The sequence below is a fragment of the Chenopodium album genome, chromosome 5, assembly GCF_948465745.1.
Source record: "Chenopodium album chromosome 5, dcCheAlbu1.1, whole genome shotgun sequence".
NCBI lineage: Eukaryota > Viridiplantae > Streptophyta > Magnoliopsida > Caryophyllales > Amaranthaceae > Chenopodium > Chenopodium album.
Genome location: NC_137838.1, coordinates 68976599 through 69120777, shown reverse-complemented (window position 1 = coordinate 69120777; position 144179 = coordinate 68976599). Strand labels below are relative to the sequence as shown.

Genomic DNA, 144179 nt, shown 5'->3' with positions numbered 1-144179 from the left:
CTACAAAAACAATCAGAAATAAAAATAAAACCGTTTCCCCGGCAACAGCCCCAAATTTTTTGACAGGCTAAAGTCGTATCACCTAATCAAAAGTAATTCCTAAATCCTCTAACTAATGCAGATAGGGAAGTAGGGTCGAATCCACAGGGAAACAAGTCTTTTTATTCCTAATTAATTAAAGCAATCTAAATTACTAAGTAACAATTTAATAATATGGATATAAAACTAAACTACGGAGATTAAGAGTAAAGAGAAAACAATGAATAAAAGGCCTAGGGCATAGGTTCACCAATAAATAACATTCTAGGGTAAAACATAATAATTAATCATCAATGCATAATTAACCAGATCATAAAGGGCTTTCGCTACGTATTACAATCACAGAATTAATCTACCGGTATTAAATCTCATCTCTCGAATCTCGACTTAACCATTTATAAATTAACCTGCCTATTGAAACTAAACCTAAACATCAATTCTCATCTCTCGAATCTCGAATCAATATTGTCAAACTCATGCATAAAAGATCAGGCCTAATCTAGTCATAGAGCATTAAATCAATCAATAGGAAATTAATCTAGCATTGATAATTAACAACAATAAATTACCCCTTCATATTATTTATGGATCCCAAAAAACCCTAGAAAGGAAACTACTCACGCATAATTAAATCTAAACTAACCAAAGCAATAAAATAAGACATGATGAAAGAATTAAAATAAATAACTGAGATTAAAGTAGAAGAAATTGTTACCAAAGTAATATGGAATTAAGAGTAGAGTTAAGAACAAAGTATTAGAGAGAGAAACTAATCTAAAAGCTAAGTAGAGAGAGAAAATCTAAGAGAAGAATTAAGAAAGAGTAAAAAAATATCCTAAACTCGCTTAACGGAGAAATATTTATATTAAACAAGAATCCTAAACTAAAACAAACTTAAACGACGTTAATCGTCTCCTAAAGCTGACATGCGCCCGATCGGGCGAGGCACTACCCGATCGGGCCCGCCTTTTTACTCCTACATATGTCTCTCCCGCCCGGCCGGGCGCGAGTTCGGGCGCCGGCTTTGCTTCCCCCGCCCGACCGGGCACGCCTTCGGGAAGGAGCTCCCTAGCCGGGCGGCACTCTTGGGCCACTCTTTGGACTTCGATTGGGCTCCAATTCTTCGGGCCAAACTGGATTTCCTCTTTGGGTCTTGAATACTCGATCCAAATGCCCCGCTATCACATATACCAAGCTCTTAATCACTAGTTCGATGACTCTAACCGGCCCTGGGCTATGAAGGATGGTCGTGCTTCTCCAATGCTCGTAGTTACTCCATAATATCTCGGGAAAATGCTCCAAATGTGCAAATCCCTACAAAAGTCAACCAAATCTACGAAAACACTAGAAAACACCAATTAGTAATAAAAGTGGCTCTAAAGAGCCAAAACACTACTAATTATGACCAAGGGACGGGGGTAAATACTATGTAAAATGGACACATCAGATACTAGATGGGCAACGGTGTTACAAGACCGTTTAATATGCGAAAAAATACAAACATTACATAAATTGCTATCCTTCCTAACATCATCATAAACAAGATAAATTGGAGCAGCCCCTGTAGTCCCATCATTAATAGCTTGAATCACATTAAAAGCATCACTCTCCACAATCACATTCGAGAACCCCAACCTCGCAACAAGTTGTAGCGCATATCGAACATCCATTGTGATAGGACTGTAAAAGTATATTATTTTTATATATTAAACTCTTGATTTTATATTGGCATTTGATAATTTAAGAGTATAATAAGTAATTTTCTACACTCTTGATTTTATATTGGCATTTTATAATTTAAGAGTATAATAAGTAATTTACTATCCTATACATGAGTTACTACTATTTTATTTATTTGTTTGCAGGAAAGAAAATGTCGGCATCAAATTGCATTCTACGCCACTTTGATTAAGAGAAGCAAAATTTACAAGCCAGTTGACTCTCAAATATTTCAAGCCCAATATTGTTTTATTGTGTAGGCTTTTACATTTGGGCCTTGAATGAAAATATCTTCCTACTTAGCTGAGTGAAGAAAAGAGGCAGCTCAAGAACATTTCTCCTTGCAGTAAAGCATAGAGTTTTTCACCGACTTTCACGAAGAACAAACCGTCAAACAAGATGATAAAGATGAAATTGGATAATTATTGGAGCGAAATACTCAAAGCAACGAAGATGAATCAAAGGCTAGTTCCTTATCTTTCTGTTAGGGAAGTTTTTGAGTGTTATCAGATCCGTAATTTTGGGGAGCAAAATTGAGGGAATATATTCTGAATTTCGGCTGAGAGTTGCGACATCCAACAGTGAACAGAGGTGGTAGACGAGTGAACAGAGGTGGCTTGGTTCTGTGCATGGTTACTCTTATCATCTACTGGAAGCTTTTGGTATTTTATATATTTTGTTTACATTCAATTGTCAGCTACTTGTTTTTACTTTGGATTAGCAGTAGAAGTTTTGTTTAGAAAATGGAAATAATAAAGTTAGTGTTTCCTTAATTTGTTCTTGAATGCGTCAGTTACTCCTAGGAATTATACTTTGATTGCTTAATATAATTTCTAGTATCTATTTCTATTTTGCTTTGTTAACTAGTTTGACTATGAATTCTATATGTTCTAGTATGATAACCTCAATATTTGTTATGTTAGGCTAAATTATTAGGGGGGTAGGGAGATCAATTATGCATTGGATTATTGGATTGTGAGAATTGATATGTTGTAGTCCTTGGGTATTATGTTTATATTCTTAATTGGTTTGATAATCCGCTTGAATTACGAACTAGTTGATTATGTTTGAGACCGGCCATCTTTAGTATAATTTGTTAGTTTGACGACTAGAATTTTAGCTTGTGATCCGTAATTGTTCTAGCTAATACCATTAGTAGTGATTAGGTGTGTGATTGGTGACTAAAACTTGTCTCACACCTAAGATTATCAACCCTTTGAGTTGCACAAGTCCGAGCTTGTGAGACTCGTGGCTTAAGTTAACTACTTCCTTGTTATTAATGCGGCTAATTAATCGAGTCTAGAGAGCTTGTTCTAGATTATTAGTTAGTTAGACAATATTCCGAGAGCTTGTTTGGTATATATGCAATTAAGGGAAGTTTTGAATGCTTGTTTGTGTTCCTTGGTTAACATTAAGATATAAATGTAATTCGTATAATTTGATGAGCAATAATTGATACTCCAATGCTATAATACATCTCCCGATTCCCTATTTCATTATTTTTGATTTTATCGTATTTTAATTTTTATTAGTTTACTTCTTCGTGCTTTATTTGTTATCTAGTCAGTAGTTTATTTATTAGATCATATCATTGTTTCTTCAAAACAGGGGTTTCTAACTTACACAAGTAATAATTTGATAATCCAATTCTCTGTGGGATTGACCCTAGCTTACCCTACTACATTTTAGGAGGTTTTAGTTAGGTTTATATTTGGTAGACGCGCGATAGTCGTATCAAATTTTGGCACCGTTGCCGGGGAGTTGGCGTTTTATTTCATTATTTCTTGTGTTTTTTTTTTCTAACTTTTCCTACTAACTTGTCACCTAGTTCCTTGTTTTTTGTATGTGTGACAGAAACTTGAAGCATCAAAGATTAAGAAACTTTGCAGCAAGGAATCAGGGACTGATAATTTATCCTTTTTCTACTCTTCCAGTAGCTAAAAGGACTCGTGCTCAAATACTGGAGCAAGCTTGTCACATTCCGTTGCCTCTAAGCGAAAGCTCGTCTTCAGACGAGGAAAGTGAAGAGATTTTTGAGATGGGTGATCAAACACTCAAGCAGCTTGCAGCTCCAACTTTTGATCCAAATTTGTTGTGCATAGTAGATGATGGGACAGAAATTGAGATCAAGCCTGGACTGATCAGAGCCCTTCCCACATTTTCAGGTTTCCGTACTAATTCTTTGGGGTCAGTCCACATGAATGAGACGAACATATTTTTAAAGGAATTCCACATAGTATGTGCAGGGATGAAACCAGCTGGAGTTACCCTAGATCAACTCAAGCTGAAGGCATTTCCTTTTGCCTTGTCCGACGCTGCCAAGGAGTGGTTGAGGTACCTGCTGGAACCATTACAACCTGGGATCAGATGCTGAAAGTGTTTGCTGACAGATATTTTCCAGCATCTTTAATAGCCAATATCAGGAAGGAAATATGTGGAATTCGACAAGAAGATCCGGAGACACTTTATGAGTATTGGGAGCGTTTCAAGAAGCTATGTGATAGCTGTCCCAACCATCAGATCAGTGAGCAATTACTAGTGCAGTACTTTTATGAAGGGCTCAAGGAGTCGGACAGAAACTTTATTGATGCTGCAAGTGGTGGAGCTTTGGTTGATAAAACACCCGCGGATGCAAAGAAATTGATTGCAAACATGGCTGCAAATTCTCAGTATCGAGGAGGTCGAAATATTAAGTCCACTTCTGTACGTCAAGTTAATGAAGTGATGAGTTCTAACCTCGAACAACAAGTAGCCAAACTCACTTCATTAGTGGAGCGAGTGATGATCGAAAAAGGGCAAGAAAAGGCATGTGGCATCTGTTCCATAGTAGGACACCCTACTGATATGTGCCCTACTATGCAAGAAGAACAAGTGAATTCTGTTGGTGGTGTTCAGGGACAGCAAAGACGTTATGATCCGTTCTCTCAGACTTATAATCCGGGGTGGAGAGATCATCCAAATCTGAGATATGGCAATGTTCAGCAGCAGGCAGGCAACTCCAACCTCAGACAACCAGCTTTCCAGCAACAACAAGCATCTAATCCTCCACCTGGTTTTCATCAACAACCGCAATATCAGCCGCGACCTCAAAATCAGCTAGTTTCCCAGCCACAATCTGGTAGCATGTCTCTGGAAGAAATCGTGAAGGCAATGGCTGACAACACTTTGAATTTTCAGCAAGAAACAAGAAGTAGACTAAAGAACTTAGAGAACCAAGTTTCTCAGTTAGCTAACACAGTGGGAAAACTCCAAGCTCAGAATTCTAACAAGTTGCCTAGCCAACTAGAGAGAAATCCGAAGGAGAATGCAAGCGCCATATCACTTAGAAGTGGCAAGCAGCTGGAGGTTCCAGAAAAAAGCAGGAGTGAAACGCTAGCAGAACACCAAGAGGAACAGGAGACTGTTGTTCCAGAAAAAAATAAGCAGCCCTCTAAGGTAAGTGATGTTGTTTCATCCAAAACTGACCATTTTTCTTCTTCTGTTCCTTTCCCTAGCAGGTTAACTTCTAAGGATAAGAAGAAAGAGATGGAAAAGGAGGTGCTAGATGTATTTCGCAAGGTAGAGGTGAACATACCTTTACTGGAAGCCATTAGACAAGTGTCGCGTTATGCAAAGTTTCTGAAGGATTTGTGCACTAACAAGCGAAAACTGAATGGAGATGAGAAGGTTAGTGTAAGTGAGAATGTATCTGCAGTTTTACAGAGGAAAATTCCTCCCAAGTGCAAGGATCCAGGTATTTTTACTATACCTTGTAGAATAGGTAACACGAGATATGAGAGGTGCATGTTAGACTTAGGAGCTTCTATTAATGTGATGCCTTTATCTATTTATAAAGCTCTGAACTTAGGACCTTTAAAAGATACTCGTGTGATTATTCAACTTGCTGACCGTTCTAATACTTATCCTTTAGGAGTGATTGAGGATGTCTTAGTACAAGTAAATGAACTTGTGTTTCCTGCTGATTTTTATGTGTTAGATATGCCAAATGATGAATCCTCTAATGCAACGCCAATCTTATTAGGGAGACCTTTTCTAAAAACATCTAGAACCAAGATTGATGTTCATAGTGGGATTTTGACCATGGAATTTGATGGGGAGGTTATCCGATTTAATTTATTTGATGCCATGAGATACCCCTCTGATTGTGAATCTGTTTCTAGTATAGATGTTATTGATACACTAACTGAGCAAGTATTTTTTCTCTCTGGTCATGATGCATTAGATGTTGTTTTGACTGAACCTGTGGAAAAAGTGCAATACACTAACCTGCAGGAACATTTTGAGCTTGAAAATGATGTCAAGGAAGCTTTCTCCTCCTTGGAGGTGCTTCCAAATAAGCAAGGAAGGTATGCAGATAAATTTATGAAATTTCCTGTCACATTTAACAGACTTTTACCTTCTGTTGTACAGCCACCTGAAGTGGAGCTAAAACCTCTGCCTGACCACTTGAAGTATGCATTTTTGGGAGAGAATGACACTCTTCCAGTCATAATCGCGAGTAACCTAACTCCGACTCAAGAGCAAAAGCTGGTGCAAGTTCTCAAGGAGCACAAAACAGCTTTAGGGTGGACAGTTGCGGATATTAAAGGGATTAGCCCTTCTATGTGCCAACATAGAATTTTATTAGAAGAGGGAGCTAAACCTGTGAGACAAGTGCAGCGACGACTTAATCCACCTATGATGGAAGTAGTAAAGAAAGAAGTATTGAAGCTTCTTGAAGTGGGGGTGATATATCCTATATCAGATAGCCCTTGGGTCAGTCCCTTGCAAGTGGTCCCGAAAAAGTCAGGAGTTACAGTGGTAGAGAATGATAAGGGAGAAATGGTTCCCACTCGAGTGCAAAATGGGTGGAGAGTTTGTGTAGATTACAGGAAACTTAATTCTATGACTCGAAAAGATCATTTTCCCTTACCCTTTATTGATCAAATGGTAGAACGTCTTGCTGGTCATGCTTATTACTGTTTTCTTGACGGATATTCAGGTTATGTGCAGGTTCCTATAGCTCCGGAGGATCAAGAAAAAACGACGTTCACATGCCCGTATGGCACATTTGCGTATCGTCGTATGCCATTTGGATTGTGCAATGCTCCGGCGACTTTTCAGAGATGTATGGTAAGCATCTTTTCAGATTATCTTGAAAATTTTATAGAAGTTTTCATGGATGATTTCACTGTACATGGAGATTCTTTTGATAGTTGCTTAGAACATCTCACTTTAGTTCTTAAACGTTGTCTTGAAACTAACCTTGTGCTTAATTCTGAAAAATGTCATTTCATGGTTCAACAAGGTATAGTTTTAGGCCATATTGTGTCTTCTGAAGGAATAAAAGTCGATAAAGCTAAAATAGACCTTATTTCTTCTCTGCCTTACCCCGCCTGTGTGCGGGAAGTTCGTTCTTTTCTTGGCCATGCAGGTTTCTATCGCAGGTTTATTGAAGGATTCTCTAAGATTGCGCAGCCACTATGCAGACTACTCCAAAAGGATGTGGAGTTCCATTTTGATGAGGCCTGTAAGCAAGCATTTGACAAGCTGAAAGACAAGTTGGTCACTGCTCCTATTCTACAACCTCCTAATTGGGAGTTTCCGTTCGAGCTGATGTGCGATGCTTCTAATTATGCTGTAGGGGCAGTGCTAGGTCAGCGAGTTGGAAAAGTTCCCCATGCTATCTACTATGCTTCGAAGACTTTGGATGCGGCTCAAGTTAATTATACTACAACTGAGAAAGAACTTTTAGCTGTAGTTTTTGCTTTAGACAAATTCAGGTCTTATTTATTGGGTACTAAAATTGTTGTGTTTACAGATCATGCAGCGCTAAAATATTTATGGTCAAAGGATGTATCAAAACCTAGGCTAATACGTTGGATTTTATTGCTTCAGCAATTTAATGTTGAAATAAAAGATAAAAAAGGTTCTGACAATAGTGTTGCTGATCATTTGAGTAGGTTAATTGTTGTAGCAGATGAAGGTAAAGCTCCAATTAATGAAGAGTTCCCCGACGAGCAACTTCATGCTTTGATCTCAGGAACTCCGTGGTATGCTGATTTAGTGAATTTTCTTGTATCCGGGAAGTTTCCAGTCAGCTACACTAAAGCACAAAAGGACCGGATGCGAAGCATAGCAAAATACTACATATGGGATGACCCGTATCTCTGGAAGTATTGTGTTGATCAATTAATCAGAAGGTGCGTACCTGACTCTGAGTTTCTTTCAATACTAACTTTCTGTCATTCTTATGCATGTGGTGGACATTTCGGGCCTAAGAGAACTGCACGCAAGGTTTTAGAGAGTGGATTCTACTGGCCATCCATATTCAAAGATGCATATGAAATTTGTAAGACCTGTGATAATTGTCAAAGAACAGGTACACTAGGTCCTAGGAATGAAATGCCCCAAACCCCCATTTTAATATGTGAAATTTTCGACGTTTGGGGTATGGATTTCATGGGACCCTTTCCTTCTTCTTTTGGCTTTCAATATATCTTGCTTGCTGTTGATTATGTCTCAAAATGGGTGGAAGCTATAGCCACCCGTACTGATGATTCTAAAGTGGTTGCAGAATTTTTGAAATCGAATATATTTGCTAGATACGGATTTCCAAGGGCCATCATCAATGATAAGGGGACACACTTTTGCAATAAGACAGTAGGGGCTCTCTTAAAGAAGTATAATGTGTTTCATCGAATATCTACTGCATACCACCCACAATCAAATGGACAGGCTGAAGTTTCTAACAGAGAGATCAAGTCCATCCTTGAAAAGACCGTAAATCCAAATAGGAAAGATTGGAGTCTCCGCCTTAATGATGCTTTGTGGGCATACAGGACAGCATATAAGACGCCCATTGGGATGTCTCCGTATAGGCTTGTGTTTGGTAAACCCTACCACCTTCCTGTGGAGTTGGAACACAAAGCCTTCTGGGCCGTGAAGCAATGTAATATGGAAATGGATGCAGCGGGTGAGCAACGAAAACTTCAGTTACAAGAGTTAGAAGAGATCCGGAATGATGCTTTTGAAAATGCAAGGATATATAAAGCGAAGACTAAGGCATTTCATGATAAAAGCATCTCACGGAAGACATTTACAGTTGGGCAGAAAGTTCTTCTCTACCATTCCCGGCTCAAACTATTTCCTGGTAAACTCCGTTCTCGATGGGTGGGACCATTTGTTGTCACAAAGGTGTATGAGCATGGTGCAGTGGAGATTCGCAGTGAAGATACGGGGAAGGAATTCAAGGTGAACGGCCATCGACTCAAGCCGTACTATGAGGGTCATCAGGTCCAAAACGTTGAAGTGATGGAGCTAGAAGTTCTAAATTATGACAACTAGCATGCTGAAAAGGCGTCGAGCTAACGACGATAAATAAAGCGCTATTGGGAGGCAGCCCAAATTTATTTTGTTTGTTTTTGTCATTTTATTTTTAAGTTTATATTTCTGTTTTCTTTCTTAAAAAAAAAAAAAAAAAAAAAAAGGAGAGATCTATTGCTTTTTCTTATTTTTAAGCCCCTTATAAGATTCAGGAAACTAATTCTGCTTTTATTTGGTGTCCGTTGTTGCACGACAGTGAGATTGGCTGGAACAATCAACTGCTGGTGGAGTCACAGCTAACCTGAAACAAAACCGGCCATATTCGATAGTGTTTACAGCAAGTTATGAGCAGGCCCAAGCTTGGGGGATGCCAACAGGGAGCTACACAGTCCATGTTCACAGTTTGCCAACTGCATCCAGTGAGCTCGTTTCCTTCTCTCTGTCTATTTCTCCTCTTTATTCATCATGTTCTTATATTCTTTAAGTCACACATTGAGGGCAATGTGTGAATAAAGCTTGGGGGGAGTGCATTCAGTTCTATTTCTTGGTTTTGAGTCTGACAGTTTGTTTTTGGACAGTGCTTTGCATATATGATTCCATATCCACTCTACAATGCTTAACTTTGGCTTATAGACTTGTATGTATGCAGAAAAATAAATTATTTTTTTTTTGAAAAACTAATTTCTTTAAACAGTCACCAGCCTGATGGAAGTCAATATTGTGGTGTTGTAATAAGAAAGAAATGATTTAGGCATTAAGGTATTTGCACCCCATAAGCCAAGAAGCTTAGCAATGACATGATCCATTAAAAATCCCGATTTGATAATTATTAGCCTATTTTTCTGATTACACTTATGAGTCATTGTCTGAAATTTGAAATTTGCCACTCTAAGATTAGTAGAGCATATGCAGTGTGAAGAAGATTATGGTTGTTATATTGATTTGATCCGTTGTTGTTTTATTCAAAAAGTTTCATATTGAAGGCTCTATGTACCAATGTATGGGCTTAAAAAAAAAAAAAAAAAAAAAAAAAAAAAAAAAAAAAAAGAAAAGAAAAGAAAAAAGCAGTTGAGCCTATATATGTACGTGTGGTGTTTTATGTATCGTAGTTGAGTAACTCGAGTTAGTAAATCCGTAGGGGTTTCTTCAAACCTAGTGCCTTGGGCCAACTGGACCGGGAGTCATTGGTTGAAAGCTCGTTACATGGGTTGCTTGACAGATACATAGCATTAAGAGTCATGAAACATTAAAATAAATAAATAAATAAAAATAAAAATAAAAAAAATAAAAAAATTGTGGGATTTAATTCAGTATACATGATGATAATTGCTGCTCTACGATTCTTACTCTACCATCACACTCATATATACTCTTCAAACCTCACTTTACCTTGGCCCATTTCATCCTTAATTTGTGTCCTAATGATCTTTTGAGTTATTCTGCTACTCTGTTGATGGAAACTAGGCTGTGATTATTTAAGAGTTGGTATTTTGGTTCATAAATTCTTGAAATTTATTTTCCACCTGCATATATACTTGACTTGAAGCTGTCATTGAGCGAAGTAGAGTGAGTGGAACATGTCAGGTTGCAAATTGTTATATCAAGAGTCTAGCTCCTTAGTAATTTTATGTCTTTGCTTGAGGGCAAGCAAAATTATAAGCTTGGGGGAGTTTGATAGGACCGTAAAAGTATATTATTTTTATATATTAAACTCTTGATTTTATATTGGCATTTGATAATTTAAGAGTATAATAAGTAATTTTCTATCCTATACATGAGTTACTACTATTTTATTTATTTGTTTGCAGGAAAGAAAATATCGGCATCAAATTGCATTCTACGCCACTTTGATTAAGAGAAGCAAAATTTACAAGCCAGTTGACTCTCAAATATTTCAAGCCCAATATTGTTTTATTGTGTAGGCTTTTACATTTGGGCCTTGAATGAAAATATCTTCCTACTTAGCTGAGTGAAGAAAAGAGGCAGCTCAAGAACATTTCTCCTTGCAGTAAAGCATAGAGTTTTTCACCGACTTTCACGAAGAACAAACCGTCAAACAAGATGATAAAGATGAAATTGGATAATTATTGGAGCGAAATACTCAAAGCAACGAAGATGAATCAAAGGCTAGTTCCTTATCTTTCTGTTAGGGAAGTTTTTGAGTGTTATCAGATCCGTAATTTTGGGGAGCAAAATTGAGGGAATATATTCTGAATTTCGGCGGAGAGTTGCGACATCCAACAGTGAACAGAGGTGGTAGACGAGTGAACAGAGGTGGCTTGGTTCTGTGCATGGTTACTCTTATTATCTACTGGAAGCTTTTGGTATTTTATATATTTTGTTTACATTCAATTGTCAGCTACTTGTTTTTACTTTGGATTAGCAGTAGAAGTTTTGTTTAGAAAATGGAAATAATAAAGTTAGTGTTTCCTTAATTTGTTCTTGAATGCGTCAGTTACTCCTAGGAATTATACTTTGATTGCTTAATATAATTTCTAGTATCTATTTCTATTTTGCTTTGTTAACTAGTTTGACTATGAATTCTATATGTTCTAGTATGATAACCTCAATATTTGTTATGTTAGGCTAAATTATTAGGGGGGTAGGGAGATCAATTATGCATTGGATTATTGGATTGTGAGAATTGATATGTTGTAGTCCTTGGGTATTATGTTTATATTCTTAATTGGTTTGATAATCCGCTTGAATTACGAACTAGTTGATTATGTTTGAGACCGGCCATCTTTAGTATAATTTGTTAGTTTGACGACTAGAATTTTAGCTTGTGATCCGTAATTGTTCTAGCTAATACCATTAGTAGTGATTAGGTGTGTGATTGGTGACTAAAACTTGTCTCACACCTAAGATTATCAACCCTTTGAGTTGCACAAGTCCGAGCTTGTGAGACTCGTGGCTTAAGTTAACTACTTCCTTGTTATTAATGCGGCTAATTAATCGAGTCTAGAGAGCTTGTTCTAGATTATTAGTTAGTTAGACAATATCCAACAGATGCCTATTCACATCTCGGATGACAGCACCCAATCCCATTCTATTGCCCTCCTTAATATGAACATCAGAATTGATTATAACACAATTTTCATGAGGGCAAAACCATCTCGTCACAGTCATATAGCTGCTGCTAACAGAAGAGGGTAGATAAATCTTAGTAGCATACGAGTTATATTCGTGTACAAGCCTCGTAAACCCAGCAGCCAGGCTTACAATATTCGGTGTCTCCTCTTGGAACACGATCAGGTTCCTTCCCCTCCACGCAGCCCACATCAATGCAGCCATCGAGCTTAGAACATCAGCGCTATACTTCCTGCACAACCAGCTCCACCTTTCCTCGAAGCTAGAAATTAGAGCACCCTCAAGGTTGTCTTTGTATTCACTATAATGCCACACTTACTTTGCTACTACACAATCAAACAAGGCATGGATAATAGATTCAAGTTGCCCACACAATTGGCAGCCAGAATCAGTAGCAATATGGCGAAAAACTAATCTCTCTTTTACTGCCATGTTACCTTTCACTGCATTCCACAAGAAATGCTTGAGCTTTGGAGGGCCTCGAATATGCCAGACTGAATTCCATAAATCTTCTCTACTCTCCTGCCCCTCAACATCAGAATCTCCAAGATTTGCCAACCAATACCCTGATTTGACTGAGTAAACACCGTCCTTTGTAAATCTCCAGTATTTTGTATCCTTTGAACCCCTCATAGACAGCGGCAGAGCAAGCACTGTAGCACTCACATCAGTTGAGAACAGCTCAGTTACCTTGGCTCTATCCCATTCCTTCTTGTCATCTGACAAAAGCTCATACGCCCTCATGAATCTTCACATCACAAACAATCCAGTCATCAGACCATACCTTGATTTAAACTCCATCACCCACCCTCCACGCCAAACCATCTCTCAATAGGCCTTTTGCACCCCAAAGGCTTCTTCACGAGAAACTCAGATCATGACCCCTATTCGCCTCCAATGAAAGACAAATTTTTAAAATATCTTGCTTAGAGAATCTGGAAAAGGAGAGTATTCTCATTTGAATAAAGGCGCCATTCTTGTTTAGCTAGGAGGGCTTGGTTAAAACATTTGTGATCACGGAACCCCAACCCCCCCTGTAGACACCCATTTGTGTCTCCCCAAAACCAAACCCAGTGATGAGTACCTTTCGCGTCGAATCATAATCGAATGAAGCGAAAGTGTGGAAAGTTTAGTGTTGCGGATAGTTTTAATTTTCTTTTCTCTTCTCTCTGTTTTTGAAAACTTATTTTAAGAAAACAGCCAATACAGTTTAATTGGTTGGTCCATGATATGGGTCCAATAGTAGTGTAGTTGGATGAGGCTTGACAAGAGCTTTCCAACGATATATTATAAGCCCAATTCCGATGAATATTGAGGAAGTTATGGCCAATTTACTAAACTGGGCCCGGTTTGAGCCTTATGTGCGGCTCAATGATCTAGGGGAGGGCCTAATATGATTTATCATTCCTAACGCAATTAGGAATGGTTTTAGTCTTCTAGATTCTTCTAGAAGGTTATTTTCATTCCTAATTCAATTAGCATTGATAAATTGACTTTTGTTGACTTTTCAGAGTTTTAATTAAAATCAAAAAACATTTTTGAGGAAAAGATACGATTTTATCCTCCAGTACGGCAAATTTATCTGATTTTCGAAAACGCGTCAAAAACAGGACTAGCGCCTGACGCCAGGCATTGGCGCCTGGCACTAGGACCTGGCGCCTGGCGCTGGCATTGGCACCTGGCGCCACTTAGCTGGTGCTGGCGCCAACCTCGTTTTGCGTGAGTCAGACTCTGTTTTGTTAATTTTATCTTTTTGGCTGATTTTCTCTATAAATAACGACGTACAAACTCCGTTTTCATTCATCAATAACCAGTTCTCAATTATATTCACCTACAATCAGTTTTCAATTCTCATTCTCTTCCTTAATTCATCTCTCTCTTTCTTTCTTTCTCAAAAATTGCTTTTCACATACAAAATTCCGCATTCACAAGATCTAGAAACACCTAGCCATATTCGAAGTTGCCTTCGCCCTAGACGTGAAAGGTTTAATTTCTAAGGGTTTGGTCCCAAATCTCTCTTTCAATTATTTAATTTGATTGTTGTTTATTATTTTCCTTGAAGTTACTAACGTGTGTATTTTGTTATTAGAAAGAGGTATGAGGCATCAAAGTAAGTACTTTAATGGTTTTTATTTGCTTTATGATGTAGAAATCATGTTTATATTGTTATTATGATATTCCTAGTATCATGTCTAGGGTAACTTTAATATCAAATATGCTTATTATGATTCCTGCGATGCTTCCTATTTTCATTCCTAATATTCATGTTAGTATCATGTTAGGGTTAAAGATTTGATTTTTATTGCTTAGTGACATGCTAGGGTTTGTTATTAATCTTGTTAGTATCATGCCTAGGATCTTGCTATTATTATTAAGCTTTAACATGAATATTGTTATAATTATTATTATGATTATTATAATTATTATTATGATGATTATTGTTATCATTATTATTTTGATGATGATTATTTTATTGTTATAATTTATGATGATTATGATTATTCTTTATGATTATTATTTTGATGATCATAATTGTTATTTTTATTATTATTATGTTGCTTGATTATTTTATTGTTATTGCTTGATCACGCCTTTTATGCATGTTTAAAGGGAATTGGTATTTGTAATCACGATTAATAAGATAATTAATAATCTTGTTAGGGTTAATTTGATTATAATTTAAGTGATCGCCAATAATAGTTTATTTGTGCATTATATTCAACCAACATAGATAAACAGGTTTAGGGTAAACCTATTGATTGCATGTTAGTCAGAAAGCGCACATGAATACGATCAGAATAAAATAGAGGCCTATTATTAGGGCAGGTTCAATCTCTTTTAGGTTGGATTTGTACCTTCATCCCTGAACCCTTATTTGATTCAAGACCTTATGGAGTTGACGATCTCTTGGATCGTTAAGGGGTGTAACCTTCACCCTATGAATGGTTTACAAGTTCCTAAAACTTGTTGGCGACTCTTTTGCTCTATCTTCTTCCCTTTTGGACGCCACCGTACTTTAGTGTATGATCACAGTGGGGTTCAAGCTAGGGGTTAATGCTTGAAATTATTCCCTACAGTTTTTTGCGACTCCATTGGGGAGGATTTCTATTTTAATTCCTGAATTTGTTTCGGCGATGATTTAGAATGAGTGGATGAGACTCGAAACGTTCTAAGTATTTCATGTGCGTAATTTTGATTAACATTATTGTCAAATGCATAAAATTGATCTCATTGGAAAGACCATCCGTAATGAGTTAAAAACATAGGATTTTACACGTAGGAAATTTGAGAAATATCTTTCACAACTAGGACCGAAATAACACCGCGGGAAACTGGAAAATTTTATCGACCACCGAAAGCTGCTAAGGCATGTGGGAAGTAGCGTCGGGGGCCAGAGCATTGGCGCCACAATTTTGGCCGTAGCGCCGGACGCCAGCATTGGCGCCAGGCGCTACAGATAAAATGTGGCGCCAGTCTTTGATTGTTGGCGCCAACTTCCCCCAATACCGAGCCAGAAATATGAGTTCTAATTTCAACCGGTTTTTCGTATTGTTTGCTCGATCCTACTTCCTGATTGAATTTTTTCTCACTTTTATGAAACCCATATGTGTTCTACATATGGACATAACCCTCTGGGAATTCATGCTCCATCTACCTGATTGAACGCTCCGTGCAACAAAGGGTACATCCGAGATGTTGAATTTACCAAACCATGGAAGCGAGTTTTTTTTCAAAACTCGCGGTGTCCCATCCACTCGCGCCAACCCTTCACGGTTAGGCTTCCGCGCGGTGCATCCGGACAATTAACCATGGACCCTCTTTGACTAAACCATATTCCGAACTTTAGAGAACTAGAGCCATGGTTAGGTTGCAAACTCATTGCATCATATCGTGCCTACTTGACTAATTATGCATTATTTGTTGTGCATATATTCTATGTTTATCTTAACCGTTTGTTGACTTGTGTTGAGATTAAATAAATTAATGACTTAAAGAACTTTTCCTAATTAATTAATTAATTTGAGTTAATAAAGTCTAATATTTTAATCGGAATTGACCTAGTACGACTTTAGGCATACCCCAGTTGATTAATAACACCGAAAACAGTCCCAGACTGAAGCTCCAATATTGGCGCCAAAGTCTGAGCTGTAGCGCCACACTGTGGAGTGTGGCGCCTGGCGACAACTCCGTCGTCTGGCGCCAAGCTACACAGTGCGACGCCAGTCCTGTCGTTTGGCCGATAGTTCGGATTATTGGTCGAGTCTTCACCTAGTACCTAATTAACCAGTTTTCTAATTAATTTGGTTAATTTTCGCAGTCAATAACACCTTGTCGAGTCATTAATTGAGTCTAGTCACATAGTCTAGCCACATGGCCATGACACGAGTCTTAACATGTCACCTACACTCACTAGTCTTAGCACAAACTTTGAGCATATGTCACCATGACCGTGTCTTAGGTTCATGCATGAGTCGGTCTTTTCCGTCATTTGAGTTTGGGGGTACATTCTATTCCTAATTCTTCATATCCCTACATCTAAAACTTCTTTCACATTCTATTCCAATCTTTCTTCACTTCCTCCATCCATTGCATGTTGAATAAAGTTTGAGTCAAATAATTAACAATAGATATCCCCAAATTCCTTTTCCACAGTACTTGGTCGAGGAGAGAAGGGCGATTAATCAAGGACAACCTCTTTATTCAGGTCTCGCTTTTTGATAAACCGATTCGTCAAAAGAGGAAGGCTAAAAAGATAATGGCAACTCAAGAAGAAGTCAATGAGCTTAGGAACCAATTGGTTACCGTGACTGAGACACTGAAGCTACTCACACTCAAGATCAATGATCCCGTGAAGCAACAACAAATGAACTTTATACAAGAGAGTCTAAGCAAGCTATCTAACGACTATAAATTTCAGGGTATGAGTTCACAAGGGGTCTCGCTGGACAAGGAACTTCTTCCGCATAAGTTCAACGCCACTAACATCCCTAAATTCAAGGTAATAGATAACCCTTACTTCCATATAAGAGCTTTTGAAACTATAATGAGCATTAAGGGTATCGATAAGAAGGTTTTCCCCTCTCTGTTCCCGCTATCTCTCAAAACCGTTTGTCAACAATGGTTCTTTTCTCTCGAGAAAGAAAAAATCTCTTCTTGGGAGTCGATAACAAACGCTTTCATAGATAGATATAAGTGCAACATCCAAGACGAAACAGACCACAGACAACTTGAGATGTTAAAAAAAAAACGAAGGGTTCACGTCTTTCTTCAATAAATGGAGGGAAACTTCTGCTAATATGGTCAAGGCTCCTACCGAAAAGGAATCTGTGAGGATGTTTATCAAGAATCTCCAAGGGAAGTATTCAAAACACTTAAAGTAACAACACAATTTAAATACTTTCAAGGCTGTGTATAACATAGGCATTGACATTGAAGATGACCTTCTGAAAGATAATGGTGCGAGAGGAAAGAAGAACGACCATCCTTCTTCTTCCTCTCCCATTAATGAAGTACATGCTACGAACACCTCTAAATCACGAATCCAAAGGTCAAAAAGGGTGTTCACTCCACTCGGTATGAGTTATGAAACAGCTTTCGAGAAGCTACATCACAAAGGACTAGTCATGCCCATAGAGCCTATCAAAGATCCGGTTCCAGAAGCCAGGCGACCTAAGTGGGACCCTAATAAGCACTGCAAATATCACCAAGGAAAGGGTCACGACACCGAGGAGTGTTGGAAACTCAAAGAAGTTATTCAAGATCTGATCGATAACAATGAAACTTACGAAGTTCTAGCCATCGAAGAAGATCAAACATCCTTCGATCCATCACTTCTTATCACACCTGTAGGAGAACCCATGATCGAGACAGCTTATATGACCTCTCTCGATGAAGTGGCCATAATTGAGGAGGATGAAAGTCTTTTCTTAGATAATACCAGGGAAGACTCGTCAAGTCTAAAAGAGGACGTTCGAAAATTACAAGATGTCGTTGCCATGCTCTTGAATGTGGTAGAAGGATTAGCAAATCGGGTAATGGCCATCGAACAAAATTCTCGTCAAGGGTTTAATGAAGAACTCAATTCTCCTAAGCCACGGGAAAAACGGACCATTGAAGAGTACACACCAATAGGAATGACTTACAATGAAGCTTTTGACTGTCTACATGATCAAGGTCATATTCGCTCCATTGGTCCCAGTCAAGACCCTCCATCTGAAAAACGTTTTCCCAATGGGGATCCAAATTCCTATTGTCGATACCATAGAGGTCGTGGTCACACCACCGAAGTATGTCTTGCCCTCAAAGATCGTGTTCAAGAATTCATTGATTCAAACCTCCTTCATGTTCTTCCGCGCGACAAGAAGGCCAAGAACAATAGTAACAGTGGTTGTAAAGGGAAGAAGAACGACTATCCTTCTTCTTCCGGAAACACCTACTCTAGTAATAGTGTTGGTACTTTCGACCTTAGTGAGATCCTAGCCATGGGTAATCGAAAGCAACTGAGAAAGGATTTCACCCCTATTGGAATTAGCTACGATAATGCTTTCGATCGACTACATGCCAAAGGACTCATTACTCCCATTGGACCTATTCAAGATCCCCCACTTAAGAAGAGATCGCCTATTTGGAATCCAGACGAACACTGCAAGTACCATCAAGGTAGGGGTCATGCTACCGAGAGCTGTTGGAAGCTAAAGGAAGCTATCCAACATTTGATTGATAATAACAAGCTTCCCATGCCTCCAGTTAACAAGAAGAGCGAGCGATGATAAAGGAAACAACACAAGACAAGAGGCGAGCTTCAATGACAAGATTTCATGACCTCTTTTTCTATTTCTTTTTCATTTTTTCCTTTCCCTAATAAGTCTAGCATAGGCACCTTTATTTTCCCTTAGATTATTTTTGTAGATTCTTTATATATTTTCCTTTAATAAAAATGAGCATTCATTTCCTTATATGATCATTTCATTAATATTGCATTAAAACATTAAAAAAAAAGAATCCATGTCAAACTAAGCACAAGGTATACCAATGATTTGAGACACCCCTTGTAGCCACATCATATTGACTTTCACCCTTCAATTATACATCCTTTCTTCATAAACCACTTTGAGCCTCATCTAACGATAGACCTTTCCTTTTTCAACCTACATCTACCTAACCTTGGGATGGGATGGTGTGTAACTTATGCAATTCTAAAAAGGCTTGAGTAAATTCAAAAGATTAAATAGCAAAAAAAATTCAATAAAAAAAATATTAATAAATAAATAAAAGTGTACAAAAAGGCAAGTGTTCCAATGTCTTTGATATGAAAATATCTTTGATAAGAACACGTCTCAGATTGCGTCTCTTATCGAGTGCTCGGTACCGTGCCTGAGAAACATGAATGCCAAGTGAGTGATAGACCGCATGATCGGGATTGCCCACACTTATTAAAATAAAATAACTGCTAAAGCAAAAAGAGCTAAAAAAGAGTAGGAACTCAAGCACAAAATACAAAGATTCAAAAGCGAGGTTGCACACCTTGGGGGCTTATCTAGGGTCTTGAGCCTTTATCCCCTTCTTCTATAACCTTTAGCCTAACCACGTTACAACCCTTAAAAGACCTTTTTGAGGTATACACACTTGTTCGAGGTTCGGCTAGAGCTACGTTCGGCCTGATTCCTAACGGATACGTAGGCAACCTCACATTGAGGTGCGGTCGTAATAAACATGCATTCATATTCACATTCACACACTTACACCATGATCATATCAAGGATTCCCTATGCTCATCCCTATTTACTTAGAGCTAGACTTGGGGGCTTGATCCCTACATCATTAGCTTACCTAGCCTAAGAGTCACCACCATTTGACTCTTTTCAATAATAATTTTCCACACACTTAGCCCTTGCGGCCTAACTTTAGTGTCACTATCACACACATCACACATACATGACCAAATATACTTCCCTTAGGAACCCTTTGTCATGAAATCTTAACATAACGTTGAAGTATGCCTTGTCATATCAACATCACTCATCAATCATATTCATCATTGCATCACGAAGTATGAAGTGCTTAGCCTCCATGCCTGAGTTACCTAAATGCTTTCATCATTGAGTCAATAGTTGAGATAGCCTAGGATGGATTAATCCTTGCACCTTGAGAGATAGTATCAAACAACATTTGACTAATCTCATTCAACATGCACCTTCAAAAACTTCTTTCTTTTCGCGTCTTTCTTTTTTCGGGAGAAAGTCGATACCCTCCACAAAAATGACGGAAAATTTTTGCTTTTTTGCATTTTCGAGTCGCACGATCACATTACAATGCACACACGAGTCATGTTCACATTGAGTCATGTTGAGTCAACACTATGCACACATGTGTCATTACACTTCGAGTCGGGTCAACCTCGAGTCAGTCAATCATATCGAATCAAGTTTATGCCTTGAGTCAAGCGACGTTAAACCTTAGGTCAACCCTAAGATAATTAAAGAGATTGGCAAAGTTCTATAGTCAAAAATAAATACAGGTGCAGCAGAATAGGGAAGACCCTATCACAGCGTTCAGCGATAGAGTCAATTCTTGGCGCCAGAGATATTTCAGCAGCTACAGAGCTCGAAGCCTCTCAGAAAGGTGATTTCGACCTCATATAGCAATTTCGGGTTCCTTGGTACGCTAGTTAGCCCCTATAAGAAATTTGACATGATTAAGTAGTCAGTTTGATTACAATCACAATAAGTGATCGACCTGATGAAAGATCGTCTGACTTAGCTTAAAGCGCCTAATCACGGAGACACCGACATACTGGTTTTAGCGGAAACAAAGTTCAGGCGAGCTTTAGAGATCGACAAACGTTGGTCTTCGGAAATTTTTTCTTCAGAATATTATCGCAACAAACGTTCAAGTCCCGAAGCTCTTTGCTCCAGAGACGCGTGGGCATATTATTCAAACTCTTTTGTTTAGAGACACGTGAACATCTCCATCAAAGCTCTTTGCTCTAGAGACACGTGGGCATGTTATTCAAGCTCTTTTGTTCAGAGACGCGTGAACATCTCCATCAAAGCTCTATTGTCTAGAGACGCGTGGGTATATCAATCAAGCTCTTTTCTTCAGAGACACGTGGACAATCCTTTTCAAGCTCTTTTGTTCAGAGACGCGTGGACATTTCCAGCAAGCTCTTTTGCTCCAGAGACGCGTGGGCATATCATTCAAGCTATTTTGTTCAGAGATGCGTGGACATTCCTTTCAAAAGCTCTTTTGCTCCAGAGACGCGTGGGCATATCATCAAAGCTCTATTGTTCAGAGACGCGTGGACATATTATCAAAGATCTCCTATTTTCAAGCTCTTTCGCTCAGAGACGCGTGGGCATCCTATTATCAAGCTCTTTGTTTAGAGGCGCGTGAACATATCAAAAGGAAGCTCTTTGTTCAGAGACGAGTGAACATCGAAACAGCAAGGTGGCGTTCCCTAGATCGTGGAGAGTTGTCACAAACAACTGAGGATTGTTTCAAGAGAAGCAATCTTCGATAGTATTCCCTTGGATGTGGAATATTATCAAAGTGGAGGAGGATCGTTTCAGGCGAAGCAATCTTCTAATTTGGAAGCAGTTACAGGCGTAGCGGTTTTCAAGCGAGATGGCATTCTCTAGCTTGCAGGAGGTCATTAAAACAATCGGTTACTTTCAGAGACGTGTGCTCGACGGTGCAAGATACGCGTTTCTTAACTCTTTTATCTGTTTAACTAACGCTAGTTTGCAGGTATCGGCGTTACAAGAGTGGTTTAGGATCGCAGAACGTTCTGAATCATTCTCCGTCCCTATCGATACTTTGACTTTTGTTTTCGAAACTTGCGTTTCTCCAAACTCAGTCAAAGTGGGGGCTTCTGTAGACACCCATTTGTGTCTCCCCAAAACCAAACCCAGTGATGAGTACCTTTCGCATCGAATCATAATCGAATGAAGCGAAAGTGTGGAAATTTTAGTGTTGCGGATAGTTTTAATTTTCTTTTCTCTTCTCCCTGTTTTTGAAAACTTATTTTAAGAAAACAGCCAATCCAATTTAATTGGTTGGTCCATTATATGGGTCCAATAGTAGTGTAGTTGGATGGGGCTTGAGAAGAGCTTTCCAACGATATATTATAAGCCCAATTCCGATGAATATTGAGGAAGTTATGGCCAATTTACTAAACTGGGCCCGGTTTCAGCCTTATGTGCGGCCCAATGATCTAGGGGAGGGCCTAATATGATTTATCATTCCTAATGCAATTAGGAATGGTTTTAGTCTTCTAGATTCTTCTAGAAGGTTCTTTTCATTCTTAATTCAATGAGCATTGATAAATTGACTTTTGTTGACTTTTCAGAGTTTTAATTAAAATCAAAGAACATTTTTGAGGAAAAGATACGATTTTATCCTCCAGTACGGCAAATTTATCAGATTTTCGAAAACGCGTCAAAAACAGGACTAGCGCCTAACGCCAGGCATTGGCGCCTGGCACTAGGACCTGGCGCCTGGCGCTGGCATTGGCGCCTGGCGCTAGTGTTGGCGCCTGGCGCCAATTAGCTGGTGGTGGCGCCAACCTCGTTTTGCGTGCGTCAGACTCTGTTTTGTTTATTTTATCTTTTTGGCTGATTTTCTCTATAAATAACGACGTAAAAACTCCGTTTTCATTCATTAATAACCAGTTCTCAATTATATTCACCTACAATCAGTTTTCAATTCTCATTCTCTTCCTTAATTCATCTCTCTCTTTCTTTCTTTCTCAAAAATTGTTTTTCACATACAAAATTCCGCATTCACAAGATCTAGAAACACCTAGCCATATTCGAAGTTGCCTTCGCCCTAGACGTGAAAGGTTTAATTTCTAAGGGTTTGGTCCCAAATCTCTCTTTCAATTATTTAATTTGATTGTTGTTTATTATTTTCCTTGAAGTTACTAACGTGTGTATTTTGTTATTAGAAAGAGGTACGAGGCATCAAAGTAAGTACTTTAATGGTTTTTATTTGCTTTATGATGTAGAAATCATGTTTATATTGTTATTATGATATTCCTAGTATCATGTCTAGGGTAACTTTAATATCAAACATGCTTATTATGATTCCTGCGATGCTTCCTATTTTCATTCCTAATATTCATGTTAGTATCATGTTAGGGTTAAAGATTTGATTTTTATTGCTTAGTGACATGCTAGGGTTTGTTATTAATCTTGTTAGTATCATGCCTAGGATCTTGCTATTATTATTAAGCTTTAACATAAATATTGTTATAATTATTATTATGATTATTATAATTATTATTATGATGATTATTGTTATCATTATTATTTTGATGATGATTATTTTATTGTTATAATTTATGATGATTATGATTATTCTTTATGATTATTATTTTGATGATCATAATTGTTATTTTTATTATTATTATGTTGCTTGATTATTTTATTGTTATTGCTTGATCACGCCTTTTATGCATGTTTAAAGGGAATTGGTATTTGTAATCACGCTTAATAAGATAATTAATAATCTTGTTAGGGTTAATTTGATTATAATTTAAGTGATCGCCAATAATAGTTTATTTGTGCATTATATTCAACCAACATAGATAAACAGGTTTAGGGTAAACCTATTGATTGCATGTTAGTCAGAAAGCGCACATGAATACGATCAGAATAAAGTAGAGGCCTATTATTAGGGCAGGTTCAATCTCTTTTAGGTTTGATTTGTACCTTCATCCCCGAACCCTTATTTGGTTCAAGAACTTATGGAGTTGACGATCTCTTGGATTGTTAAGGGGTGTACCCTTCACCCTGTGAATGGTTTACAAGTTCCTAAAACTTGAACTTGTTGGCGACTCTTTTGCTCTATCTTCTTCCCTTTTGGACGCCACCGTACTTTAGTGTATGATCACAGTGGGGTTCAAGCTAGGGGTTAACGCTTGAAATTATTCCCTACACCCCCATAGCTTTTGGTCGACATAGCTTCTCCCAATTTTGCCAATGGAGCTTTCTATCATTTTCTCTCGACCCCCACCAAAATTTGCATAAGAGAGAGTGGATTTCATTAATAAGCCCATCCGGGATCTTGAACACACTCATCATGTATGTTGGTACAGCCTGAGCCACCGCCTTTATAAGTACCTCTTTCCCCGGCTTTGATAATAATCTTTCTTTCCACCCATTGAGATTTTTCCATATCCTTTCCTTGAGACACGCAAAGATGCTTTTTTTTTTACTTTCCGATCACAGTAGGGAGCCCCAAATATTTTTCATGTTTATCCACCTCTCTAAAACCAATAGTATTAATAATCTCTTGCCTTCTTTCCAATGTGACACATTTACTGAAAGCTACCTCCGTCTTACTCAGATTGACTTTCTGTCCCGATGCTCTCTCATAATTACTGATTATATCAGCTATAGTCGAACATTCCCGCATAGTAGCTTTTGCAAATAAAATACTATCATCTACAAAAAAAATGTGACACACGTGGAGCCCCATTAAAAATCTTCGCCCCACTAATCTTCTTCTCTCTAGCCGCCTTCCCTTACAAAGTTGAAAAAGCATCCGCACATAACAGGAACCAGTACGGGGAGATAGGGTCCCCCTGTCGGATCCCTCTACTTGGAATAACAGAGCCCGAAATCTCACCATTCACCTTAAAAGAGAACGATACACTCCTAATACAATCAAGAACTCTACGGATCCAATGCTCACTAAATCCCAACTTCTCCATCACTCGATGCAAGAAATCCCACTCAACCCGGTCATAAGCCTTACTCATATCCAGCTTTAGCGCCACCGACCCATCTTTATTGAGTGAAAATTTTCAAAAGCAACCAACGCATTATCCGTAATTAAACGACCCGGCACAAAAGCACTCTGATTCACCGATATAATATCATTAAGAAAACGCTTAAGTTTGTTAGCCAATGTCTTGGATATTATTTTATAAATTAAATTGCAACAACTGATTGGTCTGAACTCAGTAATATATTTCGGGTCATTAATTTTCGGAATAAGTATTATGCACTTTCTATTAATTTCACCTCAATTAACGGAACCATTCCACCAATTCTTCACCAAAGCAATTATATCCGGACCAACAATATGCCAAAATTTCTGAAAAAATAAAGCATGCATACCATCCGTCCCCGGCGCCTTATTGGGGTGCATTTGAAATAAAGCCGCTTTTATCTCATCATCATCCGGGACATCATCAAGAACATTGTTCATCTCCTCCAAAACTCTGCCTTCAATTCCTTCGAGTGCTTCATTCATAAGCGTCGGCCTAGAGGAAGTAAATAATTTTGTGAAATATTAATCTACCATAGACTTGATTTGGCTTTCATCGGTGCACCACACATCATCCCTATCAAGAAGCCCTGCAATAGTATTTTTCTTCTTTATCTGGCTTACTTTTTGATGAAAATATGACGTGTTTTTATCACCGTCCCTCATCTCATTTTCCCTAGAACGAAAAAACCAATACGACTCCTCAAGATGTCGCATTTATCCAAGCTTCCCAGCCAATTGTTCACATCGCGCTAACATGGCAGCATCGACACATCCTCCTTGTGCCTTCTATAACTCCGACTCTAGGACTCTAATAATTTTCTTTTTCACATCCCCAAAAGATTTGGAAGCCCATTTCTTCAAACTATCAGCACACCCTGCTATCCTAACATGAGCCTCGGCACCCACCACTGCACTCCAAGCTTTCTCCACAACCTTTGCACATTCATCCTTAGACAACCACAATGATTCAAACCGAAATGGTCTATTCTTCCTCCCTCTCTCATAATAATTTAGAGACTTAAGGATAATAGGGACATGGTCCGATTCTTCCCTCAATAAATGTCGTACAGAAAAGTTCGGAAAAAAGGAACACCGTCCATCATCAACTAAGCACCTATCAAGTCTCCCCCTTACCATAGTTTCTGGAGTTCACCCTCTCTGCCAAGTAAATTTATTACCTTTATACCCCAAATCACGTAACCCACACACATCAATAGCCTCTCTAAAAGCATCCATCAAACTCTCTCTTCTAGCCACACCCCCTTCCTTCTCATTCATACTCACCACTTCATTAAAATCACCAAACATCACACACGTAATAGGGCAAGACCCCTTAAGAGCCCTCATCATATCCCATGTTTTATATTTGTTTTCTGTCTCCGGCCATCCATAAACACCAATGGCTCTCCAACTTGGTGTCCCCTCACTATTGAGAATATCAGCAGCATAGTGGTGAGAAGAAAAAGAAACAGTGTTTACCTCCAAGTCCCGCCACCAAAAGCCTAAACCCCCCGATCTACCATTACTACTCACACATACCCCTTTATTAAAACCACACCTTTTTTTGATTTTTTTCCAACCTTTCACTATCTATCATCGATCGTCTCCAATAGGAATACAATGTTTGGCCTCTACTTCCAACACCAGTTGCGGAGAGTACGCTCAGTCCAAGGGTTGCCAATACCTTGGACATTCCAACTAGGAGGAATTATTAATAGAGTAAAAACTCCCCCATACAACCGCAAACAAGACAATGACAGTCACACAATCACATAATAGCCAATAGAGCAAAAAATTGAAGCAACTAATTCAGGAACAAAAAGAGCGCACGAACAAAGGAACCTAGAACCGAGTAACAAGTAGCTTACTGAGACAAAAGCACGATCAAAAATTAGGAAAGCATGAGAAATTGGCACTCAAATTCACGAAAATCACGAACGACAAACTGCAAATAACAAACCCTAGGGTAGGGACTCTTGAAACCCTACATGAGGGACTTCATGAATCAAAACATATTTATTTACGGAGATACTTGACACAGTCATATACTTCTTATGTCACAAGTTCGCACGGAGGATGTAACATTATTCTATCTCTCTCTTTTTTTTTGTGTTATAAAGTTAAAAAAAATTTGCACCCCCATTTTGAAATTTCTAAATCCGCTACTGGCTATAACAATTTCAGATAATTCGTTCTAATTTCATCCTCTAGTAGTCATACAATATTATTCTCTAGTAGTTATTTTTCTTACAGATTTACTAATCATCTTAGGCAACATTTTAAAGTTGGAATATAGTTTTGAGAGAACTCCCCTATCCTTTATTTATATTTTTTTTAAAAGGAAAAAATATATATGTCAATCTCAATTTCATTTTTACACAGTACATTTGTACCAAATAAATTTAGATCGCACACCTTGAATTGAAAATTTGAGCTCGGGCTTCAGCTCCTCATAAAGTTAATGAGCATTGATGCAATCTATGGAAACTAAGGTTTTTCTTTCATGGCTTAATTTATTCTTGTTTTTTACATAATATTGTAAACCATAAAAAATTCAAACCTGCAATATTTAAATAAAGAGGTAGAAAATATAGAGAACAATGATTTTATTGATAATTTGTGGGTTACAACTCTCGTAGATCTCTTGATTCCTCTCTCTAAAGGGCTAGGGTTTTGATATTTGTTTATAGTACGGGGCCTTGTCGGCTTAATCCATACTTTATACCTACAATGTTTGGTAGTAGGGAGGACATAGGGTCTTTGTGACTTATTCCATCTTAGCCTCATTAAACCCTAGATTCGACCCTCTTTATATAGAAAGTCGTAAAGTAGTTTACAAGATAATAATCAAATATTCTACGAGATCTTGAAGATATATCTTATATTTTTTATATTATTTCCTTATTTACATAAATCTAACGCCTAATAATTAACAAAATTTCGGTGTCAACAAATATTTGGTTATAGTTGAAATTGATTATTAATTTGAGGTGGGTAAGGTTTTGTTACCATTTTGATTTTGGAAATCTGCATCGATTTTATGCTCAAGCTATTCAATTGGGATGGCTTTTATTAATTATTCAGAGCTATTTGGGATAATTTGTTACCCAATGAACACAATTTCTTGATGAATTATTTCTAAAATTCGAAATATTAGTGATTTTCTATGAAATTTAGAGTTTTGAGTTTTGACTATCAGTGATTGCCAATTCGTCACACGAAGTAGTTTGTAATAATCTCTATATATTATGTGTTTGTTATATGTTATTTGTAGTACTTTCAGCTTATAAGATGGATTTTTTAACTACTCGTATTTGGTTGTAATATGAATTTTTGTGTCTTATTTGTTGGATTGAAATCAATTTGGTTGTAATATATACATTTTTATTAATATTTTGGACCCGAAATTTTATTTTTGTACTTTCACGGGTGAATAAGATGATCGATAATTCATGGTGACTCACATACTTGGAAATTCTGGATCCGCCCCTGCCCATCAACAACGTTTGCTTGGGAATAGGGGATTCCCTTACCTCCCTCATCTACTCTCAATTTTCACCGGTGAGAGGTGTCGGTTCAATACCTTTAAAAAATACCTTATTTGTATTCCTTTGTGGGCTTAACACTTTAAAAAATAAGGTGAAAAGATTATCGATCTCCACCCTCAAAGTGTCTCTGATGAGAACTGATCAATCACCAATTTCAAAATTGAAAAATACAATTTTTTTTAATTTCATTATACCAATGATGGATCGCGCTTATATAGGATTTATAGGCACGTTTATGTAAATTTTATAGTTGCTTTTAAAGTCTTTTGTCGCTTTTTAGGTCGTAAATGCATAAGTTGTCTGTTTTGTGCTCTATTATGCTTCGTTTGTGTTATATTAATGTTTCAAGTAATTTTCATGACTATTTGGATGCTTTCGGGGTAGTTTTGGAAGAATCGAACAATGGAAGGATGAAACGTCGATGAATTGTGGTCACTCAATGAAAGATACGTTTTTGGCAACTTAGGATGAGATTAAAATGCACAAGGATCAAAAATAGAATTCGCAAGGGTTGCTATGCATCTTTCGCAAATGAATTTGAGTTAGAAATGAAGAAAAACGATGGTTTAATTTGCAAAGTGTCAAAATCAACCTTTGTTCACTCTTTTGATCATAACTTGAGTTCTACAAATTGGATATAAGAGATTCAAGTTGCGTTGGAAACTAGACTTGAAGAGCTTTCCTACGATAGGTCACACGCTCTAAGAAGTAGGGATGAGAAAACCGGGCTCCCGGTCAAACTTTTAGGAACCAGACCCGAAATTGGTTGGTACTGGGTCCTAAAATTCGGGATTGGAATTGGAACCACTTCAACCAGGTGCTAAACTTTAGGAATTGGAATTGGAATCGCCGGGTACCGAGTCTGATTCTGGGTTCCCACTTATGTACATAATTATAAAATTTTAATACTTATTTTGATCCATTTTTATTTTTAGCATTTAATACTTTATATATATATATATATATATGATTGCATAAAGCTATTTTATTTAGGTTAGATATTAATAATATATTTTTTATCTAACTAGAAACATTTTTAAAAAAGTATATTTAATTTAATATTTATTGGGTAACCGGGTACCCAACCGGTTCCGGGTCCAAAAAATTGGGAATTGGAATTGGAACCGGTTGCAACCGATTCCTAAATTTATTACCCAGAATTGGAACCACCGGGTCCAATTCCAGATTCGCACTTGTCGGTTCCTAACCAGTTCCAGTTCCAATTTTGGGTATCCGAAATTTTTACTCGCCCCTACTAAGAAGCCTCCTGAAACAGAAGTTTTAGGCGTTTTAATCTGAGCCATGCAGTCAACGATGAAGTGCAGCACCCGCAGCCAACCTTGCGGGTCTATCCTACGACCACTCGAAGCAAGTTGATAATGCTTATAGCCCGCCTGCAACATCTGGCAAGCAGCCAAGCAGCCCATGAGTAGCTCGTATCCTCGGCCTCGCTTACAGTTTGATGCCACGTCATCTTCTATCGTCCAATAATAATTCAACTTATGTAATCTTAATTTTCTTATTACTTTTCTTTATTTATTTAGATTAGAATTTAGGAAGTTTATAAATACTTCAAGAGATTATTATTTTTCCCTTATGTCGTTTATTTTTTTTATTATTAATATTATTATTTTATGTTCGTTTTCTTTTCTCTCTAGCCATAGTTTCTCTTGAGTTTGTTATATTAATTCATTAAGGTATTTATTTCTCTCTTTTAGTTAAGCTTTCTTTATTAGATTTAGTTTTAATTATTTATTTCATGCTAGAGTGGTTTATTTTTAGGGTTTGGAAATCCATGTTTATATTAAAAATTTGATTGATGTTATTGATATTTCAAATATTGATTTTTCTAATTGATAGTGTTTTATTATTAATACTGCAAGCTGATCAATTTTTTTATTATGTATTGTTAATAAGAGTTTGAATCGAAAGATCTTACTTTTAAAGGCTTACCTACAATTAGCAATTCTGATTATGTTAGCGATCGAATTGCATATGTTGAATTAAGAACGTTAAGATCCGACCGTAGGATTAGCAATTTATCTAGATAGTTGATAAATTGAATTTTTATTGATATTTTATAGATTTAGAAGTATAAACATGGTGAACCATAACCCTAGGTCTTTTATTAATTGTTTTATTCCTATTTTAATTTAGATTACCTTTCTATCAAAATTTCGTGACTTGTTTAGTTTCTCCAATTTCTTAGATTTTAGATGAAATACCATCTCTCTGTGAATTCGACCCTACTTACCCTTAGTTGAATTTGTTAGGAATTTATTTTTACAGGTATACGACAAACTATCTTAGCTTGGTATTCATACAACTATATGTAGAAAGATTATTATTATGCTATCCTTTTAGCACATGCAATTTCCCCTTCACTTTTAACTAGCTATGGGTTTCACTGAATTAGTAGCTGTAGGGAATATTTCAAGCATTACCCCAAACTTGAACCCCATTGTGATCATACACTTAAGCATGGTGGCGTCCAAAGGGAAGGAATCTAGAGCAAAAGAGTCGCCAACAAGTTTTAGGAACTTGTAAACCGTTCACAAGGTGAAGGTTACACCCCTTAACGATCCAGGAGATCGTCAAATCCAATAGGTCTGGAACCATGACTGGTTGTTCGGGGATGAAGGTACAAATTCAACCTAAAAGAGATTGAACCTGCCCTTATAATAGGCCTCTACTTTATTCTGATCGTATTCATGTGCGCTTTCTGACTAACATGCAATCAATAGGATTAACCCTAAACCTGTTTATCTATGTTGGTTGAATATTAATGCACAAATAAAACTATTATTGGCGATCACTTGAATTATAATTAAATTAACCTTAAACAAGATTATTAAATATCTTATATAAGCGTGATTACAAGTACAAATTCCCTTTAAACATGCATAAAAGGTGTGATCAAGCAATAACAATAAATATCAAGCAACATAATAATCATAATAATTATAGTAATAATAATCATGATCATAATAATCATAATAAAAATCATAATCATGTTAAAGCATAATAGCAAGATCCTAAGCATGGTACTAACAAGATTAATAAAAAAAAACCCTACATATCACTAAACAATAAAAATCAAAGCTTTAGCCCTAACATGATACTAACATGCTATTAGGAAAGAAAATAGGAAGCATCACAGAAATCATAATTGATATAAGCAAATCACCCTAAATATCATACTAAAGAAAGCATCCTAACATGATACTAGGAACATCCTAAACATGATACTAGGAATCAATAAAACATCTTAACATGATACTAGGAATCAAAATAATAATCTAGACATGATTTCTAAATCATAATATCAACAAATCAATTAAAGCACTTACTTGGATGCCTCGTATCTCTTTCTAATAACAAAATACACACGTTAGTAACTTCAAGGAAAATAATAAACAAACAATTAAATTAAATAATTGAAAGAAAGATTTGGGACCAAACCCTCAGAAATTAAAACCTTTCACGTCTAGGGCGAAGGCAACTTCGAACTTGGCTAGGTGTTTCTAAATCTTGTGAATGCAGAATTTTGTAGAGAAAAGCTAGGTGAGAGAGAAAGAATTAGAAAACTAGAGAGTTGATGATTGATGATAATTGATAGTTGTTGATGAGAAGAATTGATGATTGAAAACGGAGGTTTTAGGAGACTATTTATAAAGAAAATCAGCCGGATCTGATAGAAAAACAAATCATAGTTTCGACGAGAATAATACTCGATTAGCGCCAGACGCTGGACATTAGCGCCAGGCGCCAAGCATTAGCGCCAGGCGCTAATCCCTGTCGTCAGGCGCTAGTCATTAATTTCACGCGTTTTCTTAGTTTTGATAAAAATTAGCCGTACAAAAAGGCTAAATTGTATTTTCCTTAAAAATACTTCTTTTATTCTGATTAAAACTCTAAAAAGTCAACCAAAGTCAATTTATCAATGCTAATTGAATTAGGAATGAAAAGAACCTTCTAGAAGAATCTAGAATACTAAAATCAATTCTAATTGCATTAGGAATGATAAATCAACATTAGGTCCTCCTCTAGATCATTGGGCCGCACTAAAAGATCAAACCGGGCCCAGTTTAGTAATTTGGCCATAACTTCCTCATTATTAATCGGAATTGGGCTTATAATATATCGTTAGAAAGCTCTTTTCAAACCCCATCCAACTACACTATTATTGGACCCTTTCCATGGACCAGACCAAACCAAAATGGATTGGTTGTTTTCTTAAAACAAGTTTTCAAAAACAAAGAGAAAGAAAAGAATTAAAAGCTAATCGCAACACTACACTTTCCACACTTTCACTTCATTCGATTATGATTCGACGTGAAAGGTACTCATCACTGGGTTTGGTTTTGGGGAGACACAAATGAGTGTCTACAGTAGCACAGGCACACCATTGACAACCTACATGTTTAATTGTCTGTAAATCACTTCTTTAAAGTTGTTGTACGAAAATAATACACATAATGTACAAATTAGATGAAAACTTGAACCAATATCCTAAATAGTAAATACGTACGTATTAGTCTCATTTTTTGTTTTTTGTAGCTAGCTAGTATGTATTATTAGTCTCTTTAATTAACTAAATGCATATCAATTTCGTCATTGATGCTCTTAATGAGAATACTTTATGGGTAGGGAGAAAAAGTGCTACAACACATGCTGATATGTGTCATCTTTTGTGATGTGCATCATGAGCACCGTACATATGTATATACATTTATTGTGTATACAACAACATTTATTGTGTATACGACTACACCTTGTCTCATGCTATATTTATATATACTACGTATATAAAACCATACAATATCAATTTTATGAAACCGGATGATTCACACAGTACATAGAAGAATAAGTTGCATATCAACATCCTAATATAGTAGGATATATAGGTTATTAAGTAAAGAAATGACATGCGCTTTTAGGATATTTTATCTATCCAAATTATACAAAAAATAGCAGATTCATACAAGTCAAAAATTAGGGCTACCAACCAAGTGTTTGATGTTTCAATGGTAACATAGGCAACAACAAACGTGAATTGCACTAATTTAAAATTTTAGTCCATATAATACTGTATTTGCTTTGATAACCAAGCGTCCAAATTTAATGTCCCAGCTTATAACGGTCCAAAGAATGCTCCTGATAACTTGACATGTCCTAATTTTATGACAAAGATAGGTAACAAATTAGTCAACTTTACCTTTATTATACAATTAATGGTTCTTGTATCATTCTTAGAGCTTATACTACAAGTATGTGTATAATTTGGAGATGAATGTATCTATACAATTCGTATAAGATAGTCAATGCATCTGACTCTAAGGTCTTGTTTAGTTCAACTTATATTTACTTATTTCAGAAAAAATACGTTCAAATCAGATTAGATAAAAAATAATACTGGTAATTTAAGATTAGATCCTCGTTTATGTGCAGTTTTTTTTTTATCGTTAAATGTCTTTAATTTCTTAATGAAAACAAAAATACTTCCTATGAAAATGTCATACTTGTATATGTAAAACTAGGTTAAGTCCCGTGCCATGCACGGTCATAATTAAATTTTACAACAAAAATTATAAAGAATGTTGTTAATTCAACAATAATTTATCCAAAAAAACATATTTGTAACAAAATAACTTGAATATTAATTTATACCAATACCAAATGCGTGCGTAAAGGTTATTGAATTGAATTTTATAAAAATATTTAGGGAAATTCTCAACGGTAACACCCAACTTCTGTTTCTTCTCAATGGTAGAATGCAAAATTTTGGATTATCATTGGTAATAATCAATTACTAATACTAATTTACTTGTAACATTAATGAAACTTTTACCTAATTATTGACTAACCATGGTTTACTAATAACACAGTTACAAATCTATCCTTCTAAAAAATCACTTCCCTCCAAAGTTATATGCTGCTTTCCCTCCTCAAGCAGTTACCTCTTTATATGAACCATAAACCCCCAATTATATTCATACTCCCTGTTCTTCTTCTTCTCAATTTCTCTCTCCCCCAATTTCTCTTAATACGAAGTAATATAGCATTGGGAATGAACTACTGGGTTCAATTTTTCTGGGGTTCGATTAATTCAGGTGCAGTTGATCCAATCATTACTTATTTTTCCAATTTTTGATCTAATTTTGAGTTTAATTTGGTGGGTTTTGATCTAATTTTGGGAAGAACTACTGGTTTTATGATTAATTTTAGTTTTTGTGAGAATTTGATCATCTGAACAAAATCAATTGGCTTAGAGAAATCAGAATTTTCGTCAGGTGTAGGCACAACATTTAACTCTTCTTGAGTAAATTACAACTCTGAATCCCTTTCTATGCGAAGCAAATTTGCCATATGATTGGTAAATTGATTAATGGTAGCCTGCATCTTCCTGACCTTGTTAATATGGGCAATTAAGTCATTTCGCTTCCAATTTTCCACTTAACATGGTAACCATGGTTAAGGATTTAGGTAAAAGTTTCATTAATGTTACTAGTAAATTAGTATTAGTAATTGGTGATTACCAATGATAATCCAAAAATTTGCATTCTACCATTGAGAAAAAACAGAAGTTGGGTGTTACCAATGAAAATTTCCCAAATATTTACCCCCTCTGTTACATATTACTCGCAACAAAGGGATATTATTCAACAAATAATACTCCTTTGTTGCGACTAATATGTAACGGAGGGAGTAGAAATAGAAATTTAGAAACTATAAGGTTTTATATAAGAAAATGAAAATATTAGCTTAGGTTAGTACCCGTGTATACGAATTCATATACATTTGTTTTTATTTTGTTAGACACATTTTGACTGGCATAATATTAAATTTTAGTTGATTTTATATTACTTTAGAATGATTAGTATTCCGTAATCAACTTTTTAAAAATATATATTTAGTGAGTAGTAGGGGGTTTTATTTTAATTTTAATAATCACATTGCATAAATGCGTAGAGTAATTAGATTGAATTTTTCAATGTATGTTATGTACTCACTTTCTCTCTCTCTTTTTTTCAATAATTTAATCAAGAGTTTGAATTTTACACTATATATTCATATGTCATTGTTGACTTAATTTTTTTTTTAACCAATATACAATATATAAATATGATCATATAGTTGGATTTGTCATAATGTCTTCTTTTATACAAAAAAAAATATCATAATTTTTAATAATCTCTAATTAAAGATATTGATGGTCAAAGTTGTGTCTCGATAAATGTGCAAATTCAACTCTAGCTTATAAAAAAACGGAGGGAGTATAATCTTATAAAATGATTTTGTTCAGTTGTTCTTATAAACGTTATGTAAAATATTAAGATTTATACAAAGTTTGCTACCAAAATGATTTTTCTATTTTTAATTAAAATAATTTTATTGTCTACTGATAAAAGTTGGAGGAAAAAAAATTGATGATATTATAATAATCTTGGATAATGATATATTTTAATACCTTTTTTTTTTTAAATATCTATGTTAGTATATTTGTAACTAAAAGACACCTAGTATATATAATATATGTAAAAAAAATTTAATTGAGTATGATTAGATTAATTATGTTATCAAAATAGAAATAAGTATTATGGTTGGTTATAAAATGGAAGTCATTAACATTTAGCAAAAAAAAAAAAAAAAAAAACGAAAAGAAAAAAAAAAGGCGGGAAAATTATTAATGACATCATGACAAGTGTCATTTTAGATTTGCTTTTAGTATAGGTTAATTGATTGATGATTGATACACATTATTACGAATCTAATAAGACCCCGACCCACTTAATATATTTTCCTTTTATAGATTATTGTATATATAAGGTCAAAGTTTGGTCAAATCAAACAATCACATCAAATCTAATCATCAGAGCATATCAAGTCAGATCAGATAAGCAAAAATAAGTTGAATTAAACAAGCCCTAAGTGGCAAGTCATGTATGTATATGAATGAGTTGAAAATCTATACTAATACACTTTTGTATTAGATAATAAAAGTTCCTAAACAAGTTTAGATACTACATGTAGACCTATCAGGTCAAAATTTGGGTTGTTTGCATGGGTCGTTTGATTCAAGTGGTTTGGATTGTTGTGATCATTACAAATTATGATAAATGGGTCAAATTGGATGTATTTCGGGACATTTGGGTCAGGTTCTCTCTCAGTAAATGGGTCAGGTCGGATCGGATCGGGAATTGACAGGTCTAACTACATGTCATTCTTTAATTCAAATCAAGTCAGGGCCTGTTCTCTTCAGCTTCAATTCAATTCAGTTTCTAATTTCCTTCTCTCATAAACAATTCATTTCAGTTGATCAGTTCAGCTCCAATCAGCTCACTTTAATTCATTTCAGTTCAGTTCAGTTCAGATTAGCTCCAATCAGTTCAGTTCAGATTAGCTCCAATCAGTTCAGCTCAGTTCAGTTCCTAATTTTCTTCTCTCATAAACAATTCATTTCAGTTCAATTCAGTCCACTTCAATAAATTAGAACATGTTCTCATCTAGATTCAATTTAAAAAATCATAACATGATTTTTAATAGTTTAAAACTTTAAATCTCATGACTACTCATGTTCAATTTAAAATACCATAATATCATTTTTAATAGTTTAAATCTCATGACTATCCATATTCAATTTAAAATATCATAACATGATTTTTAATAGTTTAAATCTCAGTTCAGCTCCATATTCAATTTAAAATAAAAAAAGTTCACCATAGTAAGTAGCTAAGTACTCCTATCAAAGTTATAGGTAAACAAAAGGAGATAAATATATATGTGTATATATAAGAAATTCCCTTATACGAAGGATTGTATGAATTTATATTATTTTATTTGAACTTGTTAAAACGTATTGTATTTTATATACTTCCTCCGTTCTATTAATATTGCAACAATGGACTTTTTGCACTATTCATCACTCTTGTTTGACCATATAATATGAGTTATACGTTAAGCAAAATATAGTCAAGTGGGATCTTGTTGGATTCGTCTCATATAATACTTTCACAATATCAACTTTTTATAATTTTTACACTTACACAATTGTAGATATTTAGCATATAAAATGTGTTTTGGAATGCGTAATTTCCTCCTTGTTGCAATATTAACAGAACAGAGGAAGTATATATATATATATATATATATATATATATATATATATATAGACTTATTTTATTTTATTTGAGTTTTAAAACTTATGTTGTTAAGAGTAATTATATTATTTAAACTTATTATATTTGAAATTTTATATGTGGCTAGTCACGCTAAGGGTTACTTAGTCAGCCCGAGATTATTGTTTATGGGTTGCTTGGCCATGAGTTACTCAATCAATAGTTGTGTGATCGGAGTTACTTGATCGGTCAAGGGTTATTCGATTAGGATTTACTTGGTTAAGGGTTTGCTCGGCTAGTCAAGGATTACTTGGGTCATGGGTTAGTTGGTCGGTCAGGGGTTACCCGGTCAGCCACACAAAAAAGTGTTGTTATTTTTAAATGTTAGAACTTAATTTCTTTGTTTATTTTTATTTAATTTTTTTGAAAAATACTTCCTCTATTTTTTTTAATTGTATACACTATTCTTAAATGGAAGTTTCAAATTATTTACATCACTAACCTTTTTTTTTTTTTTTTTTACTTTCCTTTTTAATCTTTTTGTCTCTCTCCGATCACATAGACCGTTTGATTTTTTTTTACTCTCTATCTAAAATTGCCTAGAACTCCGTGAAAATTAAGGGCCTATTCACATTTACTGAACTGAGCTGAACTGAATTGAACTGAACTGATTAGAGCTGAATTGAGGTGAAATGAATATTTTATGAGAGAGGGAAATTAGGAGCTGAACTGAATTGAACTGAACTGATTAGAGTTGAATTGAGGTGAAATGAATATTTTATGAGAGAGGGAAATTAGGAGCTGAATTGAACTGAATTAAAGTAAAATTAAATAAATGTGAACAGGCCCTAAAGTGATTAGAAAAAAAAAAAAAGAGTTTTTTTTTTTTATTTTGTTTAATCCCACCATTTTGTGGGTCAGTCTATGTTTTATTAACTCTAAAGTTTCGGTGAATATGTGTCTTTTGGGAGAGTTATCAAGGCAAGAAAACTGCTAAGGTGTCATCTATACGGCTTACATGATTTGGAGAATGAAAGGTAGATCAATGTTGAGCAAGGCAATGTAGATGATCTATTTTCCTCGTTTACAAAGGTACTACCTAGAAAATTATTTTCCAATAGCTTTGTGTACTTGATTGGCATATATAAGCTTTCAAGATCTACATTAATTTAAGTAGCCCTATGTGTTACGTACTTTTTTTAATTTTAATATGGAATATACTTTATTTATCTTGATATTAGAAAACATATTTTTGTATATACTATCTCAGTTTCATATTATTTGCAACGATTAGATACATTCTACTTATACAATACTCCCTCCATCCCTAAATTATATTTCTATTTCTAGCATTTATTCCTCACATAATAGAGGAAAATAGAAATTTAATTTAGGGACGGAGGGAGTATGTCAAATCGTTGGAAGTAATATGAATTAGAGGTGGTATATACAACAATATTACCAACAAGAATTGGCTTAAGTGGTAAGCAGTTTTCTCTCAAAAAAAAAAAAAGTGGTAAGCAGTTTGATGTCGCTTAAGAGAAGTCTCGAATTAGTGCCTCATCGAATGCAAAAAACTCTTGTTGAGAAACTCACCCACATAAACCAGATGTGCAACCTGAGTTGAATCCGGATATAGTCGGATCTAAGCTCCAGTGAACCAGATGGGGCAAACTCAAGGAAAAAAAAAACCTACAACATAATATTAAAGTTGTGCACTTTATCCCTTTTTTCAAATATAAGGTTTTAAAAGGAATAAAGAGATTTTATCGTCAAATGGTTGCCAGATTTGCCACCCAAAACCTCATGCTTGGCCAAATAATATAAGAGAATGAAGAGAGTACACATTAAACTTGTTATTATGTTTAAAAAAAAAAAAATTAATCGTCGCTCCTTTCTTTAATGCTTGTCCCATATATATTTATAGATGGAATCTAGTAATTTTTTTTTTTATTATTTATACTTCAAAACATAGTCATGTAAAGTCTTTTTTCATTTTTTTCAGTTTAAGTTTCTAATTATACACTTTTATAACTTTTTGTAGTACTTAACATGAAATATTACATCAACAACCATGCAAGTAATATGTGGTTTAAAAAAAAATAAGATTATTTAACACAACGTTTTTTTTTGTTGAGCTTCGAAGTTGGAGCTAGAGGTGGTCAACGTGTGGGAGTGTCATGACTAAGTTAGGGTCATGGGGAAGGTTAGAGTAGCATAAGACCAACATGAGTTAGGGTGACTTAATCCAATGCTAGGTTGAAAAAGTTCAACCAATAAGGGTGGGTCGATGTACTAGGTGAATTGTGGTTTTTGGTGGGTACAGTTGCTCAATGTAGGTTAGGTGAGTTTTACGGTTAGGGCCTGTTCGGAACTTCACTGATTGAAGTTGAACCGAACTGAAGATTTTATGAAAAAGGAAATTAGGATTGAACTGAACTGAACTGAACTGAACTGATTGGAGCTAAATTGAACTGAACTGAACTAAAATAAGCTTAAAAGATAGTGTGACGAGTGGATTAAAGGGATTTGGCGGATCAAGTAGATTACAAGTAGTAATTATGAGTATATTTGTATGAATTCGTTTGCACATAATAGTGGTAAGGGCGTAAGGCCGTTAGATCTGAAAATAGCGGTGGAATTACAAACAAATCATGTCATTAAAAACAAATCAATTGCAAATATTTTTGGTAATTAATAATAAAAATAATACCGTCCTCTAATAGGAAGGATCTCACGTGACGACAGAAGATATTTTTCGTAAAAAGAAAGAGGGGAGATGTTACGCTTTCTCAAATCGCAACAACTACAAAAAAAAAAAAAAAAAAAAAAAAAAACGATATTTAACTCCCATATAAACGGCAGATACTGCAGCACACATACATGCACTAATCTCCATAAACTCCATACATCCAATCATGACCTGACACGTGGTAAAGCCAATTCATACACTTGTTACTTAATGGGCCCCACTTTGTAGGAGGGAAATCACAGGTTAAAATCCTCCCTTCCCCCTTCTCTTTTTCCTCCTCATCCCAGGCCGCGCACTTCGGCCTACTTTTGTTTCTCTTCTTCTTCCTCAACAAAAACACTCAATTCTAAATTAAATTTCACAGATTTCGAGGTTGAAGAAGGTGATAACATCGTCATTCTTAATTTACAGGTATTTACATATACATCTTTCCATCTTCTCAATACAAAAAAAAAAAAAAAAAAAAATCGTTGATCTTATTTCTTATTTTCAGTGGTTCTCTATGAAATTTTCTTCGGTTGATTTGGAATTTGGATCGTAATATTGATTGATTGTTTAAATTATTGATAATAATAATCGATGAATTTTCTTAAATGAGTTATATAGTATGATACGATGGAAATATGGAATGGTGGTATGATTTGATGGATTGAGTATTTGTGATTGAATTAGAGAAGAATGTGATCGAGTAGAGATCTAGATCTAGGCAGATCTTTGGTTATTTCTATGGTGCATTGTTTATAATTTTTTTTTTAATTTTTATTTGTATTTTCTCTCTCCTCTGTTTTTTGTTGGGAAGTGTGCTGTTGATTCCCGATTGTTATACGTCGTCGTTTTAGAGTTGCCGATTGTTAATTTGGACCTAATTACTACGTCGTCGTTTTAGAGTTACCGATGTTCAATTTAGCTATAAAGCATGATCGTTTCAGAGTTGCCGTTTTTCGGGCGAATTACGTTTATTTGATTCTACTGATATTTAAAACTTAAATTGTTTTTTTTTTATTATTTTTTTAACAAAATAATAAAGCAATAAAATAAAAAAAGAAATATAATAATTTTAATTTTTAAAAAAATATTTTATCATTAAATTCAGGGAATCGTCGTGGTATGTGATTCACATGTGACTGTGATTCTCTGCTTTGGCACCTTTTTCTGTCAAAAAGCTTTGCGTAAATTCTGCCTTATTTTTCGATTTTTCATGTTTTTTTTTTTCTTATTAAATTACTATGGGATTTTTTTTCTTACTGAATTTTTTTTTTTTTTTTTTTTTTTTTTTTTTTTTTTTTTTTTTGTGATTTTATAAATTAAAAAAAATTAAAAATTTAAAACCCATCATAAATTATTTATTTATTTATTTATTGAAGAAACCCATCATAAAATTTTAGAAGTACTTGTAATAGTTGTAAGTAAGAATTACTAAGAAATTGCATGTTTTCTTTTGAAGACATGTAAGAAATTGCAAGTTGAAAAATCTTATTTCAATATATTTTACTGTAGTATTATTTACTTGCTTATTTCAAAATTTTATCATGCTAGAGAAAATCCTTTTCCATTAATATTACAAAGGATCTTCTTTTCCATTAATATTATAAAGAATCTTGCTAATGAAAGCGTCTGGGCGTTGGATAAGCATTTAAAATATTGCCCAAGATGTTTTCTTTTGAAGACATGTAAGAAATTGCATGTTGAAAAATCTTATTTCAATATATTTTACTGTAGTATTATTTACTTGCTTATTTCAAAATTTTATCATGCTAAAGAAAATCCTTTTCCATTAATATTACAAAGGATCTTCTTTTCCATTAATATTCTTTTCCATTAATATTATAAAGAATCTTGCTAATGAAAGCGTCTGGGCGTTGGATAAGCATTTAAAATATTGCCCAAGATGTTTTCTTTTGAAGACATGTAAGAAATTGCATGTTGAAAAATCTTATTTCAATATATTTTACTGTAGTATTATTTACTTTCTTATTTCAAAATTTTATCATGCTAGAGAAAATCCTTTTCCATTAATATTACAAAGGATCTTCTTTTCCATTAATATTATAAAGAATCTTGCTAATAACGCGTATGGGCGTTGGATAAGCATTTAAATTATTGCCTAAAATGACATTAATTTGGGAAAGCATGACAAAATCACGCGTAGTTCGTTAGATTTTGCCTATTATAAATCTTTTTCCAGTAACAATATTATCTCATTACTTTTCTTATCACTCTTTAAAAAAAAAAAAATAAAAAAAAAAAAACCTTTTCTTATCACGTTAACTAATAATGATAAACAATTTAAAACTTTCTTTGTGTTTTTGGATAAAACACTTTTGAATTTACATTATTAACAAATTATACTATCTTAATTTTGAGGGTTCGTTACATACTGATATTTGAAGATTAATTGTTGAAGGTTTATTGACAAGCGTAAAACAAAAAGTGTTCCACAGTATGTTAAAAAACAGAGAAAATTATGAGTATTTGTTAGATATAACCAGGGATATACATCATATACTATATTATCAACTAATGATTTGACGATGATTGTGCTTAGTTTTAAAAGTTATGAATATTGGGATATAAATTATCAATAAGTCAGTCGAGCTATAATATTATAACGATATTTATGTTTCACGTTTAATAGTATATTGTATATATCAATATATGTCATGTACTGTGTATTTAATTGGCATACCTAATCAATTTATTGAAAATATAGACTAATTAAGAGATTTGGTGGATAGTGAGGTAATATTGCATATAAATATGTAGGGAAACATTAATATTAGGATTTGTTTTACTTACAATAGCATGGTATTGCCCACAGTTTTTGGAGGGTAGTGTTAGGGAATTTATTAGTATGTGAGGTGTGGGCAGGGTGGCTCTACACCATATTTTCTCCTGACATATGTGCTGTTAATGGAATGAATGGCTTTAGTTTAGTTTGGCTCAAAATTATTGGGACCAATGTGAATATGTGATACTGATACACTATGTTACATGAAGTTTTTATTTCATCTAATTTACTATTGTCGAACCCTTGACACTTGGTGGGTATGAGCCGTATGACATTTGGGCATGTCACTTTTAGGTTCACATCATGGAACGTTTTTACAAAATAATTGAGTCAAACACCTAGACATATACCTGTGTTGGATATGGGTACCGAGACCATGTAACATAGGTGATTTGTGGTGGATGGTGGACTCAACAGCTGGGGTTCTGTTTGCAGCTATGCCTATGTGTCGAAAGTCATGGGCTGTGTAATTATCGAGGGATGATAAATAAATATCTGAAATTAGAGTTTGTTTTTTCCTCTCTTATCTAAGGGATCTTGTGTTACATGACTTTCGTTTAGATATATTTAGAGGTTTTGTGGATTTTAGTGAATTAGCGTGACTAGTAAAGGTAATTTGAGGATGAGATTTGTTCTACATGTCGCTTTCGGAGATTTATAGTGGAGGTGTGTGATGAGTTCTTGTAAGCACTTGTGGTGCAGCTTAGGCCAAAATCAGCTGAAGTTGGGACCAATTTGATTCGTTTTGGTGGATCCTGCAGGGGTCTTGTTTGGTACTCTTCTTCAAGGTGAAAAGGAGGGGAAATTGATTAATATCACTAGGGTATGAGCATTTTTGACAATTTCAAGGGCGAATTTTTGTTATTTTCATCATACTAGCATTATTTAAGGGTCATTGAACAATTTATCGAATGATTTAGCATTTTTAGGATTAGAAATGTATAACATGCTTATATTGTAGGTTACTTTACCACTTAGGGATGAAGAAATTTCAAATGCGCGTTGGTTAGGAATTGTTGGGTGTTTAATGTATACTTACAATCACTGTGGTAGATTTGAATTATTGGGTTTATTAGGATGAAGTGCAAAAAGAAATTTATATGGCAGCAATGCAGCTTGCAGTTGGTGGCCACAAATATTAAAATAAAAAATGAAAGATATTGTCTTTTATTTTGGCTGTTGCTTAGATGATCACATGGAGAGGACCACGACTGATTTCTTAATTCATTTTTTATGGTATTTTTTTTTATTCATTGAGGCTGGAGTTTTGGCCTTTTTGGGAGCACTTGTATGTCATTGTAAATTTGCTTATTTTAGTCAAGTTGGTAACATCATGTTTTCTACTCCCAAATCAGCAAGAGAACTTGATTTAGAAATCAATTAATTTATTTGCCTCATTTTTGCTTACACGCTTTTGAGGGTTTAAAGTAAGAGGAAAAAAAAGCGAAAAAGAAAGTTGAGATGTTATAAAAGCAACTTACACCCTTTGTCTCTATATGTTAGTTTTTAAGATGAAGAAAATACTATGTGATAATTTGTTCTTTTTTGAGTTTCATTGACATGTTTTAATCTATTTTGCGTATTTTTATTTTTCTTTATTTTTTCTAAACTTGTTAAATCTAAACTTATATTTTCTGCTATGTACATTTATTTCATTTGAACTTGAATTGGTATGGACGGAAAGAAATGGGGACAATATTTTGAAACTGGTGGGGTACAAGTGTAACATTAAAAATTTAGATTTGAAAATAGTGTTAACGAGGGAAGAAATTGAAAGCTTTTTGCTTCTAACTTGAGCAGTCAGTCAATTAATAAACTGCAGTACATGAGAAAGTGATGGAGCTTTTAGGCAATAAAGGCGGCTTCAATTTGTATATCTCAAGTATTTGACTGTTGAGGCCAATCAAGAATTTGCCAAGGCTCCATTAATTATTAAATTGGTGTGGTTTTTATTTTTACCACGTTTACTTATTGACTGGTTTTTTATCAACATAAAAGACCACTGTTTCTTTGATAGTTAAAGCACAACCAATTGGTGCTGCCTCATTTTTTTTTAATTAGTGATGCACATATTTCAGCATAAAGGAAGAGTACAAAAGGTAAAAGTACTTGCAGGGTGTTTTAGTGATGATGTGAGATTAGACAGGTTCAATTGCGTTTAATTAAGGATATATACACGTAATTTTTCTGAGGTCCATTAATAGACACTTGTGTTATAATGAGACCAAGGGATTATTTTCAAAAGCAAGTTTTAATATTATGTTTGTACTTTTTACCAGAATATAACTGTACCAGGTTATACTTTAGTTAATATGATAGGAGTTTAGAGGTTATAGTAACAAGTGTGAACCAATGAGTTGTAAGCTTAAATAAGATAGTGAGGGCTGATTCATGTTTGACAGTGAAGCTATAAGGGGGCTAGAAGGGAGAATCTAGTTGGGCCAAAGTGTTTTGGATTTTATTCTTACACTGATTTATTGCTCAAAATGTCAAAATCTAGTTCTTATCAGTAATTATCAATGATTAGTGATGAAAGGGATATCCCTTACTTCAATTAATTTTATTTCTTGTGGGGCAAATAGGATTGAAATATATGCCTTTTTGAGGTAGATTGAGGTGATATATTCTATGTCTTTTCGAATGTCATTGTTTGGCTTTAATAACACCTTGATTACCCGGACTTTAGGACCATGACTGATATTAAATGCTAACACAACTAATTAATAGTGTTCAAAGATTGTTTATATTTTTTTATCTAGCTTGTTTAGGTGCTATCATCATATGCTTCAAATGATGACCTTACTCCATATTACTTTGAACTAGTTTTTTAGCCTGTATTGTGCGTGAGGTATGAGCTGATTATACACAGATGTATGTGAAGTGGTGATGTAATGGGTTTGTGATTATTTTCTTCTTGAAACCTAGTTTTTGTTAATTAGTTTCGTTGATCATGTTTTCAATTGTTTAGGGAAGGGGAAGGGGAATTGGGTATATTAGGTTTAATGTAGTGTGTTCTACTGTTTGAAATGGAGTTTGACAAGAATAGTTAATTTTTTTATTAGTTTTTTTGTTTGAAATAAGAAGGGGACACGGCCCACACAAGAACAGCCAAATTCTTATTGATATTTCCTTATGAAGATGATCCTTGTGTATCTAGAAATAGCCTAAAGCGCAGAGTATTGTAATATATGCTTATACTCATATTTCGAATGACCAAATTTGAGGGTGGATGTATCCATTATCTAGAGTTCGCGACAGGTACATTTAGGTGCATAATAGACATATTGTTTTCGAATTAATTGCTCGATGATGTTGTCATATACCACTTTTACTATGCCAATTCTCATGTCAATAGGGAGTAGGGACATGCTAGAGTGAATGGTGGGCAAATAGCTGTGGGGTATGAGTTCCATTATGTAGACAAATTGCTTGTTAGGCCGAAAGCCTAAATTGGGCAAAGGGGTTTGATAAATTGTCAAGTTTATTGTGTCTTTTTTTGTAGTAGTTGTGCAAGAGCACTTGCTTTCCTCTTTATGGATGCAATCCTTTATGATTAAGACGCATTACTTCCTAATTATCTCTCATTAGTTTTATTTTAAATTCTGATGTCAACTTTTTGGCCTTTTACTCTTTATATTAAGGAGTGGTGGATACATATTTGTTATTTGAGGCCAAAGAAATGTTCTAATACTACTTGTAGTTTCCATTTTTTGTAAAAAAAGGATGTGTTAGAAGTGTAGGTCCTAGTTCCTTAGTAACCGTTCATTTTTGCAGTATATGCTTGTTTTTGTGGTATATGCCTGTCTTGTAGTGGAGCCAATGCATTTTTTTGTCTCTTATGTACCATGGAATCTATTGCATGAGTAATATCATACTGATGTTCATATCTTCCTGTTTCAGGTGCAAGGACAATGGGTGCTGGCGGTCGATCTATTCCTCCAACTGCGAGAAAGGAGAAGTCTGATGCACTGAACAGAGTGCCTTATGAAAAACCACCATTCACTCTAGGCCAAATCAAAAAAGCCATCCCACCTCATTGCTTCCAACGCTCTGTGCTACGTTCTTTCTCTTATGTTGTTTATGATTTCACCATTGCCTTCATCCTCTACTATGTTGCCACTAACTACATTAACCTCCTCCCAAAGCCTTTCAACTACCTTGCCTGGCCCGTCTATGGGTTTGTCCAAGGCTGTGTTCTTACCGGTGTTTGGGTTATAGCCCATGAATGTGGCCACCATGCCTTCAGTGATTATCAGTGGCTCGATGACACTGTTGGTCTAGTTCTCCACTCACTTCTCCTAGTGCCATACTTCTCTTGGAAATACAGCCACAGGCGCCATCACTCCAACACTGGCTCCATGGAAAAAGATGAAGTCTTCGTACCAAAACGAAGGGAGAACATGTCATGGTTTTCTAAGTACCTTAACAACCCACCTGGACGCATCATTACCCTTCTTGTCACTCTAACCCTAGGCTGGCCTTTGTATCTTCTCTTCAATGTGTCGGGGAGGAGATATGAGCGATTTGCTTGCCATTATGATCCTTCCTCTCCAATCTACTCAGAGCGTGAGAAGCTTCAAATTTACATTTCTGATATCGGGATTTTGACAGTGGCTTATGGGCTTTACCGCCTTGCATCTGCCAAAGGACTTGCTTGGGTGCTGTGTGTATATGGGGGTCCATTGTTGGTTGTGAACGGGTTTCTCGTGTTGATTACCTTCCTTCAGCATACACACCCTTCACTGCCCCACTACGATTCGTCTGAGTGGGACTGGTTGAGAGGTGCATTGGCTACTGTGGACCGAGACTATGGGATCTTGAACAAGGTGTTCCACAACATTACTGATACTCATGTAGCTCATCACCTTATCTCTACCATGCCCCATTACCATGCTATGGAGGCAACCAAGGCTATTAAGCCTATTTTGGGCAAATATTACCAATTCGACGGGACTCCAGTGTTCAAGGCAATGTGGAGGGAAGCGAAAGAGTGTATGTATGTGGAGGCCGATGAAGACGACCAGAACAAAGGTGTGCTCTGGTATAGAAACAAGATTTAAGTTGGAAATTTTTAGTTTGACAGAAGCTCGGAAAATCCTAGTTTCGTATTTAGGGATTAGCCTTCTATCTTTCGAAAACCCCCATCCGTGCTAGATGTTTAGGTTGGCTGTGTGGTTGTCATTTTTTGTATGAGCTGCAAAATTCATGAACTTGTATTCCATAGTTGTTGATCATTGTCATAGAGCTAGAATTTTGCCTGGCAAGCTGGGGGTTCTTTGTTATTGTTGTTTCTGCAATAATCTGGTGATCCTTTCAAGTGCCTAGATTTCTTGGCATTTCTATGTTTGGGACACAATTATTTGTGAATTTTCTACTGTTGTATAAGTTTTAATGAATTTTCTACTTTGATTATATGGACTAAAAGTTGTGTACTGACAAACATAAAAATCTCTTCTTTTGCATTCAATGTTTAGTGAGACAACCTATCAATTCCCAAGGTTGACTAAAACTTGACATCTTACCTTATGATTATTACGGAGTACAAAAGAAGATAACGAGGGGTATGGCGTGGGAGGTAGTAGAACAACCACTTGGTAAAGCTGGGTTATGAACTCCTTTCAGTGGAAATTGAAAACGAAAGAACATTTATTTCACTTCTAATATTCAAAAGTATACAACAATTTTTCAACCCTTGAGATCAATCTTGTGCATCCTTAAAACATATTGAAATAAACGTGTGAAAAGAGATTCTCTATTTTCATTGCTTGTGTAACTTATGAACTCTGATTCAGAGGGTCTAATTCGATAGTATGACAACTTTGATCCTTAATAATTACGGTGTGACATTGAATTTATACAGATTAACACACTATTAATCCATAAGGCACCGATAGTGGTAGACAATGACTCATCGATTGGCACCTCCGAGAAGGAAATTATTTAGAAACAACTAGTGTATGGACTCTACAAGTCCTATAGAGTCGTGCAAAATTCCAAATTCTCTACAAAAAGTTATAATTTTTGTAAAATTTGACAAAAACAACCTCCAATATAGTCGTTGATTATTAAACCGGCGTATATTCTAGAAAAAACATCCATTTCACTCTAATTACATTCTTATACTTCGTATGTAGTAATCATTGGGGATTGATTCAACACCTAAATAATTGCCTAAGGTCCTAACTCCTAAGAAATTTGTTTCTATCATGAAAAATTCCCTCAAAACGTTTTTAATGCATGGAAAGGCAATTTATGAGAAATTGAAATTCACTAACCGACCCATCATAAATTGTCTATAATCGGTCATTTTAGTGAAAGGGCAGTATGTGTTGCCATTTTCATCAACCTATACCGACACATAATAAGCAAACAAAGGAAAAAAAAAAAAGGATAAAGTTGATAAAGTGATTGAGGCATTAAACATATCAAGAATTAATGAAAGTCAAATACTTTTTTAATGGTTTGATTGATTTTTGGTGTGTTGGTGTCATGTAGATTGAAAAGCAACATATTTATTTAAAATTTTCTACGAGTAGTATTGTTGTTATTATTATTAATATAAAAATAATATTGACTTTAATTAATTAAATAAGAAACTTTTCACTATAGTTTCATATAGTTGCCGTTTTTTACGTTACATTTGAATATATCAAAACTGCAATACTATCATGCAACGCATGCTCATCATTCATCTTGCCCAGTATGTGACAATTATTGGAAGTATTATAAATTAACTGTCAGATAAATATAAACTCCTTGATTAGAGTGATTTCCATTGATCAATATTTATAGGGTTACAATGAGAAACCTAATCATATTAGGTAACTATAAGATATGTACAGATATCAAAGATAATGTTATACAAAATATATCCTAAACCTAGGATGAGAATATTCTATGGATATTCTCTATCACACCCCCGCAGTCAGAGCGGGAGAAAATCGGATGCTCAGACTGGATCTGAATCACGCATCGAACGGTAAGGATAGTATAGTAACCCATGATCAAAAGAGAAGTGGTAGACGTGTGCTGGTGATGACGATGAGAAGCAACAACCACGACCTACGTATAGTAGAGATATGCGCTTTTAGGCCGAAGGAGAAGAGTCACGCATATACTTGGGCCAAGTTGCAGATCCAGAGAAGAATAAGTTAAGGGATCAAACCATCATCGGGGAGAAGACACTACACTACTACGTGAAATCACAGTTGAAGAAAAACAAATAAAATTGCGCAAGAAAAGATTAAATCCCACCGCTTGAAATTAATCAATTCTCAAAAGAGAAACCAGGTAGCAAGAAGTAATACTCCACAAAGATTCCAAGTGCTGCAACAATAAAAAAGAGCTAACTTGATAGCAAAAGAGATGTGCAAAAGTTGACCTTATTGTGATATACCACCACCAAAACAAAATCTATGTGATTATGTGTTAAAAAACCAATGAGGCAATGTAAGAATCATTGTTGGTCATGGGGAGGTGGAAATAGAGTGCGGCACATGGAGTAGGTTGGCAGATGTGGTTACTGCCAGTAGTGGGAGGCGGTAGTGTATGCGATTGCCAACAATGATGGAGGAGGCTTTCGCGATTGCTACTGTTGGTGGGAGGCGCAAGGTTACATAAAGATTTCCAAAAAAAAACTTTGAGAAAAGAAAAAAATTCTATATGTGGGATGGGGTTTTCAGATCGCCCGACCGGGCGCGACACAGCGTCTGGAGAAATTCGATCTCGCGCCCGATCGGGCGGCAGCTTGCCCGATCGGGCCCGCCTTTTTCCTAGGTCGGTTTGCTTTTCGTGTTTCCTTTTCCGGGACTCATATAAATACGAGTCTTGCTTTTTCATGTGATCATTCACTTTCTAGCCGAAAACACAAACCTACCTTTTGAGATTTGAACAGTTCTTGAGCAATTCCACTCTTCGAGTTCGGGTGCACGGATTACGAAGAGAGTTGCGTTAAACTTGGGGGGCGTGCGTCACTAGGAAACTTGTACCGGTGGTGGCGTATTTCGCTTCTAAGGCAATGGATTTTGTTCCACGGCGCGACTGTGAGTTTGAGATCTTCAATCAAGTATTTTCCCTTTCATCTTCTCTATTTTGTTATTGGAATCAACAGGTATTAGTCATAGTCTTTTTATTTATTTATTGGGTGAAAAACAAACGATTCATATTATCAAGTACTATGAGTTTATGCTATTCATAATATAGAACAATCGAATATTCAAAATATGAAAACATAATTGAAAATAGAACACGAGGTTTAATACACACGAACCATTTAGATAAGTTTACATTCAAGTTAACACATCAACTCCTTTTGTCTCAATTTTATTTTTTATTTTTTTATATTTTCATTAGTCCTAATTTAGTTTTTGGCAAGTACCTACTATTTCTTTGATAAGGAATAGTTCTTTGTTCTCAACTTCTCACCACTGTAAGGTGTAAGGTCAAACACTCTTTCTCATTCAATTAAAAAAGTACTTCACTAATTTCCATCACATCTATAGTATTTTTTTTTTTATAAATAAAATACAAGTTATACAATTGATAATCACAATTTCATGAAGTACCTAAAACTACGTGCCTTAATAAACGGGTAAACTAAATTGAGACGAAGGAAGCTAAGTAAAATGTACACAAACCAAGCTATATTGTGTTACAGTTTAGATGAGCCCATTAGCTCGTGACCTGGCTAGCCTAACGCCAACATTATTATAAAACTTTGTGAAAATAGTCCCATATCTACAATTTCATGTAAAATTTCGAATATCCCACTTAGTCACGAGGTGAGCAACGTACTGTACCAATTACTTGCATATTAGTTTAATTATGCTAATGAATAATCCAACATAATATTCCTTCCAAAAAAAATATAGGCTATGAATACATGCAAATGGGCTGATTCATGGGTAGACTGGTTCAAGTTGTAGCAAACACACAATAATATGTACGGATGCGTTGAGAATTGTGGACCATGACCAAGTGACACCAACTACTTTTCTTCTTTTTAGCTTCATCAATCGCATATATCTATCTCACTTGACTAGGCATATTCTTGTAAAAAAAAAAAAAATAGAAAGTAAGTTTCTTCAAATTGTTTTTAATTTTTATGGTCCACAACATACATACGTCCAAGACATAAACTATATTTTTGACCAAATTTGTATTTATTGTTCATGCAATTGGTTTAAAGACTTTAAGTATGGTGTGCTAGGATCCCGAGTTTGTGGAGTCAATAGTCTCAATCTCTCAATACAATATTACAAACATTTGCGGCTGCTTGGCCATTTGATTGCATTAATTAGGAGATAATTCAACTACGTACACTTTTTTTTTGAAGGGTAATACGTAAATATATGAGGAAGCCCCAGTTAATCAATTTGATAAACAAAATTTGTTTATCAAATGACAAAATGGTAAATAAAACAACATAAATGCCCAGCAGTTATCATGACATTTTCGTAAATATATCAACAACAGTGGGACTCATATTATTAAAAAGTTGTTAATTTATTTACAATTTTGTCATTTGATAAATGATCTCAATATAGTGAAGTAGTATGCTAAGCGTTCAATACAAATAATAACTATAGCGATCTGTACTATGTCCCTTCATTTAATCCCTAGTGATGTAGAGGAAATTTCAATAGTATCATCATAGTAATTAATGAAGAGGACATTGATTTAACGTATTACACAAGTAAGCAAATTAGAAAACCTATGGAAAAAGACCTCATTATTCTATTTAGTTTTAGGATTTTTGTTTTCTTCGTATTGAGACTCATGGGCAAACCATCAATCTTCAATGAATGATCTATTAAAAATATTGAGACTTTTTTGAAAATTAATCACATTATCATCTAAGCTCTTGTGACCGCCTTGTATAACTATGACCCTTTCAAAAACACATTTTTACATATGTGGCTTTGTTTTTTTTTTTTTTTTTTTTTTTTTTTTTTTTTGTACGGGAAGTAATAATATCATTAAATAATAGTCATACGACATCTACAGTAATAAAAATCTCACTACTACAAAATAAGTGTTTTTTTTGACGCTGAAGCCTCGACGCTAGACCATGAGTGTCAGCTTGTAAATATAGTATCCGCATTTTCTGGACGCTTTTTAGGGTCTAAATTGATTTCGACGAGTAAAAGCGTCGAGAATTCTATCACATGTGGTGCACGTGAGTAGATGATTTAGATCAATTGCCCAAACCCTCGGTTCCGAGATTTGGGAAAAAAATTAAATCACCCAATAAAATCACAAAAATCCCTTCATTCCTCTACTCAACCCTAACTTAATCTCATTTTCATTCTGAATTCTCAAGGAGGTTTATTAAATCTTGGACTTCATATATAGATCTTCGTTCTCCTTACATTATCATACCTTCTCTACTCATCTTCAGTTATATAACGTGTATTCGATTTCATCATCTCTGCGCTGATCGATAACATTGAGGTACATCCTTTCTTTTTTATTTTATTCGTTTTTTCCTTTTAAAATTGGGTTCTCTAGATTCTTTTAGAATTTTCATATTCAATAATGTCACAAAATTATGGTTATATATTGGTTTGATTAATGAACAATACATTTTTTTAGGGTTTATGTATGTATATTGTTTATTTAATTTTTGTGTGCTACTGTTTCTGTTCAGTAAAATTAACCATTAATCACACATTGGAACTTATAAGAAATGAAGAGCCTTGTTTGATTCTCTAAAAAAAATAAAAAGTGGAACATTATTGTTTGATATTACTGTTTGTTTAAGCATTTGTTTAACTTTTTTTTTTTTTTTTTTTTTTTTGCTATGATTCGGTTATTGATGTTTATGTCTATGGGTTCAAAGTGAGAATAGAAGTCTCTTGATTATATTCATGTGAATTGATTGAAATTTTAGATTTTTTTGTGCATTTCAAAACACAAGCATATGCCAATATTCTAACTTCTTTGACAAAATTATGAGGTAAAAAAAGCAGGGGTTTAAAGATAACGGATGCTACAGTAGCAAGCTTCAATGGGGTGTTCAATAAATTTAAAGAGGAATTTGCATATTTTTTAAGCTAATCACATCCTCTTTCTGGTTGACAAATAACCCTTCTACATAGGTTGCTTTAATATTGATATTGGATTTTTGTAATGACTACATTTTTGAGAGCTTATGAAGGAGATAGACCAACTTGGAGGACACCTTAGCACCCTTGAAGGGTAGACTCAAGGCTTCAGCCCAAGAGTGTTCCAACTCTTATTCGTTGGGAGAATAATGTTGCTGCTACACATATTAGTGCCCTTATCGAGTTCTCGGTGAGTCTAAGATATCAAATGTGCGTTGTTTAGTTGTAGTTGTAGAGTTTTTTTTACCCAATGCACCCACCCCCTAGAGTGAAATAATAAACTTGCTTAGATAATGGTTACCAAAACATAACAGATGTCTAGTTATTAGGCTATTCTGCTAAGGTTGTTACTAGTCAATAAATGTTCATAATTTCCATTTTATCCTACCTTTATAATGTATATATTGACCGATTTATAGGAAAGTAATCAATAATCACTAAAAACTCTTGATTATGATTTCATCATACTTTAATTTAGAGGGGAAAGTCATGCTAAAATGTTAAATTAAGACAGTAAGTAGTTGTTTACCATCAATAATTACATGTTATAGCTCTTTGTGGTATGTAGCTCATGGTTTGTGCCAGGAACTCACTTTTTATTTGTAAACAATAGACATGTCTACCTGAAAAGAAGACATAGAATAAAAATGCATTAAGAATTATGCCATTTGTTGATTTATTTATTATCATTCCTAGAAAGACATCTTATGTTACTATAGCAACATAGATGAATGTTATGTTATTTTTGCATCTGGTTTTGTGCTGCTGTATCACAGCTTTTGTGCGAGGCTTTGTTATGGTGAAAGCTCTGCGACTGTTGTTTACCTACGTTGTAGCTGAATTGTTGAACTCTACCTAAGAGTAGTCTACATGGCAACTTGAGTATGTACAATTATTTCCAAAAATAAAAAGCAATGCAAGATTAAACATTAAACCCCTTTAATTTGTACATTTGAAAGTTTGAAACCTCAAGTATTTTGATCATCAAAAATTTGTTATTTATGAGAAATCAATCTATGTCTTTTGGGTAGCAACATTTATTTCAAGAATGAGGAGAGTTAAGTTGGATTACTTTTTGTGGGAGGTTGTATCTATTTATATCTGGTTGTATTGGTGTTTTGTATTTTTTTGCTAGCAGATTACAATAGTTTGGAGTTTTTTTAGATGTCGTAGCAATGTTTTGCTGCTGCTGCTGCTGCTATTTTACCGTTGTCCTGTAGTTCCATTGCTGCTGTTCGTCCTATATATCATTGATCAGCACTCATTTTTAGCCCCTAGTACCTTCATCCAATTTAGGCTCAAGAATTTCTCAATTTGGAATTGTGTACTAGAAGTTATGGCTTCTGGAAATTTTTGGTGTCTGCTGGCTTGATTCTATCGCAGCGGGGATGTTATATATGCTTGACGCCTATGTGGGTTGTTTCCTTGTTGGGTGGGATTGCTAAAATGAATACTCTGGCTTTTCTTATTTGTTTTAATATAATTTTCCTTCAATTAATTATATATTAGTTTAAAGAAGTACGGTTGTGTAAAGAGTAAGAGGAATTTCTTTAGTAGGTGGTCTAAACAGCAAGAGGTGGCTACTTATTACTTGGCTTCTTCACAGGTTTATCAATCCCCATCAATAATAAATGTTTCATATAAATTCCTTTTATTAGAAAAAGGTGCAGGTTGATTACTGTTTTCTGATCATCAATTTATGTTCCTAAACATATAATATACACACTCATATATATAAGCTCTCTATACCTTCTGCAGTTTTACAAACACACACCGACAAGGTTAAAAGGTAGTAAGGTACTAGTTTTGCCATGCATATCCGTATGAACTACTTTTTAAATATGTTTGTTAATTTGAATGAATGAATTATATATTTAGTTGAGAAAAAACATGTTAGTTTGTCCTCTATGGTTTAGTACCTATTTTGAAGCTCTTATTTTGGTAGTGTAATTATTTGATATATATAATCATAAAGGATAACGTTGTTCAGCTAGTGTTGCAATCCATTAACTTACTATCTTAAAAGCTCTTATTTTGTCATTGTAGTATGTATATAATGTATAATTTTTATTGTTGTGATGTTAGGGAATATAATCCACTAACTATAACAAAGCTTACTCAACCAGCAAAAATATATGGCAAATTTTAACTTCAAGCTTTGATATATGCTTGTTATTGGTGCATGATATTGATGTGATTATTTTATATGTCCTATTCTAAGTGAAAGTTATTGATCAAGTGGATATATGAAGACATTTTAGTAGCTCCAAAATCAATTGTGAGAAGCTGCAATTTTTTCGATATAGGTGCAGAATTACAATATAACATTTTTATTTAATGTTAGCAGTTTATTAAGAAGTTATGTGTTATACATAAAAAGTTCTTGTACTTTTCTTGTATCATTTTAGCTTCGATCAATAATGTTGGAATATATTGGTTTTTGGCACTGTATTGTACATATACTAAGTTGTATTCTTCTTCTTGATTATGAATAAAATTGAATTTGAGTAAACTTTTCTTTTGATTTTGTAAATACTCAGTATATCAATTTTCAGCGATAAAATTAAATTTTATTTTTTCTTGAAAAATACCACAATTTATATAAAAAAATATAGCTTTTATAATAAATGAAACAATGTACACCAAAACGCGTCGACAATTTGAAATTATAGACAGTAAACTGCGTCGCCAATTTTGAGATTATAGACAAAAAAAAAGCGACGCCAAATTTGAGAAAGTGCGCGAACCAACACAACTTACGACGCTTTGTATAAATATTTGGACAGCAAAATGCGTCGAGAAGGGCGACGCTTTTTGGCGTCTAATAAAAAAAATTTTGACGTTTTTTTGTGTCGAGAATAAGCTTAAAAAGCGTCTAACAACCAAGGAATTTCTAGTAGTGTTTGTAAACCAACGATTTAGAGAAAATATCATAACTTTTACAATCAAAATCATAACTAATTTGCATATTTGGCATAGCTCATACTCCACCGCTTCAAGCTTGACGCGAGCAATGATTTTCGATGTCTTTGCATCTTTCCAAGTTGAGACCTCCGCAATCTGCGCTGATGTTTTGATCGACCAGTTGATGACAAATCCTATACCCATAGGAATCCAAATCACCTTCCCAATTATTATAAGAACCCTAAAAATAAAATTCTCATCCATAGATGAGAATCAAAATCCCAGAAAATTGGGAAAAACCAAGAAAATTGGGAAAGACTCTCATAGATGGAGAGAACAAAACACAACAAAACGTAAAGCAAAATAAAAAACTAAATTGAATTAAAGAAAAAGGGTCGGAAATAGTCTAATTTCCGAAGAAATTAGACTATTTTCGGCCTAAACGACCAAGAAAACTAAAACCCTAGAAAAGAGAGGAGAGAGAAGAGAGAAAAGGAAAAAAGGGTTGGCTGCCTGTGGCTTTTCAAAAGTATTAATCATATAACTAATATATAAAGCTAAACTTTTAGCCAGGTCAAGAGGCAGCGACACTTGGCATTCTAACTTTTCGCCAAGTGTCGCGCCACGTTGGATAGGTTCAAATAATCTTCCTAAGATAAAAAAGTTAGTTTAGAATTCTATTTTTTGAATCAAATTTGGATAGAATTTTAGAATAAAATTGTTAGTTTAGAGTTTTATTTTTGATAAAATAAAATTTGAGTGTCGCGCCACGTTGGATAGATTTAAATAGACTTCATAAACAACCCGGGCATCGCGCGGGGCACAAAACTAGTAATTAGATATGTGTATTAATAATTAGATATGTGGCTTTGTTTGATTTCATGGAAAACATTTTTTTAGATTTTTTTGTTTTTTGTTTTTTTTTAATTTTTAGTTTTCTTGTGTAAAGAAACAAACACAAGAAAACTATTTACACAACTATGTTTCCCCTTAACATTATTTTTCATCATAGAGAATCGATCTCTTAGGAAATCGGCTGGTGTTGTGTTTGATTAATACGGAACAAATCAATGAATAATAAGAATGGGAAAACCAATAAAGAAGATAAACAAAAAACATAAAGATTTACGTGGTTCGGTCAAGTTAGACGACCTACATTCATAGGTGGGGAATTCAAGAGCTTGTTCACTATAATGGAGAAAAAAAAGAGAGAATAATACAATGAGTCCTAAATGTTAGTGAGTAAACAAAAAGGTGTGATCTAATTGATCACCTGCAGGTCATGTAATAACATAGAAAACCCTAATGTATTCTCCAAATGACGGGATTGTTGAAATGTGGAGAATACCAAATTAGGAAACTATTCCATAAGTTATGCACAAGGACGGGATTGTCGAGCTAGCTCAAGCCTGCCGCAAGCTCCATAAGATCGAGCTATAGCTCACTCAATTGCCTAGAGCTATAGGTTGCTACTGCTATATGTTGATGCATGAGCTATAGCTCATATCATCCCTTGTCGCAACTTCGTTGCCTATGCACTAATCCCTTGAGCTACCTAGCAAGTTATCGCTCATTATTTTGAAACACTGATTCAAGACATATTCCAACAGAATCATTTTCAAAAATGGTTTTCCGTCAAAAATAAAATAAGTTAATTCATTATAGTATAGAAAATGAATATTTCGTACTACTAATTTAATTATATAGTGAATGGAAATAGAATGATGGTATGAAACACAATGTTGAGATATGTGGCGTTGTAGGATGCAAGTAATGCACGTTATCGATCTAAGATGAAAGAAAGACATAATAACACATAAAAGTACATAAGGATACAGCTATACTTTTACAGGATGCCCATTGTCGTGCAACCCAACTGCACATAATATGGGGAACAACTAAGTCAATCATTTTTTTAAATCAATCAAATTATTATTAATTTTTAATTAATTAGTTAGTTAATTAATTCTCCCTTCAGTGCTCCCCTTATTCTGTTGGTTGGTTGGTTGGATTGTTTGGAAATTTTGGCTCATGTATAAGGTAACCCATGATAATCAATTATGCTACCCACATCACTGTTTTTAGTCATGGTTTTATACCTTTTAGACTTTTAGTAGTTAATTAAATGTCATGAAAAGTAAACCAAAATGTTTTAACGCTTACTACTCATATATCTGGTATTAACTATCTATACTATATATTAAAAGGCGTTCCTAAATGAATTTAGATGCCAAACATTTATGAGTAACATTTTTTTCCGATAACCCGACTTGAATGATCCAAAGAAAATCTCTCGTGGAAGACCCGTGTGGACTAGAAGGTCACGTAAGGAAAGACCTTAGTACAACAAGATCTCCCAATCAACACCTCACGTGCATATGCATTTATCAGATTTTGTTGGGATTGTCATTAATAAATCATGCACTTCTTCTTTCGCCGGCTATGTTTCATGTTTGATGTTTTAGTTGTTTTGTTGTCCCTTTTGATCTTACTTTCTCATGCTCCCCCTCTATTTGTCCTTCAATCATTAGGTCTATTATATCTTTTTTTAAGAAATTATTATTAGGTCGATCTACTAAAAGATCAATTTTAGGGTTTGTTTGGTAAATGACTTTAGACTTAAGTTACTAATAACATCCAATAGATAATTTACCAAACATGTTTTTAGACTAATAAAAAGTCAAACAACCAACAAAAAAGCCAATACAAACAGTCAGTCAAATCAGCCGGCAACCAACAGCCAGCAACCAATTGTTAAACAAGGCCTTAATCAAAAGTATAAGCTGATAGGGAGTGCCTATGATTGATTTTTGCTTATATCTATCCTTCAATAATACACACAACCCACATTTGAAAATATCGGCTGAAAAGAAGGAGGTTGAAGGGAATTTACCTTGAAAGTCAAAATTAGAAGATATTTGTGTCTAAAGGATTTCATATGATGTGATAACATTAAAAAAAAAAAGTGGAGGATTCAAGTAAATTGAATGTGATTCAAATTGGAGTGATCCATCATAAGGCTCATGATTTCAAAATATGTTATCATCAAAACATAAGCTAACATGGAGTGATCGATCATAAGCCTCATTTCAAAATGTAGATAAGTTATGAGATATGATAAATATCTGCATACCAAAAAAAAAAAAAAAAAAAAAAAATTCATAGATTTAGAATATATTTTATATTTTTGTCTATAATGTCTAATACTTCCTCCGTTTCATGATATTGCAACAAGGATGATTGGATGAAATTACACATCTTAAAACAAATTTTAGTTAAATATTTACAAGTGTATAAGAATAAAAATCACAAAAAGCTGATAATGTGAAAGTAGTTTATGAGACGAAATAACAAGATTGCACATGAGTATATTTTGCTTAACGTATAAATCATATTATATGGTCAAACAAGAGTGATGAATAATGCAAAAGTCTGATTGTTACAACATTATCGGAACGGAGAAAGTATTATCAAGATCTTTAGCGAAAATGCTAGAACTAGAACCAAATTGCTATTTTGATCTAAAATGGATGTTCTGGGACACTAGAAGTTATTAATCTACTAATACACCCGCTCAGAACAATCATATTGTTTCCGTAAACACGATCGTTTGTTTTGGACCTCGAAATTTTGTTTCCAGTGACTTTCTTATTTTCTTTTACTTATACCTTCACCGAGTTGTATAAATATTCTTCAAACCTAATATTTTCATTAACTCTTCCATGAACCATGATGTAGCAAAATGCCAACATATATTTATATATTTGAGAAAGTGATATCTCAACATTGGGGAGGGTTATACTTCCCAAAGCATACCTTAAATATACTTCGTATATCTTTATTAGTAAACACAGAAAATCTTGTGTGGAACTGGTCCACAATAAATATTATTGTGGACCTAAGGTTTATACACATGTAATTGACATTATATTCAATAGAGTGACCCCTAATTTTAATATAGTAACCTTATTTTTAACATAGTAACCTTTTTTAAAACTTATGTGACCTTTAATGTTATTATGAACTTAAAGTACGACATTATGTTATGTTGAATAGTGACCTAACTTTAACATAGTGATTTTTATTATTCATATTGACCATTATATTAAAAATTTCATTAAAAAATTAACTTCTTATAACTTTTATATATAAAGTCACACTAACTATTATTTCAACATAATAACCTTTATTTCAACATAATAACCTTTATTTTAATATAGTTACCTTTTTTTATTAACAAAACAATCCTATTGTCTCTAATGTTGGTGGTTCACAATAAATTAATGTGAAGCAGGTCCATTTAAGAATTTGGTTAGTAAACAATGGTAAGTGTCGAAGTTGGTGCTTTGTTTAAAAGATATGCAACAAGCCATAATATACACAAAATCATTACTAGTGAAAAAAAAAATAACAAAAAATAAGCAAACAAACTAGCCTTGTTATGGGTTTACCTTATTTCCACTTATTTCAGATTTAATAAGTTCAGATAAGGGTTAACAAGGTCCTGTTCTGTTCCCCTCATTTCCACTTATTTTAGGGTTCCTAAGTTCAGATAATATAAGTTCAAGAAAAATAAGTTCAGATTAGTTGTGATAAGGGTTAATCAAGGCTACCAAGTTTAATTTATAACTAAAATAAGTTCTAATAAAGGCTAATAGTTCAGATAAATTCAAATAAGATCAGATAAGTTCAGATAAGATCAAATAAATTCAGATAAAATCAGATAAGTAAAAATCAGGTGAATAGAACACAACCTAAGTTCAGATAAGTTGTAATAAGGGTTAATTAGGGCTACCTAAGTTTAATTTATACCTAAAATAAGTTCAGATAAGTAAAATTCAGGTGAATAAAATGCATCCAGTTTGAAACATTTGGAAAAACATTAAGAGACGAGGGGAGTATAAATAGTAACACATATACGAGTAACCAATAATGAATTTAAGGTTAAAGAACAAGGTGGAATTGAAGTTATAGCCAAGCTAGGTAGGAGTGTTGATTAAAAATCCCAACAACTTGTAACCATGATTCCAAAACTTGGTATATTCCCTCCCACACGCGAAGTATATGGTAATATGGTATGACATAATTGGCAAATTGTAAATAATGTCGTCTAACAACACTTGATATTTCTCAATTCTCATGATTGATGATTCCTATCATTTCTCACCTAACACATGCATGCTTCATGTAAACAAACTACAATGTGTTTGTGTTTTGTTGCAGGAATAAACGATGCAATTAGTAAAATGCACTTACCTTATGTATTCGTGCATGCATGTATCCTTATGCAGACGATATATGTGATGATAATTAGTGTTTCTTTTAAAAAGTTAATTTTTGTCTATTTTTTTTATTAGGGTTTTGATCATCTATATATCTATTGTTAGTTTGGTATGTACATATATATATATTTCGGTATTCTTACCATTATAATGACAATATATACCATAGGAAAACTAACTTGTAACATTTGATGGCACACTTCATAACACATGTAAAGGAGACATGGATGAATTGAAGTTGAAATGGTCTTAAGGTATAGCAATTGTTTGAGTTAAAAGTCACCTATTTCGTTTGATAGAAATAATTAAACGCAAGGCTAGGGTTATATACTTCATGAATGGAGGAGAATTTAGATCTCTATCGTATAAACAATTAGGATAAACCTAATTATATCATCGAGTGTATAAATTTACAATGAATAGATAAAATCATGTTGATTTATTACCTAAATTGGTAATTAATCATATTATAATTATCAAATTAATTTGTACATATTTAATTTTGGTGCCTCAAAATAACTCAAATTAAGGACAAAGTTTTGCATGGCCTAATGTATGCATGAGCTTGTTTTTGTCGTAAAATTGAGTATGAGCGTTCTTCAACCACTCAAGAATAATAATTTACTCCGATATAATTTTACGCTCTATGATCAACATGGTGATACCCTCAACATATATATATATATATATATATATATATATATATATATATATATATATATATATATATATATATATATGGATAATTCATGGGTAGAGCCAAAATGTTTGAACTGTACAAGTTATTAATAAGATTCTGGAAATGAAGTAGAAGGAAAGGGCTCCGGTGTATAGAAAGGACCTCACCGTTTAAAAAGGAACCATAGAAACGAAGGAACCCACTATTTCTTTAATCATCTATATTTAACTTGAATTTATATTTTTTTAGTTACTTTTGTTTGATACATTAATACAATTTTTTTTTTTTTTTTTTGTCTTGTTTTAAGGTGAAATGTCAAAAAAAAAAAAAAAAAAAAAAAAAGTGGTTGGGAAGGTTATAGTAGCAAAAGCCATTGGAATTTTTATTTTATACATTGGAAAAATCCGTTTTGTTATTGATAGACCAGGAGAAAAAAGAATAACTCAAAGAAACAAAATTAATAAGTTATTCATCAAAGTTACATTTATTCAATGACTAGAGTTAAACGAGGATATATAGCTCGAAGACGCAGAAACAAAATTCGTCTTTTTGGATCAAGCTTTCGAGGGGCATATATATACACTGGAATGCTGGGGAAATATCAAATATGACAATTAAGGGTTGGATGTACTACCTCTGTTACAGGTTATGTGCAACGATTAAATATTTTCCCTCTCTACTTTATGTCAAATCGTTGCACGTAATCTGTAACGGAGGTATTACATTTTATGACATAGGGATGTCCTAAAAACTCATCAACTACCGAATCACTGTCATATGTTTTGTTGTATTAGTTAATCGATTGTTATTAAAAAAAAAAAAAGGATAGTTCAACTTCAACTGACCCCTAAATGATTTAAGTTAAATTTACTTATGTATTTTTTACTGTATTTAAGTTCTTATGTGTGGACATGCCAACATAAACCTCCCAAATTAATTATAATTATCCCCTAACGTTTGAGACATAACCCTACACTAATACCAATTATTTAACTAAAGAACAGGTTATGATTGTGCGCAATATAGATGATTGTATGAATCAATGAATAGTTATATAACTAATATTCTTGTATCTCTTAAATCAAACATGATTAAAGTGTATCCTAATCTCGCAATCTTAGTATGGAATGTTAGTTCCCCATAATTTTATAGTTTAGTGACAGTTACTTCCGTTACATGGTGTACAAATCAATTGGACCAACTCAAGCACATACGACAAAATCTAGACATTAAAAAATTACAAAGCAAAGTAATATTTTATGAATTTGATAATAATTTAATAAGCTTAATTGTGTTATAAATTCCTACAAAACGCGGATGTGTACGGTTGTCGATAGTGAATTATGGAGACCATGACATTGGCTTCCTTCCAACCACGCTAATTTGTAGAATAAGAAATTGGATCAATACTTGAAATTTTACGTATAAATAAGCTATAAAATATTAAATAAAAGCATATTTTTGGAATCTCTTGTTTATTTCAACACTAAGTAACTAATGGATAATTCTCCTAAAAAAAGGGGAAAAAAAAAGACATACTATTTAAATGGATAAGAAGAAATTATGCTAAATTTGCCCGTAAAATTTTTTTTAAAAAAAAAAATTAGCACTTTTGTAATGAATTATTACAAATATAGTACTTGATCGATCAATCTAGTTCAATGTTACTCCATATCTTTATGTTTTTGTCACTAGCCATTGAGTAAAATTGCATACGCTAGTTTTTTTTTTTTTTTTTTTTTTTTTTTTTTTTTTTTTTTTTTTTTTTTTTTAATGCAAAGTATGTTGATAAACATTATTTTTCTCTATGTCATCCACATTTTCAATTAAAATTATTATAAATATACTTTTTTTATTAGATTTAATCTCACGACCTCAAGATTATAACACTACAATCTTAAAAACTAAAATATGATATTTTTAATATTTTGTTTTTTTTTACAGCCGAAACCAAACAAAAACTAGGTATCAAAGCTATGTAAATTGACTCTACATCTATTAACAATCTCATGTGCCTGCGAAAGTTGATCCCTTCCTACTTTCCAAATGATGCAATTCCTAAAGGACTTTCCAGAGTTTAGTAACTCTTGAATAGTCCAAAGAAGCTGGACTTCCCTCCTCTTTGGATTCTACTGCAAAGTAAAATTTTAACAAGTGAAGATTATTAAAAATTCTTTCTATTAATTGAGTGCAACCGATGATCTATCCATTAGGAAATTCCAAAGATAAGTGATATAAATGCTAGAGGTTCAATTCTTGTTAAACCCTCCAATTTTTTCAGCTAAAATTTGCGAGCAATGAATCAATGCTAAGAAAGAAAAACCAATTAGTAGAAGACCTTCGGATCACTCCTATAAACAATACTCATTATTACTTGTAAAGTCAAGAAATCAAAGCAAAATAAAAACATTCTTATTAATTTACTCAAAATTTTCTATATATTTTGACATATTTTAATTATAACATATCATCAATATCAGAAAAGTTGCCCTTGAACTGCACGTAACCTCCAATTGAAATGGAAAATTGCTTTTAACGTATGCAATTGGGTTAACCATTTACTTATTAATATAATAAACTAATAATTAACCTCATAAATAATTAAAATTTGCCACTTTCATCCCAACAAATTGGCTTTAATCAATATTATATATCTATATCAATTCTAAACCACTTTTAATAAAGTATATTATTACTAATAGTGGATGTTTTTGTATATTAGCAAGTTTCCTTACCCCCCATTCTCAAATTAACCACCAATTAATAAGATTAATTAACATTAATCATATCTAATAATTCATGTTAAAACTACCATAATATAATTATTGGACCACAAAGGGGACCATAAACACATCTAGTACTTTGATTCATGTCCCACAACAATGATCCCAACATTATTTTCCAAATTAAACCAAGATTCATTCCCAATTTAAGTACATTCATCCTACTACTCTCAAATGAGACAGCCTGTTTTTTTATATTTAATTTATCAACTATCCCATAATTATTTTTAAAATATTCCTCTTTATATCTTTGTTTTTGTTCAAATTATTAACAAAAATTAAAAAATTCCACCCTTCATAAATTATTCATTATTATATTTTCATTCTATATGTATATATATACAAAACCCTTATCCTTTGCAACAAACAAAAACTTTTCAAAACCCTCATATTTTTTTCTCAACAACAAAAAACTCAAATCTCCTTCTCTCTCTAACTTTCTCTCTCTAAAATAAACCATGACTCATATGTTCAAGAAACAAAATAGTAGTAGCATGTTAACCCAAACAACAACCGCAGGAGCCTTAGCCATGCATAGAGACTCACGTGTGATCACAAAAGTCCAACCTAAAATCAGAATCATCCATATATTTGCCCCTGAGATCATCAAAACCGACGTCGCGAATTTCCGGGAGCTCGTCCAACGCTTAACCGGAAAACCCGACGCCGGGGGCAGCAAAGGCAAAGGCAAAGAGAAAGGAAAAAAAGTCAAAGCACTCGAGGCGGCCGAGGCCGGACCAGGGTGCAACAACAACAAAGGGAGTAACAATATAAGCACAAAGTTGGAAGTAATGGTAGGAAGTGGATCATCTTCATCACCATCTTCATCATCTGATCAACAAAATCATAGTAATAATAATAATCAAGAAGCTTGGAGATTAAATGGAGGAGATCATATAATAAATTCATCTGGTGGGTATTTAACTGGATTTAGTGATTTAGATTATAGTTTTGATTTTAATAATTTGTTTCATTTGGGGGCTGCTGATGGTTCTTCTCATCTTAATTCTATTGCTGAAAATACTCCTCTTTCTTATAGAGGGTAAAATTGGAAACAAAATTTTTCAAAAAAAAAAAAAAAAAAAAAAAAGATTGACTTTTGAAAAAAAAAAAAAATTGACTGGTTTGCTTGTTGGGTTAAATATAATTACTGATTGGTGGGAAATTCCTAGTCGGGTTTATTTGTTCTTATTTTATTTTATTTTTGTGGGATTAAGCGAGCGCGATTTGATTAATGTTGTCGGGTGAGAAGATTAGGAGGTTGATTGTGGTTTAATTGTCTGATTACTCAAGGTTTTTTGACAAATGGGTGGATTATGTAATTGTAATTGTAATTTAATTTTTAGGGGATGAGGTTGTTAACTTGTTACTATTAACTTATGATTATTAATATTATTTGATTTTGGTCCCTCCAATATTATTGAGTCTATTGTAAATATATGTGAGGGATTTATAATTTGACATGATTGATGAAAATATATACATGAGAAATGCCTTTACCTATTGATTTTGATTTTATGATTATTTTTAATTTTAGTTTTATTTTCTCTATCTTTAATTTCTCTCTCTTGAAATAATAATGTTTGAGTATCACATGTCTAAGCCATGTTTATGATGGTGTCACAATTCACATGCAATAGAATAATGTGTACGTGCAATTGTTACTGTATAATTCAACAATTTTACAACAGAATTTGTGTTTGTTCATCATCACATGAGTTTTGACTCTTAGCTTTCGTTTACATAGTAAAAATGTCAAAAGAATTAGGTTAAAAAAAAAAAGGGAAAATTCATGAATTTATTTCATTATGAGTTAAAATTAAAAATATCAAGAAAAGTAAAATATCATAATGTAGCATTAGTCTTTTCCATTTTAGGGTTTGATAAACACATCTTTGAAGGTGGGAACGGAATCATTGAGCATCGATTTTGAGTTTATAAATTTGGTAGTGTTTCTTAAAATCGGTGTCCGCGAATGTGAACATAATGATTCTAACAATGTTGTGATGTTCATGTTCTAAATCATAATCGGCATAATTTGATTTTAGATAAAATTATTGATTCATAAATAATCAATAACATAGATATTGAGATAATCGACTGATCTGATCATATCAACCATTCATGATCGATGTTGTTCTAAATACGTAGTAATAGTTTTTAGTTATAGGGCAACAAAACTGGGGCAACACCAATTGTGAAACTTGTTGTGCCCTGTGACTAATCAGCAAAAGTATTGTTTGATTCACTTGTCTAACCACTTTCAAAACTCCTTAGGCCATGCCCTTTGTACTTCCTGCTTAAACAAAGATAGACTCACCAAAAACTTAATGATATAACCGTCAATATGTCTTTGATTATATACATCGATTTATGTTGTGCTACTACTACTTTCTTTGTATGACAATTTTCTATCCATGAAAAGAAATTAACACCTATAATTGTAATACCTCTCATGATTTCTTTTAAAGGAGTTTAATATACTACTCATATCAATAAAATGCATCTTTCTTTTAAGGTCTGTTCCAATTTACTGAAAACAACTGAACCGAACTGAATTAAATAGAGCTAAAATAAATTGTTTATGAGAGAAGGAAATTATGAACTGAACTGAACTAAACTGAAATTAAACTGAACAGGACAGACACTTACAAAGCTCATATGCTAAGATACTTATCACTTAAGTGTGCTTAGCTGGGAGCAGTCTTATGATGGGTGACCTCCTGAGAAGTTTTTTCGAGGTGCTCATAAGTGAGCACAAAAATGTACGCAATGACTTGTTTTACTCTGTGAAGACAGCAATTGGCCCTTAATATGCATTTCGTGACAATAGGCCTCTCCCGGGGTTGGGGTGTTACAATAATCCAATACACTACTAATTAGTACCCATATGAAAATTAACCAGTTTGAGAATATCAACCAGTTGTGCCATGCAAGCACATAGTGATTATATGTCCTAGTCATTGTAAAATAGGGTTGCCTATATATCATGCACCAATCATTTAATTCAAATTTTAGGACAATAAGTAGTTGTTTACCTATAAACCACAAAAAATTAAAATTAAAAAAAAAGTACTAATCTGGTGTAGAGATATACTAAATTTTTTTCCAGATAATTAGAATCGATTATATATTTATATTATAATTATAATGAAATGTAAATTTCATTTAATAATCGTGCATGGAAGTAGTGAATTTACTCATGATCTATGTTTAACAACTTCAACTCCAACATGTCCGGATACTCCCTTCTTTATTAATAGTTCCTAACTGGAGAAGCACAATCTGCTCCTTAAGATTCCTAATTCTACTCCTCAATTATTATATGAATGTTTTATTTTTATTTTTCATTTAAAAAATTCTTTTTTTTTTTATTAACTTTTGTGTGTGTGTGTGTTTTTTTTCTAGAGATAAGAAAAAGTTGTTTTAAATGTACATTTTGCCAACTATAATGTTGTGCAAATAAAAAGCAACGCATTTTGTGAGCGGTTGGCCAAATACACAATGTGACTGCTTGTAAAAGAACAAAGTAATCTGTATAACACTGACTGAGTAGTTCCTATAATACTGTCCAAATAACCCCTATAACAATGATCGAATAACCCTTATAACACCAACGAAATAACCCATGTGACCCTGACCGAGTAATCCTTATAACACTGACAAAATAACCTCATGATGACCGATCACACGGTATGCCCATCCACATATAATTCTTGGTGAATAAAAAGAGGTTCTTTTCTATTAAGATGGTAAAAAAAATTTGTTTAACAAATTTTGATTCACAACCAAATTAAGCTCTAGTAATTTCAAATAAAATCAACTAAATTTAAAAAAATAAGTTTCAATAATTAATATTTATATAATTTTAAATTACTTGTATAAAAGATAAGTAAAATTTAGGTGGATAAAAATATCTCACATACTGTCACTATTATATATGCAGGTTAGCATTGTAAAGGATTTGTCAAATCATATTAATTGATATTGTTTATAGTTAGCAATCCCTTGATTTACTCTTTAGATTGATAGTCAAAGATATCCCTTATTCTTAGCTAATGTTCCTAGACAAGTACTCCAATGTATCTAGTCGTATTATATTGCTTACTCATGTACTATATATACTCATGGAATCACATCAATATAATTAAGCTTTCCAACATTCTCTTTCTCATAACTCTATCATGGTATCATGAGCTTTTGATCCATCTTTTCTTGCTTCCGCTACTACCATGGTTACACTATCAAAACCTTTTGTTGACGCCGACAAATGATGGTGACCATATCAAACTTTCTTCTCGGAAAGCTTCAAACCAAAATCATATTTTTCACTCAACTCTTTTTGGCACCCCGTATTTCATATACCAAGAGATGCCATTGATATATTTTTTTCTCCAAACCCCTTACATGGAGAAACAAACCTTTTTCGATATCCCGTAGTTTACCTACCATGTGTTACCATATACGAAATTCTCTCCAAAACCATTATGGAGAAACATAACATTCTGTTCTAAACCACCATCACCACCATTAATATTTTCTATCTCGCCTTCAATGGTGGTGAAGGATCGGAACCTCTATATTTTTTTCCCTCCCATTTGTTGCAAGCATACGCTAGCAAATTTTTATTTATTTTTAAATACTTACAATCAATGGTTCATGTGTTTAAAAACCGTGAAAAACGCCCATTAAACAACTTTTTATTCTCTCTCTATATACTATCTTTTTACTTCTTCATGCAACTCCTTCCAAAAAAAAAAAAAAAAAACTCTCTTAACTCTCAATTTGGTACGTACACCTCTCAATTGAAGAAACACCAACATCTTGAAGTGGCAATCAACAATCAAGAAGAACATTCATTTTACAAGATTGTACTTTCCCTTTGGTCGTCCATCTTGCGGGGGCGTGTAAAGGATTTGTCAAATCATATTAATTGATATTGTTTATAGTTAGCAATCCCTTGATTTACTCTTTAGATTGATAGTCAAAGATATCCCTTATTCTTGGCTAATGTTCCTAGACAAGTACTCCAATGTATCTAGTCGTATTATATTACTTACTCATGTACTATATATACTCATGGAATCACATCAATATAATTAAGCTTTCCAACATTCTCTTTCCCATAACTCTATCAAGCATATCATGTTCTCAAACACTAATAAAGGGAATATATACATAAAGATGCATATTTCTTTTATCACATAATTTATTCAATTAGAAATATTGTTTGTGTGACTATAGTCTATACCGCATGATTATACCTGTATTAGCCTAAATTTGTGTTGCATAAGCTTATATACGCTTTGGCTTAGTTTCTTCATCTAGTACATATCATAAGATTTGTTACACGCACTTTGCTTTTACTACCTCCGTTTCATATTAATTACAATCTGAGTATTATTTATGAGATATAAAATATTTTAAACAAACAACTAATACGAAACGGAGGTTGTACAACAAGATAACAGGTCTTCCTTCTCTAAAAACAATGTTATTGAGTGGTATAGTGGTATGTTGTAAATGCTAAATTCATTGGTGATTTAAAATCAAGAATATTTAATTTTAGACTAAAAATGAAATATTACCTAACAATGCAACCTCAAAGAGGGAAAAAGTATATACTTCAAATTATGCAATGTGAGATTACTTATTTGATTTGTTTCTACAACTAGGTACTTCAATTAGTGTATTAAGGGTCTGTTCTCTTACGTTGAAATTCAGTTCAGTTCAGTTCAGCTCAGCTCAGTTTAGTTCAATTCAGCTCCTAATTTTCTTCTCTTATAAAATATTCATTTCAGTTCAGTTCAGCTCAGTTTAGTTCAATTCAGCTCCTAATTTTCTTCTCTTATAAAATATTCATTTCAGTTCAGTTCAGCTCAGTTCAGTTCAGTTCAGCTAAGTTCAGTTAACGAGAACATGTCCTAAGTTTAGTTTTATGAACATCGTCAAATGTTCTTCTTATACTAATCAAATATGTACGTACATGTACTTGATTATTATCTTCTTGTTACATAAAATAAAATATATAAAATCCTTGGCTTATATCACAAGTTTGACGAAACTTTCACGTTGCAATTTCACTTTCATTTTCTGACATAATATTAGATAATCATTTTCCAATAATTATATGTAACTCATATCATCCTCATCTTCTCCTCTCTCTTTTAACTCATTCAGTCGGTTCTTCGGCGTCACATCAATGATGTAAACAAGCTAGATAAAACTTTTACTATTGTAGTTGAGTTAGTATTACATACTTCTAGATCATGGTACTCCATATCAATTATTATTGAATTATTTTGTCTAAATCTAATGTTATTTTGCTTAAATTTTGTTTTATTTTATTAAAATAATATATTATTTACTCATTTATTTCAACATGTATTAAAAAAAATGCAAGTATAACATAACATGTAATAATTTAAGATTAACATATATATAAAGTGAAATAATAAGAAATTCATATTAAAATAACATGAATTTTATAAACCTAGTAGATTATAGTGAAATTATCGATGTTGAATATAAAATAATAGCATGCAAGTATAAAATAAAATGTACTTATTTCAAAATAACACATATATAAATTAAAATAATAAGAAGCTAAGTTCACATTAAAATACGTAGTAACATAAATTTTATAAACCTAGAGCACCTTACGCATGGTATTCAAGACTAAATAGTAGAATTGCGTTTTAGTTTTGTCCTATATTACGAAGTAATTGACAAATGGTATACAAGATTAAGATAGAATTGCGTTGTAGTTTTGTCTTATATTACAAAGTAATTGACAAATTTTGAGTTTTACTAAAACACTTTTTGACTAATTTTTATGTGTAAAGATAAAACATATAGTTACGTGAGATTTTATCATAATCATCTTATTGTGTTGAAAAATCTATTGTAACTTATTTGTTAGTGTCTCACATTGGAGATTTTATCATAATCATCTTATTGTGTTGAAAAATCCATTGTAACCTATTTGTTAGTGTCTCACATTGGAGAAAGAGGAAAGTTAATTCCAATTTATAAGGCATAAGAATTATTGTCAATCGGTATTAATATGGAATCTCCTTAGCCTTGTTTAATTTGTGAACCATTGTTCGGGTTGCCCAGACTCATTTCATATATTATCTCGAAATCTAACCCATTGAATATTTTATAATTAAATACTCATCTTTTTTTAATTTTACTTTAAAATAATTAGAAACATTGTTTATCAAAAAAAAATAATTAGAAACATTAATCATTAAACATGTTTGTTGATATAAAGGAAACATATCAACTAAAAAAATAGAGGATGTATATTTTCCAAATTTATGCTCAACATAAATATTATATGTAAAATACTACTATAATAATAATCCTTATTAGAGTTAATGCAAACAAGATATAAGAATTTATTTATTTATTTATTTTTAGGAAAGATGCATAGTCTTAAGGATTGAAGAATTTGTGAATATAATTTGCAAATACAACTCCTCTATTAATTAATCTTCATATAGGAAGATCAAAACGTCTATTTCACTTTGTCACATAAATTAATGTGCAATACGGCGTGCCTTATTGACAAAATGTGCATGTCAATTAGTTTATTAGTGTTTACTTTAGTTTTTCTTTCTTTATTCTTATTCTTTTTGACATAAGCATGCAAGGTTTGTGTGGAATAATAAGTATATACGTAGTATTATGACAATAATCCCATTTAAGCATGCAAGGGTTGTGTGGAATAATAAGTATATATTATGACAATAATCCCATTTTTCCAACTTTTCTCAACGATCCTTCAAAACTTCTCTTTTATTTAACATACACTGCTTCATCTTATCAAATTGAAACCCGTTACCTTAAAAGTAACAATATATGAATGTATAAATTTTTCAAGACGACGTACTTTTCATTGTATCTATCCACATTGATATAAGGGTTTTTTTTTTTTATTTGTATATTACTATACGTATATGAAAGTGTAGTAAAAAAACGGATTAACAAAGAAAAGGCAAGATTAATTAGAATCTTGCAAGGGATTAAGAAAAAGGTTAAAGGGCTCCAATAAATAATACTCGTAATATAATAACTTAAAATTTATTGGCTACGTATGTCCATCTTATGCCACAAAGCAATAGGCCATAACGCCATAGGGTCAAAGATTCTATAATATTGTAATTAGTTGAGAAAGAAAAAGGCCAATCAATTTTAACTCAACTACATTCTGTTTATGATTAATTAATTGTTGATATTATTTATTTATTTATTTATTTTTGATAGGGATATTAATGTATTTTAAATCCACTTAATACATGAATTTATGACGTCCACTACTATGAATTTTTTAATGAAGAAAATAACAGTTTGCATATTTTAATTAATTAAGTCAACTGCGATATCCAAAGTCAACTTTTAATACAAATTGTTATGTGGCAACTAACACAATCTGAGCTGTTAAGTATTGACAAATTTCTAACTAAATTATTTTTGTTTCGGCTGAAAATTGAAATTCAAACCGCCCATTCCACCGTTTTAAAGGCAAATTTTATCCAACAGGCCTTATTTTTAATGAATTATTATGTATGTACAACGTATATCAAAGATAAATTTAGCCTTTTTTTGAATAGCTCTTTTTGTTTCATTACTTATAAGTTTTTTCATCCAATAAATCAATAATATATTATTTAACATAATTTTACAACTATAACCCTTTATATTAGTTGAATTGTACTCATTATAAATATGAGTATAATAGTACAAACATATGTAAAATCAATAATAAACAATCATTATATTAGGAGTTTGTGATAATTTTCGCATAATTAAAATGTTTAAATATGTGACTATTACTTTCGAACAACTAATTTTTTTTTAAGGATGGTTGCATATAATACAAGCCGCACGTCAACTAATAGGTGGTTTATATAAGGATGTTGGTTTAACAAACAATGAACAAGGATGTTGGCTTAAGTTGCTACTTTCTTAATCCGGTTACCATTTAGCTATTGTTTATATATAGATTAGTTAGTTTAATGCATCTAAACGTAAGATCAAATAATCAAGCCTAAGGCCGTTGACTATATATTTTTAATTGTTGTTGTCAAACTAATCACTTAAACTAATTAGAGTTCAAAACAGTTTTGTTGAATCACATTGAATTGAAATATAAGTATAACTACCAGTCATATGATATATTATTGATCTAACTAAATTAATAGCAGCTAATAAGTTAACTAATTTGCCTAATCCACAATTTAAGTAATCATAACAAGACACTAATTTAGTAATTTATGCCTCATCCGTCTTAATTAAAGTACATAAAAGGCGTTTAAATAATGAAATAAAATAATAAAATGATAGCAAGTGATTAACTATGTAAGTAGGAAATTGGCATGAATTAGAGGTGTATTCTTCAGATTTTGGACCAAAAGTTAAAAAAAATTTAGAAGAATTTGATTTAATATATGATGCTAACTAAATTTTAAATCAGTGATTTCTTTTGTTTTCTTAACACATTTTTGCTTCTTCAAGATCATTAGAAGTTTATCAACACAACCTGTAATTTAGATAGTAACATAAGCGGCTATCTCTAAAGTTATGGCAAATTTTAAACCATGTTTAGTTTCGTCGTGAACTCAAAGTTGTGGTGTTGTTTTAGACCATCCTAGGCGCGCTGTACTTATACCTTTACCAAGAGCAAACTAATTCATACTCGCTTAGGACACTTTGCTACCGGAAACTTATCTTCTAGTTGTCTTCGCCACAAATACAATGCTGCTTCAATCCACTTAGGGTTCACCAGAAACTTACTCTCTCGGACAGCCCAAAGAGACTTCTCAGTGCCACCGTCTGTTGAAACAACATGGGTGACACTGGAGTCGAGCTCAGTCGAGCATGTAGCTCCTAACTCTTCTGCAATCTTCCACAAACGATGATTAGCAGCAACGAAATTCCTAGGAAAAACTGCACTAAATACTATCTTACAATCTCTGAGAACCTGTCTTTTATTTGTTTTAAGCACTTGCCTAGCATCTCTAACAGAGACATATTGAGGATTAATGTAGAAAAAGTCATGGTGTATTCTGGTAAGAACGCGCAGTATGGTTGCAAGTGCTCCATCAAACTCATCCTCGTCTCTCTTCAATTGAGCAAGAGACTTGCAATTTTTGTAACCCAATTCACGAAAACCCGATGAAAAGTAAAAATATCTGTCCATTACTATCAGATTATCTTTGTTGCTCTGCCAAATAGCTTCTGTATCATCAAGTACTAAGCCTAATTTTTCTGGTACTTGTAAAACATCTAGTCCTTTTCGATCTTGGTTAGGGCAGTCATCTCGCGATATTATTCTTGTTTGAAAGTATTGATTTTCAGGATCAAGAAGCTTTGCCATCTCTAAGGCATAAGCGCGATCCCCCATCGTGTATATATACATCTCAAACATCTTATTCGCTTCTTGCAAAAACTTGTGAACAAACGGCCTCAACTTCGTCATGACCCCTAATTTATCTAGTATAAACAAGTCATTATTCGGAGAATTTTGAGTCGTCCTAGTTTTCAAGTATTCCTCATCCAAATCTAGTTTATCTAATCGAGTTGAATTAAGCAATGTATGATCTAAATCAAGAACTAGATATAATTTCTTTTGATTCAACAACGAGCCAACTTTTGAATTATCGTGAACACCAAAATTAAAATTAACAGGGTTGTAATTAAAAGGCGCAAGCAACGTCTTACCACAAGATAAACAACAATTGTTCATCACATTTAAATGCAGACATGGATTCAACATGTGATTTGTTTTTTGTCTTTTGATCCTTTCGCCTCGATTATTAGTAATAACATAATCTACAATAGGAGCGAAATTATTAAAACCTTGATTATTACCGAAAACATGATCAGAGATTGGAACAGGAAAACTCAAAATATGATCGTAGTTTAGAGCAGGATGATTCATTATTTTGGTGGTCATTGTTGATTTATTTGCTTGCTTAAAAATTTTTGAGAAAAATCGCCAGAAAAGAAATAACAAACGTACAATACCAATAAACTTGTGTTATATAAAAGTGTTGGGGGCTAAATAATTAGGTTAATATAGGAAAAGAGATAGCCGACTTTCAACCGAACACGTTTTTTCTGCCAAAAAGAAGGAATTTAGTGCAAGTACAAAATAATTTGATTTCCTTTAGGATTAAGATATGTATAACTAATTAATTAATATCTTTTTTTTTTTTTTTTATGTTAAAAAATATACTTGTATTTTTTTCAATATCTTGCTCAATAAGGATGAAATTAATGGAAAGTTTTGTTGGTTGGTATTATCTTTTCTCTATATTCTAGAGAGTATAAAAGAACTATGTCTATCTTGTTTTTTTTTTTAAAAGAAAATAATTATGTCTATCTAAATTGCCTTCTTTTTTCTTTTTTTTTTTTTTTTTTTAAGACTCTATCTAAAATGCCTAAAATATGACCATATATAAATATTAAAAAAAAGTCATATGCTAAACAAAAATAAGGGTTGTTCACTTCAGCTTAATTTCAGTTCTGTATACTTCAGTTCAGCTCTAATTAGTTTAGTTCAGCTTCAATCATTTCAATTCAGTTCAGCTCCTAATTTTCTTCTCTCATAAAATATTCATTTAACCTCAGTTCAGTTCCAATTAAATCAGTTCAATTAATCTCCAATCAGTTCAGTTTAGTTTAGCTTAGTAAATATGAATAGGCCCAAAATATTGAAAATTTAATCAAGCTTGATTTTCAATCTCATTATTAAAGGAAAATTTAATAAATTTATAATCTAATTTGAATAACGTAAAAAAAGCCACAAGTGAAAAATTAATTCAAGAAAATATGGAAAGAAGAAAATTGTAAACACTGACATTCAATAACTATTTTAGGATTTGACCATCACCTTAAAAGTTGTGTAGACAAATAAATTGATATAAATTTTTGATAAATTATGTTTGTAACTTATATTTGAAGTTATTAAGTTTTTTTTTTTTTTTTTTAAAAAAAAAGGTAATTTTATCAGATTAGTAGGGTTATACTGTAAAGTTAATTAAACATTTAAACCTATAAATATAGGAGTACTCCATAAGGAAGGTGTTTCAGTGTTTGGTTCCAAAGGTACTTTTTTTTTTTTTTTTTTTTTTTACGGGAACCAAAGGTAACTATTCTGAAACAATAGTACTACTCCATACCAAACACTGATTTGGCTCCATTTTCAGTGTTTTAACTCTTTTTTTTAAAAAAAATAATAATAAAAGATAAAAATAAAATAGTACTCCGCACCGAACACTGATTCGGCTCCATTTTTCAATTTTTTTTTTTTTAAATAAATAAAATAAAAATCCTTAATTTTTATGTCTTTCAATTGGATGTAAATCAAACCGATCATCCAAGGTCAGTGGTAACTCTTCTTCACTTAAAGGTCAGTGTCAATTTTCTGAGGTCAGTGTCAGTGGTAACTCTTTTTTTACTACTGAGTAGCACTCAACTTTAGACCAAAATCAAAATCCAGCTCATAATAGACTTCGTAGTTGGATCTGATACTTAGACAACGCATATCCAAGACCACAATTCAGGCTTGCCAAGAAACTTATTATAATTTCAGTTACATTAATGCTTAAAATGCAACTGCTGCTGGCATAATCCCCCATTATATACAGTATACAAAACTCTGATTGTATTCAACTATTTAGGGGAGAAGCTTGATCACGCAATCCTCTAATATTCATGCATCAGATATAATTCTATTTGAAAACAATTCAACCTTTTTTTCTAAGACATGGGAGCAAGAAACGGAGAAAGTAGTAATATGATGCTCTGCTAAAATATTGCGCAATAAATTACTGCATATGACAGCATAACATACATGAAATCTTAGCTTAGCTTTCGTACTCCAATGCAGGTTCATCCACTGAATAAGAGGATGAGTCCATCCTTGTCATAACTTCAGGTGCTCCAAAAGGATCCCTTATAATCTGCATCAATTGCAGATCATGGAACAAAAGATCCCATCAATCATAATATATCATCAAATTGGTAAAGCTTAGACTCTAAGAGTATTCAAACACACTGACACACAGCTAAAACTGATTAAATTAAAAAATGCAGTAAAACAAACTCACCCACTACAACCAAACCAAAGCTAATAAAAATCTTCAGAAAGCAACTTGATAAATTAAAAAGATTAATGATTTTTCAATAGTCAGTGAGTGTGTTGCATTTTTATTTTTATTAACCAGAATGTACCCATGCTATTACATGGGACATATCCTCAAATGCCAATATTGATAGAATTTAAGGATTAGGGTTTATTAACAACCTGGTTAAATCTGACAATCTTATTTTATAAAGTAATAACATATACAGCAATAGTCAGTGATGATGTCTCATACTCTCATGTATTCACTTTATCTTCCTTTTTCATCAAATTAAGGAAATACAAACCATTATGTCACACAAGTTTCTAGTGATTTGATGACGCAAACAGCAAACCAGTAAACCAATCATGCAAAACAAGCAAGTATTTTTGCAAGAGCCATTTGCATGCAAAACAGGACATGGAGTTATTCTCAAGGTATGTTTCAGCTTATATGCACATCAACTGTTGTTAAGCATTGTTTAAATTAAATGCCCCAAGATGATCAATAATGTATTTTTTCACATCATCTTATGATAAATCAAAACCTGTTCAGACTTGAACTTATGAGTTATGACAAGCAATCATCACAGAAGCCTTTACCACTAGAGCTCGTTTTAGGAAGCACTATTTCTAAACAGTTAAGCTTGGTTTTGTAATAACAACAGAAGTAACGGCCATGCATTCCTATTGTGAAGTGTATATTAAAAAAGTGTCACCTAAAGGATCATGGTTGATACAATTTATATCGGCCAATTATCAGCTCGTGTTATTGGGTATTGATTGTATTGGCTATTTCCCTACAGTTATTCATGTACAACAGTACTTAGTGATTGGGAAATATTGGCTTGGTAAGTTCATAAAGCCAAAATGTATCAACTGAATACCTGATGCATCATGTATCGATCGAATCTCAAAATATAGTGGATCAGGCTGTCTGGAAGATGGAAATTTTTTACCTCACTTAAGCATCACAAAGGAGAATAATTGAATCTTCTTTCAAAAAAAAAAAAAAAAAAAAAGAGAATAATTGAATTCAACAGATGGGTAAAACATGATTAACTGAAGTATCAATAGCCTGGCATATTATCACCATATTATCAAGCACACAATAAGAATTCTTTATTCAAAGAGGAATTGAAGTACTAGGTATATCCCATTACAATCCAAAGTTCCAAACCATAAATACATAATAAGCATAAATTTAGAGCTTACCAGTATCTCTTCATCTAGATATGAGATCATAAACATTCTCTGGAGGCTTCCACCTGAACCAATTACAAAATCAGAATCAACAAATAATCCTCATTGGTATATCACTACATGCAAACATCTCTAAAAATGGGAGATCATATTCGTTTAATCAAAACCCCCTATGTTTTCACTACCAAGCAGACAGCAGCAAGAGACCTTGATTCCCAGGTTAGCATAAGAGTCACTATAAATCATTAAGATAAAACAGTTGGGGGGGGGGGGGGGGGGTGATGAAATTAAAATTGCAATCAATATAATGTTATTATGAAAGTAGCAAACCTTTGCCGCAAGAAACATCTCAATGACAAAACAAATTTCATTGACGTACCAGCAAGCCTTTCTATAATAAAAAAAAGTCCATGTATATATGCATTTTTTCAGAAATACATATTGTTTTTCGTATATCCAAATTCCAGAACCTCAATTTGAAATGCTTCAAAAATCTGGGGGGAAAAAATCCAACACCTACTTTTCCAGAATCTTTATTTATTTTTTTATTTTTTTTTTAAAACGAATCATTTTAGTTACAAGGAAAGAAGCTGGAAAAAAACCAAAAGGTTCTGTGTATCTCTCAGCTCCCTCAAGCTCAAGGAAAAATGATTTACACCAAAATACCTTCAATTTCTTTTATAATAAGTATTGGAAATATTATATATATTCCTTTTATAATCTAAGTTTATGACAGAATTGACCAATAACAAGAAAAGACCAGAAAAGTAAAGTAGAAAAAGATTAGCCTTACACAAAGAATCACTTTAATATAGTTAACTTTGGTGCCTTTCTTTGAATCATTCTATGCTTAGTAGGCATTCCATTTTCACAAATGGGGATTCTATGCATGATTACAATCTCCTTCATGATTGTAATACTCTCCATTTCTTTAAACAATATTTTTTGTAATTGGAAATTTTTGACCTCCATCAGACAGAAATTAAATAATCATCAGAAAATAATCAATTAGGATATAGGAATATAAGTATATACTTCCTCCGTTCTTTTTTACTTGACTCGCTTTGACTTCTGCACTATTCACCACCCCTCCTTTGACCGACTTTTGTGAAAAATAGGCAAGGAAAATTTATTCATGTGAGATTTTTTAAAATTCGTCTCAGTAAGTACTATCACAATATATAAGTTTTTAAAATTTATTATTATGGAAAATTAAAGTTATTGATCGTTAAAGTTTTACATCGGTAAGCGTGATAAAAGAAACTGGTCAAGTAAAAAAAAAACAGAGGAAGTAACTAATACAAAAAGAAATGATCAAACTAGAGTAGATTAATTTACAGCACAACCTTTTTTTGGATTAACTTTCCTCAATCCCTCACTCATATCTAAAAATGTAGCTTTGGTTCTTGAAAGTTCAGAACCTTTTTTTTTTTTTTTGGACATAAGCTTAAAAGTCAAGTATAGAGGCCACTGTGAAGTGTCTAACTTTGGGAAGTGGGAACATCCTCTGCTTCTCCCTTAATCCCTTAATTAATAAGCCACATTACTATTTTCCATAGGCCAGTTTATATAGACTTTGTACTTAAATGTGGCTCGTTATCTGGGGACAGGGGGAGCATCAATGAAGTATTAGTTAGTAATGAACAAAAATTTTGGGCAGACATTAAAGGAAGAAGAAAATTGATTTCAATGATAACATGGGAATAAAAGAAATGTATATGTAATCAAAGCTTTTGAAAGGCTTGAATCTCTCCCAAATACAAGTATAATTAAATGAAACACTCAATGATATCTTTCATCAACTATCCTCTATATTATAGACTAACCAATATCCCTCGCACTGCTCAAGAGTCAAGAAACTCCTAACTGAATCATTATGACAGTTCCCTCCACCTATCCCCGATGCAACACAGTTCTCATAAGGTCACAAACAAGATATTGTTAAGATAACTTGCAAATGTTAAGTAAAATATATCCTTTTGATTTCAGAATAAAAAAAGATAATTTATCTACTTACTTATTGGAATTCTGATGCCGTTAGAAATTGCATCCCTAACAAGGACTGGAAGTTGTTGAACTGCACCAACAGCTTGCCCAAATGGACCTTTGAGCTGATCAGGGACAGTTTCTTCAACAACAGTAGGAGAGTCAAGGATGCCCTCCAAATATTCTTCTTTCATTCTGAGTGGCCCCTCGATAGATAATTTGGAGGATAAGGTGAATTTGCTTTCTACCTGCATCCAGGATGAACTAACATAAAATACTACACATGGCAAAGCAGGAAAAACTCACTTTATATAAATTTGGCTTTGAAAAACATGTAATTTTTCTAAGTGTCCCAAACAATACAATCTGAAGCAATGTAAGTAATACTCTAATGTAGAACTTATCCAAGAAGTGTATCCAAACAACCAGAAGAGATAAATCACCTATACTACATTCTTACAGTAATCCAAGCCTTATGAATGTAATAACATGTAAGTTAGTTAACCATGCACTGTAATGACACAAGCCCAATGCCATAGCTACAGTGATTCATTTACAAAAGTAGATACCTTCCTTGGTAATTGACAAGCAACTTTGATTTCATAATAATTTCTTCTGACAGTAACAGTGCCATATGTCCCTGAATCTACTTAAATATTTTCACAACTAGTAGCACCAAGAAACCATTGCATGTTAACAAGAGATACCTTCCCAGGGATTCATCCTGTTTTTTCGAGGGGAAAGAGAGAGAGAGATCTTACTAATTCATTAATCTCATTTTACGGTAGGAAGTGCATTATTTATAACCATTTAAAAAAAAAATTCTAGAATCATAATTATAAGAAGAGGTCCCTAAATCATTGACTTCAACAAGTCTCCAATTCCTTCCCAACAAATTATAGACAACAAGCTGGCACAGTGATCATATAGGTAGCATGAAAACAGCCAAGGTTTCTGAAATGCTTGAAGCAACTATTCCGGGAAAAAAAAAAAGTATTAACAGTTAAATATTAAATTACTCATTAAGATGAATCAAATAAGACCCATGACTATGTTTTATATGTTGATAGTAATTTAGAAAATTCTATCAAATTATGAACAGTGTCAAAATTCCAAATGGAAAGTACAAAAAAGATCGAAGAGAGTAGAATATCAAATTATGAACAGTGTCAAAATTCCAAATGGAAAGTCCCAATTTGATTATCAAGCATCCCTACTAAGTTTGTCCCAAATTGTCACACTTTCTTTTATGCCACGGACCCACTGATATTTTATCTCCTTTTCCCAATGTTGAAAGTAAGTCTAACGCTTCTCATTTAATATCTCATCACATTACTTTTCTACTAAAACATAATAGATTGGTCAACCATCTATCACTTAAACCTTTAAGCAAACCAACCATCTATGACGATTAAATTGAGATGGAGAAATAAATTGCCTTTATATCAAAAATACTTTACAAATTTATTTTTCCTAGTAGCTTGGATTGTGAGTTAGATTTAATTATTAAAGCAAACCTGCAGCCATCACCACTTGACCACTATACTTTTGCGAACGTAGAGTTAGTTTTTTAATAGAAAAAATAAATAGATGAATGAAGCTACATCTGCTTCTTAATCAAGCAATTATCTCTACTCAACAGAGAAAGACTGAAGATTTTGAGCACCACTGCAACCCACCAATCAACCTAAATAGTCCCACAACAATTGCAGCAGAGCTGGAAAGATTTGTGCAGATGCAGAATCTTTCTAGGGAGACGAGAAAGTAGAGTGGGAGAAGTTGGAGAGAGTTTGAGCAGTTTAAGGGAAACGGCTAGGATATCATTCATTATCAGTAACACGGAAAAGAGGCTAGTTAAAAATATCTAACAAGAACTTTTTTTGTTGTTTTAAAAGCTGGAAATTGAATTTTAACAATAACTTCCTTTTTTTTTTGTTTTAAAAGCTGGAAATTGAGGCATGTGACTCAATCGCATTTTATGAATTCCCATATGGCAAAAAACATCTCCACATCCTAAGACCCAAATTTGGAACATTTCCTGGGAAAACGAGAAAACTCAAGTCCTTGCCATTTCCGTAATTCATTGATGATAGTGGCCTGAGTTATTGGAGATCTTGCAACAACAAAGAGTGCAGTGTTGAATAAAGTTATAAAGGCGTCACCACAACTTGGACAGCTAGCGATGAGCATGTCAAAGCTCCCAAAACAACTGTTAAGATTTCTGATTTGTGGGAATATTGAATGCTGAAGCACAAGTACTAGCTATACATCACATTTCCAATAGATACTAACTTCAGCAGTTTTACAATCTACAGATAAATTTAAATACTTGTATATTATCCAGTGGCTAACACTTCTAAAGACGCAGCATTTCTAGAGTGAAAGAGTCCACCCACTGAAGCTGATGGAAAGGCCAATCCATACTTTTACTGCGACACCCTTACCCCCAATGAAAACATCAAAACATTAAGCCCGCACCTTTCAAGCAATCGCAAATTTTCCAACTGATAAACTTGTTACTGGGCAATCAATATGTTGCTTATAAGTCATTGTCATGTCATTTATTGAACAAGCACAGGGGTTTTTCATAAAACAAATGGTAGTTACATCATCCTATGGCATTATAGTACAGCTAAAGGTGGTAAATAAAGCATTATTTGTAAGGACATCCAATCTTAGTGTAACCACAGATAAAAAGTCAAAGTAGAGGCCAGAGGACATGGGAATAATTATGTTTTCTAAGTGAAAATATTCTAGTAGCTATATTAAGAAATTTGAACGTTAGTTATGAAATAATAAGATAAAGTGAGAATATTAATATTCAGCTCCGAGTTTCAAATCATGTGAGAATTTTTTCAAAAATATTCAAATTACATGAAAGCAAGTCATAGTAAGAGGTTGTAGTAGTCAAAGGGATAGAAAAAACGTCAACGCATGTATAAACGATATTATTAACAGTTTAACACAGAAGTACAAACACTATTATACTATCTTCATTTCATAATGATTTACATATTCAACTTTAGTCCATTCCAAAATGGTCTCTAACATGTTGCTTTATTCTATTTTCGGCACACCACTTTTACTGTCGTACCCATAACACTTATACCTTTCCACTCGTGTTACCTTACTTTATTCACATTTTTCTTACTGTCTCTTGCTCTCTCCTTTCCTTACACCATATTTGTGCAAATTGTTAATGTTAAAACCATTGTGAAACAAAAGGTAGTAACTTTATAGTGAAACGCATAGAGATAGAGCAAAAGTCCTTAAGAAGGCATTACCGAGTTAAGTAGTCTCAAATTTGCTGTGACCTTTGAATAACTATCCTTTAACAATACATCCATTTTAGAGAGGTTTGCCAATGTGGTAGGAAATCTCCTGAGAAGATAAATTAGTCTTTATTTAGTCCATGCAAGCACTTCTTGAGCATCACCATAATCAGTTTTCAAATTGGTAAAACTGAAATACAGGAAAGGAGAGCAAAACAGAAAATGCATACTCCAAAAAGAATTGAGCAACAGCTGGAGTGCCAGACCCAAGCCACTCAAACTTCCATCTTCCTTCTAAATAAGGAGACCTGGAAAGCTGAATAAGACGAATAAATTTTTTGCTCCAGATAAAAGATTAGTAATCAAATCCAGTACATTTACCACCTACGTTGTGGGTCGAGGTGTTGGATTCAGACGCTCAAGAGCAATTACCCTCTCCATGACATCTATTCGCTGCATCTCTGTGACCCTTCCTGTGAATAAAGCCTCAAAACCTCCTGCATCTTTAAGCTGCATAAACATCATATGACAAACTATTAGAATACACAAATGTCGTATTTAAAATGAACAGATGGCAGGAGACCAATTGGGGCAAAGTTGGAAACTAACAGTAAAATGAATGGCAAACTAAATTAAATTGGCAACAAGCTTGTAATTTACATGCATTGCAATATCTAGCAGTCTAAATAAAAGGTCCTTCTGTTGTTGATTATACTTGAGGCCAAATGAGATAAAAACATTTATTCTCACCATTACAGATTAGAAAACTCCATCAATGGGTTTCCCATTACCAGTCCCAAGCCTGGATAAAGGAGGAGGGTTACGGTAGGCAAGTGACAGCCAATGTAAAACTTTGTCACATCGCTTGACATGAGCCACAATGATTGAAAATAGTACTAGGATGGGTGACCTACTGGGAAGTCCTCATATTGGTTCATGTAGCCGACCCCACTTATGGGATTAAGGCGTTCAAGCAGAAGAAAAAGAAGAAGATTACAGATTAGAAAAGAACAATCAGATTAATGCCCTCGTTTGGTAATATTCACAAGCACTCCATCTAAAAATCTAATTTTGAAAACTTTTTGAGGTTTATAGTCAAAGAACTTCTTACCTTAAAGCTCAAACTAACACGTTCCAAGTAGAATAGAGCGAGAATTACTTATCGTGAAACTCTGCCTCTTAATTACCATAGCAAATTTTATACATGAGAGTAACTACCTCTTTTTCTTCACCTTAGCAAGATTATAATGAATCTGGAAGGTATAAGGAAGCTGAGTAATCATCGAAATTCATACATTAGTCTTATTCACCCCCTTTTTTATTTTTTCCCTTAGTTTAGCTTGATGATGGGATCCCTTCCCACCCAAAAAATTCTTCCTCTTCCACCAAAGAGGGCACCTCCATAGCCACTTTCTTTCAAAAATCAATGAACTTCTCCATATATAAGATCAATGATTCTAATCCATGACACCAATGTTGAATTTCTCAAAAGTGTAACAAATTGAAGTCCATCAAAACTTCGATCCAATGGTATCACTCACTAATGTGCATAGATTAAGAATGAAATGCAAGATGAATCACACTCTAATTATCATACAACTTAGCCAATATATCTCCTATTGAAGAAAATTTTCAACAATAGTAGTTATTTGCTACCATAGGTATTTCAAAAACAACAAAAACCTTGAAATCTTATATGTGATCCTGATAGAGCCACCAATCTCAATCCCTATTAAAGATGTCAACATTTTCACAATCTTTTAATTACGCTCAAACTATTAATAATTGGAGCATTAAGATTTTAAAATGGTTCTAGGATTTTACAATTTTTACATTCGTGTCAACACATGATTTACTAATATGTCCATTTTATATAGTGTTTCACCCTTGTCCCTTGGTCATATTTTGAAGTATTTTTGCCTCTAAGGAGTCACTTTTATTACTAATATGCATTTTCTAGTGTTATATAGATTTGATATTGTTTTATAGGAAATTACAAATTTAGTGCATTTTCCCGGACTTAGATAAGCCATTACGAGCATTGGAGTAGGAGCGCGTTCATATGACCATGTTCCAAAGCCCAAGACCGAGTTGGAGTAATCAAACCGGTTATTAAGGACTCTGCGAAGAAGAAGAGTTTGAGGCCTTGGACCGAATCATAAAGACCCAAGGAGAAAATTTTGAATTAGGCCAAGAAATTAGCCCAATTGAAGAAGGCCTTGGCCGAAAAGCTCAGCCCGGCCGGGGGAGGAAGAAAGAAGAGAAGCAACTCCGCCCCGAGGCGCGCCCGGTTAGGCGCGAGTGAAGGTTCTTCCAACAAAAAGGCGGGCCTGGCCAAGCGAGATGGTGCCCGACCGGACGCGTGCGTGTTTCTGAGGGGTGTTTAGCGACTTTTTCACTTTGATTAGTCTTAGGATGTTCGGCTTCTGTATAAATACGCTTTGTTAAACAAATTATTAGGACGTCTTTCATTAGTTAAATTCCAGATTTTTAGTTTTAAGTTTGGATTAGTACTCTTGTTTTCTCAACACTTTTTGTTTACGCAAAATTATTTTCGTTTATTTTGGTAACGATTTCTTTTCCTTTTATTTTCAGTAATTTGATTGTTTTGATTAATCATGTCTTGTTTATTTGCTTTGCTTAGTTTAGATTAAATATGTGTGAGTAGTTTTATTTCTGGGTTTGTGGGGATCCATAAATAATATGAATGGGTAATTTATTGTTGTTGATTTTCAATGCTTGATTAATTTCCTATTGATTGATTTAATACTATGCAATAAGATTTCGCCGGGTTTATTTGAATGAGTTGTGCAATAATGATTCGAAATTCGAGAGATGTGAATTGATGTTTAGGCTTAGTTTCAATAGACAGGTTAATTCATAAATGGTTCAAGATTCGAGAGATGCGATTTAATATCGGTAGAATAATTGTGTGATTGTAATGCATAGCGAAAGCCCTTTATGATCTGATTAATTGATACATTGATGATTGATCATTGTGTTTTACCTCGCAATATTATTTATTAGTGAACATATACCCTAGGCTTTGATTTATTGATTTTTCCCTAGTTTAATTTGCTTTAGTTTAATTATTCTCCTTAGTTTAATTCCCCTAAAACTAATTTGGTTACTTAATAGTTTAGATTATATTAATTAATTAGGAATAAAAAAAGACTCGTTTCCCCGGGGATTTAACCCTACTTCCCTATATGCTTTAGTTAGAGGACTTAGGTAATTCTTTTGATTAAGAGATACAACTTTATACTGTCACTTACGTATTCAAATTTTCTACAATTAGTCACTCTAGCAAATTACATTCTCTACCTCTAGCCATTAACATCAAACACTCCATTAAATAGACTTCACTTAATCTAATCTCAATTGGCCTTGCACCCTAAGTTGTAAGTTACCTTCATAATTAGCCACAACTTTAAAAAGTAGAAAATTTACTTAAACTAGAAACTAAATAAATTATCATCACAGTTTAAAAGTAGAGTAGGATTAAAGAATACTACGATATTAACATTAAAATGATCCAAATTACCTTCCTCTAATTCTCTTTTGGATGCCCTATTTTAATAAGTCACGCTTTTCGATATATTACTTTAATCATTAATATACTTAATTATCAATAAGGAAAAATTATAAAAAGTTGATATTAGTATAATACATTGAGACAAATCTTATAAGATCCCACATAACTATGTTATTCTTAAGAATAAATCATCAAAAATAGTCGAAGTAGATTATGTGAATAGTTTAGAAGTTAAACAGATCATCCTAAAGAGGTAATATTATTCCTAGGGTCATTATAATATAAGACGTCCCTATAATATTTGGACATCAAGTTTCATAGGCATGCATACTACTCAATCAGTAAATCACGATACAAGCTTTGGGAACATTTGGAATTCAAGTTTTAGAACATTATGTTTAAAAATCCTAGCATAACTTTATTATGACTGCCTTGTGAAATCTTTTTTAGAATCTTACAATCCTCAATTCACTGTCATGACCTTAATCTTGATAGCTTGTGCATTTGTGTGCACACTTCCATTGTTCTATTATTAAATTTAAATTTAGGTTTTTTAGAATCCTCAATTCAACACCAAAGCCTAAAATTTATATTCCTAAACGTTCAAAGTAGAACTTTTAACCCGAGTTCCCGACAACCTTTGTTTGCACACTTCCGTTGTTACAATGACAAAGCAGCACATTTCTACCCGGACTACCAAGATACCAGCATACCACTTCCCAACAAATGAGAGAGTGAGGAGCCCACATCCCTGGCTCCCAACTAGACCTACATTTAGGCTACCATCTAGCATAGGCACATTTCTTACGTGCCACCGTGATACCTTAAGATCCATTGCATAGTTCATAGTGCTCCTTCCCGAAGAGGAAATGTCTCAAGACATCAAAAGCATAAACAACATGAAATTTGATCTTGTACATAAAATTCATAATGCATGTAGACGAGCCTTTCTTCACAATGTTTTCACTCGTGATGAAAAGGATTCTACATAAGGCATAAAGCCGCCTACTAGTAATCAAGCATATAACTCCAACTTAAATCTCACAATTAGGCTGTAAAAATTTGCTTTATACAAATTAAGAACAATGCTATGATCTGAGCAAGTGATTATTAAAAAGGGATAAAATCCTGCAATAAACTGTAGAACAAGCAAGCTAGAGGACATGAAGTTCTTAGAACCACTCTAAGAGATCCCAAGTTGTGCAAGTAATATAAATGAAAAGAAAAAATTAATACAATAATAAACTGTGGTAACCGTCTTACTGAGACACCTAATCTATAGGTTATGAATGTTTAACTAGGACTACACAGTACACATATTGACTTTACTAATGAGAATGTGAGAGTATTATTCTCACATCCAATTACCGTACGTGGATACCTAGAGTTATGTTATTCAATTATTGTAAGCCCCCGGCCCCTGATTCTTCAGAGAAAAAAAATTTAGACCATTGAGAAATCTGGTAAACTAGGTCTCATTTTTTTTTTTTCCAGTCATCACTTAAGGGAGCTTTCAGCATAATAGCATTGTGTATCGTTACTTGATTGTTCTTTTGTCACTGTTGATAAATTTATTTCCCCAATTTAATCACACAAAAGAAAAGAGCACTAGTGTTTCCAGTATTCATTTGAGGCCATTACCTAGCAAGGCAGTAAGCCAGCAAGCACATTTGGGGCACTCTTACTCTATCATTGATTCACTGCTCAAAAATAATCCAATGTATTCAACTAACTATTTTTCAAGACCCTAGCCCCTCTATTCCTCAAAGTTCTTCCCACTTTCCATTTAGGGCCGTTCATTATAGTTCCTCCCATTTCCGATTTGTCTCCATTTTTCCACAGCTCCACTCTCACGTACACTACTTCCGGTTCTACCAATTTTCTAACTCATCAATTCCATCCAACCAAAACTTAGAATACAGTAATCATATTCCAATGAGGCAATATTAGAGAGACGGAGGGAGTGGATGATTTATCCCCTCGTTTGACCCACTTATTTTTCACACACTACTTTCTATAAAAACAAAAAATAATCCATTTTTTCACTTTCTTACATTCCTCATTTCCTTGGTGGGAAGAACATTAGTGGCTTACAAGAGTTACAAAATAGATAAACCAAGTACACCCTTGATCCACAACATCATACTCAACTTCCCAACTATGTTATCAAACCTAAATACATTTTATAAATATCATAAACCAACATAAATTATTCTCTAATTTCAGCAAGAAATTCAAAAAATCAACAACAATACATTGAATCCAAATTGAATATTATTAGGTCAATAATTGAAAACAGTATGAAAATCAAGATAAACTCACAGCTAGTAAGAGCGATTCCTTAGCAGAAAGGCGTTCCATTTCTCTAGCATAAGCAGCAGAAGGACCTTGCACAGTCTGCTGAACCATCGCCCGACAAACATTCCCACCATTTTTAACCTTCTTCTGCTTCAGACGACTCCAATTGAAATTCCGCCCACTACTTCCCCGAAAAGAGGAGAGAGAAAGTAGACAGTAAGGACGAGAGGAAGAAGCGTCGCAATTTCGGAAGCCATTGAAGGTGAGAATCGAAGCTTGCAATGAGGAAGAAGAAGAAGCAGCCATGAAATTTTTTTGTGGAAGAGAAATGAAGAATGTGGTTGAATTGAATTGCAAAAAATTTGTAATAATTGTAATTGAAGAAGATGGAAGTTTGGTGAATTGAATTGAAGAGAAAAAGCCGTTAAAGTTTTTATTTAGAGTGAATTTGAGATTTATTCTCCTCTTGGTTTGTTTGCTGCTGTCAAATTGATTGTCACACTTAATTTGTGTAAGATGAGGCTTGGACGCTTCTTAGACCATTGTCTGTCCATCAATTATCGGAGTTGTTCTAGCCTAATTAAGGTCTCGGTTTTAATTTTGACTTTAGTCGAATTTGGATTAGTATGAGTGTAATTGGTTGGGAACTTGGGATACTCTTGAGAGGTTTTAGTAGTTTTGGATTAGTAATAAACTTGTCTAATGAGCATGTGATACGTGTGTCGACAATTGGATTAGGACGATGAACGTGCGCTACGCGCGTGCCATAACTAGTCATGTTAAAGGAACTCTTTCGGTTTAAACTTAGTTGTTGGTAACATTAATGAAAAAATATGTAAACAAATCTTTTTAGTGGAATATATGTCCGCAAACTATTTTTAAAAGTATTTTTAAAAAATGAAATAAACATTATTATTGAAGGCAAATATGTCAATAAATGTTTTTAAAGATATATCTGTCCAAACACTATTCATAAGAGGGTAAGAGCTATTTCAAACTTTTTAAATAGTAGGGATATAATGATATATTCATAAATTCTTGCCTCAAATGGTACAACCACTTTAACATTTAAGGTAATTAATAATAACTTAAATGTGAAGTTGAAGTATTAAAAGAATAAGTTGAATGTCAATAATTAAAAAGAACTTCACATTCATCCCCTACTAGGTTAGATCTCGTGTCATGCACGGTAATCTAGTTACGTATAATTATAAATTATTTATTGATAAATATTATAATCATCATAAATTAGTTGAGTAATAATAAAAGTATATGACAGGTTGATTTTTTAGCTATACCTTCTAATGCACACAATAAGGTCAATAACACAACTAAAATAAAAGTAGGCAAAAAAAAATTGAGCAATATTTTTCTTGTTGTAAAGTAGGTCACAAAATATTTTAAGAATATGATTTTTGGTTTATAGTTGTCCAATTTTTTTTAGAAAGATTTGTGAAATCTTTTTATTTTAAATATAATAATTACTACGTATTAATATGGAATGTGCATATAAAATAATATTTTTTTTTTTTGACAAATTGTTTCCTTAAATTATAGATTTAAACAAAAAAATACAAAAAAATCACTAAGGACACACCGGGAGATGACACGTGTCATTACTGGTGTGTCTTTTAGTATATAAGTTATTGATTGATGATTGATTATTGATGATTACTTAATAATTAATTAAGTAAACTTAATATACTCCCTCCGTTTCAAGTTACTCGCAACAAATGGGGTGATTGCGGACTCCTAGGCAAAAGATGGTAAGTGTAATTAATGAAAAATAAGGGCATGTGTTTAGTATTAATCCAACCCAAAAAAAAAAAAAAAAAAAAAAAAAAAAAAAAAAAAAATCACCAAGCACCCATCAGCACCATCGCCACCACCTACAAGCACCACCACCTAGCACCATACCACCACCACCACCCAACAACACCATAATCGAACCCAGAAAGTTTGAACCAACCAACAACACCCAAACCCACCCAACAACCACAACCCACAAACCAAATTTCGAACCCAGAAAATTCGAACCACCCAACAACCACAACCCACCACCACCCACGAACCAAATTTCGAACCATAAAAACCCACAACCCCGATGTCGAACCACAAAACCCACAACCCCAATTTCGCCCACAATCCACGAACAAAGAGAACCCAAAAATCCATCCCCTAAGAAAAATGGAACCCTAAATATATGAGCCAAAGGATGTAAATGACAAACTAATTCATCAATTAAAGCTTTAATTGGTCAAATGTAACCATCAAAACTCTAGATCTAGAGTTTTCATGGTAAATTTGACTATAAAACATTCAAATTTGAGCTTCACCGGCAACGACAAAACAACAAGAAAAGGAAGAGAGAGAAAACGGTGGCGGCCACAAGCAACGGGACAGCGGTAGTGAGTTGATTAACAGAGATAGGAGATCGCCAGTGGTGGTGGTGGTGGTGGTTGATAAACAGAGATGGGAGATCGGTGGTGGTGGTGGTTGATAAACAGCGGTAAAGAAGTTCTTGGTGATGAAGAGATAGGAGATTGGTGGTGGTGATTGATAAAGAAGGTGATGAATTTAGATGGAAGGGAAATTATTTTGGTAGAAATGATTAAGTTAATTTATGATAATGCTTAAGTTAATAAGATAAAATTAGTAATTTAATTAGGGTGTTAAAAAAAAGTAAGGGTAATTTTGTACAATCACATAAAAAAAACTTACTATAAGAGGGAAAAAAAAGTTTGTTGCAAGTAATGTGAAACGACCATTTTTGGTAATTGTTGCGAGTAATATGAAACGGAGGGAGTATCCTTACCTTTTTAAAAGTATGAGTGAACTGTCACAGTTTTTATGAATAGTGTTGAGACGATTATATCCCTATAATGTATATTTACATATTTGCCCTCATTAATGCTACTTGTTTTTTTTTTTATACTTTTTTGAAATCTTAAGAATATTGTGTAGAGATTTATACTCCTAAAATTTTTTGTTTATATATCTTCCCTCATTAAATGCCTACAAGCAACTAAAATTATAAAATAATGCTAAATCTAAAGAACTTCCCGGATATGGTTAAATATGACGCGCGCATCACGCGAGTCGCCTTAATAATTAAATAAAGTTAAGTAATTTTTTATTTACAATTAATGAAATTATGAACATATTTTGTTGGAAAATTTTGGATTTTTTACAATTTCATATGTGGCTAGTCACCCTCGTGTGGCCAAGATTACTCAATCAGTTAGAGGTTACTTCATCAGGGACTCGGTCGGCCGGGTCACTCGGTCGGGGTCATTCGGTTGGTTAGAAGTTACTTGATCGGGATTACTCGGTTGGTTAGGGGTTACTCGGTTAGGGTTTACTCGGTTGGTTAGGGGTTACTTTATCAGGGTTTATTCAATCGGTTAGGAGTTACCCGGTTAGTGTTCTGGTGTGTTTCAGTCGGTGGTCAACCACACAGAAAGCGTGTTGTTATTTCTATTATGAAAACCTTTTATTCATTCTTTATCATATACAACCTTACTTTGTGGAGTCCAATTATATACTCCCTCCGTTTCATAATTAGAAGCCTATTTCTAGCATTTATTACTCACATAATAAGGAGAAATAGGCTTCTAATTATGAAACAGAGAGAGTATAATAAAACTCATAGTACTCTCTATCTCTCTTCTCTTTAAAACAAAAGTACTCACATGCTTGGTCTCCTTTTATTTTTCACTTTTTCTTAGTTTGCCTAGCTACAATAACAGAGTAACATTTAGGAAAACCAAGGTAGTGTAATGTCTATAATTATTAAAATTTTGGAAATAACATTTTATATAGTTGAAAAATTGCCAAAAAAACTGAAAATATGGAATTTTCTAATGTTCTGTAAAATTTTCTTAAAAAAATTATTAATATAAAAACAAAAACAAATATATATTTGTACCTAAACGTTTCTTTAAATGACACTTTATGAATAAAAAATAAAACATAAAAAAAAAAACTTAAAGACTTGGGCTCTGTTCACCTCACTTTATTTTTGTTGAGCCGAAATTATTTTTACTAAATTGAAATTATTTTTGCTGGACTTAATTTTTTTATTATTATTTTTACTAAATTGAAATTATTTTTGGTGAATTAATTTTTTTTAATGGAATTAAAGTATTTCTTAATCTCTCTCTCCCTTAAGGTGTGTGATTACCTTTGTTATATTTTCATAAGAATATATTGTGATTATAAGAACTACTTATGTGTTGTTTGATTCAATATGTTTGATGACTATTAGAGTATTAGTTTCGAGTAGTGTGATGTATATTAAATACATTTTGATAATTGTGGCATAGTGGTTAAGCATTGTTATTTTTGAACAAAAGGTTGGGACCAAACCTTGATCTCCCTAATATTTTGGCCCATGATCCGCCACGGTCTCTCTTAACCCCTAATCCCCTATGTTATATTGGTTGTGAACTTGTGAGCTTGACTTGCTTGATCACTAATTGGATGCTAAGCAGGACCTAATGAATGAGGTCATATTACAAGGATTGTCTCTCTTAAAACTGGCATTGAATTCTTGTTAATCTTCATTAAATCAAAGTGATCACCTAAATTTAGCATTTATGTGATTAAAAGCACTTTCAAAACCACCTAGAATCAATGCTTTATTTAAGGACTCAAAAGTTGAATCCAATCATAATTCATAAGAATAGACAAGAATGTGTCATTGTCGAGTTCTGTAAATCGAGTACCACAGACCCCATCGATCTTTAATTCTTAGACCAATGCAAATGAGTCATGTGAATTTCCATGTGGCCTTAACATTAACCACTCTAGGGTGACTCTTCAAATAACAAAATCGTGCTCCTTAGTATGAATTGCACTTATTTTAAAGTCTACATATGTTTTTCAAGGACTGTGCACCCTCCACACACGACTTTTTTGTAAATCGAACCAGATTGTTAATCAAGTTGTCGTTGTGTGACATTGCGTATACTCAAATAAGGCATATGACCTTTCACATCCAGGCTCACGAAATCAACAACCTACAACAAAGAATCCAGACGCAAACGGCAGAGCCCATAAGGTTTAAAAAAAAAAAAAAAAAACAGTCCGCTACGTACACAACTTCATTAGACCATATAATAAAGTCTAGCTAAAAATAAGACTACTTAAGCTTTTCAAAGTTTACTCAAAATATAGAAATATACGAAAACGGTGAGGTGAAGACTCAATAATGCACTAATCTAGGAGCATAACTTCATTTAATCAGTGGCGGATCTTGGGCTATCCCTTAACTTTTTGTTCAAAAATAACATACTCAACCACTTTGCCATAACATTTTATATGTAATAAATAAACATCAAATTACTTATAATGAACAACTCCAATATATTTAGGGGGGCCTAGCCCTTGCCAGCCCAAACAAAGGTCCGCCCCTAATTCATTAGTTAACAAAACAGGGAGAATAGAATATTGTGAAACATTTAATAAAACTCCAGAACCAAAGTATGTCGAAAGATGAATTCATGTAATTGAAAGTTAAAGTGGAAATTAGCGATGACATTCAATTAAACAAAATTGGTGACATGCTCCAGGAGCTTATGTTATACTAGTTTTTGTACAGACTATCATCTGATTTTAAGCCTGAAAAAAATTTCCTAGATTTTCTCATGCAGGTTGTCTTCGAGTATGCATATTATACAGGTTCAATAAGTAGCACTGAAACCAGCATGAACAGCCAAATAATGAAGGTCCTTCAGATTTGGCTTAAGCCAAGCCCGCGTATTACTAATACTCCCATTCAGACTCAGCAGGTCCTTCAGGTTGTCTGCTGCAGAATGTTGAATTTGGATGGACCAGAAGTATCAACAAATCCTTGCACCGACAGCTCAGGTATCGACAGACTCATCTCTTGATTCAGCAAGTTGTGGTCTAAATAGATGACAACCACAGTTATATCATCATGATATTTTCTTCTTTCCCCCTTTTCCACATTCCTCAGTTCTTCATCTTTCAAGTTCATCTTTCTTGCAACCCTCTTCAGCGTTTTCTGGACAAGTCTTTTTGCAATCCCCTGAATGTCAGAGTGAATTATGAGGATGAGTACAGTTAAATGGCAAAGATGAAATAATTCATGCTAGATGCAGCTAATAAAGGATTTAAGGATGCATACAGCTCGAGGACTATTGTGAACAAACTCGACAGCTTCATCATTAGTGAAGTGCTCCCAGAGACCATCTGAGGCAAATATCAGAAACTGGTCATTAGGTTTTAGAGTTCTGGTGTGAACTGAAGGTTCAGCTGTTAGCACAGGGCGGCGAATAGGTTCAGCAAAGTGAAATCGTGGAAATGAGGGATCAAGAGCAAGTTCTGGACTCTTCAAGTATGCATCTCCAATGGATCTAGAGACCTATATATCAATAAATCATACAAAATATTGTCAATTATAATGTAATGGGATGGTCCCAAATAATTGATCAATAATGAAAATGATAAGGACCAGAGTGAATAACTTTCCTGTTTTAGAAAATCACTTTAACCCATATAAAAAATATGTTGAGTAATTCTAGATGATCATTTAGATAGCTATAAATGATGCACATAAAGACAATGTTCACATGCAAGGAGAACCTTAGAATAGAATTAATACTCCCCCTCCTTAGACAAGAATGCACTTAATTCATAACCTATCAATTGCTTTTTGTTAATAGACATGGCAAACTAACTAAAAATCCTTATGAAAGTTCTACAGAGTAATTATCTAACATAACTCTCATCGGCTATGATGAGTAAAACCAAATTTGAATTATCATCTGAACTAGAGATAACGAGGCAGCTCAATATTAAAATATACTAGTACTTCCAATCCTAATACTAAAAACTTTGGGTTATTTAGGAACTGATCATTAATTTATTACGCATTTAATGAATTTTCACCTCAGGTTAAACACTGGCAGAAATTGGGGAGCATTACTACTCCTAAATAATGGAGCCTAATACAGTGGACCTAACACAGTTAACTCTCAAACATACTTCCTTCATATCCCCAAGTTATCAACTGACTAACCCAAGAAAGACTAGGAAAACCTTTGCATCTGCTAAGTATAACATTAATTAGGCATCCACATGTGTAATTCAAAATCAAATGAGAAAACAGAATTAGCATGAAATTCGGACAATGATCACCATGATAAGCAGCCCTAGAAGCCGTTTAGATATAGCATCACCAAGGTATATAAATAAAGAACTGAACATCTCATACTTCAGATTAGCAAACAAACCCCTTTACCAAACACAGAGAGATAAATGTGAAGATGGAAAAAAGTCAAATGCAAAGAAAAGGTACACATTGGTAAACCTGAATAATGCCTTTGATTCGCCAAACCCCTTGCTTCTGAACTAAGATGGATGCATCATCAGGATGTGTAGACATAAGTTCTTCTCTAACTTCTGACATAGAAGCATTATGCTCCCTAGTCAATTGCTCCGCAACAATCTTATTTGATCGACCTAAAGTACCCATTACAGCTCGTGAATCACCCAGATTAGCAACATATAATGTCCCATTCCAGATAAGACCAACTAGACAGCAAGATCCAATCGCAGCAATCAAGGGCTTCAATTTATAAGTCCGAGAGACAAGAGTAAGAAATCCATCCTCTGTTGCAGAAAGAGCATTCCTGATGACATCTTCTGAAATGGTTTTGCTGTCTTGAGCATGTTCTGCACAATATTAACAAACATTCTGGATGCATTAGAACAAAATTCAATTTAGTCACGATAGCAGAATACGACACAAATTAAACTCGGTTAATAAGACCAAACATTTGAAAACTGAATGACAGGATAAAAAAAATACACACACCATACAATTTAGTTGTATTAGCTAAACTTCCATCTTCTACTTAACCAGTCAACCCTAGTAGGCTCTATATGTTATTCAAAACCTCAGATGATTACAACCCCCAACCATCATTTTCGCCCCAACTTTCAAAAACAAATATTTATAAAGGCAAAAAAATAATCAACATCATTAGATGTTGTTCAAGTGTCAATTACACCGTCCAAACAAGCTAACTATTTGCTCTCTAAGAAAAAGACGAAGATGATGTACAAAAACAGTCAAATAAAATTTTCACCAACCAACTAAATTAAACAAGAAGCTATTCTAAATTTCTAATAACAAACAAATTCACTATCTCAAAAAATAATTAAATAAATAAAAATAAAAGCAGTAGAACCCATCACGCAAAAATAGACCACACGTCACAGGGTGTCCTTTACCAATAATAAACTTGTCAAAACAGATACACAAAAAATCAGCCAAAATTAGCAATAAATTTCAACCCAGAAAACCCAATTAAAAAAAAAAAAAAAAAAAAAAAAAAAAAAAAACACATGATTTAATACATACAAGTATATTATTGCAACATAAATCCCAGAAAACATAACCAGAACTTCAAACTACAAAAACCCCAGAAAAATTACAGCCCAAAAACTCAATAATACCATGCAAAATCAAAAACCCATATCATAAATTGTCAATTAAACACAAATCACCAACACCCACATGAAATTTCTCAAAAAAAAAAAACATTAAATTACAAATTAATGAGAAATAAAAAGATGAAAAACTAACTGATGAGATGAAAAAAGAGATGATCAGATATAAAACGAGCAGCTTCAGGTCCACCATGACCATCATAAACACCAACAAAAGTAGCACTACGACCAGTTTCAACTTGACTACGATCTTCAAGAACTTCATTAGCCTGAAAAACAGCAAAAGAAAATTCACCCAGAAAATGCTTCTCCAAATCTCTTGACCAAAGTAAAGGATGATGATCACAAACAGATTTTCCTCCTCCCCCACTAGAACTACTGCCGGAGTAATCATCACTGTCGTAGTTGCAATGGTTATTGCTATTGTTTTTACTATTACTATTACTATTACTATTATCTCTGTTCATTCGGACATATCGTCGAACAGGTCGCCAGCATGATGAAGCAGTTTTTTTTACCCCTGAAAACATCCCTCATTTCCCTAAAAACAATACCCTTTTATTGAAATTTTTTCTGGATTTTTTTGGGTTTTTTTTTTATAAAAATTAAATTCAGACGAGAAGAATGGTTTTTTTTTTTTTTTTGGGGGGGGGGGGGTTAAAAAAAAAAAAAAAGAAAAAAAATCAGACAAGAAGAATGGGGTTTTTTTGAAGAAGAAGAGAGGAGGGAGGAAGTGTTTTAAAGAAGTTAATAAAATAAAAAAATTGGAGGAAAAATTATTTAATTGGTTGACTGATTTTGGTAAATTAGAAAAAAAAAATTATGAATGGAAGGTCAACCTCTATTCTAGAGGAAAAATTTGTTTGAAAGAAAAATAAAATGTTTTATTTTAAGAAATTGAAACAATTTTTGTCACGGAAAATAGGGCAGATGCTGAGGTGGTATTGACTGGATTTAGTGAGTTATTAGTTTACCAACTGATACTTGTACAGCTGTACTCAAAACACTAGTACAGATCCCTAGTAACTCCTACTCGTAATAATAATGGCTATCTTATTTTTAAATTAATAAAAGCTACTCCGTACTTAGTAACAAACGCTTCCGCAACATTGAATAAGAGAACTAAAAATTATTGTTCAAGTAAATGGGTAAAATAAATATTATGTGTGATTTTGGCGCATTTCAAAATTAGGTTATATATTAACTAACTCTCTAATGATCGACTTGATCGTTAGCAAAATCCTAATAAATTAAAACTAGTTTGTTACTTGAGTGTTACATTGGATTGCTAGTTTAAAATATACTTCGTAATGTTAGTAAAAATAGAAGATTAGGCTCTGTTCGGTTCACCTTATAAAAAAATAATTTTCAATAAAAATAATTTCACTTCAATAAAAATAAGTTCAGTTCAGTAATTTCAGTTCAATAAAATTAATTCTAGTTTAGTTAAAATAATTTCAGTTAAATAAAAATCAGTAACTATAAAGAAGAAATATAATAAAGAATCAGTAAAAATAATTTCAATTCAGCAAAATTATTTTTTCAGTTCAGTAAAAATAATTTCAATTCAGTAAAAATAATTTAAGTTCAGCAAAAATAATTTCAGTTCATTAAAATTAATTTCAGTCCAACAAAAATAAGGTGAAGTGAAAGGAGCCTTAGGGCCTGTTCTTATTTACTTAATTTCAGTTCAGTTCGGTTCAGCTCCAATCAGTTCAGTTCAGTTCAGCTCCAATCAGTTCAGTTCAGTTCAGCTCCAATCAGTTCACTTCAGTTCAGTTCAACTCCAATCAGTTCAGTTCAGTTCAGCTCAGCTTCAATCAGTTCAATTCAGTTCAGTTTAGCTCTTAATTTCCCTATCTCATAAAATATTCATTTAAGCTCATTTTAGTTCAGTTCAACTCCTAACTTCTCTCTCTCATAAAATATTCATTTAAGCTCATTTTATTTCAGTTCAGTTTAGTTCAGTTCAGTAAATGTGAACAAGCCCTTAAAAAGAATGATTTTCCATTGTCTTGGAATTGAACTGAACTGATTGGAGCTGAATTGAATTGAACTGAACTGATTGAAGCTGAACTGAACTGAAATTAAGTAAATGTGGACAGACCCTTATTTATGTGTCTATAGAGAACATAAATTACTATTGATTGGAATGGTTAGAAGTGTGATCCTATATTAATATCCATGAGATTTAGTTATTGTAACTTGTGTGGTGTTTTTTTTAATCATAAATAGTGACATGGAGTAATGGTTGCAATGATAGTGGTGAATGGTGATGTGTCGCAATACTAGTTGTTTCAAGTGAAAACAATGGGTCCTTCAAACATGACCTTTCATTGTGGGCTGAAGACTAAACCCGGCCCAAGTGATGACTGAGATGAGGATTTCATGCATAGCAAATACACGTAAACTGGCCTTGGGGGTTTTGCCGAGGAAGGCCCATCTAATGCCGAAATCAGTACAATGTTTAGAGAGAGAATGTTATGCAAGAGAATTAATTGCTTAAGACTTGAAGTGGATGAATGGAGAGAGAGAGAGAGAGAGAGAGAGAGAGAGAGAGAGAGAGAGATGAAGGCTTTTATGCCTTGCTCAATAGATAAGCGGGTCTTTGGGTCAAATGGACTTGCCATGTTGACCGGACATTTGGTTGACTTGACATGATTTGAGAGGGTTGAACCCTCTCTGGGCTTTTAATTGAATGATTTATGGACTGGCTCAATTAAGGTAAATTGGACCCAAACACTAGTTAAATAATGACGTGTCAAAGTGATAGTGCAGATTTATGTGGCACATACACGTAACGTTTTTAAAATTGTTTTTCTTTTAAATATATTAAATATATATAGATAGATTAGTGTATAAAATTAACAAAGTAAGTCACACAATTTTATGATAAAATTAATAAAGTGACTAGGGTAATAGGTTATGACTTATGAGGCAATTAGGCAAGTAACTTGTGAGGAAGGAGTAATAAGGATATGTCTGTTTAGCCTGATTATGTCTAAAATTATTTTATCATAACTTATTTTAATTTATTTTATCTAAACTTACTTTATACTATAATTTTTTTATATATTTACTTTATCATATCTTAGGCATTATTCTCTTATCTTATTTTTTCTAAACCAAAATTAGTTTTGTTTAGCTTAATTATATTTAAGCCATGTTCTTTTCCCTTTGTTTTTGCTAAACTGAGTTTTTTTCTAGTGAACTTTAATTAATTTAATAATTTTTACTAACTCGAACTTATTTTTCCTAAACTAAAATTATTTTAACGATTAAAACTTATTTTTTACCGATTTCCTATTATATTTGTTCTTTAAAGTTACTGATTTCTACTAATTAAACCTTAATCTTATTGAACTGATTATTTTTGCTAAACTAAATTTAATTTTACTAAACTGAAATTTTTTTTATTGATCGCATGATTACGGAGTATTATTTAAGTTAAGGTGAAGAGATTACGGTCTTACTAAACTTCTCAATTTGGGCATCTACATGTGCGGTTAAGGAAGACTATAATTCAACACCTCCTTCACATGTAAGGCCTTTTAATTCAATAACAAACCCCACATATTGTAATTAGTTACCCCATAGAATTTTGTTAATTACATAACAAGTCAATCCTTATGCGATGAATTATATTCTCCTGGTTTTAATAATCTATCAGAGCTAATCTGAATTTAGTTAAACTTATTTGTTTGTTTTATTGTTGTAAATTTAACATGATAAGTAGTAAAAATTTGTAACCATTTACTGAAATAAAAATAAGATGAGCAAAACAAAGTATTAGCTTTACCCGGCCCATTGACATATGGAGTATATGACATTAAAGTAAAGAGAAATAAAGGAGGGGAGGGGGGAGTAGGTGCATCCGTGCAAGGTCAAGTCTAAGAAAAAACTCTCGAGGAAAAAAATTTACAATAAATAAAATGTATATTAAACTATGGAGTACTTTATAAAATATATACGAGTATGATAAGTTGATAACCAATATTTGATAAATGTGGAACTCTGAATAATGAAACGAAGGAAGTATAAAAATAGTAAAAGGGAAGCAAAGAAAAGAAGCAAATACTAGAAGCAAGAAGTAGGTGAGTTGGGCATAGCAAAGTTATTAATACTTGGTTGTTGAAATCATGAAAGATAGCATTGCGGTAGGGGCATGTTTCTATCATCAAAACTATTAGCACAAAACACAGGTCGCTTGTGAACTAGAACTGCATTTGCTTTTCTAACTTCCTCATATGCTTATGTTGCATTTTTGTCAACCATCTCATCCCTTTACAACAATATATATGGAAGCACCAAGCACATAATATGTCAAAATGGAAACAATATGAAAGGGACGACAACTGTATTAGCGCGTAGTTTTTAGTAGAGGCGGGGTGTGCAATTTTGTGAAATTGGACCCTGGAATCATTCTTTTAAAAATATGTTGAGTAGAAATGATTTTTATTAACTAAGGTACTACTAAATTATGATTTATGATTTTCAATTGATTAAAATTGAAGACTAAATCATTTATCAATAAGTTTTATCTTTATACAAGTGATTGGGTTTTAAAGCTGCAAATTCTAACTATTACTCCCTTCGTGTTTTAATGAGTGTTACACTTTAACCAAATACGCATGACGTGACACAACTTTAACCATTAATTTATCCAATTATATGTTAGTAAGATTATAGAAAAATTGATATTATATAAAAGTATACATTATAACGAATCGAACAATGTATTATACAATTTTTTATATGCTAAAAGCCAACTCTTTTATAGAACGGTTGTCAATGTTGTTGTTTATTTGATTTGGAGGGAGAGAAATCAGAGAAGATTTCAAAATGTGAAAGAAGTCTGCAATAGAGATTATTAGAGATTGCAAAGTGACCTTCTGTGTTAGATGTTTAAATTTGCCTAAGTTAGTAGGTTGTGTTTGATTTGTTTAGTTTGGCTGTTGCATGCTTTTCCGTGGTAGTGTTTCTATGTAGTTTGATCTGATTTTATTTATTTATTTATTTATTTTTATTTATTGTTATTAATAAAGCACATTTATTTATCCCAAAATTATTTGAAGATTTACGATTTTGTCTTATGACTCGTTTTCATCAGCTTAATTTCAGTTCACTTCCTAATTTCCTTTTCCCATAAACAATTCAGTTCAGTTTTGTTCAGTTCAGCTCAGCTCAGTAAATCAGAACAGTCCCTTAAATTAAAATATATTTCCTCAAAAAAAAAAAAATTAAAATATATATGAGTATGTTCTGTTCAGCTTAATTTAAGTTCAGTTCAGTTTAGTTTCTAATTTTCTTCTCTCATAAATAACTCATTTTAACTCTATTCAATTTAATTCAATTCAATTCAGTCCACTTCGATTGTTTTCGGTAAATCGAAACAGGCCCTAAGTCGCTTGGACTTTAAACACTTAACCATTTGCTTGATCGAGATAAAGCACAATTCCATATTACAACACTACTTTGTATTCTTCAAAGAGATAAGTAGTGGAAATTGAACATAAATAATTAATCAAACGAATAAAATAATTGGTAACAATAAATTCAACTACAGTAGTTCTTTTTACAAAATAGAAAGGGGACCTATTACATTTTCCTACCCACATGAGTATGTGAGTTTAATTTTTTCATGTCAATTGACGATGCATATTTCCTTCCATACATAGGATTATAGGAGTATTAAAAACTAAACAATATCATCAATCAAACTTCTATGGCGGTTATAATGCTTCTCCATGAAAACCTTGGATGCGCCTCTAACAGCTTTGCTCCATGTCTACATAGCACAAGCAATTTAAAAAAGATTATAAATCAACATAAACCATTAAAACTTAGCTCCTTACCAAAGGTTATTGATAATAAATATCGAAGAAAACAAATTTGAAACGGTATAATTGTCAACAAAGTATATAATGTCAATCATAATATCACGAAAGTGATATACTGATATACGTAACAATTGTTGCAATGAAATTAGAAACATTAATAACACAAATCGACAAGTGATTAATCATGAATTTTTAAATTTTTGTTATTTTACAAGATATATTAAGTCGATAGGCTAGCATAAGGGCCTGTTCTCATTGACTGAAATGAGCTGAATTAAATTGAACTGAACTTATTAGAGCTGAACTGATTAGAGTTGAACTGAACTGAACTGAACTGAACTGAACTTATTAGGGCTGAACTGAACTGAACTTATTAGAGCTTAACTGAACTGAACTGAAATGAAATAAATATTTTATAAAAGAAGGAAATTAGGAGTTGAACTGAACTTATTAAAACTGAACTGAAATGAAAATAATCGTTTGACAACAGACCCTAAATCATATGCATACAATAAATATGATAATCATATAATTCACAAGTACATATATAGTACTATAGTAATTGCCAAAATAAAAAAAAAATTAAATAAATAAATAAATAAAAATCACGAGTGTCACATACAATATTCCAAGCAAAAAATTGAATTTGACTAAGCATATGACAAGATTACATTAAGAAAATGAAATAAAAATAAAAACAAAGAAATGAAGTAAAGTGATCATCTCACACGAGAAGTAAGAAGTGTAAGATTTTGTGTAAGTCAGATTATATAGCTAAATACTCCTATCAATGTCACATGAAAAGCCTCAGCACTTTCATAAGATGTACAAAATGTGTACTTTGTTTGACTCTTATTTTCATTAATTGTCACATAAAGTTGAAGAAAAAGATGCGAATATAAAATAATGTATGCTCCTATTTTCATTCAATTATTGTCTTTAAAATTCTCATATCAGCTTATATTATCTTAGGGTAGTTATATGTCTTATTGTGTAATAATGCTACACAAGCTTACAATTTGCACCCTATGTTTTTGACTTATCTCATACTTTTTAATTAGGTGATAAAATCTCTCATGCATGTACGATAAATTAAGGCATGCATCATATACATACCATAAATTAAAGTTTATTCAAATGTATTTTAGTACAAGTGAGTATGAATAGCACGAGTGTGTGATTTAGGATTAATAATATTATTAATCTTTCTTAAATTTATCTGAATTTTTAAATCTTATTGGAATTCATAAGAAGTAATAATGTAGTTGAGTATGAATAGCACGAGCGTGTTATTTAGGATTATTATCATTGAACTTTTTTGAATATATCTGAATTTGTAAAGCTTATTGTAATTCATAAGATTCATAGGAAGTAATAACAACAATTATCATTCTACAATATTTTAAGGCGATTTTTTAAAAATGTATTCGTTTTATGCAATTAAAGACATTACTGGTTAAAAAATGTAATTGGAGATCCCATAAAATGCAAGTGAGTAGATACCAAAATATATACCATATATTAAAAGGTGTTTTTAAAAAACAAGTATACATGTCATGTGGTGTTCTCCTCATTTGTTCAAGTTTTTAACTCCATATATTTTTAAGCCACATGGCACTCCCTAATTTAATTCAGTTTTTCAGTCCATTTAATTAAAACTATGGATATTACAAGATTTGAACACACAACCTTAAGTTTAAACTCTAACATTTTAGCTGCTAAGCTTTAACCTTGTTACAAGTCATTCAATCAAAATTAAATATGAATAAGGATTTTTATCATGAAAATAATGCAGTAACTTGGGGCATCACTTAAAAGTATTGAGTGAGGATTATAATGTGTATAATAATTACTGTATTTTATAATGCATAAATATTTCAAAGTTTATAAACCTACTTGTTATGTTATAGTAATTTTTTTTTTTTTTTTTTTTGACAAGATGTTATAGTAATTAACAATTAATAAAATACAGTACTTTTTTTTTTTATGAGATACATAGCAGATAAGGTAATTGTAATTATATTAGAAATATTAATTCAATTTAATCATCAACCACTATAAGAAAATAACCTTTTCGTAGCGATTATTTTAACCTTTAGTATCAATTGTAATTGCAACAAAAAGTTTTCCCAACGAATGGTTATTTGATACAATATCCCCCGTTGCCTTAACCTTTGGTAGTGGTTTTCAATATCGCTGGGGTTGACCTCAATAATCGATACAAAAAACTACATCCAATCGTATGTAGTGATTATTGTAGCGATTACAATCGCTACAAAGCCTTAACCTTTGGTAGTGGTTTTCAATATCGCTGGGGTTGACCTCAATAATCGATACAAAAAACTACATCCAATCGTATGTAGTGATTATTGTAGCGATTACAATCGCTACAAAGGTTTAACTCATTTTTTTCAAAAAAAAAAAAAAAAAAAAAAAACATGCGTATGATCTTTACAAGATTCGAACATGCAACCTCAAACTCTTATATTAAATGTTTAACCAATAAGCTATGAAATATTTTATGTATTCTTTGTCAAACAATACTTATATATCCAGTGTTGAAAAGGCTTTTCGTATTGATTTTTAGGATTTAGTGGCGATTGTAAATGATACGATTTCTCAAAATTATATAAATATGTAAAAATAGTATGTATATGTATTATTATGTTTTCCGTATCGAATTTATATGGGAAAACCATGGCGATTGTAAAATGATACGATTTCCTTAACTATTTCACAAACATACTTGCATATTGTAGCGAATGTACAATCGCTACGAAATAACCGCTACGAAAAGACATTTTTCTTATAGTGAACTTTTATCTATAAGATAAGAAGGAATATAATGGCTTACATATAATAATTAGAGTAAAATTTGTAAGAAACTAAAAATCCACAATCCTATATCATAAGATTGCTAACAGTATCATCAAAAGCAAGTAATTCCCTTATTTAGCTATTACTGTACTTTGTATCCCAATTAATTGTTACCTTGCTAGTTAGGTATCAATTGACAATAAACTTTAGGCTACCATTCTTTCTCCTTTCGCCAACTTATTGTCATTACAATGGCTCATACAATTAGAGTAAAAAATAACCAAATTAGGTAGCTCACTTAGTATTTCAAGTATTTTCGTTTATAGTACTTTGTATCCCAATGGTTAACTACAAGCAAGTCAATAGTTACAACTTTACCATTGGAAATGCTCTTAATGCTTAAGATCAAATAATAAGTGCTTGTAATAATTGATCATATTGATAATCAATTTATAAGACTTTAGATTCTACTTTTGGCAAAAAAAAAAGTTTGGCCCTAATTCGAGTCAAACCCTTCAGGTCAGTCCCAAGTTCAAGCCAAGAACAATAACCAACCCTCTATTTTCAAACCAAAAATAATTTCAAAATTGTCCAAACCCCAAAAAATTGAAAATATGCCCAAATCTGATAAGTTTCAGGTCAGACCAGGCTACTTATAATCATATTCAACTATTTAAGCACTATGTAGATCTCAAAAGTCTAACGATGTGAGAAAACTGATTGAGTGGTTGACATATATATATATAATATATGTACACGTCAATGTAGATAAAACTTGGTTAGAGTTTGGGGTGGGTGTACGCGGTATCCAAATATTCAATAGTGAGTTTGGATTTCGATTTAGCTTGAAGCTCATTGAGCTTAGAAAATTGAGCTCAACTTGAGCAAGCCTCGGATTTGATTTTTGGCTAAAGCTTTGATATAGTTCACAAACATGTTCAACTAGTTAACACACCTAAATATATAGATCTATATTCTATAATCACATACAATATTTGTGTATAAAAATTGAAATGGTGTTAAAATTTAAGCTAGCTTTCACATCACTAAACTCTATTTCCGGCATTGAGGGGTGTAGGCACTATGTTGCCGGGTTGTTGGTGAGAAATCATCTTTTGCAGACAACCAAATTAAAAGAGTACTACAATAGTGCACCTAAATGTGCCCAATGTTTATTGTGCCAAATGCCAATCACAACCACTCTACGGAGAGATTTGCAAAATCTATACTTTATCTTAAAAATTAATTGAGACTTTCATTATTTTATACATTTAAAAATACAAATTTTATAAGATTGACCCACAACCTAAAGTGCTATAGGCTAGTAGTCATTACGCTTTTACTATATAATATGTTATTCTTTTAAATAAAATTATATATAAATAAAGATTTGCATTATAAAATGCAGTAATTCTAGACATGGTACATACCTAAATACTAGTTTCATCCTAAATTATGTCGATAATAAATCATGAAACATAAGAAAAAGTTGTTCTTTATTATCTTCTATATTAATGAAGGGCAATTAGTTTCACCTTAAATGTAAATAACTTATCACTTAGGGTATGTTTCCTTCGGATTATTTTCAATTCAGTTCAGTTCAATTTAGCTTCAATAGGTTCAGTTCAGTTTAGCTCCAATAGGTTCAGTTTAGTTTAGCTCCAATAAGTTCAGATTAGTTAAGTTCTTAATTTCATTCTCTCATAAAATATTCAGTTCACTTCAGTACAGCTCCAATAAGTTCAGTTCACTTCAATACAGCTCAATTCAATCAATCAGACCAGACCCTTACTCGTAATATGCAAATGACATCTTAGATGATTCATAAAAGTCTTGGGGTGGTCTCTCGTACCTATGATCTCTACATTATGATATCACAATTTTTATGGTCTTATTACTATCATATAATATGTACACAGGCCCGTATCTGACCCAGGGCAGCCGGGGCAACCGCCCAGGCCAGGGCCCACGGATGGGGAGGGCCCAATTTTCAGCCTTTTAAGTTTAGAAGTATTGATATATTTAATTTAGAGATACATTAATCATCATGTCTATTTGTGTAGCTTGGTGGAAAGTGTATATATGTGAGCGAGGTTAAATTTTGCGCCTTGGTATGTAGTTCGAACCCATTAGCTACAATTTGCCTTTTTTTTTTTTTTTGGAAAAGGAACTTTTTATTTCTTTGTTTATTTATAATTATAGCCTAAATTTTAAATTCTTGTTTCTATTATCTTTGCTATTATAATAAAATAGCTATGGTTATTTTCCTCAAAATATATATATATATATATATATATATATATATATATATATATATAATGGTTATAGATAATGAACAAAATCAATTTCATTCGCTAGAGAGAATCGATCATAACGTTATCATACCATATAGTTGTAGAAGTACATATTATTTTACCATTGTATATAGTTTAATTATTATAAATTAAAAAAAAAAAAAAAAAAAACAGTGGTCAAAACTAGATTATTTATTGAAAATAATTTTTTTTTATAAAAAAATATTACTTGTTCAAATTAAAGTACTGAAAAAAAAAATTTCTCCAATATTAAAAAAAAAATTACATAAAGTAGGGCCCCAATTTATTCTTTCGCCCTTGGGCCCCCAAAACCTCAGAAACGGTCATGTATGTACGTGTCAACTAGTTTAGTCAATCGATAATAATCTTGAAGACGGTCTCTTATACCTATGATCTTTACATCATGATATCACAACTTGTATATGTATATATAGTTGTATGATCTTTACCCATACCCAAAAAACAAAACATATGTAAATAATGTTTCAATCACCTCACCTAGAATCGACATGTTTCAAATTAACATGAATAACATAAATTTAATGTGATAACAATTTAACAAACAACAAGTGATCGATTTTAGATGCAATCAAATTTAATTGAGTAAAGTAAACAAGGAACATGGAGAATAATTAATAAAAAAAAAAAGAAGAGTTGATTGAAATTAACAGAGTAATTACCTTCTCAATAGCAGAAAGAACACACTTGGTCCTAAAATCTCTAGCCCCTCTAAAACGATGAGCCCTTAAATGCTTAACAATGAAGTTCCCCGAAGAAGACGACGAAGAAGAACGCCGAGTCTTATAATGTTGAGGAAGAAGAGACTTCCTTTCCACCACCCTTAAGCTAGCATTACTTCCAACATTTAATGGACTCATCAGCATACACGTCTCCCAATCATTCTCATCACCATAAACAACCTTCCTCTTCTTCTGAGTCGTCCTCCGCTTGGAGGACGACTTACGAGGCGGGGAGGGGGGATGATCGTAGTCGGAATCGGAATCGATTTCGGCGAATTTACGGAGGAGTTGATCAGAGGAGGCTTTTGTGACATGTTGGACTAGTTGAGGTGATTCCATTGTTTTAGTAAAAAAAAAAGGTGGTGAGAGAAGTGAAGTGAGTTTGGGTTTAATGGGTGCGAGAAAGGGACCGTTGAGGGTGGGCGAATGATTGGATGATTGGATCTGGTGCGGAGGGCTGGGACAAGGGTGCGCGTGCGTGGGGGCGGGAACAATATAGCCGTTACTTCTGAGCGTCATGTGCTATTAAAATTAGAATCAATTTTTTTAATTATGAAATGGGAGTGTTTGTTTGTTTGTTGAGTATGTGTTGTACTTCCAATTAAGTAATTTTTGAATTGGGTTTGGGGCTTTGGGTGTGGTAGCACTAACATGGGAATATGGGATGATGGGAATATTCTTCTATTATTGGTTACCCTTTCTTATTTGGAAAATTTGTAAATATTTACTCAATCTTTTGACCGTCCGCTTTTATTACGTCAACCTTTTGATTATTTCTGAACACGTCAACCTTGTAGTAGCATTAATTTTCATTATGTTAAAATAAAAAATGACTTGCTAAAACAGGTTAATTGCTTGCATGGAGGTAAAAAAAAAGGCTAATTTTATCAATTTTCCCATCTTTTATCCTACTTTCTATTCCACCTTTTTCCATCCTTCTTCTTTGTTCTTCTTCCCCATATTTCCTCTTTCAATTCTTAGTTCATCTTCTCCACTCTTCCTCTTCATTCCCAAGAACTTTAACTCTTCAATTGTTTAATTCTTGTATTTGCTGTCGCCGGTCAGAAATTTATAAGAACCATATATAGTCAAACTAGTTTGAAGGTAGAGAATTACTTTGATCACAAAACCTCTTAATTTATATGTACAAATAGTGTTTGTATTTGATGTTAATCCCCTTATATCAATATGAATAGACAATCTACATACTTAAAATTGCTCCAAAGTGAATGCTATTGAAGACCGCTAATTTAATTGAGAGTATTAGAGTGTGATTCAAAGAGGATTATGGAAAAAGAGGTGGTGGGGTGGTCGTGGGGTGGCTGAGGTGGTTTTTAGGCAACGATGGTGGGGTTTGCTAGTGTGAGCGTGTGCGGATATGAGTGAGAAACGATGATGGTGGGTCGTGGGTTTGATAGGAAGAGGAAGGAATAATGGAGTATGTAAGTTTAATGGAGTTGAAAAATGAAGATTAAAGGAAGTGTGGATAATAAGGGAGATCGTTAGTTTGGATAAGACTATAAGAGTACGAGTAGAGTTAATTAGTTGGCATTATTAACTGGATTGCTAAATACCGCTAACATTTTTTATCAAACCGCCAACAATAATGATGAAGAGACAAAATCACCCTTACTCATTCCCCACTTTGATTTTCTCTCTCCTAAGTCCATCAAGTCTCAAAATCAACCGTCAACCACCACAATAGCAACCACCCATGCCACCACTACCCACGCTGCCATGACCACCATCACCCACGCCTCCATGACCACGACCACTCACCATCACCGCTCAAAATACTACCAGATTTTATTTTGTGTTGCCGGAACCACCAATTTACGAATAACAATCAACATTAAAAATGAAGACCCGCCACCTTTGCTCCTCGACTGGTCGGTGGTGGTGCTTTATATCCCAGCTAACAGCACAATCGGCACGCAAAATCAGTCAACCGGGATGGTAACCGATTTCAAGCGCCAGTTGACCACGGTAACCGGCGTCCAAAATCGGTTGCTTCACCGGGTAATCGGTTTCGCGCGCCGGTTGACCACGGTAACCGACATCCAAATTCGGTTGCCGTACCGGGTAATCGATTTCGCGCACCGGTTGACCACGGTAACCGGCGTCCAAAACCGGTTACCGTGGTGTTTTGGTTTTGCGTGAGCGTCGAAAATTATTGAAGAAAAAAAAAAGAAAGAAGAAGATTGGGGGTGGACTGTTTTGCCGACCACCGTGATGCCTCCTCCGGTCATCGGCATTGCTACCCTTCCAACTCCGACGTACGGCCGCTGCTTCCCTTCACCTCCAACATACAACCGCTGACGTGGTTGATGGTGGTTGGGAAATGGCGGTGGTTGTGGCCTTATGGGTGATGAGAGAGAAAACAATAAAAGAAAAAGAAGAAGATGGGTGGGGGTATAGTAAGGGCATTGATGTCCATTTGTCTTAAATGTTGGCGGTTTTGATAAAAATTGTTGGCGGTATTTAACACCCCCCAATATTAAATGCTAACTTTTATTTATTTTTGGTTTTAAAATGTTAATTCATTTTTTTATTTCAAATTTTAGAAATTATTAAGGGCTTATCCGGTCACCGGTAAAAAAACGTAATAAAAATTAATGCTATTAAAAGGTTGACGTGTTTAGAAATAATCAAAAGGTTGACATAATAAAAGCAGATGGTCAAAAGGTTGACTTAATATTTATAAATTTTCCTTCTTATTTTGCATAAAGAGTGAATGTCGAAATGAATGTCCATACAAATTAAAGAGTAAATCAATATATACTTCCTCCTAGAGTTGGGAATGGATAATTAAGATCGTGTAGACGTGTCATGTTCGTGTGTCTCATGTTCAAACATATTGTTTCTAAAACAAGATAAGAAAAAAGTCATGTTGTATTGTGTTAGGGCTCGTGTCAATCTTTTATAAATGAACTTCATGAACAATGAAAATATTTTTTGTGAGAGTGAGGGATAGCTTAAGTGCTTAAAGCTTCCCTTCCAATTCTAAGAGATCTTGGGATCGATTCTCACCACCCACCCTTGTGGCTCTCTAAACACTAAAAAATAATAATTTTTGTAGACCGTGTGTAGTTTCATAATGTCATCAATATGTTTTTTTTTTTTCCCTCAATGTGTAGTTTTATAATATCACTTTATATAATTTTTTTATATGCGACTAAAAATATTGATGGTAAATGATACATTTTAAAAAACATGTAAAAAAAATACAATCACTATTATGGGACGAAAATGACTATAAAAATTTAATATATTTAAAAAATTTATATCAAAACAAAATAAAACTTCACATGAATATATTTTTCTTTACTTATAGATAGATCACAAAATATGATTAAAAATAAATCTATAGATAAATAGTGTAAAGTTTCAAACATTTAAAAAAAAAAAAAAAAACTCTTCGATATGTATTATATGCACACCGAATGACCGAAACAAGATAAAGCCAGCAACACCAAAACACATACATTGTAATAAGCTACACGACTTATAAAATTAGTTTCATTTGTCATTAATTATTATTTTATTTTTTTGAAAAAAGGATAGTTAATTAGTTTACAAACATGCAACAACTGATAGTAAGACAATAATACTCTCTCTGTTTTTTTAAATGCATCAGTAAAAAAGGAGTTCAAATCGTAGGATGAAAATGAATTCAATTCTTATTTTGATTTTTTTTTCATTAATTATTATGTATAGAGCACGATAAATAAGCACAATATTTGGGTTTTTTTTTTTTTTTTTTTTTTGGAACTTATTGAAACTTATACTTCGTATAATCTTATTTAATTTATTGGAAATTATTAAACCTTATCGAACTCATTAGAACTTTATGCAACTTCATTGAGAGAATAATAATTATTTAAAATTGATTATTCATTAATTAATATTTTACAAAATAGGTAAAATATTCCATTTAAATTTTAGATGCAATACCTTCCTATTTTTTTTTAAAAAAAACATATAATACATTTTTTAGTAGATTTCATAATTTTCCATTATTGTTTTTTGACATTTCAATCAAGATTATTGTTCTTTTTATATTGAATAAATATTGTAAATATCAAAATTGCAACACCACTTTTTGATCAACCTTAAGTAAACCAACACTAGAATATGTCACGTATAATTCACATGTTGTATTGAAATCCAAGTCCAATGAATTATTGCAATATTGTCGAAAGGGTATTCGTTTAATCCGTAATATATATTATCCTACAATTTACTATAAAATTTGTAAAAAAAATTAAAAACGTACTTTATATATGTTTTTTTTCGGTGTTCCACCCAGTTCACCCTTTGGGCTTATCCGAATTCGGGATTAGTTCTGGGTGGTTAGGTTCCAATCCCCTCCCGATTGTTGTAAAAACGTACTTTATATATGTGTTAGTTTGTTATGTGTACATTAATCACATGTTTCAAATATAACACATACATTAATCAATTTGTTCAATGTGCTATTAATTCTCAATATTAATTTCACAAAATAATTTTACTTGTTGGTTAAGATGCATAATGTATATAAATAATTTGGATATAAACTAAAACTTAAACGTGCGAATAGCTAAAAACTGTGAAGTAATCTGAAATGGAAACCCTAAAACAAAAGCTCAAGTCTTTTTCCCACGCAATTTAGGGTCACTTATCAGGTGGTTTTATAGCCTTTATTTGTCTGTATTGATATGCTAATGTGTGCTAAAATGGTTTGTTCCAATATAGATATTTAAGTAGTGGGCAATATTTATGACAAATGGGTGAGTAGCAACCCATGATACCTTATATCAATGGCAAGTATCCTTTTGGAAAATTTGCAAATTACAGCCATTTAAAGTTCGTATTTTGCAAATTACAGCCATTTAAATTTTTTTTTTGCAAATTGCAGTCCAAAATTTCGTATAAGTTGTAAATTGCAGCCCAATTCAACTTTTACATCGATTTACATATCGAAAGATCTTCGATTAAGGTTTTAGGGGTCATTTTAGTTCTTAACACTAGTAGAAAATACATAATGGGAAGCGGTTCAAACCCCCTAATGGCAAGCGGTTCTGAACCGCATGCCTTTAGGGGGCTTGCCAATTGGCCTTTAAAATGGCAAGCGATTCAGAACCGCTTGCCAATTCTAAAGAAAGGGCAGCGGTTTTGGCGTCAAACCGCTGCCCATTAGGGGTATTAAAAATAAAAAAAATTTTGGTTTTTTTCAATTAAATTGATACATAATCAATCCAAATGTAAAAACATTAATATTTTTATTAATTAATTGTTATAATATCATTTAATTTACACCACCAGCCACCACCCACAACAACAGCCACCAAACACCACCAGCCACCACCCACAACAACAACAGCCACCAACCACCACCCTACACCACCAACAATAAAAAAATGGCACCAGCCACCAAACACCACCAGCCACCACCCACAACAACAGCCACCACAACACTAGTAGAAAATAAGACCCCCACCCACGACCAGACCCCCACCCAAACCCAATCCCAAACCACAACCCCTACCCACCACGACCCTAACCCAAACCACAACCCCCACCCACCACGACCCTAACCCGAACCACAACAGCCACCACGACCCTAACCCGAACCACAACCCCCACCCACCACGACCCTAACCCAAACCACAACCCCCACCCACCACGACCCTAACCCAAACCACAACAGCCACCACGACCCTAATCCGAACCACAACAGCCACCCACCACGACCCTAACCCAAACCACAACAGCCACCACGACCCTAACCCAAACCACAACCCCCACCCACCACGACCACACCCCCACCCAAACGACGACTAGAAAACGCCGATTTGGACAAAAAAAATTCGACCCACCTTAAAAAACATACCATCTAACCACAACGACCAACAAAAAACCGATTTGGGCTTGAAATTATGGTTTTAAAGGTCAAATTCGACCATAAAAACTCTAGATCTAGGGTTTTCATGGTCGAATTTGACCTAAAAAACTTGAACACCAACACATGCACAAATTTGCTCGATCTTGTTTGAAATTTGCTCTATCTTGTTCGAAATTTGCTCGATTTTACTTGGGGTTTTGTTCGATTTTGCTCGAATTTACCTTGTTTTGGCTCGAATTTAAGAAGATGAGAAAGAACAAAGAGAAAGTGAAAGAGAAGAAAGGGGCGAATTAGGGAAGAGAAGAGGAGAGAGAGGAAAAACGGGAGTAAAAATGAAGGAGGAGAGAGATGAACTCGGCGGAAATGAAAGAGGAGAGAGAGAGCTGAGCTCGAGAAATAAAAGAAAGGGAAGGTGATGCGCGTTTAGGTTTTTTTTTTTTTAAATGGCAAGCGGTTTGGGGTTGAACTGCTTGCCAATATATCTAATGGCAAGCGGTTCAACCCCAAACCGCTTGCCATTATATATATTGGCAAGCGGTTCGCGCCAAAACCGCTTGCCATTTAAAATTACAGGATTTAAAAAAAAAAAAAAGTGAATGGCAAGCGGATTTTAAAAACCGCTTGCCATTTGGGGCTTCCCATCACTTATTTTCTACTAGTGTAAGAGACCGAATTGAGCTCGATAAGTGCCTCGTTTTGCTTAACAAAAGTATATCGATTTGTGGGAAACTGTAAGAATGAGACACTTGCGTTATTTTTTTTGCTAATTCCGAGCTCAATTCGGTTCCTTAAGGCCTAAAATGGCCCCTAAAACCTTAAACGAAGATTTTTCGACATGTAAACCGATGAAAAGGATGAATTGGGCTGCAATTTACAATTTATACAAACTTTTGGGCTGCAGTTTGCAAAACAAAATTAAATGACTGCAATTTGCAAAATACGAACTTTAAATGGCAGTAATTTGCAAATTTTCATATCCTTTTTATTATTATTATTTTTTTTTAACAAAGGTTAAAAGAGAAATATCTATTACATATTACTACTAAAGCAAATAAAATAGACGACATGCTCTCTTGCAATTTGGTGAGCCCTGTGAACCTGCCGTATGTCTGTAAATACTGCAGTGTTGAAAAGTGGACCCTCAAAGCTGAATCTATTACACAACCATAAGTAACGGACATCCCCACATCCATCATCGCATAGAAGAGTGACTAGATTATAAAAATCCGTAAATATTAAAAGCGATTGAATGTCTGCATTAAAAGCCCTTTGCAAAGCATACAAACAGGCTAAGGCTTCTGAATGAAGAGGTGAAGTGCAAAACCCAAAATTACTCCCACCAATAATCCTCTCATCCAGAGGATCTGTATGATCGAGACACCAACTCATTCCTACTCATCGTGCGTCTTTGAACCACGATCCGTCGATATAAATCTTAATTAAGATAGATCCTGTATGATTTTGCCCTAATGAGCTACATAAAACCCAGGCGGGGACAAACCAGTGAGAATATTAGAAGAGGAAGAAATCTCTATACATTTAACCTCATCCATAAAGATAGTATGAGACTGTAGGATATCCAGTAGTTGCAGTCCAATTGGTACTGTAACAGGCGTACCAGGTTTACCCTGTTATTCCTAATAAATAACCAAAGACCCCCACAAAGTACCAACGAAGGTGCTAATATTGGGACTCAAAATCCCGTCTCGACTAATGAAAAGTCGGATATAATTTTGGATCAAATCCGAAAGAGAATAGCCAGGTGCCCATGTACTTTTGATGCTCAAAGCGCCATCCCTCAATGCTGCTTTGCAATAGTGCAAGCAATCCCTAAACAAATGGTTAAAATCTTCTAACTGCATACGACAATGATCACATGACACATCCCGCATTGGAAAACCCCTGTGATGAAATATAATAAATTATTCTACTTAGCTTATTTTTGGAAGTACATTGTAGTATTGTACAGTTATTTATTTTTTTATTAATAAAAAGACATACGATATCTACATTGTATAGTTTATTGGGTATAGTAACTCATTTATGTATATAATCACAGTGTATACTATCAATTGTAGTTTTAATAATTTTTTGCCTTATTATTTTGATCTTTATTATATGCATTCCATTTGTTTATTACACATGAGTTGCCTCATTTTAATATTATAATATCACAAATTTTATGAAAAAAATTGCAACTGCCAAGCACGGGCGTTAATCTAATAAGACAAATTTAAGTGACAAAAAATATTTGTCCACAAAATCTTCACTTATAATGTGCAAGTGTGCAACAAAATACCCTTACCTAGCTCTAAATATTATTTATCATCGAAATTAAAACTAGTGTGTAGCTCAAATGATGCTCCTTGTATTATACTTCGTAGTATTTACACATGAAATGTTCTTTTTTCTTTTGGCTATACATATATGAAGAAGCACATTCTTTGTCTTGCATGTTCTGATTTGAACTTGCTATTAATTACTACTTTGATAGAAATAAAAACTATATTCTATGATAAATATAAAGTAAAGGCATAATTATTCGAGATTATTGAGTCATAAGAGTTATTTTGTCTCAAAACTTAAGCTGTCATTAAGGAAATTTGCATATAAGTGAAAACCTAACAGCACATTTGGTGAACAGTTATAAATCATGAAAATGTTAAATCTGTGCAAATATGTGAATTAAGTTGTACAGTATATCATTACCATATGGTATGTGAGGTCATCTCTAAGCCCTCATGTTCCTCATAAAATTTTCCCATTACCATTTGTAAGGTGGTATTGATGAGTGGTAATCGATCGGAGATTCATGAAGAATATTCACTTGTATGTGGATGAAGTTTCATTTCCATGATATCCAACTTATATCAGTGAAGTAGGAAAACATAGCTAATGAATATTTGAAATGGTTAGATGCAATGTCTAAATCATATTTTATTTCCAAGGATAATTTGCCAATTACTACAGCAAGTTAATACCACTTTGTAAATTACTACCGCAAATTAAAAAGTTGTGAATTACTACCACAAAAAATGTTAAGATGTTGCGATTACTACCAAACCCCCATTAAACCCAACTATGACGTCATTATATCCCTTTAACCCGTGTTTGACCATGGTTAAGGGCTTTAACCATCCCCCCGAAAAAAGAAAATGGTTTAGGGATATAATGACGTCATGGTTAAGGGCTTTAACCATGGGTTAAAGTGATATAATGACGTTATAGTTGGATTTAATGGGGGTTTGGTAGTTATCGCAACATCTTAAAATTTTTTGCGGTAGTAATTCACAACTTTTTTTAATTTGCGATAGTAATTTACAAAGTAATATTAACTTGCGGTAGTAATTGGCAAATTTTCCTATTTCTAAATAGTAAAACAATTTCTGTCATGCGCTAACATGTCCAAATGATATGATATATGATGTTAATGTTTTAGTGTAAGGTCACACGTGACACATATATTAGTAATCATTTTTTAATTCATTTTTTTTATACCAATTAGTATACTTGCCAACAGGGTACAGTTGGCAATGGAAAATCCAGTCTTGTAGGGGTTGGATAGTTAATTTCTTTATTCATCCGCAAACTCTCACCTGGGATGTTGACAAAGTTCAACAGTGTTTTCAATCCGCAAATGCTTCCACAATCCTTGCTATGGAATCTCCTGCTATACAGGAGGACTTTCGCCTTTGGGTGTGTACTACTTCGGGGAATTATATGGTTAAGACGGGTTACACAATGCTCATACAACCGCTTAGTCCTTTTTGGAAAATCTTTTGGTCCCTTCATTTACTTCCAAAGTGGAAACTATTCTTATGAAAGTTATTCCATAACAGTTTATCGGTCAAAGGAATTTTTTAATGATAGCCTGATATATGTCCAAAATAATCAATGTATAGTAATAGGTAATAGATTTTTTGAAGGAAAAAAAAAGTTATAAGTTGATAAATTTATAATTTTCTTCAAAAAAATAAAATAAAATAAAATATAGTGGTAAATTTAAAAATACTCAAGTAAATAGAACACGAAAAAAAAAACAATTATTATAAAGATAATATTTAAGATTACGAATGACATTATAATTGTATTATACAAGTATTCCCAAAATAAAAGATTTTTGCTAAACAGGGAGGGAAGTTTTAGAGAGAACCAGAAAGTAACACGTGTCATTCTTGATGTTTGTTTTAATATTATGTTATTGATTGACAATCAAACCCTTTTTAAAGTTAAATCCTCATTTAAAGAGAAGAAATAATGCACAAGAAAGGCTCACATAATGATGACAAAAAAAAAAAATGCAATAAAAATAACATAAGACTAAGGTACTTAGAGCAATGCTACAACACAAGATTACCTACGACTACAGGTATACATACAAAACGCGAGCACTAGTCAGAAAAGGCTATAAATCTATAATATAACAACCACCAAAGGATGGCTTTATCACGGTGTTGCTTAGGCAACTTGTTTTTCTTATGAAGAGATAGGACCAATATCCTTTAACTTAAGCTAGCAAACATGATGCAGAATTCCAGAGGAAACATATATATTTGATATTGTAGTAGACGATTCGGAGTTCAGCATAATAGGTTCGAATTTTGCCATAGGATGGCTAAAAAAAATAAGCTACCACAAGTCCACAACCTCCAAACTGAGTAAAGTTCCAGAAAATGCCCTGCTAGGTTGAGAAATAACTTTTGACCTGCCCTGACAGAAAAATGTCTGCATTTTTTAGGTTTGATATCTTTACATAAATGAAATTGCATAGAATATAGTGTTTAGGGCACAAAAGCCAAGATGATACAAAGGATAACATAAATAAGATGATGCGAGAAACTCCCAAGAGAAATTTATTGATGCTGGGATTGAAATTTTGCACTAGAGTGGTTGACAGTACAGAAAGCGGTCATTGAAACAGCTTATAGAATTTAAGAAAGCAAGACACTCCAGCAATTTCTTTCTCTGTTCTTTGAATAACATTTAGATTCAGTGATAATCAAGTAAAATATTCAATAAGTGTGTTGCTTTAAAACAGACAGATAAATAACGATTAGGTGACGGTCGTATGAGTTATGAATAAAGCAACATTGATTTATTGGCACTGTATTCTTCACATCATTCAACAAGGCAACTTTGTGTTGTGGGACGCTTGGTAAATGTTAAAATTCTCCATGCATAATAACTTTGCGTTGTGAGACGCTTAGTAATTGTTAAAGCTCTAAAAATTTATTAGGGTTTCAATGGATCAAGGATTTCAATGGATCAAGGATTCAAGTAACATCTCATTTGCTGAATCCTACTAGACAATTCTACCATTGAAAGCAAGTTCCTTTCTAAAATTTGACAGTTTTTTCCAGATAGTGGCCTAATGGAAGTTATAACGCATGGCCTAGTACATTTTGACGAGTACACAAGCAGAATTTTAAGACAAAATTCAAACTACTAAGATGCCTATGATAATTTTCAATCATGTAATATGTGCAGGTCTCCAAAATCAGCCGACATTAAATACAGAACCATGAAAATTGACAACAGAAATTTTGATTCTTAACTTTTTTGAGGCCCATATTTTATTTTCTATGAGACAATACCTAATAAGGGGTGAAGTGTCCAGATCAATCACCCTCGAGAGCTTAATGCCAGTACAACGAGGGAAGGCCAGAAAGCCCAAGATATGACTGGGAGTTCAGGCAAAGAAGATTAAGTCTTACCACGAGCTAAAAAGACATAACAAAATACAAAAACATGCGGATGTACCTGAAATCCATGATGACAATTAAAAGCTGAACTGAGTCCCAAAACTCAAAGCATGGCACTCCAGATTTCTCAAATTAAGCTGCCAAAAAAGAAAAAGGCATTACTGCTGCAACACTTGTAAAGAGAATGCCTTATACATTCTAGAACAATTACGCAGTACATATATATATATATATATATATATATATATATCCTAATACGGGTATTGCAGCATGTAATAACGCTTACCACAACTGCAACTCCTGTCTCGCAAAATTTAGGAATAGTAATTAGTTGTGTCAATTGCCCTTCTGGTCCTGTGTGCAAATGAATGAGTAAGCTATCTTACTCTTCGTATATAGGAGTGTTGAATGACAAATACTTCAAAAGTTCAGGTAATATTAAAAGGAGGACACAATTAAAGGATTACCTTTAACTAAACGGCTTCCAAACATATCCTGATTGCCGACAAAGTAAACATGAGGACAACTCTCAATTACAAAAGGATCCCTGTCTGTAAATGGATAACACCCTAAAAATTCCACAGAAAAAATTGTTTATCAAGATATTTGGAAGGAAAGGGCCAATTAGAAATCCAACAGTAAAGCAGCTTAATTACAGTTGAAACTATTTCATCCCCAGAATAAAAATAACATCCATCTATGCTAATAATTTATTATAACAGGAAAATTTGGAAGAAATTTAGAGTTAATGTGTCTTCAATTTGTCTTTCCTTTTTTTTTTTTTTTTTTTTTTTTTATTACAATAGGTTATTTTGTTTCAAACTTCATGCCTCTTCAACTTGAATAGTTATCATGCCCCTTCAAATCTTCAATGTCATCAATGCAAATAGTTATTATTTCACTTCATCTTTCAATTTCATACAATAATCATATCCCTTAATATCATTCTCTATACATTCAATAATTTACTATCGCAAAGGTTCCCATATTATATATCTATGCACGAAATGTAAATTTTTTAAAAATTCAAATATTATAACTTATTTACCAATTTCGACAAGTCTTTTAAAGCACAAAACCAAATATAGATACTCATCTGGTCATTTTATGAAGCTATAGGAAAACAATTTACTTTCTACAAAACAAAAATTGTACATTGCACAGGGTCAAAACTAGTTTGATTTCCATAATCGAATTGCCTATGATTGTAAGCATACTAGTAGTAGTTGCTGTTAATTTTAGTTGTCTGCTACTCTATTCAGATTTCAGACTTTTCACAAACCATTACTTGGTTCCTTTCCCCCCCCCCCCCCCCCCCAGCACAGATAACTTTCAATGAAAAAAGAAGATAAAAAAAAAAACTACTTTCACCTAGAGTGTTAGGTGCAGATGGCGCAAGATGCCTCCATCTCAATGTTCTTTCCAAGAAATCAAGTTTATCTTTAGCTTCTGAATACTTATCAAGATCGTCAATATTCTGCCCTGATGTCCCAAGAAATCTACAAGATGTAGCCCACTCAGTACACATCCAATTCAGAAACAGATGAAAATGAACAGTAGGCCAAATATTACCTGATATTGTCAAGCTCAAAAGAATGAGGATTAGTACAAGATCTGAAGGTGTTATAAGCTGAAGACCCAGGAAAGAGGCATCTATTTAAAGGCTGAAACAAAAAGTCAAGATAAATTCAAAGGCTATCAAAAGTTGCAATAGCCCTAAAATCAAACTCATATTTAGAGAAAACACCTGCTGTGGTAGATAAAAATTTGCAGGATCATTTGGCCCTGGCATGATATCCAGAGGTACACCAGCAGCAATCTGCAAATAAAAATTACAGGCCACGTTAACCTCAGCATTCTCCATAAAAGAATAGGAAATAAGAAACAAAACAAATTCACTCACTGAGCAGATGTAAGAACCTGAGTCAGCAAGATATCCAGTTCTCTAAATGGTTCAGACAGCTTAGCTTGATCCTTTGATCCCAAGTTCTGCAGAAACAAACAAAATCTAAAAGGTCCTTTCAAGAATACGTGTTCAAGTGTTTAACCTCCCCCCACAAGCATCGTAACAAGAACGAATAAATTAAACAAAAACAATAGCTACCTATTATTATAAAGTCACAGAAAATTCAGTCATGAAGAGAAACATAATCATCAGAAATAGGAGAGAAAACATTCAAAACAATAGATACTATTATATCAATAACATAAATTTCACAGTAAACAAGGGAAACTTAATTACCAGAGATAAGTGCCATTTGAATGTGCTAGTAAAACTTATTATCAGGAAATTTAATCATTGTGGCTAGTATATAATTTTTCATGAGGAGAATAGAGAATTCTGGGAAGAAAATTTAAGAGTTGTTGAATTTGATTATGATATGATAATTACAGAATATGAAGAAGATATTCAAGCTTTTTAAGAGGCTTGGTTCTCTCCCAAATACAGACTGAAACTAAAAGGGACACTCACATTTTCTCACTCTAATCTCCTCTATATATAGACCCGTAATTCCCTTCTCCCTCCCTCTTTTCCATCCCCTTCTTCCTCCTTAAGCTACCTCATAACAGAATTACAGCCATTACCTCATATACCCCTCCACTATACCTAATGCATAACAAAAAGCTGATCTTCATAACGACCCCTGATCTAATATATATTACAACTAGTATGGAAAGAAAGTACAAGTTAAAATAGAAGAAAGCAACAAGCTAATTCGTATTAAGCACTGCATAAACCTTAGTCACAAACACCTAAGTTGTAAAGTTGGACTAACATGTTACTGACTTTCTTCCTCCGTTCTTTTTAAGCTGACACATTTCTTTTATTTTAATTGCCAACGCACTAGTTCAACAATTAATATCGCTAATTATCAATAAGTTAAAAAGTAAAATTTGAAAATTAGATATTGATTCCATGTGACTATTTTATCATAACTACTGTATAAATCACAGAAGCTAGTCAAAGATGAATTTGTCTATTGATTCAAAAGTCAACATGTGTCAACTAAAAAAGAACGGAGGAAGTATTACTTATTTCCAGAACCCATAGAGATGCCAAATATTACCAAAAATGTAAAAGCAAAAACCAACAGAGTAAACTAACCATGATATATGAATTATGAAAATATGAAGCAAAAATTTCACTGATTATTTAATACAAAATAATAAGTTACCTGTCCATTAAATAGTCCTCTGGCAAATTCTACAGAATTTCCAGCAATTACTACATGAACTATCTCTGCAGCAATTCTCTGCTCCTGCACAGATTTAAAAGCAATGATAAGTTGCGACTCTACAGCAATAGTTGATGCAGGATAAGGTACAAAAGAGTAAGACATTTTCATCCCCTAGATGGCCAGTTATATGATCTACAAGCAGCTGGAACTGGAGAGGATTTGACGTGCTATTTCCAACACTTAAGCCTGACACGAAGACGACATACTTGTCATCACCTGTGAACAGATAAACCCAAGGAGATTCAGAGAGAGAGAGAGAGAGAGAGAGAGAGAGAGAGAGGAGAGAATTTAAATGCAGCAGATACAACATAATTCTCGTGGTATATTATATAGGGGGGCCGTCACTAATGAGTTGCAGGTAAAAAGGCATGAAGTTAAAATGATAACATCTCTGGACATTATGCATCTGTCTAAAACCTTGAACATGAGTCCTAAGGAATGAGAAATGCACAGATAGCCTGAATCTTGAAAAAACAGCAAAGTAAACGCATACATTACTATAACCCATCTTTCTCCAGTAACGTTTACTTCTTCATGGTCATCAAAATCTACCCTAAACCATAGCTTCACCAAAGATTCAACACCCCTTTAAAATCATTAGGTGATTATAACGCTCTAAAAAAAATTAAGGATGAGACCCAAATGAGGCTCTAAAGAAGAGCTTCCAACAACCATGATCCAAATCCTCAGATAAGCCTCATGGTTGGATTAGCCTTTGGACCCTCTGTTTACTCTATACCTCCACAACAACAAGTATGTTTGGCCAAGTTTCTGGAAAACAATTTCAACTTCCTAGAAGCACTTTTCAGGAAACTGCTGTTACAGAATTATAAAGGTAATTGGCCTGTTGTGGCCACATTATTTTGGAGGTATTAAACAAAAAAAAAGTTGGTCCATTCTGGAGGCTACAAAAATCATGATATTGTCAACCATTGAAATAAATATCATAGCAATAATTGAATTTTAGAGCTTTTTAAGAACAAGAGAGAAGATGAATAAGTTTAACCCAATTATAGAAAACAAAAAGGTAAAGAGTGGAATGCAATAGCTAATGACTTAAGGTGGGTGGACATTGGGGATTAAACGAATGAGACGATTAATGTTCTGTTTATGATTTTTTTTTTTTTTTAATGTAATATGTAATGATAAGAGTAAAATTTTGGATTGTTTGATGAAATAATATAACTAAAAATAGAATATAAAGTCAACAAAAGAAAAAAGAAAAAAAAAAACTCTATGTTCAAGGAACTGAGGATGCATTCCACATTCGCGTTCTTGTACCACATTCTGGAGAAAGTTCTTTGTCCTCATTTCGTGACTGGATTTATCCCTTTGTACAGGAAAATTTTGTCCTTATTATCAACCAATATTTATGGTAGAATAGGTTTGTTGAGTAATTTCCTCAGGAATTTAGAAAGGGCATTAATTATCCTACTTTCTACCGAGGAAAAAAAAAAGGCTATAGGTTAAAGACTATGCCTATGAATCTCTACTAGTGGAACTATGCAAGATTGATTTGGACCTCATTGCATCAAGTTAAAGTAACAACAGACATTTTAAGGCATTATTTTAAAAGGAAATCGATTATCCCTGGCTTTCTACCAAAAAAAAAAGTCAATATCTTGAAGACTATGCCTATAAATCTCTACTGGTGGAACTATGCAATACTAATTTGGACCTCAATACACCAAGGTTGAATAAAGTAACAAGACAATTTAAGGCATGTGAAGTTGTGAACTGTTTCATGTTAGGGTTCTTGAGTGAGATACATCTTTCTTTATCACATATGTGTATGGTCGACTCTGATTTTAATTGTATACTTCGTATGTTGTATGACTAACAGTTAGCAAATTTGTTTTTTGTTTTCAAAAATAAAAAAGTTGAGAGAGGGGGTACATAGTGTGAGCTATGCTGATTGTTTATATTGCAATATCCTCCAAACCATTGCCTTATATAATACACAGAACCAACCCCCACCCTTCTCTTTCTCAAACCAAAAATATAAATAGCACTTTTCCTAAGTACTATTCCACAAACATCAACAACATGGAACTAAATCCAAGAAAATTATTATTCCTTAGCAACTACAGTGTACATCTAATGAAGGACAAGATGGTCACTCCATAGAGTAACTTCACAATGCAAAGATTGGAAGAGCATCAAGTGACATTACCAAGCTTTAAAGGCTTCTCAATTTGGGGTGGTAGTCCAGCTTCAAGGATATCGTGAACAAGAAACGACCCAGCTCCACTTTCTTTTCCAAGGAAGGCAACCACAACCCCTGTAAAATGGAAATAGTGCAATACTGTCACGAGAAAATACTTATAGCTATTCATATAAATGCTAAAAGGTTTGGCTTACAAGTGACCTGACATAAAAGATGGTAAAGCGAGAAGGAATAAGATGGAATCATAATTGTATCCAGTGATTAAGGTTAGCTGGCATTTCCTATTTTTTATGCAAAGGCCAACAGAAATCCATGTGTTATCTGTTAGTAACATTACTAGTATACAATCCAACCTTTTAAAACAATTGCAGCATAGTTGCACTTATCAGTTATAATGATGAGCAGTCATTTCACACCCTAACAGACGAATGATATTAACCATAGATGCATCAAATCGAGAGAAGTATAAAAGAAATGGAACAAGCACTCTATTAGCAATCAAGAAACTGCCTTTTTGATCTTTTGGGGACCAGAGTGAGCACAGGAAGTGTTTAATAGAGAAGGCTATCTTAGATTTTCAATTAATGTAGATTTCATAAATAATGTAAAACAATATAATTTCCAGCATACTCTTTCTAACATATAACAGATATCAGTTCTTAAAAGCTATTGATATAATCATAAGCCATCCTGCATAATTTCTGCCAAGATATATACATATAAGTATATATAAACAAATTCTGTGAGTAATTTCTTATATATCCCCTTTCAGGCTTTTACTAAAATATGCATCCTCTGGGATTAAAGTCACACCAGAGGAAAGATATATTCTGGCAGACCAGCCAGCTTAATGCTCCTAAATCCTGGTATGGAATTTTTGTGTCCAATAACTAATAAATATCCTATACTCTTTCTAACTAGCTGAATTTTTGTCGCTATAGGGAGATCAAAGAATAAATATAAAAAATAAATAAATATAAAGTACCTGTCACATAAACAGAAGGAAACAGTGAAGTTCCCTCAAGCTTCACTCTTCCACTTTCATCCTCTAGGATCAGGTGATCATCAGGATGCATAAAATTGTGCGGCTTGACCAGAGGAGTCACAGACCTCTATATGTTGATAAAGAAAAGAAAGAAAGAACAGGAAAAGGAGAAAAAATTTAGAACAAACCATGTCTCTAGACAGTAATTGGATGTTTTAGCAATCAAAGTTAGACAAAAATGATATGTATTTCATAGCAACCTCCTTACCTCCTTAGCATACTCATCAAGAATACAGGGTTTGAGTTTCATGTGCTTGTAGAGTGTTCCAACAACGATACACTCCTTGTTCTCTTCCAAACCCAAAATCGTACAAACTACAACCAAAAAAAAAAATCCTCAAAGATATAAATGATTCCTCCCCATGTACTTGGGGTTTTGGATTAATTAATGTCTGACTCCAGTTAGACCACAACAATTACCATAACGAAATGATTGTGCACAAATAGAAAGCTAGCATCATAAGTCAGCAACAAAATGCAGCAAAAAAACTAATTGGATACACAAAGATAAGACCAAAGTCATTGAACAGCATTTGTAAGATAGTAAGCATGCATTGATCAAATATAACAACATCAAAGAAATCTCTCTTAATACACTGCTAAACAATGACATAAGATAGCAGAAATTAAGCATCCCCACAAGCTTGATCAACTACCTTTCCTCCAAAAATTAGAAAATAACCGATTACGGATTAAAAACACTTTAATGATGTGATCACAACCAGCTGGTAAGGTCACAAGTGCGATAATCAATCCACAATGAGGATCAAAAGGGACACTTGAAAGTCATAACTAATGATCCTAAAATTGTAAACACTCTCGAAACCTAAATCTTAAACCCTACTTCAAATGAAATTCTTGCCATATACCCAATAAATTAAGACAACCACTACCAAATAACACCAGAAACTTTACTGTTTCTCCAACCTAAAACATAATGAACCCCCTCCCTCACCCCCCCCCCCCCCCCAGGCCCCAACCCACCCACCAAAAAAGATATGGTATAAACCTCAAAATTAGCTAAAATTATTCATAAAATTGAAGTACAATTACAAAACCAGTAAAATTCAATTTAACCCACATGTAAAATAACCCAAATTTTGTATGCATTAAACTCAAATTATAAAAACAAACTGCAAACACCCCCAAATAAATGTAAATGGTATAACCCCAAAAATCAATTAACTTGAAAAATGAACGAATAATAAAAGTAAAAATAAGAAATTAAACAAACCCCATATGATAAAATGACCCAAATTCAATGATTTTATACTCAAAAGTCCCAAAAAAAACCAAAAATTGGGAAACAAACCAGGAATGTGGGGTTTCCAGTGAGGAACAAGAGAATAAAGAAGAGTCCTCAACATATGAAGCCTTGCAAAGTAAATTTGACTGTATTGTTGTCCCTTATACACTTCATTTCGTACCATAAACACCTCATCCTGCGAATTATTCCCAGAATACATTTAGAATGATAATAATGTTGGATTAAATTGCGAAATTCATTGAAAAAATAAGAACTAATTATGGGTTTGAAAAAAGCATGAGATTGAGGAGAGAGAAAGAGACCAAGTTATGGTAGTGAGAATGCTTGCGTTGGAGGATCTGCTCGCCGTCGACTTCCATGGCGGGAAAACAATGAACACTGCGCTTCAATGCTCGGACTTCTAAAGTACAAACGTGGTTTTTAACTTTTAAATGGGTAATTTTTTTGGAAAATTGTTATTATTAATTTCGACTATCAATTATTTTTTAAAAATCTCTACTTTAAGGGGCGTTTTCCTATCAAAAAAAAAAAAAAAAAAAAAAAAGGGTGTTTTCTTTGATAAGGTCAAATAAGATACTCCTTCTGTCCCAATTTACTTGCAATAGTTTGACTAAACACGCTTAACGGTGCACAAGATTGACTGCCAATATCTTTTATTATATACTCCATATATATATATATATATATATGTATATATATATATATATATATATATATATATATATATATATATATATATATATATATATATATATACTTCCTCCGTTCTATTAATATTGCAACAATGGACTTTTTGCACTATTCATCACTCTTGTTTGACAATATAATATGAGTTATACGTTAAGCAAAATATAGTCAAGTGGGATCTTGTTGGATTCGTCTCATAAAATACTTTCACAATATCAAGTTTTTATAATTTTTACTCTTACACAATTATAGATATTTAGCAGATAAAATGTGTTTTGGGATGCGTAATTTTCTCCTTGTTGCAATATTAACAGAACGGAGGAAGCATATATATATATATATATATATATATATATATATATATATATATATATATATATATATATATATATATATACTATACTATACTATACATTAAAATAAACCCAACAACATCTTTCATGATTACATTGACTTTCATATAATAGCTAAAAAAATAGTCAAAGTGAGATGTGTGAATAGTGCAAAACATCAAAACGTTGCGAATAATTTGTGACAGAGTAACTTGTCTTCAAAAAAAAATTAAAAAGATAACTTTTTTTTCTTAAATGTTAGGCGTCGTAATTTCATTAGTAATTAAAAAAAAAAACCTGACCACGTTCATCCCACCGCAACCCCACTACCTCACTCCCTAACACCCACCAGAAACCACCATCTCCTTCCCCAACCCCACCGAAGTTCCCAGAAACCATTCGCTGCCTCACGTACTCTCTTCCCCCGAAACTACTCGCTGCCTCACGTACTCTCTACCCTCGAAACCACTCTCAGCCCCACCCCTTTCGCTGAAAACAACTCGCAAGCCACCATTTCACCCCTACCTTCTCCCGAAACCACCGCAACTCCACTCCCCTTCGCCAAAAACACCAGATCCCCATGCCCACTCCCTCGAAACCACCTCACCCATTCGTTTTCAAGGTGGTTTCGGGTGCCGAAACCACCACATCCTTGATATTTGGATAATGGGTTATAACTTTCAAGCGGTTGAGAGGGGAGGATGTCAGTTTCGGCAAGGGTAGGGAGAAGCTGGTTTCGGGTGAAGGGTTGGGTTGGGTTGGGGTACCGGTGAGGTTGGGCCGGTTGGTGTTTTTTTCATTTTTTTGATTTTATTTTTTAAAACATTGATTTAAATTATTTTTTTATCATTTGGACAAATTACATGTTGACACATGTCCACTAACCTAATATAACATGTCATTGACTTTGTTGATCGGTTTCGGCCTGATGAAATAAAATGTCTCCTAAAGTTGGGATTATTAAAAAATAATCGATAGTTGATATTAATTAAAGTAAATGGCCCAAAGTTAAGATTAATAATAACAATTTTTTCCTTTTTTTTTCGGTTGAAAGTGTAATTTTAGGGGGAGCCCCAATTTATATTTATCTAGGGTACAATCCTAATATTATAGGCAAAATTTGCACGCTACTTATTTATGATAAATAGTAGGGACTTTTCATATGGTACCACTCAACTTTTGGCTTTTTCATATGATACCCAAATATATTTTTTCTTCCACATTGTGGTATCACCCAAAATTATAGTTAATTAATACAGTGACACTCCGTTAATTAAAAAGTTAATTTTTTTTTAACGAAACCGCATACCAATAATATTATATACGGAGTATTAGCAATGTCCACCTTGTCAAAAGTACCAAGAGGAAGAACAAATTGAGGGTACTCCTCCATCCAAATTAGTTCCTCATTACATGAAAGGAACAATTTGACAATGGATGTAATCCCCCATATTTTTAAAATATATTATAAATGAAATTATATATTATTTATTTGTATTTTTCCGGAATTTAATTTTAAAAGTTTCAATTTTTAATTTTGGGTCGAAAATTATTTTAGTACAAATTTTTATACATACCTTCATTCTATAATTTATGTCCAACAAACAAACCTAACCCACTTTACTTACTTAATTGGCCCATTAATTTTGAGGCCCAATTTTACTACTTACCCTACACCACTCTCTCTCCTATAAATATCCCATACATCCCCAAATTTTTCCCCACACAAAAAGGTTAGTAAACTCTCTTTTCTTTATTTTATTTCTTTATTTTTTTATTTTTTGTTTTCCACTTATTTTTCTTTTCTTTTTCCTTTTTCTTTCCTTTTTCTTTCTTTCTTTTTTTCCTCCTCTTTACGTGAGTTTTGACTCACCACCAACTGCCACCTGCTGGCTGCTGCCACACAGCCGCCCGCCGCCGGCGACCCACCAGCGGCCCAGCCGTGGCCCACCATGGCTGCCCCTTTCCTCCTCCTTTTATTTTTGCTCTACTATCTTGTTTATTATTAAATTGTTTTGGGTTTTGATTTTGTAGTATAAAGATTATATTTTTAGTATCAAAATCATGTTTTTGATGTTGTAAACTAATAATTTCAAATTTTAATTATGCTATAAATTTTCAGATTTTATGAATTATAAACCTAGGGTTTCAATTTATTCAAATTGGGATTTTAGGGTTCTAATGAGCAATTAAATTGGGGCTTTTGTTCCTATTGCATTTCTAATGATTAATTAAGCATAAAAACATGTTTTTAATGAAGTTTTAAGGACTTTTAATCAAATTTATATTGCTGGAAATTTTTTTAAGTGTTAATTTATTGTTGTTGGTTGTTTTCTAGAAAGTGATTATTCTCTAGGAGACTTCTAAGTGATTAAAAGTGGCACAAAGGATTGTTTACACGAGGTACGTACATGTCTACTTCGTTGTAAGTAGTATCATGTTTAGGTACCAAAGAAAAGAACTTAGTTTCATGATTAGAGAACACTTGGATGGAAATTGTTTGGTTATACATTTGATTTATGCATGTGCTTATATTTATGAGACATGTTTTGGTGAATTGATTATGTTTGTATGGAATTATGGATGCAAGCATGTTGAATTATATTGGATTAATTATTTGTATGGAATGTTGATACAAGCATATTTTTATTGGATTGCTTTGTTAACCACATTTGGATTATCAAAGGATTGGAATTGAATGGTTTAAGTGGAATGAATTTATTAATTATTCCACAAGGTTATTATTATTTTATTTATTACTCGAGCATGACTTGTTAGTATGTTGAGTAAAAGTGGATTAAACCGAAATGGCTAGGTGGGTTGACTATGTTCAACAATTTGGATAATTTGGAAGTTTAATGGATTTAAAGGTCAATTTGTGATGTAATCACCATTGTCCTAAATAAGATTAAAAGTGAATTGATGTATGATTTTTATGTATGTTCTACTTGATTGAGTCGGCTATTAATTAAATTTGTAATCACGTAAAGTGAAACATGGACGAGCAATAAAACTCTGGAAAGTGTGCACTTCTAGAGTATTGACAATTATGGGTTGGGGTACACGGTGGTAGCCTGTGGCTTTCCGAGGCTTGTTTGATCAACATGTCCTCTTCTCTTTTGGTATTTACATTTTTATTTTATAATGAAAGTTATATGAGATCCTAGACTAACTTTGTGAGAATGGAGTCGCGCCCATTCTTGCATCGCGCTAAACTTTTATTTTAAATGGTCATTTGGGACCAAAATGATTTGATGGATTGGACAACCTCGTCTATTGCTTACTCCAAGTTAAATTAATTAAATTAAATATACAGAGTCAAGTGTTTGGAATTGATTAGCAAGTATGTTGAGTCGATTGAATTGTTTAATTGTGGAGTCTTGATTAATGAATTCGTGTTGTATGTTTATGACAGGGTAAAGTCGTATCCCATAATCAAAAATAAATACCTAAATCACTAACTAAGGTAGATAGGGAAGTAGAGTCGATCTCCACAGGGAAACAAGTCTTTTTACTTCTAATTAATTATTATAATCTAAATTATTTAAGTAACCAATATTTATAATTAAGTATGAAACTAAACTACAAAGAATAAGAGTAGGGAGAAAACGATATATAAAGGGATCTAGGGCATAGGTTCATCAATAAATAATACTCCAGGGTAAAACATAGTAATCAATCATTGACATTGCATAAATAACATGATTAACAGGCTCTCGCAATTTATTAATCAACAAAGATCTAACAGGCTCTCGCAATTTACTAGATCTAAGTTCTTATTGAAAATAGCCTTTAATATCAAATTAACATCTGCTCGATTCATCAATTTAATATTGCTATACTTTCACAAGCCGCAATTGTAAAACATTAAAACAATCCAATAAGAAATTATCATGCAATACCAACAATCAATAATAGTCAATCATCAATGCATCAATTAACCAGATTGTAAAGGGCTCTCGCTACTTATTACAATCACACAATTAATTTATCGGTATTAAATCTCATCTCTCGAATCTTGACTTAACCATTTATAAATTAACTTGCCTATTGAAACTAGACCTAAACATTAATTCTCATCTCTTGATTCTTGAATCAATATTGTCAAACTCATGCATAAAAGATAGGCCTAATCTAGTCACAGAGCATTAAATCAATCAATAGGAAATTAATCTAGCATTGATAATAAACAACAATAATTTACCCCTTCATATTATTTATTAGATCCCCATAAACCCTAGAAATTAAACTACTCACACATATTAAAAACTAAACTAATCAAAGTAATAAAATAAATCATGATAAAAGGAATAAAATAAATAACTAAGATTAAGGGAAGAGAAATCGTTACCAAAATAAATCTGGAATTAATGAAAGAATTAAGAACAAAAGTTTAGAAAGAGTTTAAGAGAGAGAAAACTAAGTAGAGAGAGAAAGTCTAAGAGAGAAGGATTAAGAGAAGAAGTCGAAGAAGAAGTAATTATTCCGTACAAAAACGTATTTAAAACCAAAACTAAAACAATTCCTAATTGGAAACTAATTGCTCGACAAAAGTGCTTCCCCAGAAACACGCGCCCGATCGGGCGCGCCTTTTTCTCGCACAGCTCTTCTCATTGCCGCGCCCGATCGAGCTAGCAGCTCACCCGATCGGGCGTGCCTTGGGCCACGCACCAGCACGCTGCGCATCTTGCCCGATCGAGCTAAGCTTTCCCAATCGGGCCCTTGTGGCACCTCGAGGCTCTGGACTTCCGATTGGGCTTGAATCCTCGGCCCAAACCTCGGTATTCCAAATACCGAGCCCTTAATCACCAGCTCGATGACTCTAGCCGGCCTTGGGCTCCAAAAGTGGTCGTGTTCCTCCAATGCTCGTAGTTGCTTCATAAAAATCCCGGAAAAAATGCTCCAAAGGTGCAATTCCCTGCAAAACTCAACCAAAACTACGAAAACACTAGAAAACACATATTTAGTAATAAAAGTGGCCCTAAAGAGCCAAAAACACTACTAATTATGACCAAGGGGCGGGGGGTAAAACACTATATAAAATAGACATATCAGTTTATTTACTTTAATTAGTTGAGCATGCTAGTTTTGGTACGTTGTAGCTTGTATGTACTCAACTTTGCTGATTGCGTGCTTTTGTGTGTTTTCATTTGGTCATGGCCTTCGCCTTTCAATGACCCTGTGATGATCCAATTATTACATTTGTATTATTGGGGAGCAGTATTGCACAGGTTAGCTTGATGATGTGAAGTTCGGTGATTTGACATACGCATTGTCAAGGGATTGGTGTGATTGAGAGTATTCGTTCTTTGTGTTGAACTTATTTATGTTTTACTATTTTAATTATGTTTTGGGATTTTGAATATTGGTTTGGTTTTAATAAGGGCCTTTATGGTTCCAATTTGTAAGCTTTGACTTATTGGGTTTCTAAATTATATTATTTTAATATTTAAGTTGGATTTCCGCTGCAATACTTTGATAAAGCCTTAACATTTTAACACGTGGCGGTAGCACGTCAATGGTTCTCCACTATTTTATTTAAAGTAAGTGGTTTGTAAAAGAGAGAATTATTGGGGTGTTACAATGGAGCCTGCAACTTTATCACATATTCTTGGACTTAAATTTAAGGAACAAAACTCAAGCTTGCTCCTTCAGGATGTTGTCATTGACAATCAACTGAGTTGCTGTCCTCTCAGTTTATTTGGCTCAATGAGGTCCAGTAAGTGAAAACAGTCAATTAATACTTCTAACTTGCTAAAATTAAACCAGCATCAATTCCATAGCATAGCCCAAAACTCCAAATAAATTAAAAGAGTTTTAGCAATTAATGCAAAAACAGCCAATTGAAAAGTTAGCAGTTTGAATAGAACCGGTGTCGTAGCGGGAAGCAAGGCAATGAGAATTGTTCGGACCAACCCGAGGAACCGCCTTTTGGGCGGTCCTTATCTATGCAATAAGGATCTCACCCTTCAAGACAGATTCGTGAACGGTCAATCTACTTAATGGCCTCTTTTTCCCAAAAATGTCGTTAATTACATATGTAAATCCAAAAAATATATTATTCCAGCTTTATGATCGCCGACGTCGTTAATTTCGCCGGAAGATGAATCCTTCGCTTCTTCACTGTGTTCTTTCGCAACCTCATACATCACCCCTTTTGATGGAGATGGTGACGTGGCCTATATAGGATGTTTCCGGCGATGAGAGAGTGTCTTAGAGTTTTCCGACGAGGGGATGGTGAACCGGTGTCGGAATCAACGTCGTTTATTGGAGATGGTGAAGGTGAAGCAATGTAATTAACGAATTGTCACTAATTTAAGGAAATTTTGACATTTGCTACCTCTAAAAACACCATGTTTCACATTTACTACATGTTAAAAAAAAAAATTTACTTTACTACCTATAGGGAATAATTTCAAGCCTTTAAAATCCCACTAGCTTGAACCCCACTGTGATCATACACTAAAGTACGGTGGCGTCCAAAAGGGAAGAAGATAGAGCAAAAGAGTCGCCAACAAGTTTTTAAGGAACTTGTAAACCGTTCACGAGGTGAAGGTTACACCCCTTAACGATCCAAGAGATCGTCAACTCCATAAGGTCATGAACCAAATAAGGGTTCGGGGATGAAGGTACAAATCCAACCTAAAAGAGATTGAACCTGCCCTAATAATAGGCCTCTGCTTTATTCTGCTCGTATTCATGTGCGCTTTCTGACTAACATACAATCAATAGGATTAACCCAAACCTGTTTAATCTATGTTGGTTGAATTTAATGCACAAATAAACTATTATTGGCGATCACTTGAATTATAATCATATTAACCCTAACAAGATTATTAAATATCTTATTAAGCGCGATTGCAAGTACCAATTCCCTTTAACATGTATAAAAGGTGATCAAGCAATAACATAAATATCAAGCAACATAATAAATAATCAATATCATGAATAATAATTATAATCATCATAATAAAATAATCATCATAATCATGTTAAAGCATAGCAAGATCCTAGGCATGATACTAACAAGATTAATAACAAACCCTAGCATGTCACTAAGCGATAAAAATCAAATATTTAACCCTAACATGATACTAACATGAATAAATATTAGGAAGAACATAAAAGGCATCATAACAATCATATTTAATATTAAAATTACCCTAGACATGATACTAGGAATCATAATAACAATATAAACATGATATCTACATCATAAATCAATAAAAGTACTTACTTGGATGCCTCGTACCTCTTTCTAATAACAAAATACACACGTTAGTAACTTCAAGGAAAATAATAAATCAAAAAATTAAATTAAATAATTGAAAAAGAGATTTGGGACCAAACCCTCAGAAATTAAAACCTTTCACGTCTAGGGCGAAGGCAACTTCGAATATGGCTAGGTGTTTCTAGATCTTGTGAATGCGGAATTTTGTATTAAAAAGCAAAGTTTAGAAAAGAGAGAGAATAATCAAGAAAATCTTGATGAGAGTTGGTGAATAAAGAGAGTTGATGAAAGAAAGATGTAGATGGTGAAGATAGATGGTATTGGTGAATGTTGGTGAAAGCTAATTAAAACTAATTGTTGATGAGAATTCGTGAATGAAAACGGAGTTTTTGATACGATATTTATAGAGAAAATCATCCAAAAAAGATAATTTAACAAAACAGAGTCTGAAGATCGAAAAACCACATTGGCGCCAGCCCTGGCTAGTTGGCGCCAGGCACCAGTGGCTAGCGTCAGGCGCCAATGGCTAGCGTCTGGCGCCAAGCCTGGTTCCAGGCGCCAAGGCCTGGGGTTGGACGCCAAACTGGATTTCAACGCGTTTTCGAGAATCTGATAAATTTCCCGTACTGGAAGATAAAATAATATAATTCCTTCGAAAATGCTATTTGATCTTGATTAAAACTCTGAAGAGTCCTAATTGAATTAGAAATGATGAGAACCTTCTAGAATGTTCTAGAAGACTAAAACCATTCCTAATTGCATTAGGAATGATAAATTATATTAGGCCCTCCCCTAGATCATTGGGCCGTACATAAAGCTCAAACCGGACCCAGTTTAGTAAATTGCCCATAACTTCCTCAATATTCATCGGAATTGGGCTTATAATATATCGTTGGAAAGGTCTTTGCAAGCCCTATCCAACTACACCACTATTGGACCCACATCATGGAACAACCAAACTGGATTTTCTGTTTTCTTAAAATAAAGTTTTCAAAATCAGGGAGAAGAGAAAAGAAATAAAACTTTCCGCAACACTAGACCTTTCCACACTTTCGTTTCATTCGATATTGATTCGACGTAGGCACTCATCACCGGGTTTGGTTTTGGAGAGACACAAATGGGTGTCTACAGAAGCCCCCACTTTGACTGAGTTTGGAGAAACATAAGTTTCGAAAACAAAAGTCAAAGTATCGATAGGGACGGAGAATGATTCAGAACGTTCTGCGATCCTAAATCAATCTTATAACGCCGATACCTGCAAAACTAGCATTAGTTAAAACATATAAAAGAGTTAAGAAATGCGTATCTTGCACCGTCGAGCACACGTCTCTGAAAGTAACCGATTTGCTGCTTTACTGTTGTTTTGATGACCTCCTGCAAGCCAGAGAATGCCATCCCGCTTGAAAACTGCTTGAAAATAGGAAATGTCCACGCGTCTCTGAACAAAAGAGCTTGAATGAAATGTCCACGCGTCTCTGAACAAAAGAGATTGAATGAGATGTCCACGCGTCTCTGAACAAAAGAGCTTTAATGAAATGTCCACGCGTCTCTGAACAAAAGAGCTTTGAAAGGAAATGTCCACGCGTCTCTGGAGCAAAGAGCTTTGATGGAAATGTTCACGCGTCTCTGAACAATAGAGCTTGAATGAAATGTCCACGCGTCTCTGAACAAAAGAGCTTGAATGAAAATGTCCACGCGTCTCTGGAGCAAAGAGCTTTGATGGAAATGTTCACGCGTCTCTGAACAAAAGAGCTTCGGTGCTTGAATGTTTGTTGCGATAATGTTCTGAAGAAAAATTTCCGAAGACCAACGTTTGTCGATTTCTAAAGCTCGCCTGAACTTTGCTTTCGCTAAAACCAGTATGTCGGTGTCTCCGTGATTAGGCGCTTTAAGCTAAGTGAGACGATCTTTCATCAGGTCGATCACTTATTGCAATTGTAATCAAACTGACTACTTAATCATGTCAAATTGCTTATAGGGGCTAACTGGCGTACCAAGGAACCCAAAATTGTTGTATGAAGTCGAAATCACCTTTCTGAGAGGCTTCGAGCTCTGTTGTTGTTGAGATATTTCTGGCGCCAGGCACTGGAGTAGGGTCTCCCCTGTTCTACTGCACCTGTATTTATTTTTGACTATAGAACTTTGCCAATCTCTTTAATTATCTTAGGGTTGACCTAAGGCTTAATGTTGCTTGACTCATCGACTTGACACGACTCAAGGTATAAACTTGACTCGATATGATTGACTGACTCGAGGTTGACTCGACTCAAAGTGAAATGACACATGTGTTAGACTCAAATCAAAGTGATATGACATGACATGACTCAATGTGTACATGACTCGTGTGTGCATTGTAATGTGATCGTGCGACTCGAAAAATGCAAAAAACAAAAATTTTCCGTCAATTTTGTGGAGGGTACCGACTTTCTCCCGAAAAAGAAAGACGCGAAAAAGAATTGAAAGTCTGAAGATGCATGTTGAATGAGCTTATTCAAATGTCATTCGATATTATCTCTCAAGGTGCAAGGATTAATCCATCCTAGGCTATCTCAATGGTTGACTCCATGATGAAAGTATTTGGGTAACTTAGGCACGGAGGCTAAGCACTTCATACTTCTATGTAATGACAATTATGATTGATGAGTGATGTTGATAAGGCATGCTTCATCGTTATGTTAAGATTTCATGACAAAGGGTTCCTAAGGGAAGTATATTTGGTCATGTATGCGTGATGTGTGTGATAGTGACACTAAAGTTAGGCCGCAAGAGCTAAGTGTGTGGAAAAAATATATTATTGAAATGAATAAAATGGTGGTGACTCTTAGGCTAGATAAGCTAATGATGTAGGGATCAAGCCCCCAAGTCTAGCTCTAAATGAAAAGGGATGAGCATTGGAGATCCCTTGATATGATCATGGTGTAAGTGTGTGAATGTGAATATGAATGCATTTTTATTACGGCCGCACCTCGATGTGAGGTTGCCTACGTATCCGTTAGGAATCAGGCCGAACGTAGCTCTAGCCGAACCTCACACAAGTGTGTATACCTCAAAAAAGGTCTTTTTAAGGGTTGTAACGTGGTTAGGCTAAAGGTTTAAAGAAGAAGGGGATAAAGGCTCAAGACCCTAGATAAGCCCCCAAGGTGTGCAACTTCGCTTTTGAATCTTTGTATTTTTATGCTTGAGTTTCTACTCTTTTTTTTAGCTCTTTTTGCTTTAGCATCTATTTTATTTTTATAAGTGTGGGCAATCCCGATCATGCGGTCTATCACTCACTTGGCATTCATGTTTCTCAGGCACGGTACCGAGCACTCGATAAGAGACGCAATCTGAGACGTGTTCTTATCGAAGATATTTTCATATCAAAGACATTGGAACACTTGCCCTTTTGTACACTTTTATTATTATGTTTTTTTGCTTATTTTTGCTATTTTAATATTTTGAATTCACTCAAGCCTTCTTTAGAATTGCAAAAGTTGCACACCATCCCATCCTAAGGTTAGGTAGATGTAGGTTGAAAAAAGAAGGGTCTATCGTTAGACGAGGCTCAAAGTGGTTTATGAAGAAAGGATTGTATAATTGAAGGGCGAAAGGAGATATGATGTGGCTACAAGGGGTGCCTCAAATCATTAGTATACCTTGTGCTTAATTCGACATGGTTTTTTTTTATTTTATTTTATTTTATTTTATTTTTTTTTAATGCAATGTAATGAAATGATCATATGCAAGGAAATAAATGCTCATTTTATTAAAGGAAAAGGAAAAAAGACTACAAAAAAATAATCTAAAGGAAAAGAAAAGGTGCCTATGCTAGACTTATTGAGGAAAGGAAAAAAAGAAAAAGAAAAAGAAAAAAATGTCATGAAATCTTGTCGTTGAAGCTCGCCTCTTCTCTTGTATTGTTTCATCATTACCCTCATTTTTTGTTTGTCAATCACATGACTCAAACTCGATTCAACACACATGGATGGAGGAGGTGAAGAAAGATGGAAGAATGTGAAGAAGATTTAGATGGAGGGATGTGAAGAATTAAGAATAGAATGTACCCCCTCAACTCAAATGACGGATAAAGGTTTAGCTTGAGATAGAATAAAATCGGTAGCTTCATAGTAATTGGGGTTAGGTTGAGTAATGTTAATTTGAAAGTATTCTTGGAATAATCTGGAAATGATTGATGAAAATGGGTTTTGGGTTACTTTGGTTGAGATGAAGAGAAGAGAAGAGAAGAGAGAGAAAATAAAGATTTGATTATAGGAAGAAGATGAGTTTTGTTCTTGAGATGAAGAGAAGAGAGAGAAAATAGAGCTTTGGGCAGGTGGTTTTCGGTTCGTGGTGGGGTTTGTGGTCGGGGTGGGGTCGCTGGCGCCGGCCGCCGACAGGGGGAGGGTGGTTGACGGGAGAGGCTGGGTTTTTTTATGGGCGACTGTTTTTTTTTTTTAAATTTTTATTTATTTATTTATTTTTGAATAAACTTAACAGATTCATAACGGATGCCATAAAGTGGTAGTGATTTTTAATAAACTCTGATTTAGGTGGTAATAAAGTAAATAATAATAATAATAATAATAATAATAATAATAATAATAATAATAATAATAATAATAATAATAATAATAATAATAATAATAATTATAAACAGGTAGAAAATGTGAAAACATGGTGTTATTAGTGGTAGCAAATATCAAAATTTCCCTAATTTAATTAAGTATAATCTTAGGTGGTAGCGTATGGTAGAAAGATAATATTTGAATACCATATTGGAAAGCCAAAAGTTTAATGGTATCATATGGAAAATCCCTAAGTAGTAAAAACGAACAGTAGTTTAAGGCTAGTCTCGAGACTAGGTAAATATTTATGGTCCCTCGCTCAAAAATGAACATTTACTATAACAAAAATGAATATTTTCTAACGGAACGTATTTTACAATAATTTTGTATCTCTCAATAATTAAATGTTCATTTTCATGCAGTATAATGTTCATACTTAATAAATAAATGTTGATTATATATAATATTAGATGTATATATATATATATATATATTTTGTTTACAGTGTCATATTCTCTTTATTTTATCTTATATTATAAATGTTTATTTTTATATATTATAATGTT

At 33.5% G+C, this 144179-nt stretch overlaps 5 protein-coding genes and 1 pseudogene across 6 annotated transcripts; 1 reads left to right on the top strand and 5 right to left on the bottom strand.

Moving 5' to 3' along the window:
• Nucleotides 1–40611: 40611 nt before the first annotated feature.
• Nucleotides 40612–48549, top strand: LOC145632198 (delta(12)-fatty-acid desaturase FAD2-like). The gene is made up of 2 exons (XM_081684508.1): nucleotides 40612–40760; nucleotides 47038–48549. The coding sequence occupies exon 2, from the start codon at nucleotides 47049–47051 to the stop codon at nucleotides 48195–48197; it is 1149 nt and encodes a 382-aa protein (XP_081540634.1). The 5' UTR covers nucleotides 40612–40760; nucleotides 47038–47048; the 3' UTR covers nucleotides 48198–48549.
• A 27038-nt stretch (nucleotides 48550–75587) lies between these two features.
• Nucleotides 75588–76853, bottom strand: LOC145633066 (RNA polymerase II C-terminal domain phosphatase-like 4 pseudogene; annotated as a pseudogene).
• Nucleotides 76854–78447: 1594 nt separating this feature from the next.
• LOC145630927 (putative plastid-lipid-associated protein 13, chloroplastic) lies at nucleotides 78448–91849 on the bottom strand. The gene is made up of 7 exons (XM_081683051.1): nucleotides 91344–91849; nucleotides 85875–85996; nucleotides 85717–85794; nucleotides 85499–85595; nucleotides 82246–82462; nucleotides 80241–80293; nucleotides 78448–78864 (listed from the first exon to the last, which is right to left on the bottom strand). The coding sequence occupies exons 1-7, from the start codon at nucleotides 91623–91625 to the stop codon at nucleotides 78769–78771; spliced, it is 945 nt and encodes a 314-aa protein (XP_081539177.1). The 5' UTR covers nucleotides 91626–91849; the 3' UTR covers nucleotides 78448–78768.
• Nucleotides 91850–96806: 4957 nt separating this feature from the next.
• LOC145630926 (putative protein phosphatase 2C 25) lies at nucleotides 96807–100417 on the bottom strand. The gene is made up of 4 exons (XM_081683050.1): nucleotides 99937–100417; nucleotides 98656–99020; nucleotides 97471–97707; nucleotides 96807–97371 (listed from the first exon to the last, which is right to left on the bottom strand). Exons 1-4 carry the CDS (start codon nucleotides 100328–100330, stop codon nucleotides 97117–97119), a joined length of 1251 nt encoding a protein of 416 aa, XP_081539176.1. The 5' UTR covers nucleotides 100331–100417; the 3' UTR covers nucleotides 96807–97116.
• A 4772-nt stretch (nucleotides 100418–105189) lies between these two features.
• On the bottom strand, nucleotides 105190–111853 carry LOC145630925 (uncharacterized). The gene is made up of 2 exons (XM_081683049.1): nucleotides 111453–111853; nucleotides 105190–105588 (listed from the first exon to the last, which is right to left on the bottom strand). Exons 1-2 carry the CDS (start codon nucleotides 111849–111851, stop codon nucleotides 105499–105501), a joined length of 489 nt encoding a protein of 162 aa, XP_081539175.1. The 5' UTR covers nucleotides 111852–111853; the 3' UTR covers nucleotides 105190–105498.
• Nucleotides 111854–121611: 9758 nt separating this feature from the next.
• On the bottom strand, nucleotides 121612–131255 carry LOC145630924 (DNA polymerase delta small subunit-like). Of its 2 annotated transcripts, none has more exons than XM_081683046.1 (15): nucleotides 131122–131255; nucleotides 130865–130994; nucleotides 129761–129867; nucleotides 129493–129619; nucleotides 128514–128621; nucleotides 126441–126556; nucleotides 126278–126361; nucleotides 125022–125090; nucleotides 124849–124920; nucleotides 124674–124765; nucleotides 124473–124600; nucleotides 123569–123670; nucleotides 123388–123455; nucleotides 123160–123238; nucleotides 121612–122109 (listed from the first exon to the last, which is right to left on the bottom strand). In XM_081683046.1, the coding sequence occupies exons 1-14, from the start codon at nucleotides 131176–131178 to the stop codon at nucleotides 123179–123181; spliced, it is 1320 nt and encodes a 439-aa protein (XP_081539172.1). In that variant the 5' UTR covers nucleotides 131179–131255; the 3' UTR covers nucleotides 121612–122109; nucleotides 123160–123178. The 2 variants fall into 2 exon arrangements, with proteins under 2 accessions (XP_081539172.1, XP_081539173.1); XM_081683047.1 differs by having other exon boundaries at nucleotides 121615–122104.
• Nucleotides 131256–144179: the final 12924 nt, after the last annotated feature.

Excerpts from the sequence above, each read along its gene's own strand:
- LOC145632198 (XM_081684508.1), top strand. The coding sequence starts at position 47,049 with ATGGGTGCTGGCGGTCGATCTATTCCTCCAACTGCGAGAAAGGAGAAG.
- LOC145630927 (XM_081683051.1), bottom strand. The coding sequence starts at position 91,625 with ATGGCTGCTTCTTCTTCTTCCTCATTGCAAGCTTCGATTCTCACCTTC. Across the intron at positions 85,795-85,874 it reads CCAACACCTCGACCCACAAC|GTCTCCTTATTTAGAAGGAA; the intron begins GTAGGTGGTAAA and ends TCAGCTTTCCAG. Across the intron at positions 78,865-80,240 it reads ATCTAGATGAAGAGATACTG|ATTATAAGGGATCCTTTTGG; the intron begins GTAAGCTCTAAA and ends CAATTGATGCAG.
- LOC145630926 (XM_081683050.1), bottom strand. The coding sequence starts at position 100,330 with ATGTTTTCAGGGGTAAAAAAAACTGCTTCATCATGCTGGCGACCTGTT. Across the intron at positions 99,021-99,936 it reads TCTCTTTTTTCATCTCATCA|AACATGCTCAAGACAGCAAA; the intron begins GTTAGTTTTTCA and ends AATATTGTGCAG. Across the intron at positions 97,708-98,655 it reads GAATCAAAGGCATTATTCAG|GTCTCTAGATCCATTGGAGA; the intron begins GTTTACCAATGT and ends ATTGATATATAG.
- LOC145630925 (XM_081683049.1), bottom strand. The coding sequence starts at position 111,851 with ATGGAATCACCTCAACTAGTCCAACATGTCACAAAAGCCTCCTCTGAT. Across the intron at positions 105,589-111,452 it reads TTCTTTCTGCTATTGAGAAG|ACATGGAGCAAAGCTGTTAG; the intron begins GTAATTACTCTG and ends TGTGCTATGTAG.
- LOC145630924 (XM_081683046.1), bottom strand. The coding sequence starts at position 131,178 with ATGGAAGTCGACGGCGAGCAGATCCTCCAACGCAAGCATTCTCACTAC. Across the intron at positions 124,921-125,021 it reads TGGATATCTTGCTGACTCAG|ATTGCTGCTGGTGTACCTCT; the intron begins GTTCTTACATCT and ends TTTTATTTGCAG. Across the intron at positions 123,671-124,472 it reads ATCTGCACCTAACACTCTAG|GGTGTTATCCATTTACAGAC; the intron begins GTGAAAGTAGTT and ends TGGAATTTTTAG.